Genomic DNA, 107,930 nt, shown 5'->3' with positions numbered 1-107,930 from the left:
GTGTGCTCACTAACTTGTTTTTATATCAGCATTTCAATATCCGCTTAATGAAATGTTTCTTATTTTCAGCATCAGTGGGCGCTGCTGCTGCAGTGTGCATCTCTCTGTCCTCCTTTTCTCTGTGCTGTGCATCCACTTCTCTCTCTCTCATGCACACACACGCACACCCTCTCTCGCTCTCTCTCTGCCCGTCTTTCTCCTCCCTCTGTTTTCCTCTTTATATTCTCTTTAATTCCTTCATCCCTCCCCCCTTTTTTTTCAACTTGATCTCCCTCCCTCCCTCCCTAACACACTCTCTCTTTTGCTCTCGCTCTGAGTCGTGCACATGCAGACAGAGGGAGAGGGGGGATGAACGAGGTGCACACATGAGGATCTCCTGAACTGCCGGGGCAAGGCAGGGCTGGTGAAGAGAGAAGAAGAAGAAGAAGAGGAGGAGGAGAACTAGAGGAATACTGCAGTGGCCAACCAGCTTCTTTTCCCTTCTGTATTTCTTTCTCTCTCTCTCTTTTCTCGCTGCTCCACTGCTTCCATCCCCTTCTCTCTCCCTGTGCCAATTATACCATGAACCTGCCTGCTGCTTGTTGCTAAGGGGAAGCCAGCCAGGGGGAGCCGAGTGGACCGGGCGATATTTTGTTGTTAAGGTAATAAAACGCTTCAGTATCAGCAACTGTCAGGTGTCACAGATGTTGCACTGCAGACGTTCGCCTGCCTCAAGTGAACAGGGCTGTGGGACTCGCTGTTTTTATGGCTCTGGCTGTAACTGGAGCACGGCTTGTTGCGTGGCTCTTTCTGCAAACTCTCTGCCAGTTTTATTCCAGTTTGTTTCAGTTGACCGGGCATCTGTGGACTCACAGGGGGTCTGCCTCTATGAATATGTGTGTGTGTGTGTGCGCAATGTCCTTTTGTGTTTCCTCATGAATTGGATTTTGCTGCGTGCTTAGATTTGTGGATATGCATGGGCAGAAACACACGCACACACACGCACACACACATACACACATGTGGTGTACATGAGGGCATATGTGGCCCACTTGGGTTTCTTTCAGCAGCTCTCAGTATGCCTGTTTCATCTGTTTCTCTTGGACAGGCGTCTGTGGGTTTGCATGTTTGAGCAGCTTCATTAGAAGGAAGTTGCTCTCCAGAATTACAGCTTTGAACTACTGGTACACTATTGTTTTCTTCGAACAGGTGCTATGCAATCCATACCTCCTCTGTCTGTATACGACCCTTGAGGCGGGCGCAAAGATTAGCTGTCTAATGTGCTCAGACTCTAAAAAGAGCACAGACGTGTTAGCCAATGAGGAGTGCTGCACTCTGCACTTCTGGTGGCAATAACAAACAGTGAGGAAAGAGCGGATGATTACTTATTCACTCATGCGCATCACCATGCTCTACGGTGTAATAAATGAAAGCTACAGTGACGAAGCCACCTTGCACGGCTGCTGCCGTTCGAACCGGTAACACCGATGATCCCCCTCCCCCTTCCCGTCTCCGTCACGGCTATTGTCTTCAAAAGTTGAAGTAAGTTGTAACATTGCGAGTTGCAATTATATAATACAGCCACTCCAAATCCCCCAAGCCAGCTGCAGGTTTAATGTATGAAGGTTTCATTTGAGCACGCTCACGTGTCCCTGTCATGAAATGCCATCTGTATCCACTATTCTTTGCCCCTCGGTAGCTTATCACAGCTCTGTTTAAACACGAATAACTGTCAACAACAATGAATTGCAGCTTTCTTCTCTCACACCAAAAATTAAGGATGTGTTAAACTATGTGATCTACTTCCTCACCAGTCTCACCTCCCAATTAAAGGACCAGCAAATGGTTAAAAAGCCATTTTACATTTTACAGGTACCTCGAATGCAAAAGGAGCTGAGAGGGCTTGTGAAGCACCAGTCACCAGGTTATGAAAATCCTTACTTAAGCAGAATTAATTCCCTGTGTGTGTGTGTGTGTGTGTGTGTGTGTCTGCTTAGAGAAAGTAAATAAATCCCTTAACAGCAGCTCTCAAAGCATGAAGCCTGGGGGAGGTTAATGTTGGGAGTGCAGGCAGATCAGAGGTAACCATTGTATGATTGCAGCTAATGGAGTCAACATTTACTTATGCTTAGCATAAAAACAACAACAAACACAGTGGCCAGCGCTAACCACGCTCAAAGCCACTATCGGTATCACCTCGGTGAAGGTTCATTCATTATGAACATCAGCTTTCTGTTAAGATGAGTCATCAACGTCGCAGCCGCACTCAGTGTGTGCTGAGGACACCGACATCTGTGCTTTATACATAATTAGTGCCTTCCTGATTCCTCCTTGCTGACACACTTTACTGCAGTGGCAGTTTTATATAAGATGAACTCAGATGAGGTTATCTAATAGTGTTAATTGCAAATATCTTGTGCATCTACCTGTCTGCATACGTCAGTGTTTTGTTATGCTATTGAGCCCACTACTCTTCCACATCAGCGCTTCTTCATTGGGCTACTTTGAGTATTTCCTTTGAGCTAATTATTAACTATTCCAGTTGTCCTTCCATTATTTCCAGCTATTTATTTCAACCTTTATCCACAAACTGTTGAGCATTCCCAGCTCAACTGTTACCACATCCTTAGCACTGACTTTATTTATGTAGTTACAGTCTTTATTTTTCAAATTAAACAGAGCTACACGGCAACCTCTCGCACAGCCCCTGGCAACTGCAGAAACACCCGCTGAGGTTAAGGTATTGTGTGTTCACGATCTGGCTTTGTGGCTTATTTATTATTCATCCTACATCGGCCTACCTGGGCCCTTTTATCTGCCTCTGCTATGACAGGCGTCCTCTTTTCTTTCTTTTTTTTGCTTTTGAGACAGCAGCATGCGTTTTGACAGCTGAATGTCACTCCGATAAAGGCTGGAGAACTTTTGGTTCTCGGGGGAAATGCAGTTATCGTCTGATGTTTGTCGTTTTTCATTTTGTTTTCTTCGACCCTTCAGCGGATGCCGGATGCTGTCTTCTAATGGTGCGTTTGCTTTTCTCGACAGGATTTAGAGAAAATGGCAGAAGGGTCCAAAGACCAGGGAGGAACGGGCACCGCTGATCCCGAGGAGGACTCCCCCAATATGATCGTCTACAGAAAGGCAAGTCTGCGTGTGCTTTCTGCAAGATAGGAAAAAGACTTTGCTGAGAGGCAGTGACCCGTATACGGGCTCCTGACAGCTCACTGGTCTGTATGAATGTGTATCTACCTCACACACACTGGTTTCACTGTCAGGTGTCAGGAAGCCTCTTTCCACTGTCTTACAACAAGCTCCTGTCTCTTCAGGACCCACTTCCTACTACTGTATCCCAACACTGGCAAACCCGAGCCCAGCAAAGTTTTAATAAGTTTTCAATCCCTTCGGTGGATGGTTTTGGCAGCAAGAGGGCCTTCGGTGACATGTGTAATTACCACATCCCCATGGTGCCTTCACTTCCACTAGCTGCTGTTTGATTGGAAAGGTTCAGCAGCATTGGAGGTTAATGGTGTCGAGTTTTTCGGCTGGGGAGAAGCGGCTGATTCTCCAGGGCTGGTTCTTTCTCCTCAACCCACGAATTACTTCTTTATTCCTTTGCGAGCACTATGACAGCCCACTCAACAAAAAAGAAAAAAAAAAAGAATTATACAGCTTCTTTTGATCATTTGATCAGACTTTAACTACAGGATCGGTCTTGGTTATGGTAAAATATGAGCTACGAGCCTGCCTCTGTAAGCTGCCCCCAGTCTCGTGTTTCATCCTGCTTTTAATCACCGTCCCTTCATATGTCCAGGCAAACAGATTAGGGAAGAAATCCAGAAGAGCAGGTGCGAAATAGATGTTGACAGTAGCGGCATCACTTGATAAAAATGTTTTCCTTTTAGGCATGTTGTTAACTATGTGCCACTGTGGAGCTTTAAGGCCTGGTGACAGCCTGAGGAAATCTTTGTAATAAACACTCGAGTGTGCCACTCACCTGGAAAAAAGTGTCAGGCTGAATCTTGATAAATCACTTCTCATAATGATGCCGTTGGCATTTTGTGCTATGATGGTGTCACATGCATTTGGCGAGATAAGAGTCGGTGGAAGTGCATTGCCAGCAACAACTCGGTCGTACTGTAAACACTCTGCCTGCTCGGATAGCAACGGGGGCGTTTTACAATCTCCCATAATGATCGTCAAATCAGCGCTACCAAACCTAGATTTCATGCCATGTGTCATAACTGTGGCTCTTCTACACGGCAGCAGGTTATTTATGCGGCGTTGTTCATGTTCATCCATTCTGAGAGGCTCTCGAGTTGGTAGAGGAGAACATATAGCTGCGGTAACACCGCGGGTACTTCCACGGATTTCACTGTACAGCTTCGTTACGTAATGCTACACATGTCTGGAGGCGGCGTATTTAAGAGGCTCGTTTTTGCTTGTCGGGATGCTGCCTTAGGGAATATTCATCATTCCATGTTTTACTCACATGCAGTGACAACAGACAGATGATTCAGATGACAGGATTTTCCGCCTTTCCTATTTTTGAAAAGGCGATTTTTGATTTGAAGCTTTTGAGAAAAAAGCCAAGCAGCCGGATAATCGAAGGTATCTTTGACAAAATCTTGGAAAGGATTAAATACTAAAAGCATTCGCTGCGGTCTAAACCTGGTGGAGTTTCTTGCATCGTTGCTTTACCTACGTGCCTGTCTAATTTAAGATGTCGAATAGGTCAAGCAGAATAGAGAGGTGCTGGGACTTTGAGGGCTCAGCGCGCATGGCCTCTGGACTCAGTGGGTGGGCAGCCTGGCTCAGTGTGAAGGTGCTGCATGCAGAGAGGCAGATGGCCACCAATATGTTGCGCCGCCTGGGAAAACACTGGCAGCCTCATCCTCAAGGCTCAAACCCACAGCTGGGAGACATCAGGATGTTTCTGCAAGGAGGACCGTGCAGACTCGATCAAAGGATAAAAATATCGCAAAGAGAAAGTGCAAAATGCATGGATGCTTTAAAACGCCTTCCCTTCTGCTGCCACATCTACTGCAAAAAGTGTTAAGTTATCGGTGTGGGCAGTTAGACAAAGGTGAAAGTGATGTATTTAGCCATTAGAGAGGCTGAGTGCTCGCAGAGAAGAGGAGGAGGTTGTCTCTGTCCGTGCGGCGTAGGTGCTGCAGTACTATCTTACTCTGTCTCTCTCCTCCCATGAAAAGAAGGGGAAGTGAAGCAAAACAATCCAATAACTGCAGAATGTCTTATTACCTCGGGAGCTCGCAGGAAAGGGGAAAAAAGACGTACACACCCTTGGAGACAGCTTGATGCACGCTACCTGTTCATTGTTGTGTTTTCCTCTGCCACACTCATATGGTGGAGATGAACAGGACTGGCACTGAGGGGGGGGGGGGGCACAAAAATGAAACTCCAAGCGCCACAAGAAACACTACAGTGCAGGGAAATGCAATTACTCTGAGGAGAGAGGCCACACACTGCTCGCAAACTATTAATAGCCAACATCTCTCGTCCCTGAGCGTGTCGTTCGCTTCTTCTCCTCCACGCTTCGGCCCGAGACTCTTCCGAATTGTGACGCCTGCCTGGCTTTTGACACACGCAGCTAATTAGACGAATTAAAGTACCCCTGTCCTGCCCAGGGAGAGTCAAGGATTTGACTGCTTCCCACCTCCCTCTTCGCTTAAGTCAGGCTATTAAATGTTAGATTGGATAATCCTTGGCAGTCTACATGTACCCAAAGGCGAGTTTTACAGCTTTTTGTGTGCGTTACAGCCCACGAGACTTATATCTAGATGGAATTAAGGGTGGCTTAGTGGGGAAATATTAGTAATGAACCATCATACCAGGAAGTTTAAAGACACTACTTGGTGTCAGTGGACTTTTGGGATGTGCGTGTAAGCTTTAACAGTCTGTTAAGAGACAGTGCAGTCTGGTTCCCAATTACAGTGGTGAAGACACTCCAAAAGTTTTCATCATTAGTGCGAGAAAAGCCTCACATAAGATAAAGTACAGAAAATCTACACTGTCAAGGACAGTGAGGGGTGGGTTAGTGAATGGATGAACTGTCTGTCAGATATTTTTGGTCACCTGAAGCGCTGCCTCATGGTGATTGTAGCCACAGTGGTCTCCTTTCTCTTCAGTGGTCTAGTACTGATCTGTGTCCGATCAGTTATTTAATCACTGCATCTACAGAGGTGGATGAACCTCAGATACTTGTCTACACTGGTGGCAGTACTTTTATTGTGCTGATGTGTTTCTTTCAATCAGCCGGTGCGCTATAATCTCCAAAGCGGCTGTTAATTTTCCTCCATATGGTAAATGACCTGTATTTGTATAGCGCTTTACTCGTCCCTAAGGACCCCAAAGCGCTTTACATATCCAGTCATCCACCCATTCACACACACATTCACACACTGGTGATGGCAGCTACATTGTAGCCACAGCCACCCTGGGGCGCACTGACAGAGGCGAGGCTGCCGGACACTGGCGCCACCGGGCCCTCTGACCACCACCAGTAGGCAACGGGTGAAGTGTCTCGCCCAAGGGCACAACGACCGAGACTGTCCAAGCCGGGGCTCGAACCGGCAACCTTCCAATTACAAGACGAACTCCCAACTCTTGAGCCACGATCGCCCCAAATAGATCACTGGGTGCTTTGTTTTTAATTTTGAACATCTGAGGTCACAAGTTGTTTTTATGTACTACTTGTGTTTATCATCAAATACCAGAAATGTTTTCAAAAATATTAGCATGCTATAATATGAAACTACAGTGAAAGTGCCACTTAGCCCGGCCTCGCAGAGCTGCAAGCATTGCCGTAGACTGTCGACTTTCTTTTAGTTTCCACTGTCCCTATTTCTTTATTCCAGCCTTTCTTTTGCTTCTTGATGATTAATAATTAAAGTCCATTTCAAGCATTCCATCTTGGAAAAAAAATCGTGTCCTCTGAGATCATATCCCCTCTCTCACCGTTCATTTATTCATACCGAGCACATTTTTTTGTGATGGCTCTGTATTTTTGTTCCTGTGTGTGCTTCTAAACGTGAGGAGAGTCGGACCGCTGCGGGGAAAAGAAGAGAGGCTGGAAAAACGATATATGTATATGCATGAAGTAGGGCTGGGCGATATATCGAGTTTTTAAAACATATCGATATATTTTTATACGAGATATAAGCTGTGACAATATCCTTTATATCGATATAGTCTATGTTACGTTATAATTATAGTTGTGGAGCTGCAAGTTTGCCTCTCTTTCGTCCACTTTTGTCTCAACGCAACATTACTCGGCCTCGCCCCTCCTTCACTGAACACAGCTCCCCCTCCTCCCCCATCGCTTCACCTGCAGGCAGCGACACGGCAAATCTCCGTTAATGGACGAGTTACTGCGCATCGCCCCGTGCGTGGGGCTGGACGCCGTCAACGTGTTAACGAGCTAACCGCGCTAACACCATGCAGCCCTCCGGGATATGCAGCCTAAAATCCTTTCATTCTCTCAAAAGTTGACAGCGCGCCTTATGTATGAATTCTGGTTGTGCTTGATGACCGCGAAACGATTTTATGTGGAACACGGTGCTCAGAAATCTGTCAATAAATGTTTGAGTATGACTTTGGTAAGCTATGGAGCTGCAGCGCTTGATGGATAGTCGGAGCATTACGGCTACCGAGGAGCCTCGCGGAGTGATACGTACTGTGCTTCAACGTAATATTACCGTATTGTGTGTGTATAAGGACCATAAATGGCACCTGTTAAGAGACACGGTTACGAAGAGGATTTCAAACTCCAGGCTGTCAGTAACGCAGTAGAACTTGGGAACAGAGCAGCTGTGAAATCTGCCCTTGTTATTATGCTCAGTGTCTGTTAGTTTACATTCTGACTGCACAGTTGTGAGCTCTTTGTTATGCACAAAAACAACAGTTTTCTTTTATTTATGGAGCATTATTATTCAATAAATGCTCCTAATTTATTTTTGAGTAGTTTTTTTCATGTACATCTATGCTGTATGTTAATAAAAGTGCCTGTGTGACATCTGGGACACAGCTTTGACTATGAACTCTCTTTTTGTTCTTACTTTATGGCTTTAAAAAAAATAAATATCGAGATATATATCGTATATCGCCATCCAGTTAAAAAATATCGAGATATGAATTTTGGGTCCCAGCCCTAGCATGAAGGGTTAGAAACTTGCGTATCTGGATCGTTTGGACACATCTTCACATTTGCTTGCACGTGTGCAGCATTACGATACGTCATGATGGGAGCAGTGACAGAGTAATGTCCGGTTTAAGACATTTTAGAAACAGGACAGGGGGTCTGCTCCACTCCTACATCATCAGTGTAAAATTACACTAATCACACGACTGGTTGGACATTAACTTTCCCTCAACTGGCAGAAGATGAAATTACTGTGAATGGCAACTTCCTGAACTACTGATTCCCCAGCCCTAGCAGGGAATTACTGCAGCTTGGATCTGAAGGGGCACGAGGACACTCTAGTTGCACTGGTCAGAAGGTAGCTGCCCGTGCGTCACACTCTCTTGGCACTCTTAAGTGCCCCTGGGGGCCCGTGAAAGGTATATCTCTCCTCTTTTAAAGCTAACCTCCATCCGAAGTGTCTAGGGCCACTATTTACTGTTCCAGTATGCACTCAAGATAGAAAGGCCCAGCCAAACACTCTGGATATCAACTACCATTTTTAACACCGTCTCCCCTTGCAGCATGGGAGTCTTTATCTGAGGCGCTGGTATGGGCTGAACTGTCAGGGTCACGCTGAAGCCCGTGTGCCTGTATGCTAAGTGCCAGTGTGGGTTGCTTTCCTAGTTGAGTCAATAACATAAAACAACAGTAACAGCACAAAGCTTTATCTCTTATATAACCAGCTCCGGTGTGTTTAATACGTAAGCCAGTCTCTTCTTTCCAATAAAGCAGATGGAGCAACACATGAAAATCCACCGAAATCAAATCATAACTGGATAATAATTCGGCGTTTTTGGCAGTCTGCCCCTCGTGTTGACAGGATTATTCACCTCTTCCATAGAAAAATCGCTGTGACTAAAATAAAAGGCTTTTCTCCAGTGAGGATAGTCCTCCCTGCGCCAGTGCCTCTCCTGCTCTGCCCGTCTGTTTGAACATCGCTAACAAGGTGCTCTTAAAGAAGCGCATTTAATAAATGCAGCCGGCGTCGAGGTTTTTTTTTTTATTGGGCTCGCAGCATAAAGCTGTGTATACAGAGTGACGTTAATAGTGAGTTTGATGGGGTGGATCGGCTGGTGCTACTCACAGCTCTCTAGCAGAGCGGATGACATGGAAATACTGGAAATATGAATAAAATTACAGCGATTGACTCAGAGAGGATTTCCACAATAGATAAAATTCCCATTAAGTGGGGGTTGATGGTTAATGGCATCAGTGAGGACACTGCTGTCCTGTTAAACCACTTTTAATGACACTGATATATAAACTTAGCATAAAAATAAGGAAATTTGCTTCCTTTATGGCGATAAAGCTTATATTATATAATTGGAAAGTCCGTCTATGTCCCCTTAAATAGTGCCCCATTTGTAAGAAATAATTGACCAAGCACAAATTTCCTTACGTTTTCTGCTAACTTTAGAATCAACTGTTGTATAATCGCAGCTGTAAATCCTAGTGGGTTACTGAAACCAGCTGTGACATTTGTAAGCTGCGTGAAAAGTTGCTGGTTCTCCACTTGATAATCAAGCTGTAGCCCCACGGTAGCGCTGACACGCTTAATTAGGAAAATGTAAAGAGAGAGCAGGCTATTACTGCACAACATGGTTTTGTCACATTTTTCAAAACAAATGCATTCATTGTGGCAAAAATAATAATTTCTGACACATCTGTATTAATATTATCTTAAGTGTGCAAAGCGCTTGTCAGGAGGACAAGCGATTAAAAGGGATGTCGCAGATGAGAGACACATTAAACACAGACTCAAAGACGATTACTTCTAAAGTCATGGTAAGAGCCCTCTATTTAGGGATGTCCTCCTGAGAAACATCACACCTCATGAGGGTGGGCTGAGAAGCAGCCACGGGGATCTGTAGCCGGATTCTTGCTGACACAAAAGTAAAAAGTCAGCTGTGGATTGATGTGGTCAGACTGAGCCATGCTCGATTTGAGATGATGTTGCCAAGAGGTGAAGCGGAGACAACAAAAGAAGCAGAGAGACATGAAGGATCCTGACAGGTGACATCTGCCCTGTGAATTTGTTTTTTCTTACTTTCCTTTTGAAAGATCAAAATGCATTTGAAGCAGTAACTTATTGAATTTTGCTTTTATGTGCTCTTATTTTTGGCCAGGACTCCCTTGAAAAAGAGGTTTTTAATCTCAATGGGACTTTTCCTGGTTAAATAAAGGTTAATAAAAATTTTTTTTACAACCGCTGTCATTAAGCCAGTGATAAATTCACTTTGTTAATTTGTTGAGCAGAGGTCATTCAAATGTCTCACCAAACAAACAACTCACAGGCTATTTTATTAGGTACATGTTGCTGGTGCTTAATTCTTCAAGACTGAGATTCAACAAGGTGCTGGAAACACTCCTCAGAGATACACAGCTGCAGCAGGTTTGCTGCTCTCATGATGTGAATCTCCTGCTCCAGACTCAGGTTGGCATTTAAATAATAGCCAATGTGTGTCGAGAAATTATCCTCTACATTATTACACCAGCACCAGCAGCCTAAATGTTGTTTGTCCCAAATTCTGACCCTGCCATCGGACTGTCAGAGCAGAAATGGAGACTCATCAGACGAGGCAACATTTTTCCAGTCTCCTGTGTTACTTGTAGCCCCAGTTTCCTGTTCTTAACTGACAGGAGTGGCAAGTGTAACAGGTCTTATGCTGTTTCTGTTTTCAGAGATGCTCTTCTGCACACTTTGGTCACAACGAGTGCTTTATTTAAGTTACTGTTGCCTTTCTATGGTGTTTTTCAACACCATCCTCTGTAAGAACTAGTGGCATCTGTTTGGGAAAATCAAAGTGGATCAGCAGTTCCTGAAATACTTGTGTCATGTGATTGGTTGGACAGTTATACCTGTGTTAAGAGGTCAGTGAGTACATTTGTGCATGCAGCGTACAGAATGAGAATAATTAGCCATTGGTCACATTTGACTTAAATTAGCCAGCTGATTGGCTAATAAGGATGCACAAGCAGACCGCTCATTTGTCCAAAAAGATCTTTAAAGCCACATTAAAAATCAATGTCCATAGTCCACTGTGGAGATTTTCCACATTTAAAGATGGAAAAAGGATCTGAACATTTCCTATGAACGAGACCCTGCGACTGTATTCTTCTACTGCTCCATTCTTCCTTTTTTACAACGTTATCTTCTTCATGTGTCAATTTCAGCTGTAACTGTCACCTGACTTTTTCTTTAAACCCAGTGAGATCTTCTCTAGAACTGCTCCATGCACCATCTTGTCCCATTTTCACGTCTCATCAAAGTGGAATGAGGATTTTATCACTGCAGACAGTTTTTCCTTTTCCACTGATGGTGTATTTAATCCTTGTGCCGGTGGATCGGCAAGTGATGAATATGTCCTCAATATGCTGAATCGAGCTGATGAAGTACGGCTCCCTGATGGAAAAAAACGAAGCTCGCTGCATGTGCCATTTCACTGAATGCTTCATTAGACGCCTCTTTCTCTGCTCAGACTCTTAAAAGAAGCGTTCAAAGAATGAAAAACAACAAAAGAAGGCACATCTTTCAAATGGCTGTTAATTACTTCTGACAAAGACGAGCACAATGCGGCACCTTTCAGCCTGCCGCACAATTACGACTTTGACATATACCGATCGACAGCACTTTGAGCAACCATACAAATGTACTCCAATTGTGGCACCATCTGCACACCCATTTATATTGTTTACAGACACATCTGATGGGTCGATAGAGAGACGCGTTGCTCAGAATAAAAGCTCTGACTCAGATGAGCAAGAGACAGACGGCGAGTATCATCTGTGTTCTGCTGATTCGCAGGTAATGATGGAGTGTCAGTTGGTAGAGTGGTGTGACTCTGTAATTGTCTCTGGGTAAAGGCTGAAGCAGGGATGAGTCACCCATGCCCCAAGTGTTAATTACCCTGGCTAGCTCGTCTGACTAAACATGGCTTGGAGGTCGGACCAGACCATTTAGTTCTGTTCCAGAGCAGGGACCTGCACCCCCCAAAACACATTCCCCTCTACTTGGGTTCACTTTAGACCACCCCGATTCAGTAACTTTGCCTCTTGGGATGCCTGTGTTGAGCTGTGCACTGTCACGACACTTCCCCATCACTTAAAAATTAATTGGCCAAACGACTGAGATGTCCTTGCACATCTGTCCGTTGCAGTTGCCGCCAGAGTCATAAAGGTCTAAATAACCCATTTGTCAAAAGCGACTCTGTTGTCCCGCGGTACGTGGGGGGATTTCAAACTGAATCTGTGACATTAGGAAGGCTGTACAAGTTTCCATTATGTTAGTTAATCACTGGCACATTTCTCCTTGTTTCCTTTTTTCAGCTCGAAAATAATAGAAATGTCCTTGCGGGAGACCTTGCTGTGTGCTGACTCCTATTTCCACTCCAATTGTTCTGTCAATAACTTATACAGCAGAGGCCCCCGGTGCTTAAAACAAAGCTGTGATTACTTTTATCAAACTAAGTGAGAGGAGGGAACATGAACCTGGATCTGAGGCTTGGGTGAAAGTTAAACCTGCTCTTAAACTTTGGTCTTTCAGGGTTTTTAAAAGTAGTTGTTTTGATCTGCTTCACGCCTTCCTTTACAACCAGTTACTTGGATGCAGTGTGAGCTTAATTCATTTAGACACTCCGGCATCCTGCCTTTAATTTGACACCGCGGCATTTGCTTTAGTTGCAGATTGGTCTTTATTAGCAGAAAAGAGAGGAAGGGAGTGCCGAAGCTTTTAAGCTCGTCGTAATCATCAGAATCGATCAGGCTCGGGGCAAGAGGGACAAAGGCGGTGATGATGGTGGAGTAGGAGGGTATCACCAGAGGAATCCAACGTGGTTACTCCCACATTTCGGAAGTGCAGCTGGTGGAAGGCAGAAAACGTGTATTGATAAATGTGTGGATTTGTTTTCCACAAAAAGAGCTGTCGGCCGCTGTTGGTTTTGCTGTGACGTTAATGTTCTCCCAAAAGAATCAGTCCCACAATGCTGTAAGAATTACTCTCAGGGCAGCTAAGAACATAGCAATGTACTTTAAATCATGCAGTCTGGCTTCATCGCAGTGGCTGGATGTTCAGAGGCTTTTTCCTAATCATAAAAATGTCATTGCCGTCTACTCACAGCACTGCCTCCAGACCTCAAGGACCGGTGACCTGCAAGGTTTTAGGTCTCACCCTGGGTCAACGCACCTGAATCAAATCACTAGTTCATTCCCAGGCCTCTGGAGAACTTCAAGACTTGTTGAGGGGGTAATTCAGCCATTTAAATCAGCTGTGCTGGATCAAGGACACATCTAAAACCTGCAGAACACCGGCCCTCGAGGCCTGGAGTTCCCCCACCCCTGCCTTATGCGGTTCAGGTGACGTGTTTGTCATTTCTAACAGCTACAGTGGAGGAATCACAGTGACTTGAAAAAAATGAAGAGTCTACTAATCCATGCTTACGTCACACAATGACAAGCCAGGCGCGAACATAAGAAAAACAGATATAGTTTTGAAAAATAGTCGCAATGTGTTGTGGATCAGCTTTATTCAGCTCCTTCCATCTGTTTTCGCGTGCATAGTTGACAGCAAACCTATGAATGCCTTGTCTAACAGTGTGCATTGTTATCACCAACTGCATAATTTATCTCCTCTAAGATATGCAGAAGAGTTCTTGGCGAGAGTTTGCAGAGGCACGGGAACGCAGCCAGAGAGAGGCTTCATTCAAAAGATTTGTTTTCCTTTTGGACATAGCTGAGCCTATAACACGATATAGAAGAAAGATAAAATAAGCTTAAGCTTTGGAGAATGGTTGTTTGTTTTTTTTTGTGCATGGTGGCACAGAGAGAACAGCTGTATGCAGAAGAGGCCGTGTTCACATGCAACATGAATCACTTGTACTTTGATTAGTGGACATAAGTGGACTAATACAAGCTGGAAGAGGTAAAACAGCGTTTCCTTTTTCTTCTATATAGTCTTTAATCTGTTTTATATGTATATAAGTTTGAGGCAATAAATAAATAAATAAATATAACAAGAGAAAGCCTGAAAGAATAGTGTCCAAAAAAGAAAAGGCGCACCTCTCCAAGGTGTTTCCATGGAAATGACGATGGTTAAAGTTTAAACAAAGTTTAAACATCAACATAAAATAATTCATAGCCGATTACAGCATGAAGTTACTTTTAGCTGCTCCCTTATTCACATGAGGTTACCACAACAGGTGACTCCGCATGTTTGCAGATTTTTATGCTGGGTGCTCTTCCCCGACGCAACCCCCAAAGGGATTTGTGCCTCCTCTCAGGATCAAACCGGGGATCTTACGCTTGTTAGGTGAACGTGGAAGCCATTGCACTACAGAGCTGCTAATACCCTAAGGCCTGGTCAAAGAAGAACCTTCATGATTTAACACTGTCCAGGAAATAGTAAGACAATTCTGATGTCCTCCAAAGCAAGTGTGGCAGAGCAATCCCTCCACAATCCTTCTCAGCATTACAGCCTGCTGTCACAAGCAGATAGCGTGCAGTGGGGGGAAAAAACACTCAAACGGACACCACTCTTCATTCTGAAATATGTTGAGAGGATTTTAGATCACAAAGCATGCCTAGTCTCTTCTTAAGAAGCCTATTCAATAATTCAAGGGGGCTGTGATGGTAAGGTTGCAAGTTCTAGCTTTGCAGGCGTAATAGATGGTTCATTTTTGGCTCGCCTGGGGTGAAACAATAAAAGATTTATGAGAAAATTTGGTTGCTTCCTATTAATGCTTTGGTTAGCAGTAAAGGTGGTCTGTTGACGTTATAGACAATCGATGAGCAGTAAGTAAAGATTTGATGCTATAAAAGACTGGAGCTTCTGTGTTTTACTATCTATTGATTTCATTATTCAGTCAATTAGCCAACATAGCTCTGTGACTGTGGCGTGGGTGTGGTCTCTGGCCAGCTGCAGAGGAGGGGTGACGCAGTGAGCTCCCGGGGCGGCGCAGGGGCGGGGTGAACAGGTGTGCTGGGATCTGACAGTGATTGTGTCTCTTTATATGTTGGCAGTGACAGTCGGAGGGGGAGGACGGACGTGACAGCAGAGAGAGAGAGCGGGAGTGTCTGTGTCCCTGTACAAACCCACAGTGTTTAATAAAAGTTCTGCTATCGTCAAAGTCGCTCCGGCTAGTGTTTCTTGGGTCCAACGTTACAGTGACATATCCTTTTTTGCCTGCAATGCAGTTGTGCGAGCTTCCTCAGGACTCATGTAGTTTCATTAAAAGTCATTAGTGGATGACAATTGGACGAGTGGTGTGTAAGAGCGAGGATGACAGGGTGACAAAGGTCAGAACTGTGAACATCTCTGTGGCAGCTCCCTATCAGGAAGAGGAGGCATGCCCTCAGGGGACTGAGTGCAGCAAAGAACATTACGAGTGTACGCCGCCGCTTGATGCCCCACGGCACTGCGAGATGAGATTTTATCACCACGTGTCCGCCCAGCTGCCTGGATTTCATCACCTGTAGCTGCAAGTTGGAGGTAACAAGGCTTTATTGCCAGCGAGAGTCGAGTTGTTTTCATAGCTCTTCGGTAAACTTGAAATACTCCTCTAAGGAAAATGGCCTAATGTTGCATGATATTACAAATAAAACTGCTGGTGAATGTGCTGTCTGATAGCAGGATGGCCTTGTGTGATTGTCTGAGCATCTGTGTGGGTTCTAAAGTTCATTTCCGCCTCCACTGTGTTCCACAACACCTTCTCTTTCCTTTATGGTCCTTTTTCAATTTGTCCCTCTGTTGTCACTGTGACATCCTTTGCCTCTAAAAACCCATCAGGATCCTTGTGCATGAAGAGAGGCAAAAAATGTGTGGATGACAGAAGCCAATGAGGAAAAATGGAATAATGCAGGGGAGGGCGCTTAATAAAACAAAGTGCTGTTGTAAAGAGCATCTCCTATACATCTTTAGAGGTCAGGGGCCTCTCTTTCAGGAGAATTTCTTATAAACATAGGAATTCAAAAGGAACAGAGACGAAAAACAGCATCGTTATGAGCTGAGGTATAAAACGTGTGGAGGGCTGAGCCATACTCTGTGTCCCTGGAGGGAAAGAATGTGGAGCAGTCGAGCAGATGGCATTATAGAATTATGACATGAAACGAGAAAGGGAGGAAAAAAATCCTTTGGATCAAAACTTGGCTAAGCTGATTAAGATGTGATACATCATTTGGCTGTGAAGTGTTGCTATATGCCAAATGCACATGCATGCATCACTGATTCAACAGTTTTCTGGTGATAGGCTAATACAGAATATGTACGGACGATGTAGGCGTGAGTGCGTTTGTGAATTGGATAGATGCGCATGTGGATGAGATGGATTTGGATCGAGTTCAGAGAGTCGACTTTTATTATTATACTGTTACTAAAGAACACTATGTAATCTCAACTAAAGCCCCAGGGAGCTGGCTCCATGTCTTTTCTGTTGCAGGTCGATCAAATATCAAATTATCACTTTGAAAAAGGAACATGGAACAAGTCAGTGTTACTTCCAATTTCTAAAGAAGGAATCCAGAGTAAATATTACGAGTAAGGAGGAGGTTCATTGGGGAAATCACTGACTCCCTAATGAATTTGTAAGTTTGCTTATCTGTAAGTTTAATGGCAGTTTCATTTTACTGGAGAGAGACAGAATATCAACCAACATTATATTTTTAAAAAGCACACACACCACTTAAAAGTTACAAATTAGTTTGCATGCGGTTGACTGAAATAAGATTTTGATCTCCCTGTATGCCCCAGTGGCTCATATAATCAATTATCAATCAATCAGTCAATCAATCAATCAATCAAGCAACCAACCAACCTCAGGTGTTCCTATTCTCAGCTTTTGGATATACATAACACACCTGTCCACCAAATCAGTTTCTTCCATTCCAGCCTCTCCACCACTGCGAGCAGGACCATGGATTAAATTCTTGCAGGCCCCCTGTTGAAGAAGGCACATGTACAGGCCCATCATAGGTTTGCCACTGAACATCTAAATGAGTCAAAGAAGGCTTGGGAGAAGTGCTGTTGTCAGATGACACCAGAGATGAAAAATCAAGCTCTTTGGCATCAAGTCGATCCGCCATGTTTGCAGGAAGAGAAATGCTGAGTATGACACAAAGAACACCATCCATACAGTCAAGCATGGAAACATTGAGCTTTGGGGCCATAAAAATCTTGGACGCCAACCTCCCTTCCTCAGCCGGAACACTGAAGAGGAGTCTTCCAGTATGACAATGATCCAAAACATACCGCCAAGGTAAAATGGAAAGGGGAAGCACATTACAGAAAATGTGTGGAGGGAGTTGATTTTGAGTTTTAAAAGATTTAGAGTTTCTGTAGAGAGGAGTGGACCAAAATCCCTCCTCAGTTATGTGCAAACCTGATGACCAACTTGTTCGCAAATATTGATTTCTCCATCAAGTACTAAGTAATGTTTTGCTTGGGGATCAAATATTTATTTCACTCAATAACATTCTATGTAATTTATAGATTTTATGTAATGTCTTCTTTCTAAATCTATAGTTGATATTCTGTCTCTCTCGATTTGTAAGTGAGAATAAACCTTCAAATTCAGCACGGGATCAAATAATTACTCACTGTTTTCAACTTCTAAAGCTAAAACATGTCATCAAGGCACCCCCCGTGGCCTCTGGTTTCCTCCTGAGAAAGCTTTGCATTGCAAAGTCTCCTGCGTCTCCCACATCAAGAGCAGACCTGTGTGTCCACTGAGGGACAAGGCCAACCTGGGCATGCCTCATCCTTTTCCTATTAACCCAATTCCCACCAGGACTTAAGGGATGGGACTGAGGACTCAAAGAGTGGCATGTCAGGGGGCAGTGACAACATGAAATATAGAGAGATGGTACCACCTCAAACCAATTACATGCGGACATTATTACACAGTTGCAGTGCCCCAGATCTGAAGATGAACTGAGGCTATATTGATCAAGAAGATGAGAGCGATTCAAAGAGAGCTCGAATTCAGCACCACCTCTGTTCTCACACACACACCAGACCTGAGCCCCTCCACTCCCAGGTGCTTTAATCGCTGCGCACCCTTAGAATAGCGCAACATTTCATACCCTTTTCATCTCCACTTTTACAGTGAACACTCTGTGACACGGAGGCAAGCCTTAGACTCCAGTGACTGAGAAGTTACGGCAGCGAGTGCACGAAGAAATCAAAAGCCGCTAAATGACAGAAAACCCTCTCTTCACAGATCTTTGAAACTGGCAGTCAGGGAGACAGTCGCAGATGCTTTCTGTGTGGTGCAGGCTGTTAGCTTTCTCTGCATTTGTTTGCATCATACCACCGCCCTCTCCGTCTCTCATTTTCATTTCTCACATGCCACAGTCCTGTATTGCTTTTCTGTCTCAATTAGAGACTAGAGACCAGAGATATTCTCCTCTACTGCTCCCACATTGACATACACCGTGTCCCTCGTTTAAAATGCAGGTGCTGTTAGAGGTGTTTGCATTCAAAGTTGCACCCCTGCATTTAAATTGCCATGAGCAAGTGATCTCTGAGGTAAATCTCGCAAAGGAATGAGCTGCAGGTAATACACAGTTCACTCCCAGTGGGGAAAATTACCTTTGCCCCACTGGTCCTGTGGCTGTTGCTCATTTCTGACATGTCTGATCTCATACACAGCAGAGTATGAGCAAGCCTGTGAAAGCAGCTAGTCCAATGCGAGGCTGTTGTTGTCCTTCATTTGAGGCAGTTTTTGTTTTAAAAGTAGCCCCTGTATCTGTGCAGTGCACTTTGTTTTTAGAGTGGACAATCTGTTCAGAGCAGCAGCAGACTCCTTCCCCCCCACTGCACTCGAGCCCTTAGCAACCCATGGAGTATCTAACAACAGACATTTACAAGAGGGGAGATGATCTTTTTCTGTCCTCCTTGAGTCTCATCAACAGAAAGGTGACCTGATGAGTCACTATGGTTTGTGGGCAGGCTTACGCTCGCCTGACTATAGGCTGTCTTAGCCAAGCCGTCTTTGCATTTGCAGTTTGCTCACAGCCCCAAAGCTTTGATTTGTAAGCATCTCATTTGATGCTTATTAATTCCTATTAAAAAAAGAAAGAAAACCCAAAAATGTAAAAGAATGATTTGAAAACAAGATTATCCCTCTTGTGCAAAGAAGTGGATCTGTAATTGTAATTTAGTCAGGCTGGCATGCTGCCCAGCATTTGAGCTTAACTTGACAAACTTTTAATTGCTCTGCTCCTCTTGACACCAGTGTTGCCATAGAAACGTACGCCAGTTTCCATAAGGGATCCTCGACCGGCCCAAACAAGCAGCTAACATCCTCATCAACACTTTCTGTTCCAGCACATGGGTCTGACTGGTTTAAAGTGAAGCTAGGCATCACAGTTGCACACTTCTGGATCTCATCAGTTTCCCTGAAGAGCATCCGGCAGTATGGGCAACCCAGTACTGGCTAATTGGACTTTCCATACAGCCCTATACCTACGTAGTTCTCCTTGACAGGAGCTCAAGAAACTTTTAATGTTTGTTACGTTTTCATTTGCAAATGAATCCACCCAGCTGGAGCAAAAATTCCCCTGAAGGGGCAGGGTGTGTTTACATGGAGAGAATGTAAATATATATTTTTTAAAAAATCACTAAAAACTAATTGATTAGTGACAGGTTCACAGATCGTTTCACTGATCCACGGACGTGCACACATAACGTTCAGCAGGCTTTCATGAAATAATGTTACTAAGAGTGCAGATTTGAGTGAATAGGGTTCATTTTCTCCGTGTTTAGCAATTAACTTTAGTGCATTTATGATCCATTATCGCTAATGATTACAGGAATTACGTATGAAAGGCGCTGGCAAAAGTGAAAATGGCTTCACTAGGGTGTAAAAAGCTATTTTTTTTTCAGCTGCAGGACCTGATGGGAAAACAGTTGTTTATTGCAGAAAAGAAATGGCTTTTTCTGCAGGGCATTCCCATGGAGATGGCAATTTAGAGAAGAAATGGATCGCTGAATATGTCTGTTTCGGGCCGCCGACGCCTCAGTGAATTGCAATACCAGACGTAGCAGGTGATTTGGTGTCTTTCCTGTCCACATGACTGCGCACGGCTATGTGCCAGTGTGTGAGGGAGTTCACTCAAATGTGATTCATTAACACATCTCTAAAACCATCCAAGTTTCCAGCCATCACAATTTCCTGGCAGGGCTTTTCCATGGGAAAGAGAAGGGGCGTCTTCTTTCTCCAGCAGGCTTTATTCTCACCTCGTTCCCCAGGGCACCGCACACCAGCTGGAACTCGCTTAATTATGCACCCAGTTTGGCGCAGAGGTCAAAGTGGCACTCTGAGGAGTATTATATGACAGTCTAAGTTATTTAGCAACATCCACCAAGTTGTGGATGAGAACACTGATTTTTATGAAGAATGTTGCAATTGTTTTGCAGTATATATGTGCTTACATACATGTTTAAATTGTGTTCTTTATTCATATGAGAGCAACTCAACTCTACTCAACCAGCCAATATTAGGTACATCTTGCTAGTACTGAGCTGGACCCATAGATGCCCTCATTGTTTTGGAATAGATTCAACAAGGTGCTGGAAACCTCTTCAGAGATTTTGGTCCATATTAGGTTGATAATATCAGAGAGTTATTGCAGATTTGTTGGCTGCGCATCCGTAATGCTAACTTCCTGTTCCACCACATCCCAAAAGTGCTCCACTGGATTTAGATCTGGTAGCTATGGAGGCTACTTGAGTACAGGGAACTTATTGTCATGTTCAAGAAACCAGTTTGAGATAGTTTGAGGTTTCTGACAAAGAAAGGCTGGAAGCAGCCATCGGAAGATGGGTACACTCTCATTAGGAAAGAGCCCTAAGTGTGCCAAAAAAATGTCCCCTGTACCATTACACCGTCTCCAGTCTGAATCAATGATAAAAGGCAGGATGAGTCACCATACCAGCTGAATGTCAGAGCAGAAATTGAGACTCATTAGACCAGGCAACGCTTTTCCAATCTACATTGTCACATTTTGGTTAGCCCATGGAAATTGTGGCACACACCAGGAGTACATGGTGTGGTCTTCTAATGCTGTAGCTCATTTGCTTCAAGATTCAGTGTGCTGTGCATTCAGAGATGCTCTTCTTTGTTCATAGTAAGTGAATATTTGATTTACTGTTTCCATCCTTCAGCTCGAAGCAGTCTGGCCATTCTCCTCTAACCTCTGGTAACAAGGCCCTCACCAAATAATTTCTCTTTTTCACACCATTATCTGCAAACCCTTGAGATGGTTGCACAGCAAAATTGTCAGTTTCTGAAAATCTCAGAACAGCCAACATCACGCCATATCTATTTAAATAAACTGTTGCCCTCATTCTGATGCTCAGTTTAATCTTCAGCACAGGCTTAAATGGTTGGTTATCGTTAGCATTTATTAGCAGTTGAACTAATAAAGCTAACAACTACTAGTCGTAACTGGCAACTAACAGAACTTATTGTTATTATTTGATACTGCAGCTAATTCAGCTCCAGTATATAGGAAATAAAAGTTAAATATCAGAAAATAATTTTGTATTAAAACAATTATCTTACTTTAAATCTTATAAGTCCAAAATACTAAAAGTTAGTGGTAACAGAGATTATATATGTAAAATGAAATGGAAGGATGCAGGCCACATTAATATGCCAGTGGTGTCCTGCTAGCCTGCAAGTGTCTGGAAATGTAGGTACTGCAAAATACAGAGATTATAACAACACAGTTGGAATGAAAGCAGCATGAAGGTCACTGTTCTATGATTCAGAAAAGGGGTCAGTGCAGCCATCTGCTGAGAAGGAACAGAGTTCAAGTTTAAAGCAGTGCACAGGCACACAGCAGCAGAGCGCAATCCAGAACAATATGTCGAAAGAAAGTGTGAACGTAGTAACCGAACGGACACGACAAATGATTTGGAAGTAAAAAAACAACCAGTATGCTGTGGGGCAATGGCAAATTAGCAGCTTTGAGGGAAGCTCTGTTAGGATAAAAGAAAAACATAATGATGACACGATGGTGGCCATCTTTAGCCTTCTGATGTGCTAATCCTGGCTAGTCATGAAAAAGCTTTGTTTTCTGGAGGTTTGTGAAGAGACAGATGTGGTCTTGACTTTAGATCGGTGGGTGAAGAAAGGACAAAAAACAATAAGGTTTATCGGTTTATAATGTGCTTGTGCTAAGGTCAGATATTTTGTACTATTTCTGAGACATATTCATATTTTTTCAGACTGTTCAGGTCCTGGTAAAGTCAGCAGATTGCTTATAGATTATAGTAAAATAAGTAAAGAAATAAGGAGTGGATTTTTATTTAGTCACATTATAGGAGCATGAAGTTGGCAGTGAAATCCAGCTGCTTTCACTTACAATATCTTTTTTCATAATCTTCTGTAGTGAGAATGTAATGCCATCTCCAAACACAAATGAATGCTTGGATACTGAAAAGAAGACAAAAGCAGGGCTGCTTCAGGGAAAAACTTGAAAACCTGAAAACTTTTCAAAGCCTCATCACTGTTTCATTGTCACACACCCTAACACTGATGTCAGAATCATCTCCAGGCCAGACATTTTTCTTCTTTGCCCACCACCTAGACATCGGTCATTTTCCTCACTGCCCCCAAATCTCTTCCAACAATGACACAGTATGTGCCCGAGTCTCCTGATGACTGCTGAATCTTTAATGGCACTATTACTGCCGGATCCGTCTTTTAACGGCGGCGCTCTTATTTCTCAAGGCTGGGCCAGTTTTAAATAGCTTCATCTCTGGCCATTTTTGGAAAAAGAAAAAAAAAATGGGCCCAGATTTTCAATTAGTAGGAGAAATGAATGTTTCCACACTTAAAGCCCAGCAACATATTGCATTCACATGATGGTTATTTATGCCGCTGATGCTCCCATTTGCTTTTATGTCACTTCATTAAGCATGTTCTTTAAATAACGTGGAGTAAATGGGATTTTTTAATTTTTAATGTTTTTCTGATGTTCTTGTTGTGTTGGCTTTGCCATATTTCACCTCAAGCTCCATCGCACCTTCTCCCTTCATCCTTAACCTGCTACCGGTGCCAGACAAATTACTGGTCCTGCCTTAAGATAAGGTGGACAGGTGACAGCATGCACAAACGCACACGTTCATACACTGGCACAAAGGTGCACGCACACACGTGCTGCGAATGCAAACATACAATATGGTGGCAGGATACACAAGATAGTGTTCTCTTGATAATCATTTATAGAGCTCGGTGGCAAGGGACAAAGTGCTGTTATCGCTCGCGAGCAGCAATGTTCGGCGCTAAACAACCCTCCACACCACGCTGCAACGCCATTAGCCTGTGCATCAAGGAGATACAATGTGCACTTTCTGTAGCTGTGCCAAGAGCTTCTTGTCTGCTACTGGGAGGTAATGAGTTCTGTCTATGGAGAAATACTCAAACCAATGCCTGTAATCACAGGAAAAGAAAAGGAATTAACGTGTTGTTGTGCCTCAGTGGATTTGAGGAGTCCTTCAGAGTTGATTTCAAAGTTTTTCTTTCCTGCTCCTTTGAGCAGAAAGTTTCTCTTCAACATTGTGATGTTTCCCATTTCTAATCCCTGCGCCCTGATTGTGCTGTTTGGGCTCACGTGCAGGTAAAAGCAGGTTTAAACGTAGAGCAGATGCAGCTCCTCTAATCTCTCCCTGCTCCTTTGTGAGAGATTTATGAACAGAGATGAAGCAGTCAGTCTCCATTGTGGATGCTCAATAATTTATGCCGAGACACTCTCTTATACTTATGGTGAGAGATTGGTAATTGTCTTGCCACACAGTCGTCATGCTTTCGATCATCTCTGTGCTCTGCATTATGTATGATATTAATTCATATACATCTGCATCTTATATTGTAGGTTTATGGCGTATGTTTCTGAACCATCCATTTAAAGCTTTGCCAGGGAGGATGATTACCTTGTTTAAAGTGGTTGAGTAGGCAGGCAGTACCATGGGAAAACTCTCTGCTTGTTTTCTTTCTCTTTACACTCCGGGGCACGTTTCTGAAGTTTTGGTGGTAATCTAAAGATATTCTGCTAAATTAAGAAAATGTCAAGAAATGGTTTTGATCTCACAAACAGGTGAAATACAAAGTACACAGCCACCTTTATTCAGCTGATGATGGACAGCTGAGAAGATAAAATCTACTATCTGGTTATCCCATTAAAGATTTAATCACTTTGCAAATATAAATTGTGCAAAAGTCTCGTGGCACCCCTCATTTCTTTGTATTTTGCTAGAAAAACTGCAAAAGGGTCAATAATGTTTTGATACATTTGCAAATAGAAAAGGAAATACAGCATATAAGATAAACACAAAGTTCGTATCGTTCTAAAGAGCTTCAGAGTCAATATTTGGTGTGACCACCTTTATTTTTCTCACATCCTGAACTCTCTTAAAAAGCTTTCTTGTAATTTCTTGAAATTTGTCTTCGGGAACAGTTCTCCAGGCTTCTTGAAGGACATTCAAAACTCTTCTTTGGATGTTTGCTGCCTTTTGTTCTGTTCTCTTGTCGATGTTGATCCCACACTGCATCAGTGCTGTTTGCATCTGGACTGTTTCACCTCTCTCCCTGACCTCCTCCGTACATAATAATGACAATTTGAACCAAACTTTTCAAATTTCAGTCTAATTCTTGTGTAATTTGGCGTAAAAGCCCTTTCTCCCCGTTTCTCTTCCTTAAGAAAGCCTTCTTGACAGGCACTCTTCCACTGAGACCGTTTCCGATAACGCTTCAGTGAACAGTAGATGGATTAACTTATGGGTCAGATGTATCTCTCAGGTCCTTTTTTAGGTATTTGCTGGATTTCTTTTTCTTATTTTTAAAGGGCATGACTTTCAGATAGTGTTCATCTGCTATAGATTGTTTTTTAGGGCTACCACATTTTCCTTTGTCCTCCACATGTCTAGTTTCACTGCACGCCATATTGAGATATGCCAAGTTATTGGCTAATAGCTCTTTGGAAATCACTTTAGTGCTGCAAAAACGCTCATTAGGCCTGTCAGATTGTGTTATCTTTGGCATTTTGTTGGCATGTTTGACATACAATTCAAACCAACTCTTTGCAAAGTTGTCTGTCATGTGTAGACACAACACTAGTTTTTCCCTACAGTTAGGTGCATTTTTATGATTAAATTATTTATAGCATGTTGACATTTGCTAGCACAAGAGACAAAATATAGCCTAATCTTATAAACTGCACTCATAATAATTTTGCTAAAATGTTATCATGCCTACGAGTTGGACACTCAGAATTCACCTCATCAGCTTTTTTCTTACAGTAGCTGTGTGCATGATTATGTCTGTGAGCATTTCAGTGTGTTTACTTACTAGACAGAAGCTAAGAGAGCCATAAAGAATTTAATAGCCATCTAAACAACCTACATTTGGCTGGTTGCTCATGAACCAGTTAAGTGTGCAAAATCAGCTTCTTTTGGACTCTAGTGAGACTCCACCAGGCACCACAGCACTCACTGCTCAATACATGACCCGACTGTTCCTATAAATTATGGACTCTGTGACTATAATTGACCTTTTTTTTTTTTTAAATAAAAAAAAAAAGAACAGTTTAGTGTAAATTTCAGTTTCTTTAAGTGTGTGTTTGAGAATGGATGTTTGCTTGATTCTGTATATGTTCTCCCTGTGGAGCAGCAGCATGATGTGCTGTGTCGAGCAGTCGAGCGTTCCTAATTATAGGCGGCTGTTATGTGATGTGTTTGGGGGTATAGCTGCGTCGGAGGTGTGATGTTTATCTCTACCTCCAGGAATAGCTGTGACATCCTTTTTCAACTGGTCAAAACCTCTGAATAATGCTGCTGTTGCTGCTGTAAGTTTGATCACAGTGTGCTTATATTGCCATTCAAATATCGTGCCTGCATATGTTTCAATAAATACTTGAATTCTACCAAACCTCTGGTCCAGGTTTGCCCTGTTTTGCAAGACTGAGCTTTATAGAGTGGAACATGTCACAGGGTGCCAGTTTATGTCAATGTAAGAACTACACATCTACACATGTGATGATTCATGATCGTGGACTTGGATTAGACTGACCTCGGGTCATTTTCCAGCATCAGTCCCTCCAACGGGTATTAGATGGCATTTGTGTTTGGCTGGTTGTCAAATAATAATAATAATAATAATAACAATAATAATGTGTTTACTACTACTACTTGTTATGTTGCCCTCAAGTTGCAAAGTGAAGCTTTAACTTATTCATGCTGCCACTTTTAGACTGGTTTTGATTACTGTCCCTTCTAGTACTATAGTTATAGTAGTGCTGGAGGCACGCCTCCTTTCTTTACTCTTTGCTTCCAAGAATCCAGACTCAAAATTTCACTAATTTGGCTGAGGTATGACAACGCCTGGACTGAATATTTAAATTTAAATGCTTGGTTCAAGTGGTTGTCGCTATGTGCAGAGTACGACACGGAGTATCTACAGCCATCTGTAGAACAGACAGGAAGCTCTGTCATGGTTTGGGACTGCATTCAGCCCGTGATGTTGTAGATCTTGTCAAAATTGATAGAATTATGAATGCAGAAAAATACCATCAGACTTGCATGCTACTCCACCATGCAGTACCATCTGGTGTCCAATTGGCAATGGCTTCATTTTGCAGTATGACAATGAGCCCAAACACACTGCCAATGCAGTAAAAGCATACCTTGATACAAAAACACACAGTGGAACACTATTGGTCACAGACTGTCCTCCCAAGACCTACATTATTGAAGCAGTGTGAGATCATGTTGGTAGAACAAAAGAAGGGAATAGAACAAAAGGCAGCCAACATATTTTCTTTCAAACTGTGTTACTCTATTTTTTTGTGTTAATGCTGGCTGTTGTAGAAAATCTATTTCATTGAAATCCTCCATCTGGCCTCCCCACAGATTGAAGACATTGTTACACGAATCCAAGATGAGAAAGCAGGAGGTGTAGCCATACGGACTGTCAAAAGCTTCCTCTCCAAGATCCCAAGTGTGGTATCAGGTCAGTATTTGTGTGCAAAGGTGTGTGTGTGTGTTTATCCACATAGACACCCAACTAATGGAGCAAGTGGAGAAATATTATGGTTTTGCTACACTGCATTTTTTTGGTGATTGATTATAGGGAAAAGCTAAACCCTTGATGCTTACAGGTTAGTGCTGGCTCTGCTATACTGTGTGTGTGTGTGTGTGCACACACCTGTTTAGACATCTTTGTGGGGACCAACAGTCACTTATGAGGACAAAGGTGCCTGTCCTCATGAGTTTAAAGGCATTTTTGAGACTCAAAATGTGGTTTTAGTGTCAGGGTTATAATTAGGTTATTGTTAGGTTTAGGATAAGGGTCAGGGTTAGGCACTCATTTTTGATGGTTAGAGTTAGGGTAAGCGGCTAGGGAAAGCATTATGTCAATTAGATGTCCTCACTAAGATATTAAAACGAGAATGTGTGTGTGTATGTGTGTGATCCCCATTGCTAATCAGTACAAACTTGTCCCAAGTGATTTATTCTATGATCAAACATAACTATGTCCACCACCACAAGGCACAATGGGTTGGTGTGTGAGTCACTTTGTCAGATACCAGATGGGACACCATATTGGGGAGTTGGGAGATTTTTGGATCAACCTTTTAGTCAGTACTCTATCACCACCATTAGTGTGACACAACATGAGGGAAGAATACCGTACCATCCTTTCTGAAGAAAGAGGCTCGTAGAATCAATCCTAAGGTACGATAAAGCTGTTATTGGTGGCACATGGTGGACCAGCATCTTATTAAGACACTTTATGTTGGCTTTTCCTCTAAATTGTCCCCCCATCTATACAAAATCATAAATCAGCAACTGGAAAAAAAGTAAACGCTTGTTAGTGCAGTCTAACTGGAAGCTGTGTCTGCACACTTTGGCTGCTGTTGACTGATTTCAGATTGTTCAGCTCAAACACAATCAGTGACTAAAAACAGAACATAGGAAAAGGTGGGCTTAGGGATTAGGGTTGGGGCATTTCAAGCAAAAGCACTCCTCCCTATCCACTTGGAAAAATTCGACTAATCTTCCAAGATTGCCCCCAGATGACTTTGCACAGACTTGCAGACTTGTATATTTGCCAACTTTACCTATGCTGGGCCTCATTTAGCGGACTTTGGCTTTGCTTTTTTAGAAGAGCATTAGATGCTACCATAGATTTAAGATATAAGAACAGTTGCATAAAATATTTGATATTTTTGTAATTGCAGTATTCACAAATGTCAAACATCCCTTGCAGGAACACAATGCAGACTCGCGCCCTCTCCTCTTGCGTTTTGCACATGAAGGCAGGTGTCAGAGTGAGTTTCTGTGGTCAGGGCAGAAGCAAAGTGTACCTGCCACTCTGAAATTTCACCTTTTTAAGGTTAAATGGATCTGTTTTTTTCAGTGGTTGTGTATCTGTGTGTGAGGGCTCATTTAAATTGCAGCTACTACTGTTAGAGGCAGATGATGTCTTTGCCAATAAGACCTTGGCCATTGAGGAAACTGCCCGTGGTGCCGTGCTGCCCTTGTAACTATCACAGAAAAGCTCCTCTCTTCTTTCTCTCTGTCTCCACAAACTGTACTCATTTACGTTTGTACTGCTGTGTGCCCGTGTATGAAGTGAGTCACCCCTCACGGACGAGGGGGTTGCTCCCCGTCCCGAGGCTGTTTCTGAGTCACTCCTTCACATGGCTCCCTCAGGACCGACAGCCTCCCGGTTTCTCTCTCCAGCCTCTGCTATGTGTAAGACGGGGCCAAAAAACGAGCCGTCCAGGAGCGAAAAGAGAACGAGCCGCACCCTGATTACTTAACGTTATATTTACACACCTATTCAGCTTTGACAGCTTTGACCCACAGCTTCAAAGGGACGTGAATCACAAAGCTTATTTGTGTTTTCCACATTGCGGCTTTTGTTGAAACTGTTGCAGAGCTGGAATTGTGACGCCTCTTCTAACCCGTGTCCTTCTGTGAATAACAGGGGCGGACATTGTTCAGTGGCTGATGAAAAACCTCTCCATAGAAGATCCAGGTAAATGTCAGTACATGTAAGCACAGCAGAGCTTCCAATCGAAGACGACGGCAGCTTCACGTGTCTGCTTTCTTTCATGTCACCAGCTGAAGCCATCCATCTGGGCAGTTTGATCGCTGCCCATGGATACGTCTTCCCCATCTCTGACCACGTTCTGACGCTTAAAGATGACGGAACCCTTTATCGCTTCCAGGTACGAAAAAAAAATCCACCTTGGGACTGTCCTTGATATGTGTTAGAAGGCCTTTAAATATAGAATAATGAGCTGATGGCAGTTTATCAGAGGGATGTGTTTATTGCGTGATACTAATGAGAGCAATCCCTCCTAAGCCTATTACTCATCCCACCAAGGTCGATACTGTGTACCCCTGCTGGATGCTTCATCAGAGCAGGGGGTGGCCTGTAGAACTGGGCCGATGGGTCAGTAATGCAGCTTGTCAGTCTGGTGGTTTTGTTTTTTTTCCTTTGCTCCTTCTTCTTCTTATACAGCACGAACACTGACAGATCTGTCTGATGGCTACAGACTCTGCTATGACTCATTACTGTGACTGGGCCATTAGCATCTTAATCCAGCAAGCAGGCTACGCCAGGCAAGCTCCCCTATGGGAAGCACTGAGCTGGCTACACGCTGGCTCTGCACTTTTTGCTGTTGCCAGCCGTCCCTCGGCCCCTCCTCAGTCTACCGCTGGATGCATTTATCTTCACCCATTGCTCAAGATTAAAAGCCATTATTGCGGCTGTGCAGCGAGGGCAGCGAATGCCGCGCTTCCTTATTCAGCAGAGGCTAAAAATATTCCCTCTGATGTTGTCGTGATGCAACAGGCTCGCGTCATCGGAACCTCTGAAAAGAGTCCACAGTGGATTTGAAATGCGCTGGCCAGCCTACATTGCAAGAAATAGTGTCAGGGGGAATTTTGAATTGCTAGTCTACAAAAATAAAGAAATTTTAAATATGTGCTACACCAGGAGAAGACCCAGATTTGATTATGTGCCTTCTGCTGTTTGTCACAAATTCACAGTTTTGTGCACAGAGTGGTGACTTTCTTTTGATTTGTCATAATTTCTTCCTCTCCGAATCCAAATGACACCGCTGAATGAGAGCACGTTAACTTTTCTGTTCATTACATTCAAACCAGCACACTCATCAGTGCCGGGCCTTTGCTCCCGAGCTAATTGCTTTTATGACAAATAGTGCGAATGAAAAATGTCCATGATAAGTTCTAATTTTGCCCTGTTATTAAGAGCGTATGATAGATGTGAATGATCCATTAATAATGGACTTGAGAATGAACTTTGAATGCATAATATCACTTGCAGTAGACTTTAAGATAGAGAGACTGCAGCTACCATTGCCATTGCAGATCATTACCTGGAGCGCACGGAGGTCAAAGGTCACAATCAAACAAAGAGTACTCATCCATAAAAGGGGCAGGGGTGGTGGAAGTATTTGCTGTTTTTTTACTTGATGATAAAAAAATTGATTATTTGTGTAAATAAGCAAAATCTTTTTTTTAAATTATTCTTCCTGCTTTCATCAGTCTCCGTACTTCTGGCCTTCAAACTGTTGGGAGCCCGAGAACACAGACTATGGTGAGTCACACGCTATTCCCTGTTTCTCCATCAGTGAGATCTCCCTAATGCCTTCAGCTGTCTCATTTTCTCCACAACTGACATCTGTAGCTCTGTGGCTGACACTCACTGAGTATTGATCCATTCCCTGTAATGTATCTGGCCCCCGAGGAACCCCACCCCCGCACCCACCACCACCCGCTTCCCTCCTAACACCACCAGGGAGAATCCTGTGGGATACAATTAGCTTAACAAAATAAAGGGACAGTCACTGCTTTGACAGCATCTCTGGCTATCTGCATGGCATTTACTCGAGGTTTGGTATTTCAAAAGAGAACACATGGCCTGCCTGGCTGCTCTGGCAGGATGTGCATTAGTTCACACAGCTGCGTCCTTGGTTTAAAAAAAAAAAAGCAAACAAAGAAACCCCACCATGCATTGCAAGTATTCTTTTTGTTGTTGTTTTATTGTAGTTATGACAGTGCTTATTCCCCTCTCTATGTTTCACTCTTTGTCTTTGTCACCCTGCAGCCATTTACCTGTGCAAGCGCACGATGCAGAATAAAGCCAGGCTTGAGCTCGCTGACTACGAGGCTGTAAGTAAACTGTCGTTTTGGTTTAGCGATCGCCAGAAAGCTCCCAATTCAATTCCATCATAGTGCATGAACCATAGTATGATGATGCTCTCGATTTCCTGTTTTCCTTCACTTTGTTGAAAAACCAAAAACGTGCTGAAGCAGTCTCTTCTGGGCTTTTAAAATAACAAAATGTATTTACAAGAGGATAAGAAAAGGAAAACAAACAAACAACAAAAAAGAAGAACAACAACATCAAATTCTGAAAGGTAGATTTCTTTTCCAGGAACACCACTTTGAGGAATACAATGCAGTCATTTACCGGCCCCCAAATGTAAATAAAAATATCTTTAGGTATACCTGCATCAGCAGATCGATACAGTCTCAGGAGGGGCGTTGCTGCAGTGCTGATCTCGTTGTTACACAATAGCAATCCGCTACACTTTAATATTCTAAATGACTCTGCAACTATTGTCCAGTGGACTTCCTTTCACTCCTATTCAGGTCACTTTATGCCTTCAGGCCTCATTGCTTTCACTGATAACATGCCTGCTTCTGTAGTTTTTTTTCCCCCTCTGATTTTGTAACAAGCTCACATACTGTATTAATGCTTGAATAGCTTTTTGGAACCCAATGTTCACTTACAGGCACCAAAAAATGCAATTTCTACAGGTAAATACTGTTTATGATCATTGTTATAGTAATAAATAAACCTGAGAGGTAAACAATCCACAAAAAGCACATTATCACCTCTCTTATTACCACAGGATACCTTGATTGGTTAGGACTGTAAACCCTTAACTCTAATGTTATGTTTTAGAACCAAGCAACTTAAATTTGTTTCATAAAATGTTAAAAATTATTGATGCAAGTTAATTCCCGTGTATGTCAGGTCTTGAGAAAGCATCTACTGTGCCTAATTATAAAGCGCATCTAATTTTCCCACAGTGATCCCTGTGGGGGATGTGTTTAATCATTGCAGTTTACTGGAGATGAAATCAATGATGTATACTGAAACAATATACCTGTGTGAAACTCACACTACATGTGGTATCGGCATCTTGTCATAAAAGTGAAGGCATCAGAGTGAAAAATCCAAGGGCCTTGAAATCAAAGTCAAGCCCTTGAAGATAAACTCCTAAAGTCTTCCTCTTACACCGTGCCTGATTGGCTCCTCCAGGAGAACCTCGCCAGGCTGCAGAGGGCTTTCGCCAGGAAGTGGGAATTTATCTTCATGCAAGCTGAGGCTCAAGTCAAGTGAGTATATCAGTTAATTTTCTAACTTCAGCACTAATGTGACAGGATAGATGCTGATACAATCAGGTTTAGAGAATGCTGAGCTTTGGCTGCCTGCAGTGTTTGTGTTCTTTGTAAGCCTGACACCTGGTGGCTGAAATGTGCAAGTGCAGCGATAGTCCTGCAGTTAATGGCATACAGTAGCTGTCCTTTCTTGTCTTTTAAAATAGAAAATCAAAGTCTTGGCATCATTTAGTTGTTGCTGCTCTGTGGCTGTAAACGTGAGGATATAAAGAAAAGGCTTCTTATGTCTGGAGAGTAACGACAACAAGCAAATGCCAGCTGGTAAATGTCAGTTATGTAAGAGCTAGGTCCCACCAGGCCTCTCTTGGTGAACTGAGCAGACAGGTTAAGACCTACACCCCAGAGTTTCTTTGCTCTTTTGTCTGGCCTGTCTGTGTTTTTAACGTATGCCGGCAGCAGAGAGCAAGTATGGACCTTCAGAGGGTTAATATTTCAGAGCCGTGAGCGTTTTATTTTAAAGACCTGTTTCCTCTGCTCTCAGGATTGACAGGAAGAAGGACAAGGCGGAGAGGAAGATCCTTGACAGCCAGGAGAGGGCATTTTGGGACGTTCATCGGCCAGTGGTGAGTAACAGCCAAAATAAGGAAAAGAAAAAGTGCAGAAAGGAAAAAGAGGGTCACATGGTTCAACTAAAAAATGGAAATGAACTCAACAAAAGAACAGAAAAGAAGGGATGTTTTGTAGGTAGACAGTTTTAGCATTTAAACACTGAAAAGAGCAGATTTAGCTCCACATGCTGTCCAGCAGATAGCCATGTTGTGTTGCTGGTAGCACAATCAGATTTGGTGCCAGTCAATTTGCATAAGAGTCTTTTGTGAGTGTGGCGTTGCTCAATAGAGCACCAGCACCGTATTGTGTGAGCAGCACAAGTGTAGACAATACATGCTGGAGAAACAGTCTTATCTGACCCAGAAACATGCTTTGTCTGCTGCTGCCTCCCACAGCCAGGCTGTGTCAACACCACAGAGATGGACATCCGCAAGTGCCGAAGAGAGAAGAACCCACACAGGGTAAAAAAGGTGAGAGGAAGAGACAAGCTGGCACCAACCACGTTCATTTTTAAATGTAAGGTTTTTTATTAACTTTGCTGCTTAGTCATTATATATATATATATACACACACACACATAAAGACAAGAAAAACGCCCTTTGATCGATTGTATGAGTGTTAATTTTGCTTGTTTGGAATATTACAAACATGAGAATCAGTTGATCGGAGTATCATCTTATGAAGGACTCATAAATAACTGAGTTAGAGAAATTTGCTCATCTTTTGTGTGTTCAAAAAAACAAACAAAAACCTATCGGCTGATCAGATTTTTAATTCAACACATATCGTTATCAGCAGCGGTCTCCTAATAAAAAACTTCTAATAAAAAATAAATTAAAAAATAAATGCCATTTTTATTATTTCTATTCAAATAAATCTAAAAATATTTCCTTTTCGGGTTTTTTTCAAAGCTTACTAAGTGGTCTTTGTGTGCAGCTGTGAAAATGTCCTCTTCGACACTTTAGATCCCTTATTCCCCGACACAATACTGAGTCCTGCTCCCAAAACAATCACCAGACATACATCAAAATGGGGTTAACAACATGGCAGCGGTAACAAATTGAAACCGTGTCCCACGTGTGTCTCCACTCGCCCGCTCTAGTCGGTCTATGGGGTACCAGATGATGGCCAGAGCCAACCGAGTCCTGTCCACATCGGCTCCCAGCCGACCAGGAAGACCACCAAAGAGGATGTTCAGAAGGAGGTGAGCCAGGGCGTCGTTACCGTCAGCCTGCCTCACTCATCCATCATAACATAGCCGCGGTTGGGGACGTAGACCGATGAGCCGTTCCCTTATTTAACCTCCTCATTACTCCTCCTCCCTCTCCCACAGATTACCTTCTTGAACATCCAGCTGGAGAGACACTGTATGAAAGTTTCCAAAGTGGCCGACAGTCTCATGACCTACACCGAGCAGTTCATGGAATATGACCCCTTTGTGTCAGCCGTAGAGCCTTCGAACCCATGGATCAGTGACGACACTACCTTCTGGGACTTGGAGGCAAGGTGAGGCTTGAAACGGGGAAAGCATGTTGGGATGTGACCTGAGAGTGTGCCAGGAACTAATGATGCTTTAAACCCACACTAAGGTCAGGTGGAGTGTAGAGGTCTCAGTGCTAATGAACTGTTGCTATCCTGAATTAGCTGGGATCTGTCTGTTTGGATCTCATCTCACATGAACACTAACGCTGGCATTCCCAAAGGTTCACTCTGTCCTGACTTGCTGGTCGTGACTCTCTGTAGGCCAAGTGACCAGACCTTCTATTCTATTCTATCCCATCTTATTCTGTTTTTTTCGGATGTGTTTCAATGTGAGCAGTCGCGAACCCACCCAGCAGCGTGTGAAGAAATGGGGCTTCTCCCTGGAGGAGGCGCTAAAGGACCCAGCAGGTCGAGACCAGTTCCTAAAGTTCCTGGAATCAGAATTCAGCTCAGAAAACCTGCGGTAAGAATCTCTATTATTTGACTTCTGTAAAGGTTTATGTTTTTTTGCAGTCTGGTATGTTGCAGTAGCATGATGCTGCTGCTATAAAATGCAGAGCTATGCTTTTTAGTGGCTAAAGAAAACAAGGCATGTGTGATAAGAGTGAAAGAAGTCATAAAAAATGTAAAATTGACACTGTAAACACATTTTCTGGAAGTTGTTATTGACTGTGTATGACACTGTTGTAGGTTCTGGTTAGCAGTGCAGGATTTTAAGCGACGGCCACTCCATGAAGTTCCCTCCAGGGCGCAGGAGATCTGGCAGGAGTTTCTGGCTGAAGGAGCTCCAAGCTCCATCAACTTGGACTCTCACAGCTACGAGCGCACCAGCCAGAACCTCAAAGACCCCGGACGATACAGCTACGAGGACGCTCAGGTGGGGGGGGGGACAGATGGACTTACGTGGCTTTACGTGCTCACTTTTGATTTATCTTGGCGCTCTTCTTCGCCCAGATCTATTTTGAGTTCACCTCAAATTGACTTTACACTGCATCCCCAGTGACAACGCACAAACTCGTTTGCGTTCCCTCTAATCGGCTAAACTCTCCACACTCATGTTACACAACGGAATGAATGAGGGCAAGGATGAATAAAAAGAAAGAGGAGAAGGGAGGAATGACAGAGTGTGTTTGTGTGGGGAGCTAATGAGCCGACTAATTCCATGAATAGGTGGTTGAGTCGGTTCACCGTAGATTCCTCTGCATTCAAAGTGCGTCGGTGATGTGTGACGTGCAACGCCTCTCACTGGCAGGACATTACTCAGCTCTGTCTTGCAGGACTTTGTTGCTCATGTCAGTACTCTCGGTTTGCATCACCTCTCGCATGCATTGCATTACCATAATCAGGCCTCTCTTTATTTTCTTTTATTTTCTTTACCACACTTTCTCCTTTATCACTCACAGACCAACGCGCGCTTATGTGGCCTTCTTTATCTTGCAGGAGCACATATTCAAGCTAATGAAAAGTGACAGCTATGCACGCTTTTTGCGATCCAACATCTACCAAGACCTCCTGTTGGCCAGAAAGAAGGTGAGCTGCACTCGCTGACCATGATTTCGCCTCCACATTTAACATGATGCAATCACTCTTTTTGCGTTCCTCATATTGGTTTGATTTTATTCTATCATTTAATAAACATGGAGGTTTATAATCACTATATCAATCAAAAAGTAGATATTTTATCTATACTATATGCTGCAAGGTAAATGGAATGTAAATTACTACGTTTACATTTCAGGTTTTCTGCCTCATTTTATATTAATAAAAACACACAATCATCTTTAAATAATGATGCAATGTCATATTATGCAACATTAGTGCTAACTACAAATCATTGGTCCTTATTGGTATTATATCTGTATATTGATACACTACACTGTCAAGGTTTGAAACATAATAAAAATGTCATCTGGCCTTTACCAGGTTTTAGAATTAGACGATACAACTTCAGATAATTAACAACACATGAAATATTACACTGTGCCATTATTTTTTATTTAACAAAATTAAGCCAAAATGTTGAAGCAGTGAGTGAAAAACTAAGCGAACGCTTTCTGCTTCCATCGGAATTTAGAGGGTAAGTAGCAGCCAGGTCCTGCTAATCAAATATACTCGACTAACTCACCAACCTGCAAGTGTTTTGTCAATGCCAAGGAAGAAAGGCATGAACAGCAACCTTAGAGAAACAATTCTTGCTGCTCATCAATCTGGGAAGGGCTGTAAGGTCATTTCCTTCATCATAATACAGCGAGGAAGATTATTCACACGGTGAAAGCATTCGTGACAGCTGGGAATCTTCCCAGGAGTAGATTCACATTTGCAATGCTCTGAGAAATCTCAAAAAACAAAGAAACAAAAAACGTGCTCACATCTAAATGTTCAAGTTCATGGCATACAATCAGAATGAGACTGAACAAGTACGGCTTGTTTCAAAGATTTGCCAGGAGAAAGCCTATTCTCTTTAAAAAGATCATGGCAGCGTGGCATAAGTTTGCAAAGTTGCATCTGAACAAATTGCAAAACGTCCGGAACAATTTCCTTTTTACAGAAAAGGCCGAAGTGGAGATTTATGCCCCTAACGCTCAGCACCGTGCTTGGCCAAGCCAAACACACCACATCAGCACAAACAGCTCATACCAACTGTGGAGGGATGATGTAAGCTTGTTCTGCAGCAACAAGACTTCGAGTCGACCATAAACTCCTTCGTATATCAGAGTATTCTGGAGACAAATGTTCATTTTTGTAAAGGAAATAATGACACAGTGTAATATTTCATGTGTAACTGTTCGTCTGGTGTATATTTAATCATTTTACAACCTGTCAAGGACCAGCTGATAATTTTTATTATGCCCTCATATGTAAAACTTTAGAATTGAGGGTGTACTTTCGTTTTTTCACATGACTTTAGGTAACAAAGTCTTTGTGGTATTGTTGGATGTAATGATCTTCTTCCACCACTAGTCAGTAGTGTTGGGTGATATTGCACTTTTAAACGTGATGTTTTGTTACTGTAGTTTCTATTAAAAATGTTACTTGATAGGGTTCTTTTATGCTTCCACACAAAACCTCTGAAAAACTTATAATCAGGCAGAATTTACATTATGATGTTCTTCTTGTCCTTTTCACCCATAAAATGACAAAAAAATTTAAATACTTCCTCAATGTAAATGCTGTCCTTTCTGCTATCTTGCTAGCACATGCACACGCATACTAGTCCAGTATGCAGCTCCCTTCCAAAAGCACTAGGAGAAAAACAAAAGGAAATATGCATTTTCTTTTTTTTTTTATTGTTTTGCAGTAACAAAAAAAATTGCAAAAGATTCAGACTGTTTTAAAAAAAGAAGAAGAAGAAGAATATATACATGGGAAACAAACATATTCAAACAAGCAACTCAAGGTTTGGGACTTACTGAAGTATTTGGATCACATTGAAATAAAGTGGGTCATTTAATGTCACGTAGCAGCATTTCACAGCTCTTAATAAGGTCTTCAAAGCACCGTAAGGCTACAAGCAGAGCCCCAAAAAGGCACAACCACTGTGCCCAAAATGCAGGTGCAAGGAAACTGCTAAATTATTTAAAATGTCAACGGAACAGTCTTGAAAAAAAAACATGAGATCATAAACACAGACAAAAAGAAACTCACAGAGCACAAGTATTACCGTGTTATATAAAAATTCTATGCTACTTTTGTCTGTCTCCTTCAGTGTAACCTTTAAATCTCATGTAGCAGCACTCATTTAGCTGTTTAACTGTAATGCAGAGCTTTTCAGCAAATCACAGCTTCTCTGTTCATGCTAGCCTTTCTGCCCTTTCCCCCTTTGGACACTGCTCCTTGTGCTGGCCTGTCACTGATCCCACTTCATTCCCTAAAAATAATAAATGCAACCCCTTGCACTCTCCGTTGGCCCTCATTTTTTATTTTTTTTTTATTTTGCAATGCTTGGCCCCCCTTTTTTCCCTCACTAACAACATCACTCCCAACTCCCTCGTCAACACCCATACCTGACCCAAACACTCACCCTGCTTCCCCCCCTCCAAAACAGCAGCCAGCAGACACTGAACAGGGCCGCCGCACCTCCTTGGAGAAGTTCACCCGCAGTGTGGTAAGTCATGTGGAGCTGGGGGCTGTTCATATCACAAACCACACTGGCTGGCTCACTATCAGTGGCTTGTTTGCAGTTATAACCATGTTACACTCTGTTGTGAATTTTTTTTAAACCTTTAATAGGACGTGTGTGTGTGTGTGTGTGTGTGTGTGTCAATAAGTTAACACCCTAGTCACTTTGAATGGTCACAACCTAACACTTTTTGATCAAACCACATTGCTGGTAGAGATTCTTTGTGTTACTTTTGCTGTCGGAACCTCAGACTGGTAACGAGTTTTCGTTTTAATCTACTTTCCAGGGCAAGTCATTGACGGGAAAACGCCTGACAGGCCTGATGCAGTCATCCTGACACAGCCTGTGCTGCAGGGGCACAGCCAGACCCTGTCGGGTGGGTGGCTGCCGCACAGGGGCCGGGGCACGGGCACAGGCAGTGGAGCTGGGCTGGACAGGGCTGCTGCGGAGGCTCTCAGACACTGCTCCGAGGACTGCTGCCATATTGGTATTGCAGCACTGGGCTTGCTGGGGTGAACACCCCAAATTGAAACACTGATGATGAGACAATGTCGACAAGGGGAAACCTCAGCCAACACACAGCACGGCATGCAGCGTACAGTACAAGCAAATGCAGTGCAGGGCTCTTCATCACTTAGGCGGCAAACTGGTTGTGAGTCTCGATGAAGCTGATCAGTTTATTGTTTTCAGGTTGTTTTATATTAAGCGTTATTAGAAACGAAAAGAACATCTGCTAAATATTCTTTGATAGGACTGCGTGTAACTCGCCACAACGTTTGCAGTGATGACTATCGTCTTATGATTTCGGGATCCAAAAATAGCTGCAGCCAATCCTAACTCGGACATAAATACAAAGTCTAAGAGGCACATCAGCACAGACACAAATCTGTTTTACATTTGCCTCTGTACTCACAAAGCAGCCAGCAATAAATAAAGCCTGTCCAGTTTTTTTTGATTGTTTTGTTTTTAGAAATATCCAACCTCTTTTTATATCTTTCTATTATATTTGTGTCCTAAGCGAAGCACGTGTCAGTTAAACAGCGAGCACAGCTTTAGCACTGTGAAAAGACGCAGTACAAAGCCTGTATTCTCCACGCTGAGAGGCATCTACAAAATGGATTTTTAGAGGTATAACTTTTCATGCTTCATTACATTCCAAAATTTGACATAAGGGCTTAATGTAGCATTCACACTGCACCGTGGCGTGCTTCATCCAAACGTCTGTGTTGAGAATTAATGTTTCATTTCTGCAACACTGCTCTGTAATGAGACTCGTGGCGATGATGAATTTCTTCTGGCTGGCAAATTATTCATTTGCTTTGAGAGGTTCAAAAACGTGGCTGTGCAAACAGTTGTGGTGTGCAGCGCCGTTTAGTCACAGCCATGCGTACACAGTCACAGGCCAAATAGCATCTCCGGGTTTTTTTTAGGCTTCTGCTGTAGTATTTAAAGTATCCAGTGCCATGGGTCCATCTAGTGGTGGCTGAACCACAGGACCAGAAACCAGAGTGTTAAAAGACTGAACTGTGCTGTCTTCATATCATGATATCAGAACAAGTTGATCTCCCGTCTTGGAGACGTTACAAGGCCTGCTACTCAATATAGGATCACTTATTGCTTTTTTTAAACTGCATGAATATTTTTTAAATCACAAAATGTTACCTGATCATTTAAAAAACAAACATTTTTTTTGTTGTCTCCACGAATTATCTGTCGTGTTTTAATGACTATGGGGGGAAAAAAAGAAATATTTGCATGCTGGACTATTATGGAGTGCTAATTTAGGGAAGGATGGTTGGATTCTCCAAAGAGGGCACACAGACAGGGACCAGCCCTGCACCGGAGCAACGCTCCTCAGCGAATCAACATCTAAGCCCCGAACTGCAACTGGGAACAATATTTGACCCTCGATAGACGACGCACACCGAAGATAAAAGGCCTCTCTGCTCCACTGTGGCTTCAGACTCCTTCTACATACAGAAAGTGCTTGGACTGAGGAGATTATGGTCTCACAGCTCCCCCATGAGGCCAGTGACTGCTATAGAGACAAACTACGCTGCTGAATGAGTCAATCATCTATTCTTTTGTATTAGAGTCGTTGCAATGCACTGTACAGGTCATATTAGTAATTATTGTTAACATAAACCAGTAACCTCGTTGAGTATAAGGTAGAGAGATATGCTTAACTCGAGTCGATGTACCAAATGTTATCCTCAGCACAAGACACAATGACACTATGTATCGAGTGCATTGTAAATGTAAATTGGCTAAATTTCATTAACCAAAAGCACACTTTATTATGATATGGGCACATTACTATGCATGTAACATATTCAGGGCATTTTGTGCTTTTAGTTTCGCAATCAGCAAGATAACTACTGGCACTCTGAAACACTCAAGCACCTGCTGTCTATTCATGGGTACCAAATAATAAATACTATGGACCTGTCTGCTTTGTGCTGCTGTCTGGGTGTTTTTACTGCCTTGAGCCATAAAGCATAAAAGATTCTGGCAGAGATTTAGAGAAGCAGTTTTCATGCCGTAGATATGAGGAGTCAAAACGAGCCATACGTTTGTTGTAGTTTTGCTTTTATATACACCAGCGTGGATTTTTAAGTCAAACAGTCAAGATGAGGTTGAAGTGCAGATTTTAAAAGGTGTAACAAAAGTGTTACATTAACTGTTTAGGGATTGTTTTTATACGCACTCCCCATTGCACTGTAGGGGTGTAAGGAAACAAAATCATGAAAAAAAAAGACACCATTAGGTCCAAAATGGAAATTTGGACCTAACTTTATAATATCGATTCATCATCTTGACATCACTGAATTGAATTACTAGCTAAAGGAATCTGAAACAGGCTTTTAAAGAGACACTGCATTGGCATTTTTTAAGCATAACAGTTAGTTTAAGTGGTGTTGTGTAATAATAAAATTAATAATAATAAACTTTATTTATCCCCTCTGGTCCTAAAATTAGTTCATGGGGCCATTAACAGCTGTTGACTGGAAGATCTCAGACGTGTAGGTTCTAGAAGGTCACACAGGGCTACAATTTTATAATGAATTTTAAGATATACCGGTAGCCAACGTAAAGAGATTAAAACTGGAGTGCTCTTTCTTTCGTGTAGCAGCAGCATTCTGTACCAACTGGAGACGGTCAAGATCCTTCTTATTCAAACACATAGAAAAGGCTGTTACTATAATCAAGACAAGACGAAAAGAGGAATGAATAATCATCTCTAAATCCGCTTTTGACACCAGAGTTCAAAGCTTAGAAACATTTCTCATGTGGGAAAAAAAAAACAGTTTCTGATTAATCCACAAATGATGCCAAGGTTTCTGAGGTTTGGTTCGACAGAAGAGGGCAATAGACCAAGGTATTGCTTGATTTCAGTTATTTGGTTCTCTCGGGGAATAAATAGGGTTTCTTTTTTCTTTTATCAGAGTTCACCTACAAGTAGTTTTCAGACAGACTCTGGTTAATACTACTAAAACAGTTTATTACACATCAGAAAATTGCCTGATTATTTGGCCTAGGGGCAAAATAAGAGAATAGGTCCCAAGACTGAGCCCTGTGGTACCCCACACAGCAGGCTCTTGGAGACTGGTTTGCAAAAACATTGAATGTTTTGCCAGAAAGTTAGGAGGTAAACCATTCTAGAGGCCCACCTGATAAACCGACTACAACCCGGAGCCTGTTAATCTAAATACTGTGACCATGTGGTTCGTTATGCTAGAAAAACTGGCAAAACAGAGCACTAAATACTACATCTGGATATATAACATTCAGTGCAGAAAGTATATGGAGGATCAGCAACAACTGAAAATTATTCATGACTAAAAATCAATGACTGATAGCGATCCATTGTGGGTTTTTCTATGTGAGTATGCTGCTACTGGATTGGCAGTGTTTGGGGTCATTGTCATGCTGAAAAATGAAGCTGCTGATAATCAGATGGCATTGCATCGTGCCATCTAAACTGTGCTTTCTGTACACACAGAGGAGAAACCTAGCTTGGTTTCAGCACAGTTCAGATGGCATTAGCATGCACGACACAAGAAAGTAGTATGTTTTGGAGCAACGTGCTGCAATCCCAAAATTTTACAGAGTTCTGGTTTTAAAAAAAATATATATATTATTGACGTTTCTCGTATTGTGATCTTATTCCTACCTGCTGCCTAAAACGCTGTTTTACTGCCTGGTGCATTTATTGGAATCGTTTATCTCCTCTGTGCACCGCAGTTAACATTCAAATGATGTTTTTGCCACCAGTAAACATTCCTGTCAGCAGACGCTGTTACTCATCCCATTTCTTCAGACTCACTTGTTATTTATCAAGCAGCACCTACTGATCAATAAGATCTCTGTGAGCGAGATCTACTTTTGTTATCTTTGTCTTATACAGAGTCCAGCACTGCCTCTGCTCTCACACTCAAGAGATGTTTTTCCTCTCTCTCTGTCTGCTCGCAGATTCTGAGTCACTCCAGCTTATCGATCCAGTCTAGGAATCTTGTGCTTATCAGAATGACCCATCTCCCTTTTGCAGAAAAACAGCATCAAGCAAAAATATTCCTTTTTTTGTTTATTTTTTTCAGAACAATAAAAATAGTTTAACAAAGACTTCATTCTCTCTTTTTTGACTATTTACAGCAGAAGATGAAAAAAAAAAAAAACAACCAAACAAATTAAAAATAAACAAACAAAACCCCTAAAACGGTCATGTCCATTTCATCTCCTCTTGGCTCTGTTCCCACCCCGATCCTCCCTCTCCACCCTCCTTTGCAGGCTTGACAAGAGAGTACCAGGGCCTATTGCTGTGTCTTTGACGAGGTATACAGGCTATTCAATGATTGGTGACACGTTAAATTACGGAGACATCGCTAACTTTTGCACTCGGGAGCTTCGCCTTTTGTTCAGAACTGCACCGCACTTGGCCCGTTCATGTATACGGTAGGTAACACTTAGCAGATTATGAGTGATGACACATGCTTCAACTTACTGGCATGACTGACTTAGGAAGATAAATGACACGATGACCCACTTTTTTTCAGTTTTTCTTTTTTTAACTGTGGAAACAACACGTAACTGAGGAAAACAAGACAACCGACATGTCTCAGATGCATTCCTTGTCCAGTGGAGATAAACTGCTGTGTGTGGAGGGTCCCTGAGGGAAGTGAAGAAAGATGGTTTGAAGCACTTACGCAAGTCATAACAGACACATCTAAGATTAATGGTTAGCTTCAAAAACGGAGCAGCTGTTATTACATTGCAGCGATACTGAATAATCACATGGAAGAAAACAGACCTCTCAGACAGCATGTGCAACCAGCGGACCTAAAAAAGCTTTTGGATACAGTACTTCAAGCTCCTTCTAAATGTCATAAAGCAATTAGGCCCTCTAAAGCACTCAATGGAAATGTCACAAGTAACTTGGATTTACACTCGTCACTTCTTAGTAAATAGCTGTATCCCAGCGGAGTAATGTCACTCTAGTAACGATAATTCCAAATGCAAATCCGAGATGAATCTCACTGTGTCACGATCTCTGTAGACTGTAGAGTTTTTGCATGCCATGCGTGACAGCAGGTAGAACGAGCATAGAAGAGACAGAGCTGAAGCTTATTATTGCAATGTTTTCCTATAGCATGAGACTGCAGTATTCCCAGGCCCTACTGGGAGTCGGGATCCACGTGTGTTACTCTGCCAACTGAGAACAATCACATAAAATCAGGGCTGAGTGGCTGAACAATCAACAGCAGATGAAGTGAAAAGATGCCTGAGTAGTTGTGGCTATTATGCACCTGATCAGGACAGAGGTATCAATACAGTCTGAGCAAACGCAAGAAGTCATACCATCAAACTTTAAAACGTAGAAATATTATACAACAGAGAAAATATGCAACAAAAAAAAGCGAGCTAAATCATCCATTTGAGATCAGAGAGGCAGAGGAAGAAGGGAGCAAAAACAGGTTGAGGGCCAGAAGCAGAAAACCTGTGTCCACACCGGGGTATTGTTACAGTAGTCCAGAGGTCTGCATGTAATAGTGGTGAGTTTGAGCACCATCTCTATGGCTGCAGGTCAGAGGGTCACTGGTCCAATCAGGTTGGAGGGTCATGGCTGTCAGAGCTGATTTCCAGTGCAGAGCGGCAGGCTGGCACAGTGATGAGGATAATGACGTCTTAGTGTCACATCGGATCACACAGCAGACACACAGTCGCAGAGCAGGAGTGGGCAGGCTGGGCCGCGGGGGCCCCAAATGCACCCGTTGGGCACAAACAGTCCAAAGGCCTGGCCTTTAGTGTTCCCATAGTTCTGAGAGGAGCTCCAGCACAGTGCAGAAAGGATAAAATGAAGCCGGATACTCACATTTCAAATGTTCACAAGGGGTCGATATATACTGTCAAGGGAGCAGTTGCTTCAATTAAGCCACATGGCTGGGAGAAGTGATGGATGCCTATTCATCCGTTTCAGTCAGTTATTTCAGGCCCAAATCAGGAGGGACATGAAGGCTCATTCGTTTTTGAGGGTTAAAATCCTCTTCTTCACTGGTCACCCCCCAGCCCTGGGCCACATGCCAATGTGCTGAGTGCTCCTATGTAACACAGACAATAACAGTAAGCCTCACGCATAATATGTCTGAGCAAGAGTTAAGATCTGCAGCCATGCTAGCAGCTTTTCAAGTTTAAACTAGCTTAGCACAAATAGAACAGGAGCAGGGCTGTCAAAACATCAGATTTCTACAAAAAAAATTGTCACGGCCATAATAATTGATAGCGGATATCTATAATAAAAAAGAAACATCAAATCTTAGTTATGGAGGAGCCCAAATCATAACAACATTTTTTTTTGCTATACGCTAATAAGGTGAAGTCCACAGAAAACCTTCAAAAATTACAACCCCAATTCTAAAAAGTTGAGACAAAATGTAAATAAAAACAGAATGCAATTATTTGCAAATCTCATAAACCTATATTTTATTTACAATAGAACACACAGAACATGGGACATGTTTCTCTTTCAAGAAAATTATTTGCTCATTTTGAAAAGCAAAAAAGTTGGGATGGAAGCAACAAAAGGCTGCAAAAATAATTGGTACTATAAAGAAACGGCGACCAATTAGATTCAATGGCAACAGGTCAGTAACATGATTGGGCATAAAAAGAGCATGTTAGAGAGGCAGAGTTCCTCAGAAGGTGGGAGAAGTTCACCACTCTGCAAAAAATGATCTACAAGTGAAGATAAAGCATTTCATCATCTGTAATATTTAATATTATCAAAACATTCTGATAATCTGTAGATATCATCCAAGATTTCAGTATTGGATGCCTGTAACCTTCAGGCACTCAGACAGGCATGACTGTCATGGAAATCACTGCACAAGCTCAGAAACACATATAGAAATCAACTGTTTAGTGTTCAGATGAACAGAAATTTGAATTTCATTTTGGAAAACATAGATGCCGCCTCCTCTCATCTAAAGAGCACGGCGTTCTAAACCCTGCTGCTCTGATGGTATGGGGCTGCATTAGTGCCTATGTAACACATCTGGAAAAACATCAGCTATGACATATAAAAGTTTTAGAGCAACATATACTCCCATTCAAACAACATGTTTTCAGGGAAGAGCTTGCTTTTTTCAGCAAGACAATGCTAAGCCATACAGAATCTATTACAACGGCATGGCGTGTTAGCCAAAGAGTCCAGGTGCTGCCTGCAGCTCTGACCTTTCTGAAAACACGGGTTTACGAGATTTGCAAATCATTTCAATCCATTTTTATTTACATATTTCAGAGTGTCCCAGTTTCTTAGCAATTGTGGTTTTACGATTTCCGATAGTCATCAACATAATTACCCTTTTAAATATCACTGCATGTCAAAGAAACATAAGTGGAATATTTGCGCCATCAGCTCTGGTACAATACGATGGGAATGCCATTTATTTTGCATAAAGCAAGTTTTTGGACAAACTCAAAATATGAGGTAATTAAAACTCTATATTACCAGACAAATTTCCTGGCAGTTCATCAAATATTTCTTCAGATAGTTACTAAACACACAAATGTGAACTCATTGTGCTACTACTACTACTACTCAAGGCACCAACGTTATTAGGATTCAACTTCTAAGCGTCATGAATGGATGCATCAAATGTCACGGCAGTACATCTGTGATTTGTTGGGAGATTTCAGTCTGGACCACAAGTGGTGCTCCACTGTGCCGTGTTGCAAGCATGTCTGAAAACAAGACCAATGTTGGACTACAAAATGCTCGTGCATGACCCTTAATTAGTTTTATTGTCCAGTACAATATGCAAAAATGCAGTTTGTCTAAATCAGATTTAAACTGGTAACAATCACTCGCATACCATCTGTTCTTGTCTTGTAATCTACTTGTTCTCTGACAAAGTACCACAAACGCTTACCTTCGATTTGATTTGTCCCCCTTGTGTAAAGACTATAAAGGTTTCTTCATCCAAACATTTCCAGTGGCCTGTGGCACTCCTTTCATTGGTTCCTTCATTTTCATACGTTCAATTCAGAGTTAGAGCAGAAGAAGAGGTCTTCATAGTCACACTGACTACTGATTCAAAAATATCCAGTAGTTCTGCAATGCAAGTATGGGTCTGCAATGACATTCAATCATCTACCAAACTTATCATTCACTTAAAAAAACAAAAAGTCTTGTCTGCAATTTTCCAATTTCTCCAGTGTTTTTGTTCATAACCCTTCTGCTCCAGTGAGGGAAGAAAAAACAAAAAAGCCACACTCCAAAAACATCTTCCGTTTTGCACGGAGTCACTTGTCAGGAAACACTGACAGTCCTTTGTAACCTTAAATGTCATATATATATATATATATATATATATATATATATATATATATATATATATAAAGGCGTTCATAAATTAATTAACAATGTTCAGTAGATAAAATACCACTTGCTTGCATTTCCGTCCTGAAATCATCACTTTGTGCTTTCCGCAAACAAAAAAAAAAAAAAAACATTGAAAAAGAAGCAGCAGATTTTTGCCAGAGGTTAATCCATATTAAAAAAATGTCTCTTTAAATCTAAAAGATTTTCTTTATCTGTGACGGCCGGGTATCCCATTGCCGTTTGCAGCCGGCTCTTCCAGCTCGTCGTCCTCAAAGCCATGAAAAGTGGAAGTGTCGCTCTCTGAGGTGGTGCCGAAGAGCTCCTCAGCTCCAGTAAAAGTCCCGTCTTCCTTCTCTTCTCCACAGTCAGCTGGACAGCAACAGAGTCAAGAAAGAAAATCATATGGCAATCATCACAGCATAATAAATCATGCAAAGATATATGTGAACATACTTGTGCACTGGCAGGCTGAGCAGGGAGACCCAGATTTACCCGTTTTCTTGTTTGAGCCCTGGCATTTATTACAGTAACTGTTGGGAATGCTGGTCCCACCTGGACCCTTTGGACCTAAACAGGAATTTCCAGAAAGAAATCAAAGTTTTAATGACAGTTGATTTAACCCAGATTATGTTAGGTACCTATACAAAGTCAGTTTGCAGAAAAAAATTGTTTTTCAATTTTAATTGCATTAAATAAAATTACATTTAATTTAATTACATTTGTCTACGCCTAAAAAAAGGATTAGGATTTTGCATTAGGATAAAAACAAACAAAACAACCCCCCCCCGAAAAGAAAACAACAACTTTAAAATATAACCAGAACAGGGTTGACAAGAAGCAAACTAATCGGGGTGAATATAACTTAAATATAATTTAAAGTGTTAAAAAAGAGGAACCTAAACAGGAGCCACAGGTGTCACATTTACTTACGTTTGTGTCTGTCAGTCTGTGGTGCAGTGGGGGGTTGGGAGGCAACTGTGCTCCTTTCCCCGGCTCTGTCCTCCTCTGCCAGGTGGGAATGGGTGTAGTGGTAACTTAGTCCTGTGCGGTTCCTGTAGCGCTTTGCACAGACTGCAAGAAACACAGGGGAGATGATCAGTCTCACTACTGTGGCTGCGTTTCATTATATAAATATAATTCTGGGAACACAGCATTTCTAAACGTAGAGTTGGGCAGGTGTTTCCCCCCCCTGCATCATCTGGCCATTTGTTTTTAGGATTATGGCTGGTTCTCATAGAGACCTTCACAAAGCTTATGAGTTAAAATTCCACAGAGCATCTGCTTAGATGGTAATAATGTCAAAGAAACATAGCTACAAAATATTTGTATGTACCCTTTTGTCTTTATAGGCAAGAACAAAGTGCAGACTGATAGCATCATTGAGCATAGAAGAAAATGGAAGAAATTCTATCTAATGGAGCTAACTATTCTACTTCTGGCACCAGCACTTTAAGCTCTGATTACAACAGTGAGTCAAATAAAACACCAAGCCACACATCATAATAACCGTGGCTCAGATTCAAAGCACCAAGGGCACCTTTCAGCTCGAGAAAAATAACATAATGTAAGGGCTAAATCTATAATGGCAGCTCTCGCAACAATACCACTCAACAACCGATCAAAATAAATCTCTAAAGAACTACAGTCAGAACAACAAATAAACGTACCTGAGGTTGAAGATTTGGAGTTCTGCCTTTGTTTGTATCTGTCTGAAACAGAAAAGACAAAAACACAAGAAGAAAGAGAAAAGATGAGGGTGTGTTTTTCCACACAGAGTCAGCAAATGGAGTCAAATCCAATACCCCTTACTTGGATTTTCCACATGCAACTTGCATGTACAAGAATAGCTAAGACTGCAGTGGCAGTAGTTCACAAAGTTTTATCCTGTTAAGTCCATAATTTGTTTTGCAAAGACACATTTTTTGTAGTTTTGCCTCTGTGCATCATCATCGAGTGGATTTTAAATGAAACAATCAAGATGTAGTTGAAGTGCAAACATTCAGGTTTAAAATAAGCAGGTTTTACAACAATTGTGCATCAACTGTTTAGGAATTACAGCCATTTCAATACATGGTCTCATTTTCAGAGGCTCGAAGGTAATTGGATAATTGGCTGACAAGCACTTCTCTTGTTATTTTATGACTAATAAGAAAGCAGATATAATCAGGGGTGCACATAAGTGGTCCGCATGTGCGCATTCGCTGTCAAAATAAAAGACGCGCACCAGATAAGAAGTTGCAACGCACGTTTGCGTCCATATAAAAGGCAGTGTTTCTGTCCGCTAGCGTGGGATTTTCACGGCACATTCTGCACCACATCTCTGTGCGTTCATCATTTGTTTGAAGCCAGCTCACCTCCTGCAACCACTTTTCCGAGAATACGCGCTTCTTTTAAACAAATATCTGTCCTCCTCCAGAAAATCTTATGTACGCAAACGCGCGTTGCAACTTCCTATCTGGTGCGCGTCTTTTATTTTGACAGCGAATGCGCACCTGCGGACCACTTATGTGCACCCCTGGATATAATATTGGAAGCTCATTCAAAGTGTTAAATTTCTATTCTTTTTGTTCCACTGTGATTTTAAATGAGATGTTAATGCAAGTGAGTGAGGCAGTCATGAGGCTGAAATACCCCCCCCCAAAAAAAAAAAAAACATTCAGAGAGATGGGAAAAACTTTCCAAGTGGCCAAATCAACAATCTGATGCATGATTCAAAAGAATAAATGCACTGTACTGGCAGCTCAGCAACACCAAAACCTCTGAAAGAACACAGAAAAGCACATGATGACAGAATTATTTCCATAGCTCAGAAAACTAACTTCACATCTAGTCAGGAGGTAAACTAGACACATCGTTATCAAGATCTACGACCATGAAACGCTTTCATGAATCGAAAAATAGCGCAGGCTGCACACCAGTGGTTACACTCAAGATTACAAAGGTCAGATTAGACTTTGTGAGAGAACATCAAAAAGAGTTTGCACAGTTCTGAAACAAAAAATCTCTACAGATGAAATCAAGGTCAACTTGCACCGGAATGACTGAAACAGAAAGCTATGGAGAACAAGACAAACAACTCATGATCTGAAGCAATCCACATGGATGGAAACCGAGAACCGGTTCCTAGCAGTCGAATTCCTCGGAATTGTTAGCCTGCCTGCCTATAGATCCCACTTATCAGTTCTTGCACTTCCGCTACAATCTGCTGATGTCAGTTGTCGGAGGAGGAAAATAGTTGAGAAGTTTAAAGCGTGGATATGGACATTACTTTTAATTTTATTGCACTAAAGGACAAGAGCGTAATGGTAAAGAGCAAAGTGCATCCAGGACAGAAGTAACTGTATTAAACTGTTAACACACCTTCGGTCTTAGCAAGCAGCTGTACAGACAGCATGCTAATGCTAAGCTATCCAAAAACCCAGAGTGGTGCTAAAGCCGAGTGAATGACGATCCCAGCCCAGGACTGGAGTCAAGTAATTCGTCATTTGGGAGCAGTGGTGAAGTCAGTCGCCGCTAAACTTCCTCAGGTAACGAAAGGATGAGCAGTCAAGCTGCAGCCTCCGTTTCTACCTGTTCATGGGACGTGAAATCACTGTGGCGATTGCTTTGAAGTCTCTTTGTGCTTCATTTTTGCTTTGTGCTGTTTGCTTTCTGTTCATACCTAAATACTAAGAAAGATCATATGCGTGTCCTCATTAGGACAGGGATTTGTTTTGGTGTGTTGGGCTGTAGCCTCAGGTTTATATTGTTTAATGATAATGAACAGACAGTGTGCTTCAGGTCATTTTACAGAGCAACATGAAAGTAATGTTATGAGTATTATAGTGAATTATTTTCTCCTTAATTAAGTAATTTACTGCATTACTTTTAACAAAAGTGTTCTGTGTAATATGTGAAATAAATTATTCGCAACAAAGAGAGGAAATGCATCCAACACGCACAAACAGCTGATCACACGACATGCAATTAATTGGCACGAATGTAATGTCTTTGATATGATGGCAGTAACTCTCAAAGCACAGCTAGTGAGAGCCCAATGAGAATCAATGGGAGAATTGACAAGGAATCGAATCGAATCATGCTGTTGACCATGACAGAATTTTGAAGAGGAAATCTTGATCTGTAGGTGCTCTTAACAGCCTCACAACCAAGGAAAGCCTTTTTCTTATCCTTTCTCACACACAGCAAGACAATCTCTGCATCAGACGTGTTCTCGCTACTGAAAAGACCTAGCTTGGTTTAGGTCAGAGGTCAGAGCTCGGATAGAGGGTGTGGGAGGCAGGACACATGATGCCCACTCACAGAATTCATCCAACAATTACCTGCTCCTTTTTTCACATGAGCTCATGAGCAAAGTGTGAAAGCGGCTTAAACATTATTCTTCCAATTAGGTCTAAAATATAAACAGACTCTGTAAAAAGCCTGTCCAATTTATTTTATCAGTGAGGAGTGTAAACAGTAGTACTCTAGGAAACTGTTAGTCTCGACTGTACAAGGTTACAACGTTAGATAACAAAATGAGAAGAAGAAGAAAAAAAAAGAATTCAGCAGATTATCTACAAATCATCTGTATGACGGTTAAATGATTTAAGAATTTGTCTCGACTTACTATCACAGACATATGGCTTATCATCATCTAGATCTGTCCTCCTGCGACCTGAACCCCGACCCTGAAGAAAGGCAAAAAAAAATAAATAAATTCAATGAGACTGTCTGCTATGGAATCTGTGTTTTTAACATACAGACGTAACACATAAAAGATCAGCCTGAGTTAACTGTGATTTGACTTTTTTGATTTTTCTAAACTGCATCTCCAGTATGTGTCCATCATCGTTTCTCCAGCCACTTACTCTTCCTTTTCCCCGATGTCTCCGCTTGGGAGTGTCCACCTCGTAGTCGTCATCGTCATTGAAAGCATCTTCTGCTGCATCTGCCTCCAGAACCCTCTGGGACAGAGAGAGATAGAGTAATGGATGATCAGTACTGATTAGAGCTTAGCTAGCTAGAGGAAAGGGGGGGAAATAAATAAAAACACTGTGATGAGGCAACATTTTGATTTTGATCACATCAGTTGCAAAGCCTGTGAGGATTTGGGTCAACAATGCCCTCAGCCCTAACCTTGACATCTTAATACATCTCCATTTTCATTTCGATCCCAACAACAAAGCTATACAGCTTTTCAAAATCTTAGTTTAGAACAAACATTTGAAGCATTAACAAAACATTTTAAGCACATTTCTCCCCCCAAAGATTTAATGTCTTTATACGTGCAGTTTTTGTGACTACTGAAAGTTATGGCTCTCCTCATTTATTTGGAAAGGGCTTTGGTCTTGTTCACGCAAAATAGTATTACCAGAGCGGCTGCAGAGTGGCAAGATTTCCTTCTGAAAGGACTTGGCCATTATGCTCCAAGCACCCTCTTTCCATAAATATGGATGTTTCCACAAGAGTATTTTAGTGGAATGTGTGATGCTAGGAGATATACCTGCTTTTGACTTGCAACAAGAAACAATAAAGATACTGACATTTTTTTCACAGGCAGAGCTACTGCATTGAAAACTCAAGTTCTATACCTTCCCTTTTCCTAAAATGCCTCTCAGTGAGACAACAGTCATCTAACAAGCACCGCAGGTCAGCTGGAAAAACTTGGCAGGTTGCCTTGGCAACCAGTTGGGGCACTAAACATCACTGTGAGTGCCAAGGCCTTCGATCGTTTAACTGATATCACACAAGATTAACATTTTAAAATGTTTACCGGATGCTATGAACCGCACTGATCCACACGCAGTTTGACTGGACCCACCTGGATCTCCAGCAGGCTCTCCTCGTCGTTCTTGGAGGCGTTCCTCTTGTCTAGGCCCTCTCCACGAAGCAGAGCTTCCAGTGTAGTGCTCTGAGTCGGCAAAGTGTCCTTTGACATGAGACCGCCGTCTGCATGAAGACAAATAACAGGCAACATGTGATGAGTCATCACAACACCGGCTTAGTGTTTGTCAACTGTGCGCTTTAAGTGAAAACATCAGAGTGCTAATACACAGCATGTGCAGTGTATCACCATCAAGCACTATAAATTTCGATAGGAACCAGCAGTGTCACAAACTGTGACCTGCATGAGCAGCTTTTATCAGCATAATTCCATTATCTTCCTTCTCTTCCACTCTTACTAGAACTCATAAAAGCATGTGGCAATTTGGTGTAGCATTTGTTTTTTCTAATGCTTATCATCTCTTTGGCCTGCAGCAGAATGTGTCATCACAGCCATTTTTCCACAACAATATACTGCTGGAAAACAACAAAAAACAAAACATACATGTACTGGCTCTGAGGAAGACTGCACAGTCACTGAGCTCTCGGTACTGTTGCCCTATGCAGACATTATGCTGACTTTGTCCACAGGAATGTACTTATGTGGCTTATCACTTTAACTTGAACACATGCAGATATCTCCTCCTACACTGACAATCTAAACAAACAGTGTAGGAGGCGAGCAGGTTGAGCAGACAAAGCAGAACAAACAAAAGCTTTGACAGCTAGTCGGATCCACACATCTTATTTGCACAATCTCCTCTACAGAGAGCTTCATGATCATCCAGTTGCTTTGTGGGTCTTTGAAGAGGACATACTTCAAAGCCCCGGCTTTTGCAGAATATTGAGCACGTAGGACCTGAAACAGCAGAGGACTGCATAGGTGAGAGGCAGGCACAAAGAGATGGGTACGAGAGGGAGAAAGCTCTTTGCTTCTTAAAAATTGGCCCTTCCACCATGTGGCAGCAGCCCCTCACCATTGTGTCTGCACACATTGACTTTCAACTCTCCGCGACGAGACAACCCCCCCTCACCCCCATCCTTTCCCTCCCTCCCTCTCTCTCCCTCTCTCAACCCATGGGAGCTGGGGGGGGCTAAAAATAGAGCCGGCAGCAGCCTGCAGCAGGGAGCTGATTCTGCATGCAGCCCCAGTCCCTCTAGCACACCATCAGACAGTGAGACAGACTCTGGTTGCTGCCCTGAGCTGGCCACCTCTGGCCAGCTGTACAATGTGCTCCATATAAGAGACGCCAGGTTAAATCGGGGTACGTTTCCCCTCTGATGGGCACTCACACACAGCGCATACCAATCCACTTTTTATTGGAGAAGGGAAGGGACAGCAGGGTGGTGGTGTGGTCTCGGCAAGCACAAGCTCAGTGGAAAACAATAGGCTACAATGGGATGTGTTTAGGAAACAAAGGCTTTGTTCACATGCTGTCACTACATCTTGGTTTCTCTTTCCAGTCTCTCTCGCTCTCTCTCGCTTCCTCAACATCCCAACAATTTTTCCTTCTAACATGCAAAACACATAAACACGGCACCACAATCTTGGAGATTTCTGTCAAAACATTATGCCATTTTCTTTTTGCAGAAACTACTTGAAAGAGAAAGATGTAACCTTGCATTTCTGTGTTTATTCCTTAGGATAGTGTAACCTCCCAGTGGGTATGAAAGCTTTGGGCACAGAATGGACCTGTTACTCGGTGTTGAGAAAGACTGGCCACCAAACACAGACACACTGCGTGGCAGGCTACAGGGAGAGAAAGATGAAAGAGTTGCCAGAGAGAAAGAGACAAACCCAATCAGCAAGGGAGGTGGCAAGTAGAAAATAAGATGGAGTGAGAATATAGAGAGGGTAAATGTGTTGAGTGAGCTGTTTCAAGTGGCAGTCAGAGAAGACCAAACTTCATTCCATAACATTTATTAAATACTGTCTGCAGTGGCCAAACTCTGTCTCGCTGCTCCCAGCAGCGGTAAATCTAATTACATGTTCTACTTCTCACAAAACAAGTTTACCAGCCGGGGTGAACACAGCCACATTTCATCCTCTGAAAAATGACTGGCAGCCTGCTCTGCTCATTGCGCTGAGACTGACTGATATGCTTTTAGTGAGATTATTCCAGATCATCACCAGTAATCACATGAGCTGAAGGAGGTGGGTGGAGATCGAGGGGGAGCCGGCTGAGTGGGAGGAGAAGCTGAGTGGAGCAGAGAGCGGTGGGCAGGTGACATGCCGAGAAGAGGCTGCAGGGTCTTACCGAGCTGGAGGCCGTAAATGCCCAGGCGGGGATCTGTGGAGTTGTGCAGCCGTCTTTTCTTTCGCCAGCAGCGGGCGGGGTACGTGTACATCTGTCCGGCTGCAACACCTGTAGAATGGACGCCATGAATGAAAATTCAAGTCTCATGGCAATTTGTTTGTTTCGACATAAAGTCCTTCAAACTTTTTGTTTTTCTCTATGCCTGCACCAATTTTTCTGTCCGAGACTGACAGGACAGTCTCCAAACCACCAAACCATAACAAACTAAACCAAATCATGATCATTTACTAATCCTAGCCAAGTAGTTTTGTTCCCTAAACTTCACTAAAAAGCACTTAATAATGTATTTTATGTCTTTTAGCTGAAGGTTACTTGCCACTCCCAACCACTAATACCCCTTTTCCATTAGTACATACTCTGATTGGCTCGACGTGACTTGGTTTGGCTTGACTCGTTTTCCACCGAATATGCGTAGGGCTCATTACAGTAACGTGACCGAACGTCCCATGACATCATTTGTTTGGGACACAAATGCCACAACAAAGGAGGAAGTCGAGGCGATGGCATAACTGCTGCTCGGTCTGTGGCTTTTTGTCAAACTTTTTTTGTGTAGCCATTTCTCTCACTGCTGGGTTTCAAGATCGCTGTTTTGATTTTCATGAAGGAGACGCTCTCATGACTCATCGAGTGACGTCGCTGACTATCTAATCGGTGGAATTCGGTCTGTTGATGTCTCCTTTTCGGATCATCTCGGATCCCTTGGAATCCCGGTCAAGTAGGTACTTGAAAAGTACCTGGTACCAGGTAATAATGGAAACACTAAAAACCGTGTCGAACTGATCCAAGTCTTCTTTCTTTTTGCATGCATAGTGTGGGTGTTTTCACTCACCGGGGCTGCGATGGTGACGTTCCATCCAGATGTAGCAGTTGTTCTGGGCCACCCCGGTTTGAGAGTCCAGGAATGGCAGGCGGACGCTGCGTTCAGCGCACAGGCGGGCATTGTAGCTGCGGCACTGCTCAATGGCCTCTTTATAAAACTGGTCGCCCAACCTGTCAAAAATAAGCAAAGATCAATGACAAGGGTAGATATGGTTGGTTAACTTTAACTAATTGTAAATGACATCACCTGCTGGTTAATGAACTCCTGTTTTTAACCTACGAGCATTAAAACACACCTTCACTACATGGGACTCCTAAGGGGTGGATGTGACGAACATTACTTGCTCAAACAATACCAAGCGATCAATCAAAATGCATGCTTGCCTTAAAGCACATTCTGCTTTATCATTCATTTTGACTCTAGGGGGACAACAGACAATGTGCAAACAGACACACCGTGTTGTAGAGATGCACCGACTGATCAGTCAGGGACCAGGATCGGTCCATTCCTAGCATGCTGACCCCTGACCCATCTCACTTATGTCCAATTAGAAGCCGGACTGTTTCGTGCACAACAACACGAGCAAAAAGCAATTCACGTGCAAACTCACAGCCGTGTGCTAAGATGTCATCAGAGTAAACTCACTTCACTGTGAGTGAAGACACAAAATTCACACCTGGTGAAATCTATTGCATTTGCTTTTGTTTGGTAAGATAGAACATGGTAGGTAAAGGTGCATCTCATTTTCAGCACTCTTTTGTCAGGGGTTTAAATGAGAGGAGATCCAGGAAGTTGCTGCAGTTTAGGGAAAACTGTAACGTGTACTAATGTCTTTTAATCTAAAAAAAGTTACGCGTTGAAGAAAGGTTCATAGAAAGAAAATTGGGATCAACAAAAATTGGTACTGACAGGACACGCTATCAATTAGGGCTGGGCGATATGGCCTAAAATTCATATCGCGATATAATTTGAAGCACGTGCGGTAACGATATATATCGTGATATATTCTGTTCTTCTGTATAACGTATTTTCCACACTATAAGGCGCACTTAAAATCCTTTAATTTTCTCAAAAATCGAGTGTGTGCCTTATGTATGAATTCTGGTTGTGCTTACTGACCTCGAACCGATTTCTGCGTGCAGAGATCTGTTAAAAAATGTTTTAGTACAACTTTGGTAAGCCGCACTGCTTGATGGATTGTCAGAGCATTACGGCTGCCGTAGTGAGGAGCTTCGCGGAGTAATCTGGGTCCAAAACTCCATCCCTTCAGGTCCCAAAATCAAACGAACACTGAGAGTTAAAAACTGTCAAAATTATTTCATCTTTAATAAAATCATCAGCATTGCTGCTTTACCGGGTGTAACAATTAAGTTTAACATCCAGGCATCCATGAAAACAGAAGTTATTAAATTTAACGTAGTTACAAGTTAGCAGGAATTTAGCTCGCTAGTTTCCACCTAAACATTTCATACCATGTTCTGACAGAGATTTTTGAAGCTAATTAAAACGTACAGCTCTGTTATCAACTTCCAACATAAATGAAGACAGAAAACTAAACAGCAGTGACGTTTGCAGGGTTACTGAAGTTGGACTACCTGGTATATAATGTTGTGCTACGTGATTAATGGTTGTAGCCGCTGCGATGCTTTCGACCAAAACAGGCACAGCTTGATGACATCATCAACATGCGCTATCGCGATAGAGCGGTATAGTCAAAATCTCTATATCGTTGGCCAAATTTATATCGTTTCTATCGTATATCGTTTATATCGCCCATCCCTACTATTAACGTTACATTTTTTTTTAGAAATTTAAATCAGCCAATAAAAACATATTGTATTCAACAAAAACTAGGGATTGAGACCACAGCCCCAGCAGTAAAGTGTTTCCTGTACATGAATATGGTAGAGCAAATGTGTCCTTTTGCATATGAATTTCCACACAGAAAAAAAACTCAACTGCACATCGCTGGATGTGGGTGACCTGTGTGTTGGTCGAATGCTGAATGAATGACAAGTGGACCCAGACAGGGAAGGGAGTGACAGTGGAGTTCACCGGGGAAAGGCAGTCTAAAAAACTCCATCACAGAGCCAAAAATACAATATGAAAAGTACATACTGTGGCTGCAGTGGACACTTCATTGCTTTTAAAAGTCTAGGTTTCACTTCAGTTCTTTGTATGTTAACTTCTCCACAGCTGGCCGATGGACCAACAAAAGTACATCAAGAGTAGCCCACAGACCGGTTGCACCACATACTTTGCACACTGCCTCTATGGACAACAGAACACTCTCTGCAGGTAGACGGGCACTCTACGACTGCCCACGGACTGCCTTTGTGCTACCACTGCTGAAGTATAATTTCAACATCAAAGTATTTCTTCCAGAATACTTTTTTACAATCGGTGGAGTCGCTCTCTGCTGGCCACAACCCACAAGACCCACAAGCTACATCCATCTTTTATATACAGTCTATGTACAGTAGTGGAAGAACAAAAAAGGAGCACAGAAAAGTCAAGCAAACAGTCTATATTAAAAATACTCAAAAGTTAAAAAAGCTTAACAACTCTTACAGAACAGATCTGTTTATTAGCAATTCATATTACAGCTAGCACCAGTGGGACTGAATTTAATAATGATATATCCGGTAAACATGCAATATTTGCCTTTGCACTATAGTGGAGTAGAAACAGACTGTAGAAAATGGGGATGCTCTTTTAAAGTGCAACTACTAATCAGACTTGAGTAAATCTACTCTTGTAGTTCTCACCACTGTTGACACAGCTGGGACACTGATGTGGAAGCTCCTTTGAAGAACCGGTCAAGAAGTGCTGTGCTGCTAACAATAAGGGCGACTATACATACGCAGCATCTGACATCCAAGATATTCATCATGTACAAATGCTGCGATAAAGGCCTGTTGCTTTCTTTCACACTATCTGTTTCCTGTACATTCAAGTCCCCAAGAACCCAGCAATGCTGTTAGCATCAAACCCTGTTCAATTTAGGGATCAAACTGACAGCTGAGCTTCTCACTGCTGTCTCCACCTTGCCAACAGGGGGAATTTGTGGAAAGAGAAAAAAAACAATGCATCCCATTTACAACAGTTCGACCACTCTGCTGCTCCCACTCCTGAGGTTAAACATATTATTACCTCTGTGGGCTCTTTGTTTGATCTGATTCAAGACAGGCTGTGAGCTACACTGACGCTGACTGTGTTAGATTATCACGCAAACACTGAATCTGGGGTCTGATATAAAGTCACTCCTCCGACCAGCAAGCAGCCAAGACTCTCGCACTTTAGTTCCACTTTTCTTAGTGCTGCTGAGATTTTGGCACTCCCTGAGGGTTTCAATGTTAATATTCAGAGTGAAATGGGGGAGGAAATTTCACATTCAAGCCCTCAATCGCTGCCACACGCCTGGTATGGTAATTAGCCTACTTAATTAATCTCAGCAGAGTGCCTAGCACAAGGGCAGGTTCTAATTTGACTATATCAAAGACGAAGGTAACTGCTTCAACTCTGAAATCATGACACGGTACTTTGGATGCGTTTTCTACAGTTTGCTATTATATCACAGGGCCAAGAGGGCCCAATAATAGCTACTGGTTCTTCTGGTATAAACATCCCCACATCCAAATAATGAAGTTCCTCCATGTGTTCTCAATTACAGCATTAGAAGGACGGCCATTTTGAAGTGAAACTAATGAGCTGCGGGTTGTGAGTCGAGGCTGGAATTTTAAAGCGGAGGTAGAGGTGCTGGAAGGCTGATTTGTCAGTGCTGCTCGGATCCCACACTCCTCCTTTACCTCCGTCTTTGCCACCACCCTTGAGACAACGTCCAGCTATGCATTTGAGACAAAACCAGAGTGTGTGTGTGTGTGAAGTTTCCGGGAAGGACAGGCTTCGTGTCAGTGTGATTGAGAAGAGTAAACAGTCGCAGGTACAGAGCTAGCGCAGGGAGGGGTGGAAAAGTGTGAGGGAGATGAAAAGGGAGAGGGAAGGAAAAGCTAACAAGCAGATCATGACTAATAAACACAGGACTTTATTCTAATGAATAATTGCATTACTACTGCTCCCTGCCTAATAAAGACGTAGCTGATTGATTTGCGTTGCATACAAAGCCAAAAACAACATAAATTTCTCACATGTAGCAGGGCTTTCTCTGGCTTTAAGGTGCAGGAATTTTTACAAGCGTATTCACACAGGGATAGACTCAAAACAGATTTGCCACAAAGCATGACCACACAGGATCAGCGGTTTGACATGCTTGCTAGTAGCTTCATCGAGGATTTAAGAGAAATGTTTAGCTCATGAAAAAAAATAATAGCACGCGGCTTGGTAATAAAACGCATAAATTAGATTTGTCAAATGTGTACCATGTGCGGAGTGTCTCGTTTCCAACAGTAAATCCCTGTCAACCTAACCTGTGTGCTTCAGTGGCATTCCTTGATATCAACACACAGCTGCGATGGGGCATAGTGTGACATATCAGTTTACTAAAAGCAGATCGGCTGCGAGTGCTCCCCGAAGTCAGCTACGGGCGCACGCTAGTGCCAAGAAACCCCTGCGATTACTCGAGTTGAATGAAGGCGGGAGAGGATGCCGGTTGGTCTCAAGTGAATCCTGGAGTGCAAGGGGGTTTGAGGAGGGAGGATGGTGGAGCATCTGAACATGTAAGTGGGTGAAAGACTTCTGGTGGTTGCTAGCTGTGTGCGCAACAGCACGAGCTGCATCAGAGCCCTGCCTCCCCCAGCAGCAGGTGTTCCAGCTTAGGTGAGAGAACTTTCTGACACCTGTAATGAGTGACAAGACCCACATGTCCAGCGACTCAGGAGGGGGGGGGGGCGCGCACACATACAGACACCACCTCCAACTCAGTATTCACAACCTTCCGCCTTGTTCTGAGAGACTAGTCTGTTGACTTGGCTGAAAGATAACTTCAACTTTATATTTTTGGACATTATTTTCATAATCGAGTTAAGATCAGAGAATGAAGCAACAGTTTGAAGAAGAACTGATCAAGTAACACACATGCGCAGTTAGATGATTGGATAAAGCTTTCAAGTATGCAGCTGAATAATACAATTATGTTCTGACCAACTACAGACAACTAAAATGTATCTCTGGAGCCTTAGAGAGGTGTGCAATCCACTGGTTTAGACAATCTGGCTACATTTTTAGCTTGTCTGTTTTCTATTACAAGACACAGAAGAAAAATACACAAAAATGAGCTCAAATTTGCACTAAACCAGATTTAGCTGTTAGAATTAGCCATAAACACTTGAGACTTGTGTGCATGCCACAGCCTCAGAGGTATGTACAACACATCCCCGATGTCTTCCAGCTGAGCAGAGAAGGTGAGTGTGCGCATGAGGGTGAAGAACAAAAGCAAATCTTGTGGCCAGTGGGGCCTCCGCTATCAGCGTGTTCCTGTCAACGGTTCACCGTGTCACATGGCTGCGTCCGTAATGTAAGCGTGTGTCAACTCACGTTTTGCATATCTAACGACAAACTGAGAGAGCAGGAGAGCTACGAGTGAGCTGCAGTCATGACAAAAAGCTAGTGCTTTACAATAGCCCGGCTTGTAAGGAGAATATGTAAGAGCAACAACAAAAACAAAACAAAACAACAACAAAAATCTGATATAAAACAACTTCTGTCTCGTGTGCTCTATTTAGAAGGTATCTCAAACTTGCAGGTGCACTGCTGCTCCACAGGAAGCAAGAGCTACCACATAACAAGGGTAGGGGGAGGGCCTACAGAGTGACTGCATCCTGATAGCAACCTCTGATTACACCAATCAGAACAACACAGTCTGGCTGAGGGCAGGGGTAAAAAAAACCCAGACCATACACCTCCACACTGCAGTACCAATAAACAGCAAGCCTGACTCACTCAAAGTCTACTCAACAGCAAATGACAAGAAAGCTGACAACACGAATCCGGCGGGTGGAACGTCAGGAGAGCTGCGGATGGAAGATGTGTCCAGGCGGCAGATAAACTCCAGCTGTGGCTCAAATTTTAATGAGCAGCTTTATGCGCTCCCCTTATTAATTAAATATTCCAGCCTCCATTTTAATCAGCAGATTCTGGAGATTACTGTCGTCCAACAGAGCTCAGAGAAGGGGACAGACCTCAACCAGGCGTGCGCGGGCCTGCATGCTCCTGCTCCATCAGCCTCATCCTCACAAAGTCAAACTAGCAGTTCCATTTCCCTGAAGTGAATCATCTTAATACAAAAAAAAGGTCAAACTGGTCCACGGGAGCGACATCCAATTAGTGTCAAGTGTGACTAATTATAATCTGACAAACGTGTGAAATGAAGTCAGAAACCCGAGACAGAGGCTAATTATAGCAGATTGAAACACTTCATTAAGCACAGCTTATAGCAAGGAGACATTCCACATCAGAATGCTAAAACGTCAGTGAGATGAAGCCGCGGCTTGACAGCAGACAGATACCGAGGCTTGCTGGGGCACAAGAGAAATGGCCCAACACCGGTAGTCATGAAATGCACCTCTGCGTGCTCTCGTGAAAAGGCGTGAGGTACGAGAACAGCAGCAGTTTAGATGGGGAGGGAATTATTTATTGAACATTTGCACTGAACATCGAGTGTGTTCGCTGAGCTGCTCAGGTGCCAGCAGGAGGAGGCTGTGATTGCACCGGGCAATTCCCCGGTGAGTAAAACTGTTGAGCAGTTTGAGCGAAAATTGAGAGCATGCGCAGTCGACTGAGGAGTACATAACGATTCAACATGCCCCCCCCCACAATTTCTTTTTTTTGTGTGCAGGGAGGTTATCTTACTAGGAGGCCACTTTACTGGATCATCACAAATACATATACATATATACTCTGGATGCTTAAAATTAACTTCTCCCTAGATGGTGCAAAAAACACCATCCTTTCCAGCATCCTTTCCTAGGTGTAATAATGCCTCAATAACAATGGCAGCATGGGGTGCATGGATGTGCAAGGTGCTGTGAGGTCCACTCCTTGTGCTCACAGTCCACTGAGGTGGCAGGGTACCTCTGTGAAGGAGCAGATGGTTCTCCTGCTTGTGCCCAACACTTCCTCTCTGTCGGAGCATCTCTCTGACAGATGGGCCCAGGATCCTGGACCAAGCTAATCTCCAGCACTCCTCCACTTAAAGGCACAGTGGAGACAGCCTGCACTATACCTCCACAGTCCCGTGATTATAACACATCAATACAGGCGGACTGCTTGGTGACAGCCGCGCAACTTAACATGCATTTAAAGATTTAACAGACCACAATGTGCAGTACAAAAATGACAAGGAGCGAGAGGCCAAGTGTGTCTAACTTGCAGTGATACGTCTACCAGTAGGAACTGGTAAAACAATACAGAAGAACAAAGGAGAAAATGGGAGGGAAAGGTGGAGTATTTCTTTGAAGTTGAGGGACAAAAAACGGCCGTGCATGCACTATTTGAGCGCAGGGTGACAGCCTATTTTCAGCGGCGGAGTCAACTGCTGTCACTTTTGTCGATTTCGCCAGCAAGCATGCAAATACAAAATGCCTCCTCCCTTGCTTTACCGGGTCCTGACCACGTCTGCGCTCGGAGGAGCCAAAGTTGACATGTCGACAATTCACACCAACTATAAACGACTTTCGGAATGTCAGATGATATTCCGCCGCTATGCCCCACCGAGCGAAGGAAGAAATTCGGCTTTTTAATTATTCGTAACGGCGCAAAGGCACGTTGTGGACAGTTTTTTTTTCCAAATAAATTTACAGCCCAGAAAAAGACGACACTCTCCCGTGTTGTATGCAAAGCCGTGTAGAGGAAAAGCCCCGCTAGTACAGCGAAAATGTCAAGCAGCCGAACGCACGTTGTTTAAAACCAAATGTTGAAATCTAGCGGAATTGAAAAAATAAAAAAGAAACTATACGAGGTTACTTTGCCATGCAAGAAGTACACAAAATGAATTTGGACAGCTTAATAGCTCATATGCACACGGCTGGAAATGGCATGCGCTAGCGCTCAGTTTAAATGTACGACTTGGCAACAAAGTAGATATTCACAATTTCCTCAATGTCTAAATTACTTACGCTTTTAGTGGATTCTGAATGACAGCCGCCATTTTGCTACAATGTAACGCAATATCGGCGTCTTGCAGTTCTGAGGGAAACCTACGGAAATTGACCAATCGGAGCTCAGGGTGAATTCGTGGACCAATACATCTGCAGCATGAGCGGATAGGGCGTGGCTTAATGGGGTAAACTGTCAAAATTATTTTAAAGGGTTTTCCCTTGTATTTATATTGTACACAACTGAATAACAGCACTTTTAAAGAGACCCTTACTGTAGCTTTGGATAGATATCACATGCAACTTCCTCTATTGGCTCACTGATACCATGCAGTGTATTGGCACAGAATATCAACATGGAAGCTTGGGTTTAATTATTTATTAAAATAATTATAAATCATTTATTATTATCAATAAGCACCAAGCAAGTATTACTTGATTTTTTTTTCTCGTTTATCTGAAACTGCAGTGCTGGAGGGAATGAAAGCAAGGCTCATAACACAAGGATGTTGCACACGATCTATTCCTCCCACATACAGTACAGTAAGTGGTTTGACACAGGGAGATTTAAAACACACCACACACACACACACACACACTTAAGACATGGAGGCAGTTGCAGATTATGTTTTAACAGACGGGAGCTGATACAACTTTAATCTTATGCAAATCTTCCACCATTTCTTCAAGTTAGTTTCCAACAGTTTAAATTCTATCAGTCATTTCTGCTTGGTTTGGAGTCTGTAGGTCAGGAGCGTTGACAGTAGCACCTTACCCTATTAAAAATAAAGGGATCAAATGTACATCTCAAACACTATAACGGGTATTTGAACAGTCTGCAAAGATATGCATGGCAATGAACTCCAGTACTAGTAATCTGACATAATGCATTTCCTATTCTATCTTGTGCAACATTGGCATCTCAAAGGAAGGTGTGTGTGTGATGAAACATTCAGACAGATAGATCTATTTTGAGACAAGGCAGGCACAACATCTTCTCATCAGACATCAGAACCAAAAAGTTCCACGTTAGGCAAAGGGAGAATTAACTTTATCTACAAAGCATACAATCGACAAACCCCTTTTTTTTCCTTGTTGCTTTTTTTTTGACAATGAAATATTAGCATACGTCTAAAAGGCATCGCCATGTGCTTTATATGATAATGGTCTCAATACTCAATAAAACAAAACTAGTTAATGATGAAAGACACAATTAAAGCTCTCAGTCGCTACATATGGGCCGACGTCTCGCCTTCGACACATTCGAGCATTAGTATTTCTGCGTAACGCTGAAACACAAAAACAAACAAGACAGAAAAAGGGTGGTTCACAAAGTGTCACTACAAAGTCTATAAATATACATACAGTGAATGATGTCAACCAAAAAAAAGCTAAAGCAAACAGTTTTCAATAACGGATGTAAAGTAACAGAAAAAACAAGTCATTATAAGCAGAACAAAAATACCATTGTGCTTTGTCAAGAGGCTTTATCATGACAGACTGCATCTACAGCGACCTGGAGGCATGAGTGGAATAAGTAAACCCAGTTTGAAGACTATTTGTGTATCTTTGAGTTCTGAAAGACAACATCCATATGCAACGCAGGCAGGAACTGCAAATATTAAATATTTATATAATAATTCAAACAAAAGTTGTCAATAAAAACATTTTGAACATGAAGTACATGTTGTAACATAAGAACACTGAAATGCCGCTAAGTAAAAGAGATAGTGAGGTTTATTCAGAGACCGTCCTCTGAACAAATTAAAGGCCATGATCTCTCACACTGTCATGCATGCCAGAGTGCTAATATATATATTTTTTTCAATTGTCGATACTTAAATAACTTTCAACATTTCCTCTAACATAGTTCTACGTCTTCATACGACCACATATTACATGATAAAATACCAGCACAGACACAGTGACCTGAATGATTTTTGGCACGCCAGATATCCAAAATCAAGACCTCCTGCGGTAGATTTCAACTGAGTTTGGAGCGACCGCTTTGTCACCTGGATATCTGGCTTTTTGGCCATGGTAAGCAACAGCCTATAACAGCTGAACAAGGCGTAGTGCAAAAACTAAAATGTTGCAGTACATGCATGCAAAGGAACCTGCAGTCAGCTGCATATGTTTAAAATATCTCTTTGCCATTACGTGTATGACATCAGAGAAAATGCTCAATAACAGGAATTGCTGGAAACTAATCACACCAACCCATCCAGCATTCTCAACTAGCTATTATTATTATTTAAATTATGTTTTTCGTTATATTTTCTGACAGTAGAAAAATAGCTCGACAGCCTTATTACATGTAAAATTAGGGATTCGTGTCAATAAGAATCAAAACATTGACACCGCGGACGATCAGAGTAGAAACGCAGGTTTCACACTCGAGTCGAGTAGCTCACACGTTCTGGCTGTTCTACAAAGGCCACGGGAACGCTGAAATCCCAAATCTGCTAAATGTCCTACATATATGCCTAAAAATTTCCCTTCCACTGATACGAGACAGAATCGGTAGAGCAAGAGAGGTATACTTTAGCAGAGACAGGCTGCTGAGTTAGTGAGCGGTTCAATACGGTGTTCTGAGGAAGGAAAGCAGTCCCTGTTAAAGTTCTCCGGGTTTCTGGTTGCAGCTGGTGCACACGCGCACAGGGTGGTCCCAGCCACGCGATGGAACGGCTCGGCGCTCGGGGGAGCAGTCGTCGCACACTCCTTGGCCGCAGGCGCGGCAGTGGTGCTTGGACAGCTTGGCAGTGAACTCGCGCTGGCAGTTGTGGCACGACAGGATGTCCTGGTCAGGAACCCAGTAGGCAGGACGAGCTGCGTCTTTCACTAGGCCTAAAAGGAGGGTGGAAAATAAATGCGCCACACTCACAGGTCTGGAAACTTTATATGACACCACATCCTGTTCGCTTAAGTTTATACTGCAATATAACCTAATAGAATCTCTGTCACGCAATAATTGTCTGTAAAACGATATCTGCATATGAATATGTAGAATATGTAGGCAAGGGACAAAAACTGTGGGACCAAATTCTTTCAAATTTTCACTTGCAGTCTTGTTATAGTAATACTAACCAATCTCAGCTCTAGGCTACATGCAGTCTGCATTCTTGAAAACATTCATCCAATCGTTATCCATTATTTTTTTGCATTCTCCAACACTGAACAACTGGTCAGAGCTGACTGAGCAGTCCTGGCCTGGATATCTGTTGGCAACACTGGAAGTTCCCCATAAACTATGTCAACAGATCCAGCTGATGAATGCTCTCTAATTTGATCTAATTATACCCATGATTAATTCATACAAAAATTTTAGTAAAACCTGACAACATAATGTTTTATATGGGGTTAGTCCCAGTCGCCTTCTTTTAATGGGAACAATGTTTTCCCTGAATTTCTGTTGGGTGATGAGCAAGTGGTCAGTAAACACTCACATTAATCTCCTTTAAATTATTCCTTTCAGTCCTGTAAATTTAAAACGGCTTAAATCTTTTGAGCTTTCCCCATGTTTAGCTTTCCCCAGTACTACCTGAAGTGCAGCCCTGTTTCAAGTTGTGACGGGAACACAGAAACAAGAGCTGGGTTTAAAAGTAAGTTGGCTAATTTTGTTGTGATTGGAGAGGACGTCACTCTGCGGTATTTTTGGGGTAGTCACAGATATGGAGATATCTTCAGCGAGATATCATGTGGTCCAAAGCATAATTATCTATGCCCTTTACCAGTAAATTTAGACCTGCAGGTATATATAGTATCTTCACATCTATAAATATTTAACTTGTGTTTGGATTACACAAATACTTTGGTTTTGAATGCTAATAAAGAAATCTGAATAAGTTTGTGGCCTAACTGAAAAAGTACAAAAGTTGACACTCTCTTCTTATAAAGCAGAACTTGTTCTTTCTTTTGGATAATCCTGACAGAATCCTGCCACACTGGCTTAACAAACACACTTAACAAAAGCTTTTTCTCATATCCACTGGCCAAAGTGCATCCTGGAGGTTAGTTCAAAGGGTACAGAAATGATTGATCCCGAGTAGTTAAACGATCACTGAGGAATTCTCACAGATGTATGCTGTGTAGGCAACCTAACATCAATATTAAACAAGTACAAAGCAAAGGAGACTCACAAGCCTGGCAAAGTCTCATAAACAAAAAGAACAGTATAACTGGTCATCGATCACATCGCTGCACTAAAGACATCTGGTAGATACAAGAACTGAAACACTGGCAGTGTTAAACATTAGATGGGAGAGCACTTCTGCATGGAGGTGTTGCCACAGATATGTCCTGAACAGAGTGTCCAAGGCGTTTTTAGGTTCGGTGGCCAGTGTGTGTGGGAGGGTTTCAGTTTTTTAGCTTATAAATATTTTTTGCTGGCAAGAGGAACTAGTTACAGGAAAATGCAATCTCCATATAAATGTAATCATTTTACTGCCATTAACTTAAAACACTTCAGATGGCTCAACTGTTTCCTTGATTTGCAGCATAGAGACCTGCTTTTCATAGCAGTACATGTTATGTTAAAACTAGGCCATTAGGGCATCTCATATTCCTGGCGAGACTCCAGTATGACATAAATAAAGGGAAAAGACTTTTCTTTTTAACTGAAATTAAGCAGAATGGGCCTCCGCCACAAGAGGGCATCGCTCTGGTGTACTACCATTTACTGGGTCATTTGTTTAGGTTGCATAACCCTTCCCCTTTAGGTTTTGTTTCGGGGAAACACTCACCTAGTGGGATGTCAATAGCAGTGACCACGACTCCGAATGTGTTGGTGACAGCTTCTCCAACCTTCCTAGCAAGCGTTCCACCTTCTTCCTCTTCTTGCTCTGCTTCAAGTAGTTCTGGATAAATTAAAAAAAAAGACCCTTATTAAAGCCATGCTCATAGATGTTAAATGGCAGCATAACAGAGGTTTGAGAAAAACAGAGGAGATCTGACATTATTTAGAGTGTGTGTACCTGCATATGAAGATCTCTGCTCAAAGCAGACATCACACACTCTGACAGGGGCAAGACCCCAGCCTCTCTCGGGGACGGGTGCAGCTTTGGAAGAGCAGCCATCACAGAAGCCCTCCCCGCAGGCACGGCAGTGATGCTTGGTGTCGTTATCCTGGAAGACTGCGTGACACTTGTGGCACACCTTGCATGAGAGAAAAATAATCACAGTCCGTGTTGTATTGAGCAAGAGCTAAAAGAGTGCGGATGCAACACGAATCCAAGTTTCATCATGAGACGTGCAAATGTAGATTGTGTAATAGGCACACCGCAGACAGTAAACATCCTTGTGAACATGAAAGTGTTGACTTGGCCGTTGGTAGCTGGTGGCAAAGGATGGGGCTGTGTGTGTCACTCACCAAGATGAGGGAGTTGGGTTTCCAGTAGGCTGGGGCGATCTGATCTGTCAGCCAAGAGGTGACGGCCTTGGCGGGTTTGACACTGAGCTCTGACACAGACTGGGCCACTAGGTTGACTCCATCCAGAAGCCGCTGTGCAGCATTGCTGTTGTCCTTTAAAAAGCCATCCGACTGCAAGAAACAGACAGGTTATCTGTAGCCATAATTAAGGTCTATGCAAATCAGTGAAATATAGTCTGCATCTGATAAATAAATTAAATACTTGGCGCCACTTACTCCCGGCCAAACATGTTGGATCTCGGTGCGGACAACTGTATCAACAGGATCCTGATTTCCATACCAGTACTGTCGGCTTCGATAGATCACTCCACAGTTGGGACATTCAATAACATACCTGAACATATATTTAAAAAAAATGAAACTCATTTTTTGTGACAATAATCTGGTATGTAATCTGATGTGGAGCATGCATGTTGGAGTGACAAGAAGAATTTAATTTTAGGTCAGAGCTTTAAAATGATGTTAACCAAAGCCTAGGTACAGATGCCCTCGCAGGTCATTTCCTTACTACTTACCCAGACCAGGCATACTTTGCGAGGCCCATCCATGGAGAATCTGAGGAGGCTGAGGTCTTTGGCACTACTATCACTTCTTTTCCTCCTTCATAGCAAGCCTGATTTGATGCACAACATAAATGATTTCAATTTAAGGCTCTTTGGCAATGACACAGAAGTAATTACAGTGTTATGGTCAAAACAGAGAAAGCTAAAAGTCAAAGCTGAGTCACCACACTTACTTTACAGGTGTAAATGCGATTATCATACTGAGCAGAATAACGACAGCGATGCTTCGCCTCGTGGCGCACTCCCTCTCCTAAGTGGTTCATGCTGTTCTTGCAGCCAGAGCTGAGGTAATCGTATTAACACAGAATGTAAAACAGCAGAAACAGAAAAAGACTGAAGCAAAAATGATTAAAAAAAAAAAAAGACTGGCAAGAAATACTTACCCACAACTGAGGCACAGGCTAGAGCAGGTGAAGTATTCATCAGGAAAGAAGCAACTGTGTGCTACCAGCTCACCTGCGATTTCCCCACTGAAGCGCTCGCTCAGTGCCTGCAGGGAAATTAAAGATCAGCAGATATTAATCCATAAACTGCTGTCAGACCAATTCAAAAATGCATTTCCATGTGATGCAGAAACAAGCAGACTTCTAAATGCAGCCCTACCTGCAGGGCTTTGAAGATGACCACAGGTGTGCGTGGAGAACGGGTGGCGTTGTTATCCAGGAGCTGCTCCAGTTTATTCTGTAGGCCGCGAAAGTCAGTAGGAGGACTGAGAGTCTGCGTACCCCAGTAGTGGACAGAACTAAAGGCCTCTGGAAAGCGTGAAAGCTTCCTGAAGCGCTCCAACAGCAGCCGATCTACTGACTCGAATGACTTATCTACAACAGGACAAAAATTTAATGATTATTAACATCAGCTAAAATATACTGCAGATATATTTAGCATTTATCGACAGTTCTTAAAATAGTGTGCTTGAAAGAATGCATGTGACATGTGAGGGGAAATAGACAATATTTGCCTTATAAGAAATACAAATGTGCCTTTCATTCCAAAAAAACAGCGTGGGTAATAAAATGGCCTGCATCTACCAAAGAGCAATATATGGTAAGCAAGGTAATACCACATATAATGTAATACCTGAAATAAACACGAATAGAAATGAAGAAATAAACCCTGAACAGGAGGAACCTGTGGAGATTTTTTAGAGCTGATCTTGGAAAAGCAAAATGGCACAACAGTGAATTCAAATCACAATTCTGAATGCAAAAGCTGCCAGACAAACAGGATTTTTTTTTTTTAAAGAAAGAGTATGAAAGATATGAGACTATGGTAAAAACAGGCAGTCTTCCTCAGTAAAAGGGCTTATCCAACTTGAGCAAATTGCAAGTCTCTGCAAGCTGATTATTATACCAGAGCCAGAGGAACACAAACCAGTAGATACTGAGGACTGGAAAACACATCACCCTATTAGAGTTTAGACAAATTCAAATAATGATTCCCAATAATGTACAATACCTGGTGTTAAAACTAGATGTAAATGTGTAAAAACTGGTGTGACTACAGCTATAAATGTACATTTCTTTATCATTTCCAGATTTAACTAAAGTTGGAAAGCTGATTTCGACCTCCAGATAACAGGGATAGAAGGCTAATATTTGCTAAACCCCAAATTATATGCAATGCTTAACCCTCAGTTGACTTTAAAGGGGCCACTTGTAGTCCTTTGATGCAATGATCCATAACTACTGTATATTCAGAGTGTCAGAGTGAAGATGTTAAATAAAGTTATTTTTAAAAGGTTTAAGTTATTGCATTGCACCCTTTAACAGGAGGAGGTGTTTTACCTGAACCCAGCAACTTAGTGTGGACTGTTTCATGGAAGATGACTACAGCGGGACCCAGGGTGGACAGTGGAACATCCAGGCCACAGCGTGCTGTCGTTGCCTTCAGTTCCTTGGTGAAATGCTTCAAATATGCGTCCGAAGCATCTCCGAGGAACTTGAAGAGGTCATCGTGGAGACGGTCAGCATGGGTGCGGTAGATGATGAGGTCAGAGATGGCGAGCACCTTGAGTAAGAGACGTGTTCTCTGGCCTTGTTTGGAACTGTTCCCAAGCAGCCCCTCTGTATCAATGACCACTAATTTATGGATGGGATCAAATGCTGCCCACACTCCCACTGTGCATGACTCTTGTGCAGGAGAAGTCTTGAACACCTCTCTGCCCATGAAGAACGTGTGGTTTAAGGTGTGAGATTTGCCCTCTCCAGTGTTACCAAAGATGGACACCACCTTCAGCAGCTGGTCGGGCGAGCAGCTGAGGCTCTTCATGAAGGAAGCTTCATCTTTTATCTTAGGACAAACAACAAGTGTAAAAACTTTAAAGCATAAACAAAGAAAATGGAATACAGTCCTATTTAATGCCCACTTGCACAACTTACCTGCATTTCCTCATTCTCATCAACCAGAAGAAAGCTTGATACCTTCTCCAGAAGTTTAGCCTTCTGAGATTTGGTCTCATCGGCTATACAGACAGCAGGCTGGGCAGATGTTTGGACAGAGTTGCATTCTGCAGGTTTGGGTGGTGGAGGATAATGTGTAAGCTGGTGTTTCTTCTTGTTGCCTCCACTGTGGGTACGTTTCTGACAGTCCTGACACAGGTTAACTTTGCAGTTCTGGCAACGGACCACAGACCGATGGCGCGTGCCACTATCCCCACTACCTCCTTTACAGTTGTCACAGTATGGGACATGTCCAGGACCTAGCTGGACCCGCTTGTGGTTCTTTAGCCGGTCATGACTATGGAGGTCGAGCTCACAGCGAACACACTGCAGGCTTTTGCAATCAACACACTCAAATGCCGCCTCCTCAGAACCACCACAGGAATAACTCTCCTGACATATCAGACTAGTATTGACTCCCTTTTCTGAAGATGAGCCATACCCATTCATCGTTTCTTAAGGAGTGAGCTTGAATACAGACTGGCGCTTATTGGAACAGCTTTGACAACAGCACCAGCTACTTCCAATAGCAGTTAATGAAAAATGCACAGTGCAGTAATACTGAAAACTGAAATGCTCAAATACAATGAAATAAACTTAAGACAGCTGCATGATAACAGCGCAGCTATCACACTGATTTAATACAAAGTTTAAACACTGATGTAAGTGATCAAATTAGTTTTAGCGGTATGAAATTCAGACACCTAAACGGGTTGATCTAATGCCATTTAGTGCACCTAACAAAGGCAGTGAAGTAAAAACCGTCGTCTTCTTCAGTAACGTTTAATATCCTTTGATCCTGTTAGCTTGTTCATGCATTAAAGTTAGCATTTAGCAGCAATATTACCCAAAATATATATCTAAGGCAAGAAAGAAACAGTTAGGTAACACATAAGTGTGTGTACAGGTAACCAGTACCTAACGAGACAAAGAACCCCCCTTGGGGGAAAAAAATACCAAAACAAAAATGAGCAAATGTTAATGCTAACAACAGGCTAACTAGCAAGCTGACCCTCTGTGGGTCTATACCTTGCAAATTCAGTAAATTACTTGGCAACCAAATGTGAACAGTTAGCTTAGAGCTAGCTACTTTAGCCGGACAATTTCAACTTTTTTCCCCCACCTCAAACAAAAGCTGCAATTAGCGAGCCAGCAAACCACCACAGCTCACAGCCGTCCAAGCAAGCAGCTAGCCTCCAGTCTGTCAACTAAACAGCAACAACATATCAACAAACAACAGCTAGTCGATGTCAAAAGCTCGAATATCTGCGGGCTCTTTCACTAAACACCGGGAGGGAAATCGGCGCGATTCGGTTTTAAAAGTCTTTAGAAGAGTTACTGTATTTAAATTCTTCCAAGCAATGTCATTGTTTTGTTCTTCAGCCCCCCTCCCTGATAGATTGCTCTAGCTACGTTATTTTGTTGCCAGGTCAGATCAGCTGATCAGATTATTTTCAGTCACAGGGTCAGAGCAGGGTGACGCCACGTTGCATCATGGGAAACGTAGTTCTTGCTAATAGTTTGCTCTGTTTACATTCTGTGCAACTCCTAAAAGCTCACATATTAAAACGTTTCTTTTTGAATTTTTTGTATAATATAATATAATATAATATAATATAATATAATATAAACAAAGTTTAAAAAAAAAAGTCCAGAAGAGAGGAGAGAATCAGTGAGCAGCAGTATGACTTCATGCCAAAAAAAGAACACTACAATGTGATGTTTGCTTTGAGAGTGTTGATGGAGGAGTATAGAGAAGGTGGTAAGAAATTGCATTGTGTCTTTGTGGATCTAGAGAAAGCTGATAGGCAGGTACCAAAAGAGGAACTGTGGTACTACATGAGGAAGTCAGGAATGGCAGACAAGTATGTGAGGGTTGTGCAGGGACATGACAAGGACAGGAAGAGAGTGGTGAGGTGTGCAGTAGGAGTGACAGATGGCTTCAAGGTGGGGATAGGATCGGCTGTGAGCCCCTTCTTGTTTGTAGTGGAGACGGACAGGCTGACAGATGAGGTGAGGCAGGAGTCTGCATGAACTGTAACATTTGCAGATAACACTGAGATCTGCAAGAGATGATATCTACTGGATATAAATATGATCATATAGACCAGGTGTGTCAAACATAAAGCAAAAACTCCAATTTGGCCCAAAAAGTTATATTTCTGTAATTTTGCAATTTAAGTCCAAAGAGTAATGTTGGCAGATTTCATTAGTCAACCACAGCATTTCTTTATCAAGTAGAAAAACTGAAACATACTCTTGAAATTGCACTTCTTTTTTATTATATTCACATACTGCAGGGATTAATTAATTTGGGATTTCTCCCAAAGACAAGAACTAACAGACTTAAAAACTCCTTTGTCCCACACGCCATCAGACTGTTTAACTCCTCTCTGGAGGGGAGAGGGAGGGGAGACAGGAGGACAAAGGAGGGGGGAACAAGCAAGCTGTAGTGCCTCTTCACCTCACTGTGCAATTACCTTTTGTGCAATACTTTTGTTAATAGTCAATGGTGCAATAGACTTGAAATGTGCAATTTCACTTGTATTTTTATTTTTATTCCTATTTATTCTATTTATCCCCTTTGTATATTTTATTTATATATGTCTCTGTATTTATATATGTGTATATATATATATATATATAATATTCTGTAACTCTGTAACTTCTGTCGGTGCTGTGCTTTTTTGGAAACCGAATTTCCCAGAGAAACCCACCCGAGGGATTAATAAAGTTTTATCTTATCTTATCTCTCTCTTATCTTAAAAGTGCATTTAAATTACCGTACACTGACAGAACAACCAGTTGGTCTAGCCCATGGTCTACGATAATGTCCTATTAAGCACAACATTGTGAAAAGCTCTAAATATCTCTTTAAATTAATATCTAATCCAAATCTACCTGTTGCTTCTAGTTGGCCAAATCTTATCCTTAATCTAATCACTGAAATTAAAACTCCATTACCAATCATCGCCATAGCTAGGAAAATGTGGATGGGTGTTTTAAAAGTAGGTTTGGGAAACAAGTCCCATCATCAGGCTTCAGGCTCAGGATGGATTTAAATGGCTTTTATCTTGTAAAGTAGCACTTCAAAGCAGCAGCAGGGGACCATTTGTCCTAAATGCCAGTCTGCGCTTTCCCTCCGTTTCTTCACTGACAGTAACTTCTAAAGGCAAATCCTTAAATTTGATGTTGTCTTTTTGAAAGCAAGCAAATCACAACCACTGCATTTCTTAATCCATTTATTACAAAACTTACCTAGCACACAGAAATATAAATAATAACAACAACAGCCAAAATATGAAACAAGAAACACAAAGGTATAAAGAGAGGAAGTGTAGCTGGCTGAAGTCACCGTTTGTCCGGTTTGTCACATTTCACACAAAGATGGGGATTTTGAGATCAGTTCTTTAAATCCACAGCCCACAATTTGTAGACAGACACTTTGTTTAAAAAAACAAAAATCATGGTTTGTTACGGTCGAGTGAGGATACCCGCTCTGCACTTTGGATTTCAGATCACAAGAATCTAAAGATTTTCCTCCATCCACCATCATAGAGAGACTTTAAACTGTTAAGCAAATTGAGCTTTTTGTATTTAGTGCCACCGTGCTTGTGCTTAATGGCAGCAAATACAGCACAGTCAAAGGCGTCTTTAAGGTTGTGCTGTGTGAGAGCCGAGCACTCCACGTAGTCATGAGCTCTGATCCTGCTCGCGAGCCGTCTGGCCTTGTTAAAGAGCACCGGTCTGGTGCCCTGCTGGTTCAGATGAATGAGGACGTCCACACTGTGTCGAAGGTCTGACTGAGTTCCAACCAGAACGATGGGGGAGATTGGGTTGGCGGCTCGAATCTGTGGGATCCATTTGGAGGTGATATTGTCAAATGAGATGGGGTTGACGAGGCTGAAGCAGAGGATGAAGACGTCCACATGGGCATAGCACAGAGAGCGCAGGTGGCCAAACATCTCCTGATAGATCAAACATTGAGAGATGAGAAGCACTGGACCCACTTGTCTGTTTAGAAAAAAAAAACTGTGATATGTGATAATTACCTGTCCAGCAGTATCTATCAGCTTAATGTGGGTTGGGATTCCATTCACATGAACTAATCCTGGACGTTAGGTAGAGACAAGCAGGCTTTATTGCTGGGTGAAATATCTGACCTTTAAATAAAAGAGCTCCTTCACTTACCTGTGAAAACATCAAATGCAGTTTGCCTGTACTCAGTGTTGTATCCATTGAAGATGTAACTGATAACCATGCTGGTTTTTCCCACTGCTCCATCACCAACCAGCATGCAGCTCACTTCTTCTCTCATTCTGTTTGCTTTATCAGTTCTATGACAGGCCATCTTCCCTTATATTATCACTGCACTATCTTAGAATCCCAGCAGTGCGAAAGTCTATGCAGGAGTGCAGCACTAATGTAAAACATGTCTTCTTCCACCCCGGGGGCCTGTTAGTGGCAATAAAGGGAGAAGGCCACCTCGATTTGAAAGAACAAAGGCGCCCAATCAGATGAGTGACCTCTTCTCAACACTTTGACTGTTTCCGTTTGATGCAGATTTACATAGTCACTCCCACCAAACACTCGATGTGACTCATCCAATAAAGGTCACTTAACTGGACGTTAAAGACGGCATAAGAGGATAATTCATTTTATTTGGCAGAGTGCTTGTTTGTAAATGTGTAAACTTAACACACACACATTTGTGGAAGACTTTACAAACTCTTTACATGCCCAATTCTGAATATACTAACGTGAACAGCTGTAGTAATAACGTCGATATTATCGCGAGAGTAGATTTACGAACTCCTAAATTCTCTTCTGTGCGGAGATGCATTATGTTCGCGCGACAGTGATGTAATACCATCGCCGACCACTAGAGGGCAGTGTTGCTCCAGCATGGAGCGGGTACTTCACGGTGTTTCACTCAGGTGCAGTTTCTTGATTTCGTGAAACGAACCAGAAAAGGTAATTATTCTGACTCATTCACAACTTTCAGAAAATTATTTTTTATTTTCTGAAGTGACAGAAAATAAGCTTACCGTTTTTTTTTTCCATTTTAATATTCCTTTAATCAGTACACAGCGAAATATTCAGCACCCAGAAGCTCCAAACAACATTTCTCAGGCCGGTTTGTTTTCATTGGGTATATACATTACATTTCAATACCAGCTTCACTCTGCCACGCAAAGAGCAAAGAGCAGAGCTGAAGGGAAGTAGTGGAGGTCATTGTTTGTCATCAAGTCCAGTTCATAGTAGTGACGTCAGGTCCCATCTGTCTTTTTTTTTTTCAGGGTGACTGGGTTCATAAATACACACACGCCTACACACACACACACACACACACACACACACACACACAAATCCCAAATATATTTTTTAAAATCTCATATTTACATTTCCTCTGTTGCAAACACACTCATACAGACTGCATCTGCAATTCAGCGACTTCCACATCTGCAGAAACTCAGCATATTACTCTGCTAGTATAACTAATCACAGTACGTTAAAGGAGCTCACACTGATAATTCTTTGATCACATGCTGGCCTTAGTTCAGGGGAAACTGCTGTAGTTTCTCTGAATTCCCATCATGCATTTGATTTGTGTTTCTAGGCAGAAATACCAAATGCATTAAATAAGTTATTTAAAGCATTTTAAGCCTGATGTTATGGAAGTTTTGACCAAATACAAAAAATCATAAATTAATAAAACTTTGGCTTGGAAAACCTCTTCTGCACAACTGATTTATAATTGGTTTATAATGCAGCTGGAGTCATTTTCTTATGATGCAGCATCTAGATTACATTACGCCACACTTTTAAGGCCAGTCTCTGACCTTACAAAAAAGCCGTTATGGTAATATTAGTAATGTCTGCAAAAATAATTGGTTATTATCTTACTGTACTTTTCCTTAATTGAACTTGCTATTGCAGTCATGTTTTGTTGCAACATTTGCACTGAGCCTTGAGCTTGTTTCCCTCGCAAACAATCCAAATTTTGCACTCCAACATATCACAGCTGTACTGCAGAAGAATTGTACCAGCAAGCGGCGCAACATATTTTAGAGCCCGGGAAACGTTTGGGGGGTTGAAACTGCAGCTTTAAACAAAGTGTTGCTCCTTATCTGTCTGAACCTGCAGGAAACTCTGCGAGCATTGTGTTGTAAGGTCTCTGCTTCCTGTTTGCCGTTGTTTCTCACTTACTCTTTCTCTTCTCCCTTTCTCTCCCCCCTTTTCCCACCACCTGCGGTGCGAGTGATAGAGTTTATTCCCCGTGGTAGGAGGACAACATCTGGTCCCCACCCCACCTCCTCTCCATACAAATCATTCTGCTTGCTCAACTCCCATGCTACACCTTTGACAGCTGTGAGTCACAATGTGCTGTTCCTTAATCCAAGGTAAATGTCAAATGCAGGAAGTCGCCTTTAAATACCCTTGCATCCAAAGATTGTTTTTCTGTAACTTTCTTTTATCATCTCAGATCTGTCACAGAGCTTTTCAAATAGAAGCAAATGTCTGTGAAAGGCTTGCATCACCCTTAACTCGTGCAGCAGATGTCAGCAGAGTGTTAATGGCTCAGTGTCCTGGGATGCATACGTTGCTATAAACATGTTTAGTCTATGCATTCCCACGGTCTATTTTTGTATAACTAGACATGCAGAAATGAATACCGACATAGATTTATTTAGGTAATCTGCTTAGGAAGAGACTCTGTGTGTGTGTGGCTTAGGAGAGCCCTCTGGCATGCATAGAGCTCACTTCAAATTCCACACCTTCAATATGTAGTGATAAATCTTGTTAGTGTGCTCTGACTGCAGTCTATTTATTTAAAGGCATAGTTTGAGATCAGCACAAACGCATCCGTCTCGACCCAAACTATTAGCCCAGTATTTTAAAAATAAACTCAACATCTGCCTGCACTTCCTGTCTCATATCAAATCTGACAACAATAGGGAATCTCTGCCAGATAGGTGTTAAAAGATTATGCTGCCCCCTAAGCCGGAGCTCAGCATGGCACTCTCAGGCCACAAAACAAGTGGCTGATGCCGACATGGAGTGATAAACAATCCATTTGCATAACATTTCCTGTATCTCATTTTAAGTAGATGAAGATTAGAGCAGGAGGGGTGCATCCATCACACTCCACATAATAGGAACACTTTACCTTATACGTCATTAAACTTAAGTTGTTCTAGTATAAACCACTGTTCTCTGAAAAGTCCCATTACAAACACTCACAAAACAGTGCTTTGTGTGTTCAGTCTTCTCCGTGCGGCCCTCACTAACATGCTCCACTCTGAATCTATGAGAAAACCTAATCTAGCAGCTGTACTAAATACTTTAATAAATGCTAACTCCCAAAGCAGATATGCCAGACAATCATAAAAACTAACATGCTAAGTTAAGGAGGTACATTTTTGACATAACTTACTCTATTGCTTCAGCATATTAGTATAAAAAACACAACCTCGAGGTCTCTGTCCAGAAGAGCGAAGCTTGAGGAACTCACACGTACCAGCTCAAGGGAGTGAAAGGAAGATTTCGTCCTGAAGTTGTTGACACCATCTCAAAACTTTCAACTTTTTATTAGCGCTAGACAAAAATGACTAAGGAAGTCTGTGCCAGGCACTGTTCATATAGTAGGAGTGACCTTCCAGTTTATAAATGAGTTTCAGAGCTGGACTTGTTTTTAGTAGTGCAGGGATAGTAGGGAGCTGGGTTAGTGTGATGATACCGCTTCAGTTTTTTTGCGGCCCTCTTCTCAGTGAATCTCAAATTCTCGCACCTTATGCTCACCACACAAAGTGATTCACGTTGAGACTTGTGTGGATTTCGTCTGTTCTGCACATGACCCTTGCTTGTATTCTTGCCTTGTTGCCAGTTATTGAGATGCACTGTGGTATCAGTGCGTTTTCAGTTAATCTGGATTGACATTGTAGCCATTTGGATCTGAGCCAGCTTATGGTAAGTCATCCTGCCCCAATTTTTAAGTAAAGCTTAAGGATTTTGGGGGCTTTTGTTAGCCAGCAAGAATCCATGCCAATTTAGTTACCTCTGCTCCATTAAATCCTAGCTGGGGTCCAGAAGCAGCAGACTAATCCCACTTTACCCTCCAGAGAGCATCGTAAGGGGTCTGTCCTCTGCCCTCAGTGAAAAAAGAGCTGCTCTCCCACGAACCTGTTCAAAAACTAAAAAAAATATTTATTTGTCTGCACCATGGGAATGTGGATTATTAACACACATTTAAAAGCCCTGAAAAATGTTTTCTAGATCATCCTGTATGCAAAGTGGCCTTAGGACAAGTTGATGAATTTCTGTAGATATCGATTGATCTTCTTTCTGAAAATGCTGGGACTTTACATGAGTCACAACTGAGCAATATTAAAACTATGAGAAGATTTTGCTGTCTGAATTAAAAATAAGAATTAGATCATTCTAAGAAGGATAAATAATAGCTTTCTTTTGTGTTGATTCACATGCATTTACTAATCAATTTTTATGGATGTTATATCGATATTTGCTGAGAAACGTTTAGTTTAAACTAGCTCATGTGCAGCCTGGCAGTTACACATTTACTAGCTTTGTAGATATGAATGAAAAAAATTATTGAATGAAGTTCTAAAAATCAGTCAGGTAATGCTGATATTTCCACACAGTGGACTCCATGGTATAGTTTTGAAATTCCTAGCAAGTTAGTTGAGAATACTGATGCTGAACTTACATTTATGCAGTACGTATAAAGGTACGGCCAGCAGGTGACCTGGCTCTGTAACAAAAATATAAGCTAAGATGAGCTAATATATGTTTTTCTTTATTGTTTAATCCAAACAAACCTAAAGTACAAATGTGGGTTTACACAGGTTTCTGATTTATTTTAAAGATGCTGGTATATATTCTAGTTTTCACACACTTCCACGAGAGAAGGATGAAGAACGGATCAGATCTGAACAAACCTCAGATTCACAGGTGTGTTTTAGCTTCACCATGATGAACCATACATGTCCATGTTTAACATACTGCAGGGAAGCCCCCAGCTGCCTGTGAATGGGCACATTCACATGATCATCCTCACACTGTGAACATGTAATAAAACTCGCAGGTTGACTACATTTGCAGAAATTCGTAATAATTAAAGTAAGTTCATATGCTAGTGTGAACATTTGCAGTAGTTCGATTACTTTGTTTTGCCATTTCGTAGTTATCTTTACCTGCAAACAAAATGTTTTCTGGCAGACTCTCTCAGGCACTTGTTAGGAAAAGTTTCCAGCTGCTACACAATGCAAATACAAAACCAGCTGCTGGATATTCCCATGTATTTTTTATGGTTACGTCACATAGCTGACAGCTTTAATCTGGATTGTTGACTGCTCTCATTTATAGAAATGGAAAACCTGAACCTTTTAGTTTCCAGGTGAGTCACTGATGGCATCATCTCAGTCTTACTTTTGCCATAATATTCAGGAACCCTGTTGTCAGAAAGGCCTGCAAATCACAATAATTCATTTATGAAATTGATAACAACATCAACAGAGGTTTCACCCTTTGGCCTTTGGAAGCATCTGTGCTTTCTCCTTATTTTAGTTTCAACTGGCTCCGCATCAATCCACACAGCATATGTTCTCCCAAGGCCTGATAACAATCTCTTCAAACAGGAAGCTCTGCTGTAATTGGCTGACTAACATGAGAACATGAACTTTCCAAATGGACACAACATCACAGACGAACACAGAGTATCATTTGTGGATTTCACTTCTAAGATTACACACTTAAATATCATGTCAAATATCACAGCAAAGTGAGTGAAATGCTCGCACTATCATATGAACTACACAGTTGGCTTTTATTAAATAAGTCCCTTATAAATCCATGAGTACCTAACTCATAGAGTTCTGCCCCAGCCCCCCTGAAACCCTGGATGGATTTATTGGAAGATAATGGGTGGATGGTTGGTTGGGTTTAAAGATAGTATTCCCTCTAGAAAACTTCAGACCAGCATTTTTGGTTAAGCACAGTCTTTCAGATTAAAGACAGAGTTACAGTGACCCTGCAGCTGCTTGATTATTAACTGCTGTCCTGTAAAATAGCACTGATATGGAACCTCTGTGAGTGTGTGGGAAACAGAGCAGCCTTTCCTGTTCTTTGAGAGAAAACACTCAAGAGAAAAATGGCCGGAAACCTCCAGGGCCTTTTGATTCACTCTGAGAAATCAAGTCAAACTACCTGAGAGCTTGGAGACCTCGTAGTGTCTGAAATGAGCCAGTAGATGAACATATTTGATAGTTTGGGGCTTTTAATTGATTTTCTTTTGTAGCATAAAGGAACTACATGTGGAAATGGCTGTTGTGGTGAAATGATAATGAAATGATCTGGAATTTCCTCACAGCTGTCATTAGTCACAGTGTGTCCTTTTTTAACAGCAGACCGGTCAGACTGGAAAGCACTAGATGAAAAGCAGGTGCATTCTACCTAGCTTTCCTAAAAGAAATGCAACTGTATCGTCTGAACTAGTTGACCTACATCAAACCGAGCCACGCCAGAACTGTTTTGAGCTATTTCAGGTGCCAAGGGTGGACTCAGCAAAGATGTCAAAAAAATATGTGGACAAAGGTGAAGTCCTGTGGTATCATTTCTGCCCCCCTGATTTTCATAACTTAAGTGATATTTGATTAAAGTGGGCAACTCTGTGTGACTGAGACGCAGTGTGTGTGGTTTTAAGGAAACTAACGAGATCATCCGGTTAAGAAGACTGACACATCTGGGTGAACTTCGTTTTTGTTTTTTTTGTTTGTTTGTTTTGCTTTCCAGTGTTACGATGCAGTGACGAGATGCCAAACCCGCTACAAAATGTTCCAACCAAAAAATTCCGATGACTCAGGCGTTGTTTATGTAGTATTTGTCTGTAAGAGTACAGCCTATAATTAATTTGTTCCTTCAAAACCAATTCTGTTCTTTGTTGTCAATGCCAAGTACCACTCTCCACCGATACTTTTTTTGGTGAGATGTGTGTCAGGGACAGTACATTCTGGGTGTGACTGACTGAAGCTGCCCCGAGCATCTGCCAGTTCATAAAGACTGCTTTTATTTGGAGTAAGAGCTCGATCGAGCCACATTAGAGCACTGATAATTTACAACTGCCTCCAGCAGCTCTCATTATAGCTACAACAATAAAGATAGGACATTCAATAACTGCTCCCTGCCACACTCTTTGCCAAAGAGTAGAGGAAATATAAGAAGTTGTATTCACGGTGTCACTCAGAACAGAGTGCAAACATCTGTGACATTTCTTTCTTTTTCATTTCCTCAGTAATTACTCAAGAGCAGCTGTGCTGTGTGTGTTCATTGCTTGTAATTAGGATGGCAAATAGACTGGCCCTGCTACCACTGGCATCCCGATTCATGATTATACATCACACAAAGCAGCGTAGAGTAATTTTAACAGTTATTGTGGTGTTTTGGATTTAAAGTCAGATTGCGTACATTTAGAAACTCTCACCTCAGTGCACGACACCCCTCGGCCAGACCAGTGACACCGCGGTGAGTTTGGGTGTAAATGAGATTAGGGAAATGAAATTAAGTGGTGCAAAAGTGACGTTCCTCAGGGATCGAGGCAGCAGGTCCCTGGCCGCAACTTTAATTTTGTCAAGCCTGATTCAGGTCCCCGTTCCTGCTCTGTGCAGATTGAATTAAGAGATCCAGCCCACATGAGTCATGTTCTGCTTCGACGAGAAGAAACACTTTTCACGCAAACTGCTAGTGATAATGAATGAGTTGTGTTGATTGCCGCACAATGATGGATGAATACCAACTGTGATCTTTCTCTTCTGCCACATGTAACCAGATCAGACGCAGCTCAGGCCCAAACCAGAAGTCAGATTTACCCTTTTGATCTGAGTAACCTGAAAGCTTTCGTATAATGCACTTACTACGTGAAGTACGAGCTTCTGCGTCTGTTAGACGATTGAAACATTATTTGTGTCTTATTAATAGATGGTCTTCCTGTTTCGATGAAGTTGCCTTCCCAATCAAAAAAACACTTAGGTCCTCTCATAGAGGGGTGAGGTGACCCTCAGGAGACAGAGCTGACCATCCAGTGTAAGAGGGCAAGGGCTCTAAAGTGGATGGACTCCATTAGCGGCCTAATCACTTTCTCTTTAACATATTTCCAAAATGACCATCAGCCATTGACTGACCAAACCAAGGTCAAGAGTCAGAGTTCAGATTGAGTACACATTAGCATGCAGGTGGAGGCTCCAAACACAAGAAACAGTGTTTTTTAGGGACGTGACAACTGTTCTGTGTAGTGGTGGATAGAACAGATAGAAACATGCTGAGCACATGACCTCAGTCTCTTTGTGTTATTGTCAATGTTCTTTACAACTAGGGCTCTTTTTTAACAACATAATTTCCTAAAATTGTGGTTCACAATGCACATGGAGCACAAAATATGCACTTTACTTTTTAATTTACTTATTACAAGAAAAAGCTTCATAGAACCAATTCTGTGGGCTTAAATAGCAATGCAATTAAGAGCAAAAAAAGAATGCAAAATGTCAGACATATGGAGATGTTTGCACATATGCTGGTGAAGAATTACCTCCTAAGAATATTGATCCTAGGTCTCACATTTCCTCTGCACTTTGCCAAACACTGGTGGTAAATGGTAAAGAGGTTTTATTGACTGACTTATCTTTATTGTTATAGCCACAGTAAGCGGTAAATCATGCAGTCATCTGCTTTGAATGCTATCAGTTCATTAAATGTTATCTGTTGTCGTAGCTCCCATAATTATACTTTAGATTGAGCACACAGCGTGTGATTGCCGATGACTTCGTGTGACTCAGGCTGTCTTGAGTTTGTGTAATTAAATGCATGGAAAAATTAATCAGGTGGTGTACAGCCCAGCGTTAGACCAAAGCCTGTAATAGACCTCAGATCCATGTCAGTGTCATTTTTTCCTTAGCTTAAGTGTGAAAACAACCCTCCTACAACATACTACAATAACTACTTTTCCCAAGTAGTTTTGATGCTTAAACCGAACCAAGCACAAAAATGAATAAAAACTCAAGAAGGAAAGAACTTTATGATAAAGGCCTGCTGTGCCAGCTGGAGAAGGATGCACCCAACAGGTATTAGTGTCTTCAAATCCTAACATGCCAAGAAGTAGAGGTCCAGCCTTACTTATACGTTGAAGAATAGACTGGAAGAAGATTAAAATCTCATCAAAAAAAGAAGAAACTGAATGCTGTGCAAACAGAAACTCTCGATTCATTTAGCGTCTCTTTCTTTAGTAAACTCATGAATAGTAAAAATTAAAAGCATGTTGGGTGTGGACTGAAGGGAAACGAGTACTCATATTTTCTGAGTCATCACGGTCATCTGACATTTTTGTCAGGAACAGCTTGTACCAGGACTGCACAGTACCAGGTTTCTGTGTACCACATGTGACCACATGGGGTGTAGAAAACCACTAACAAACACATGACTCTGTCTTGTTTATCTGGATAATCTCATTAGTTTTAATGAAAACGCCACGTCTCAGACAACACTGATAGCTCGCTTCACTTTACTGTTTTTCCGCAAACAGTATCTTATTGGGCCACTGTATGGTCAACCCCGGCTTATCATTTGGGTGATGCTCTTTCAGGTACTATCGTTGTACCTTGGACAGTGGTTTGTACCTAACAGAGACCAGCGCTGAATCTCGAGGAACACTTTTGTTCTTTAATGTAATGCTGGAAAAATTAAGCATAGTGACAACAATAGAAAGTGCATGCTGGGCGCAGGGGTAATCACTTAGAAACAGAAACAAAGAAACCAAAGAATCAGACCAAGCACGGTGAGAATAAATGGCACACAAAGATTTGGACCCAGAACTTCATCCCGTGTGACCGTAATAAGACAGATACAGAATCAGATATGTCAGAATACACTAAATATGTTCATTTATAAGTTGAAGACTTATTCATTATTATTATTTGTACCTAATCTCCTTTTCTGTAGGACTAAATTCTGACACCTTAAAAGTCTTGAACAAACTGTGAAAATATGCAGCCTTTACTGCTTTGTTATGTACCTTTTTTGGCACTTGGAAAACATAATTTACGGTTCAGTAATTCGTCCGAGGGAGAGCTTGCACTTGTATTGACAGAAATGTACTGAAACCTTTATCTCTGAGAACAGAGTTATGTAATGAGTTCTACAGATTTTTCTACCTGAGAGGATATTCTGTCTGTTTTACATGTTTTGTGCATGTGAGATCTCTTTGCTCTGCTGTTTTCATGGCTCTAAACCTTTGACCTAGTTTGGGGCTGAGTTCTAGGAAAGCAGAGCAGTGCGACAGAACTGTGGCTTGTTTATCCATGGAAGGAGCCCAGACAGGGAAAGAAACCCTATCTGCACCCCACCTGCCCGCAGAGCCCCTAACGCTCCCTCTATACTGTGAGGACTGTGGGTCCTCTATAATAGCTTATGTGCACTCTGGTAAACAGATTATTCCCAACGCCAACACCACTGAACATTGCACCATGTTTATCAGTATTTTGCTATTTTTCACCGTCAGTTTTCTTTACGACGGTGAAAAGACTTTATGAGGTTTTACAAAATGAGATGCTAATGCATTTTGTGTGTTTGAGGAATGCCTTGAATTAAAAAAAATGACCCTTTAAAGCTGGACCAACCACTGTGCTTGGAACAATTTAAGAGGCATAAAACTGGGAGCAGCAAGGAAAATAGTTTTAAAGCATTCTATAAGTCACAAGAATCTGCATAGAGAGGCTTTGAAGTTTCTTACATCCAATTTAATATAAATTCACAAAAGAGTGTCTTAAAGATTCTTGGCCCATGCTTTTAACAGCTCTCTGAGGAAAACTAAGCAATTTCACAATGCCAGAGGCGGCTTTCTTTGGCGATATGATGTGGGAATATGAATCAGGAGGGTCTGTATGCACGGACAAAATATAAGAGATGTATATGAGACTAAACAGGGAAGGAAATCCCGAACACAATTTTCTCATACAGATTTGTATGTTTTTATTCAAAAACTTTATTTTAAAAAATGTGCATTAACATTTCATAATATTAACAAGGTTACAATATCATAACACATCATAAAAATGTCAGACCTTCTCTGTGGATAGTGTGGAATCTTAAAAACATGACGTGCTGGTTTTTGTGTGCAATATGAAATACAATGAGAGTCGCCTGCATATTAAAGTGAACAGTTGAAAAATGAGATGAGATGAGAATGTCATAGATTCCCGAGTGACATGAGATAGTTTTCTCCCTTTTAGTTGAAACCAAATAAAGTATTTCCTTTTTAAGCACCATTTACCCTTGAAATATTTACCAAGACTTCATTTGTTTTTCCACTAAAATGAAAATTATTTTCATAAAAAGCGGAGTTTACTCTTTATATAACTTCCAGCAGCAGGGATTTCCTGTCGTTGGATCTGAGTTCTCTGCAGTTGCTGAAAATGTTCAAAACAGCTGTCTCGATAGAGAAAAGGTGCTCATCCTCCACCTCCGGACAGTGGTGCCTCATAAATTCTGCAAGGCGGACCAGGTACTCAATGTTGTGGCCGGTGTTGCCTCTGCAGATGGCAATCTGGGCGGCAATCTCCCCGTCCGAGGCCGGCCCGAGGTAGATGGGGTTGTCAGGTGTGGCGATGTAAACAAGGGACAACACTGAACCGTGACCGTCTTTAGGAATGAATTCCACCATCTCTGTTATGTACCCGCCCTGGACAACCTCTCTCATGTTTAAATACTGAAGAGACGCTTCGACCTGGCACTCAGTCACTTCATAGGCCACGCCCCACGTGCAAGCCTGCAGAGTACAAACAGGTGGAGGTTGACACACTAGTTTGCAACACTTGCAAGACTTGGCTTTGTGAACATATTCAGAGAGAAAAACCTAAAAATAAAACTACAGTGTTTTGGTTTGTCAAACAACATTGATTGAGCCTATAGGATGTTATTTAAAGTCCAGTTTTTGCTTGACCCAGTGCCAGAATTTAATAGAAATTAGAACATTAAACAGTAGAACAAACAGCAGACAACCAGTAAGTAATGGGTTTAACATTTTTCCCTGTTTATCACGCCACAGTTACAGTTTATTGCAACACATCACACAAAAACTCATAATCAGAAAGGTGGAAAGTTTAAAATAGCAAAGTTGTTCTTTTAGTGTGATTGGCCGGTTAGCTAATTATTTTCTGAGCAGAGTTATTACTTGTTATTTGTTTTTATTTGTCACTTGTATTGCAATACATCTGAGAAGACCAGTGACTCACAGTCAGACATTCCAGTCTGAGTAAACAACACAGCCTCATCGGGCTTGTTGTGCTGACATTTAAAAAAAAAGAAGAAGAAGATATTTTAGTTTTAGTTTTGCTTTTTAAGGATTATAGAACTTCTGAATCCACTGCTTTACTTACACATTCAATATTTAAGTGGTTCACTCACCTCCTCATCTGCTATTAGTGTGACAACTCTGGCTGGCTGTAGAGAGCAAAAGCACCGACAGTGAGAACTCAACAACCAACAAGAAAATGCTTCATACTTCACAACAACATACTGTAGCCTACATCTAAAAATGCACGAGCGAACTCCTAAAGGATCAGAATCAGCAGGAAATACTTGTGTTCCAGGTGTGGCTGCAAATCTCACCTTTTCCTTGTCCCCTCGGTGAAAGTCATCTCCGTGCCAGAACCGTCTCTTGTATCCTCTAATGTACCCTATTTTTCTTCTCTTGTGTTCAAAATCGGGTTTCCACACTAGGGAGCCATAGCCAAATATCCACAGGCTGCTCTTTTCCTTTATAATGTCCTGAGGTTTCATTGTAGGCACTTAACTTCGTTTGGGAAGAGAAAAAACAAAAGTCCACAAGTAGCTGCTCGATGTTATTTCCAGTCTTCTACGACCTCATAGAGTCTCATACATCAGGCTGCTCCTATATATAGATATATAGATAAATAAAGCGCTGAAAGGAGGAACCATCTTTCACGTCACAATGATCATTACATCAGTAATTTGTCAGTGTCATCAAAATGCAAATACTGTCCATTCCTCCTTAGTATACCGACGTGCACACACGTGTATTTGTTGATCAAAGTACGTCAGAGAGACACGACCTTGGCCAATTAAATAGAAGGGGCGGGGCTCTTTTGTGGCGACGCCTCGCCTAAGTTTTGAGTCGTTGCGCATGAGAACACGCAAGCACCCGGGGCAGGGAAATAAGAAGAATAAGCAGATATATTTTAAAGAAAAGAAGAAAGAAACTGTCTTTGTTTCTAACGTTTTAATCTTTATGAGCACTTTCAATATACAGCATAGGGTCAAACTCATAGTGCAGAGGTAATCACATTACCTATAAATAGCCGGGACTGTTATATCTGTGCTCTCTTAAGCTCATTAGGTGTCTGTGTTCTCTATAGACGAGCTTAACACCGCAGTGGCTGATAACTGAGATCAGTTTGTCCTCTGTAAGTCGGCGAGGATGATATTTGATGGGTTAAGAAAGAAGAGAACTACTTTCTTGTTACTTCACATAAAACCTACTGCCACCAGGTGGTTGTGAAAGACATGGCTCTTTACTTGAGAGAAACATCAGCCTGGTGCTTTGATATTGGCTGAAGGCTGGGTTAAGTAAGTAAAGTGTTAGATCTCCAAAGAGAGGGTGCAATTGTTATTAGTCCCTGTGTGCATCATGGAGCCTTGGCTGCGGGGCCCTTTGTTTGCTGTGATCATGCGCCATTAGTTCGAGGACATATAGATTTTCTCCGCGCACTAGTTTTGCTGTGTTTCTCACACCTTTCACCTTTCACTCAGCTACAAGAATCAATTATTGATCATTATAGACGCAGATATCAAGAGATGCAGCAGTTCCAAGATCTATTTAAGCAGAAAAGACAACAAGGACTCTTTATTATGACATACAGACTTTTATATATATATATATATATATATATATATATATATATATATATATATATATATATATATATATATCTTTTTGTTTGAGTATTTTCTTACATTTCCTGCCAATTACAATGCTGCCCACTGAATGATTGCTAGCACAATGATTTCATATCACGCAGACACAGATCTCATAGACATAGTATCATCAGAAGAAGCTACCAGGCCAAATATTACTGCATCTATAGACAATGAAGTCACTTTCACACCAGGCGACACAAATAAAGCTTCTAGATGATTCCAACATTTAATTTAGGATCTCTATTCGACCAGATGGACACTCAACCGACGAAGACCGACAAACAAACAGTGTACCAGATATGTAGTTCTTGTTTCTTTTCATAGCAAAAATAATAACAATACAATAAAAACACCAAAACAAAAACACTTTAAAAATATATTCACCTTTGCGAGGCATCAACTTAAAAACAGATGTACAAGTCATACTTCTAATCTCAACATATAAATATACACTATATACAAAATAATCTTATAAAACATAGAAAGAGAAAAATCAGTGCTTCATATACTTAAATTACTAATGAAATACTAATCTTACAAAATAACATTATTGATTCAGTAATTTCCATTGAAGGCGTTCTCGGTACGATAGTCACAACATGTATTTCTTTGTCTTGATTTAAGGGGGATTTTGCATAAAGTAAAACAAGGCCTTATTATGAGTTTTCCCTGCACGGCGCTTTAGCATATTGCATCATTTGATCTTTCACACAAAGAAATCAAGATAAGCAGGGCACAACAATTCCCTTTAAAAAGGGGGTATAAGGCTTTGTGATCAAGGCTGAATACATTCTTTATAAAACGGATTGAATTTTCAAACGATAATCCTAAACATCTCTCAAAAATGAACCGTTTTCAGTAGTTTTCTTTTTTTTCAGTCCCTTTTTCTTTTCTTCTTTAGCACAATGCTGGTTTTTGTTTGCATAGCGCGTCGCAGGTCAGATGAAATGGAAAAAAAAGCCGGCTCCATCCACATTCCCGTTGGCGGTGAGTTGATTTGTTTGATTGCCGATTACTGCAATAAGATGGAAAGCGTCCATCGGGATAGCCCGCTTCTTCCAATCAGCATGCGGGCACACGCATCTTGGCCCGTTGCCCTCGGAGGAACTTGAACAGAGCGGACGGGGTTGCGAGAGCAAGCCTGATTGGCTCATTATTTCCCCTTTTTTTTAAAAAAAAAAGAAAAAGAAACCCCAGTCTTTACATTCGCACATAGATTAGTAGCTTTACTTCTATTGCATTCAGAGAGCACACAAGCTCTATCCAGTTATCAAGTTTTCAAGAGCAGCAACTTGCGTTTAAATAAATCTCAGTCTTTCCACACTTGTAAACAGTCCACAAGAAATCCAATGTTGACGATGAATAATATATTCAATTTATTATACCTGAAAGAGACAGAGTCCAAACATTTAGTGACAATCACAGCAACACGTGCAAGATCTAAATGACCAGTTATTAAAGGGCTGGAACAAGTAAATAGATTTACCTCAGTTGCAATGATGCATTCATTCTTCTCTTCTGCTATTACGAAGACAGACTGGTACATTGAATCTCCAGAAGAACTTATTGTAGATATTCTACACTCTGGTCTCTCACTGTAAAGACACAACATGTCAGGCACACGGCACAAAAACAGTGCATGGTGGTATAAGTCAACATATGCATCTCTTCTCGTCCACCTACCTGTACATTCTACTTAAATGTTTCGTGTCTTCTATTGACTTTTCACAGTTTTCATCTTTGTCCACAAGGGACAGTTCATCCTTGTACCTCGCGGAGGGTTTATAGTCCAGGTGGTAGTGGTTGATGTATTTGTGATTAGACTTTTCCCTGGGACAGTCCACCTCCAATTCAAACTTTTTATTGGTGTTCTTGAGCTCTAGAGTAGAGATGAGGTTCTCCTTCTGAAGGTCAACCTTGGAGAGGTTGTTCATGGTGTCCGAGTCCTGCTCCTTATCCTTCTGCTTCTTGATGTGCCCCATCACTGCCACTGCCATGCACAAAAGCAACAGAGCAGCCACTACGCCCACACCCAAAACGATGGCTACCAACTTTTGCTTTTCACTGGACTCCCAGCTTATTGTGGGGCTGGGGGTGTTGGCTTGATGCTCACTGTTGAACTGGCACTGAGGGCCGCTGTAATGGGCCGGGCAGATGCAGGTGGACTGGCCTTTGGCTCCTGTGGTGCAAGTCCCTCCATTGAGGCAGGGTTGAGAAGCACAGTAGTCTGTGGGCTTGTCGCAGTGGCGGCCTGTATACCCTAAGGGACAGGTGCAGGTGTAGTCGTTGATGCGATCTATGCAGGTGGAGCCATTTGCGCAGGGGTTTGCGGCGCACTCGTCGACATTGATCTCGCAGCGCGGTCCCGTGAAACCTGAGCGACAGCTGCACACTCGGAGGTTACTGCGGACCACGCAGTGTCCACCTGTGCAAAAAACACCATCATTATTGATTACTGCTGATGTAGAAATACAGCACCATACATGCTTTTGCAGTGATGTGCGTCTGGTCTCTTACCATTGGTGCATTGCAGTGAGGTACATTTGTCCACTTTCTTCTCACAGTTAAGTCCAGTGTATCCTGGTGGACACTCGCATGTGTAACTACGGCCATTATCTCTCTCTTGGCATGTGCCACCTTGGAAGCATGGTTTGTCTGCACAAGTGAGCACCCTGTGTTCACAGTGTTGTCCTTCGAATCCCTGCGGACACTCACACCTATACCCATCCTCAGAGTCCTGCAGGAGAAAAGATATAAGGTTTTTAAAAAAAAAACCCTCCGTGTCAGACGTTTTTTATCACATCCTGTTCACGACTGCCCCAACAAACCCCATTATCCTTAGACCAAATTCTATTTACAGTACATCGTCTGTGAACTGGGTCACCCACTGACTTGACAATCGATAGCATCCTCCTGGACAAGCAGATAGACGGAGGCAAAAACAAAAACAGGAAAGCCTGTGTTGTGGGAAAGGAGAGAGAGAGACTTCCGGACTCACCAGGCAGCGACCTCCGTTGTGGCAGGTCTGCCTGTCACATTCCCTGACCTCCGAGTCGCAGTTAACCCCGGTGAAGCCTGGCAGGCAGGTGCAGGTGTAGCTGCCCTGGCCTGTGTTCAAGCACGTGGCCCCGTTTGCGCAGGGTTTATGGTGGGTGCAGTAGTTCAGGTCTGTAAACAAACAGGAGGAAACGTGATTACTGGAACCAAAAGGAAGGATTGCATCAAATGAGCCACACATTTTCCGCTTTTTGCATTATCCTTTGAGACAAAGACGTCTGGAGTCGCTTTCTAATTCACTCACCTTGGTCACAGAAGATGCCCCCCCAGCCTTCTTTGCAATTGCACTGCCAAGCCTCTTTACAGGTACCGTGTTTACAGGACGGGTGGATTTTACACACATCACAAAAGAGACCCTGCCAGCCCTGTCTGCATCTGTTCACACAAAATATAATAGCTGGATCACACACAAATCAACTTTCATCTGCTCACTCACATACAAGAGCTACAACAAGCCTGACAAAAGGGGAACAATAGTGAAAAAAGGTCCCTTTGTACTTTGAATACTTTATATTTCTCATGACTAGGGTTGACTTTTATTTACCCTTTTCGTTGGCTAATTGTGGAGGGACACCAAACCAAAGTGAATACTCACTTGCACTCTCCAGGTAATGTGCAGTTTCCGTTCCTTTCATTGCAGCCTTCAAGGCAGATTGCTGAGAGAGAGAGGGGGGGGGGTGTAATTTAGTGTTATTAACTTATTAGGCAATTATTAAAACAGTATTTATTTATTTATTTTACTCGCTGGTGTATCAATAAAAACGATTTCCTGTTGAGTGTCGCGAGGCACACTGATTTTGCGTGATTTTTAATTTTTCATTAATTTATTTTTTGCACTGTTGGTTAGAGCGGAGCAGATGTTTGCTCTAAAAAGAAAAAGAAAGAAAAGGGGGGAAAAAGCAGGACAGCTGCCCCATTGTTACGGGCGCACTGTTCGAGCCCCGTGTGCAGCTGCCGCCCCACACCGCCTCCACAATAGGGCCTGCAATTTAGTGGCGCGTGGCGGGCGATAATGCCGCGATTAACCCCGACGCGTGCTGCCGAGCGACCACCGCCCTGGATTAAATCGCACGCGCCCAGAAAGAAAGCAGCATCAAGTTGGCTGTCGTCAGATTTCACCTGAACCTCACTTGTGCGCAAATTGTGTCCTGCTTCCTCGCGTCCCACGCACACCTGTGATCATGTGGCTTAACAGGTCATTTAATATGGGCCAAATGAAGTCAAGAAAAAGAAAAATTGGAAGGATTGAGAGAAAAACAAATGTACAGAACCTCCCTTATCTTCCTTTGTAACTACCTAATATAAAGCTGTTAATGGCCTTTGTTTTTTGCTCCATTTAGGACTAATGCGCAAGCAGCCTTCCTGAAATCTGACTCATGACCTTTTTTATACAAACAAAGAAAAGTGCCCATATGGTGTCTTCACTCTTGCTTACGTTCTTGGCAGTATTCTCCCCTCCATCCCGGCAGACAGGCTTCTTCCCCATCAGGCTTGCAGGTGAAGTGGCCAAAACGGTCGTCTCTTGGAGCGCATCTTTTGGAACAAGTGGCCCCGTAGTAATTTTCATTGCAGATGAACCGGTATGAGTAACGTAGCTCCGTCTGCCTCCCGCTGAGCACATCCTTGGACCACTCACGCCCTATTCCCAACTGCCTTTGGATGGTGAAATAACTAATCAAGAATTCGGGGTTGGTGGTATCTGTGAATAAAACAGAAAAAAACATTTAATCCTATTTAGGCCACAAACTGGCTCACATGAGGGACTGTTTAAAATTTAGGCTGCTCTATGACGTTAGTACATCTAACAATTATAAATTTTAACACGATACACAATTTAAGAGGCATACTTAAAAGGCCTCCTCAAATTCCCCTTGCCGTCACTTCTCGCCATTACGCGCTGCGTTCACAGAGATTTAAAAAAAAAAGAAAAAAGAAAAAAAAGGTGTAAAATCCAGGAAAAGCCTGTCATGGGACTTTTGGCAAGGCTTCAAATTCTCACTTAAGCGATGTACACTTTCCCATGCCTGCCAAAAATAAATCAAGGGAAGTACGATTGTGTTTGGCGAGATTTGATTGCAAAGGATTGTCGTGTGACTCATGACATCCTAACAAACACGAACCCATGACGCTGAAACACCAGATGCGTTTGCCAGCACTTCATACGTTCATCACGTTTCTGATAAAAGCGGACTTTTCAGTAACAAGCAAAGCAAGTTACACCCACAATGCCTCCCTCTAGTGGCGAAAACCCAATAAACATCTCCTCACCTCCGGGCTGCTCCGCTGCAGGAGAATACCAGGCTTCAATAACTAAGGAGAAAGCACCCTGTGGGGACAAATGAGGGAAACAATGGTCACAAAACAACCTGAAGATCTCATATCTTTAGCTTTGTTTGGATGAAACGGGGGTTTGGGACACAACACTTTACATATATATAAAAGAAAGCAGTTGCACTTAATTCAAATGATCCATGCAACAGATATAGGGACTGGATTGTGTCCTACATGAGTTCACATAGTTGAACGCAGACTCAGTTTTAGGCAAAGGATAAAACAAGTCCTCTGACCCTTAAGCGTAGTTTAAATGGCACAAAAACGTTGCATTTAATTGGTGTGACAAAAGCTAAGTACTATATGCAAAATATATTTCAGAGTGTTGTTTGGTAGAAGCATTTTTCAGCACTTATCAGCTGTGAAGAGCGCATTTTTAAACGTGTAGATTTGGTTTGGTTTCTGCGTAAAAGCGTCAGACGAGTGCGCCCGACAGGACAGGTGCTCTTACCGGCCAGGTGAAGTTGAGCGGCAGGCGTAGCCTGGCGTCCGGCCGGATGCTGAAGGAGTCGGTGCCCAGAATAGGTGTGCTGGCGTTGGCAAATATGCAGTTTCCAGGAGACACCTCCTTCTGGAAGTTCTTCAAACAAACCTTGAAATAAGTCCTGCAGCCACTCATGCCGCAGCTAAGCCCGTTTGCCAGCAAACCTTTCGTGTTCTGAAAATGATTCAGCTCTATCTCGAACACACCCGTTCCGAAAACCTAGAAGGAAATAAAGAGTGAGCACAGAAAAATACATTTTTCCCAAAATATAAACGCAAAGATTTAAAAAACAAAAATACCTGAGTAGATACTGTAATAACTATTGCGAGGACAGATGTGAACCAAACGGCCATCCTTTAGTTTTATGTGCGTATCCTTAAAAAACAGTTTGTCCTCCCACAAAAAGACGCTCCTATTCCAAAAATGCAGTGATGATAAAATAAAGTGATCAGAATAAATAGAATCCTTTTCTTTTCTTTTCCTCCAAAGCCTGTAGGACAAGATCCAGCTCCACAATCAGTATCCAGAAGAAGAAGTTGGGAAAAGACCGAGTTATCCGTGTGCTTGAGGTTAGACAAATATCAGTAACGTCAATATCCACAAGTGACTCATTCTGCGGTCTTTATGTTGCCCATCCATCGTGCCGGTTAGTTGTTGTTTGAGTTTGCTGTGCTGATGTGAGCCTTGTTTTGCCAACAGTGATGCGGGCATGTGGCGGAGCATCAGCGCATAGTGACTCCCAGTGAAGGATGCTTGACGTCCCTCCTCAGTTTTTATACGCCGTTACAGACAATGTCAGTGGGTAAACACCGCCCACTCCCCTCTCCACTTTTTTTTTTTTTTTTTTTGGGTGTGTGTGTGTGTTTCTCTTTCTCTCTCACACATGGAGTGTCATTAACATGTATAATGATTTTTAGAGGAATTTGTTGCTTAAAATAAGCGATTTTCTGTGCTTTCATACGCTGTTTATGCGTAAACTAAAATTCAACAGTAGGTTGTTGGGGGTTTTTTCGGGGGGTGGGGGGAGGGGGGTTTCATAGTGTTAATATAGATGAAGCTTTCAGGCATCCAGAATTTCTAGATTCACTGTTGCTGTCTTCAGGGGTCACTGATTGTGTCTCTTTCTTTGCCCCTGTGTTTATTTTAGAAGATGGAGCAGGAGACAGCCCTCCCCAAAATGGATTTAAATTTTAAACACGTGGTGTCACTCATAAATCAGATGAGGAACCCACGATTTTTGAGACCAAGACCCTCATATAAAGTAAAATATTAAGTCCATTTCTATAAATGGGCAGTTATCATGTGAAACGCTTATGTGTGGACAAACACAAAGCTGAGATTGTCCTCTAGCTGAGCACTGTTTGTTGAACTAACATCCACATGGCAGCTGAAAAACAGTCTTCTTCTTTCAAGTGTGTGCATAGTTGTTCCAAGAGGGAAAAGAAAAATGAACTCAAAGCAGTATATGAAGGCGGCAGAGCAAATAAATTCACACGCCATATGCAATTTTATCTCATGAAAACTCACGCTGAGCACAGGCATTGTTACCTTTATCACCCCTGCAGCAGGCCAACTTGTCTGGGAGGATTTACAGTGAGGGAACAGGATTTAGTAACCGTTCCCTGGCCATGAAGGTGTGTGGCTGAACGGCTCTCCTGCAGAGATGACATCATCTTTAACCCCCCCCCACCTTTGACTTATAGGTTTGAGGTTCTACTTTTGGGCAGAGACAATGGACTATTGAGTTTGGAGGAGTGTGAGTAATAGACCCAGACATCTCATACTTCTCCTGTATTGAAGCATTTGGCGTTCCCACCATTGACTGAATCACACAGATCCTGCAGTGGTGCATCAGTGCAGCCTCGTACAGTGCCTGCTTTAAACCATGCACTCTTGCTCTGCTTTGTGTCAAAAAGGACCCGAATTTGCTTATCTACAGGGCATCTCGCTGGTATATATGGCTTCCACAGACTCTAGAGCCTCATCAATCTCTTAAGACATGTGTAATGGTGTGCCTGCCTTCCCTTCATACACATCATAACACCCGTACACTTTAATATTTGATGGAGTCTGGCTAAGGTTTCTCAAGCGCAGCTCAGGTTTCAATTCCTTGTAAAGTAATTGGACTGTGCTAAACAAGCAGCGATGCTTGGATTGGAACGTCTTGGTGCAACGCAAGTGAAAACGCTGGCTTGGTTGAAATACGGGGAAGTGCCTTTGGGGTGATGCACTCACCAGACTTTGTTAATATTTACAAATTGTGATTTTATCACTGTCGTTAAATTATTATTGTTACTATTATCTAAATGGGGAGAAACCCTGACCTCGATTAATACGGACATTTTAGTCCTTAGCTCTATGAGTTATTTACTCCTGGCCAATGCAAACAATAGGATAACAGAGTCTTTTCTGCTGTGCTGCTCTAGAATAAACACAACCATGGAAACAGACATCGGCCCACCGCAGTTTCATCTGCGGCCTTGCCTGGGACATCATTTTTCTTTGTGACAGTATTTTGTAAAGCCGACTCGTGATTGTTCTATGTATATATTCAGCTGGCATCCAAATCCTAAAAATAACATTTTGACTGGAAAATGAAGAGATATGAAAGCGGCTGCTGACTCATTTTGGACTTATAGGCAAGCTGCTATTGGTGAGAAACTGCTTGATGCAATTGTTTAGATCATCGGAAGTCTCAATTATTTATTCATTTTGTCCCAGGAAACCTTGCTCATACGTTATAGACTTTAAGAGGCCGGCCATCCAATCAGGTGTGCACTGTTTGTAGGTTTATAGAGCAGGTTTGCTTGTTTGTTTGTTTTTATTAAATACGTGTGAGGATATGAGTCGGAGCATGCTTACTCAAAAGTATGCGACCACTGTCAATACACTGTTGTACTTGTTATTTACAAAACACATCGAGCCTATTGTGTCCCTCATGAAGTTAACAGAGATCAAAGACTTTCTTAAATTAATTTTTCATTCGCTAAATGTCACTAAGTATTTACTGTAAATTTGCACTGGACAATGAACCTTATACCTAAGTGAAAATTCACTTGACTGATATGAAAACATTAAGCTCGGTGGGGTCATGTGTCAGTTTTAGATCCAGTTGGAAGCATTTTTTTTCTTTTCATTACATTATTTTGTCTCATTATACCACAGTCTTGGTCATTGTTCCAGTAGTATCAACAATCTAGTAAAGTGCAATAGAAAGTTAGGTACAAAGCTAACAGATGGCCCCCTTTTAGTTCAGATATCTGGCCTGTTTAATGCGCAGCAGTTTAACACTTCTTTACAGCACATTTGATCTCTATGCCCCAATCTGTCCGGCCAATCAATGGGGCTTTTGATGTGCGCTGCCAGTGGATCTGAGGCTTCTAAGCATGCCGCGCTGGGAGGAGAAATCACCTGCTGTTGCAATTAGAAAAACAAGGGGTGGTTCCATTCTCTCACAGCACCATCCACAGCCTAAGCAGCTCTTATTTTTACGCTAAACATACAGAAAATACCCCCTTAAGGATACAAACCCAAATTGTTCAAACGTTACTGTAAGTGTGGGAGACTTAAAAAAAATTTCCAGAGAGATTTTATGTGCTTACGCCAAAGATTAAATGCTTCTAGCTGTAGAGAAGAAAGCATGATTGTGCATGTCTAGCATGATCAAATATAAATCAGCGTGATTTATGTGACACTTTTGGACCTGAGAGTCATTACTGATCAGCTTCTGCATATGTTTGCAAGTTTTTGAACATATGGCCTAAATTACCATGTTAAATATTGCTCTGCATGTCTGTTTTTACTCAGTTTAAACCTTCAGCTTTAATTTAAAGCTCCTGACATTGTGGTTGCCGGTTTAATAAGAGCCCGAGGGGCTGTTGTGGAACTTTCCAGCTACCATCTTCGAAGCTGTTGACAAAACAAAACCATGCCAGCAATCCCCCACACTTGCACCACAACAATCAACACTATGTGGTCACTGGCACCATGTCGTGAACCATGGAGGTGTCAATAAAGGTTTTTGCTTTGCTGAAAAGATGTCTGTTAGCTAAAAGGCATCCTGCATGCCTTCAGTGTATGATTTATGACTCAGGGCCACGCCTTTTCAACAGGTTCCGCTCAGTTTGAAGCGCTTAAAATGGACCAGATGATGTGTGTAACAGCTGTCTGTGTGCTAGTATGCCCCCCAAAAAAACAGCATAGCACACTCCGCTCTCCCACCATGAGGGTCTGTGATTATTCCAACCACCCCCTCAATGTTCAGTATTGATCTCAACAGAACAGCTCCGCGTTTGACACGTGCAGAGATGCTGGATAATCACCGCATCTGTCAATGTGAGCTTAGCAGTGTCATATCCTGCTGCCTTTTTAGCAGATGCATTTCCCTTCTGCCGCTGTATTTTTTAACCATTGTCCTCAAACAGACAATAAATATGAAAAGGACACGGCATGAAAGCCAAACATGTTTTTGTGTCCAGGCAGTTGTTGCATGATTGCCAGTGCAAGGATAGTTGTTTGCGTGGAAGAAGCTACTGTAGCCTTGAGGAAATCCTCCTTTCCCAAAGTCAAAGCATAATTGCTTTACGCAAGCCAAAACCGCACAGCAGGAAGAGGAAAGAGATAAATGGATGTGAGGGAAGAACGTGCTGGTGTGAAGAGGGTTGTTAAAACCACAAGAGCGAGCCAATCGGGGACACCAGACAGAGTATGAATTGGTGTCCCACAATTCACACACTAACCTCATTATTATTGGGTAGGCGAGAACAGGTGCATTAACCTTAATGTTCTGTGCAGTACAAGCTTTTTAATGGTTCTTATTAAACACATTTCACTGAAGTTACTGTGCTTTGAGAATCGGGAAACTGCCATCAAAGTAATTGGCAATATTAATCTTCAAAGATGCAAGAGTTTTGGCCTCAGTGTCACCGTAGGGGAAATTCTCAGTAATCACTGAACACCATCAGCGTGATTAGCGTCTGGTAATTTCACCTTGGCATGCCACGCTGTTAGATGCTGTGATCTTGTGTGATAAGGGTCTGTGGTTCTGGTTTAATTATCCAGAGACTTAATGATCTCTTATCTGCTGTTCTTCCTCCACTTCCTGAGCGGGCAAGGGGGGGGCACATGACCTCTAAAGTACACTACACTTTATTATTGTTTATTTATATAGACGGACCTAGGAATATTTTAGGAGGGTCCGTTGTTTTTTCCTTTGACGATTTGAAGTTCCTAGTTGTCCTTTTCCTTTTCGGTGTATGTATGAATAGTTTCCTACCTTTGCTTTCAATTTCACAAACACAGATTCCTGGGAATTTGTCCCGCTGGAAGTTACACGTGGGAGAGTTATGTTTGTGTGCAATGCACTGAGATGAGTGGCTTATTAGGCGAAAGGCTCAGGTAGTGCGAGGCCTCGCTGTGCTCTCTGGTCCTACCAGAAACTATCAGCGGCCGTCAGAGTGAAATGTGACCTTCTGTTTGGATTCTGTTTAATGAGTTGAACTGAAGTTGACCTCATCACACACACGCACACACACAGACCCATCTCCACTCTGCAGGACAAACAACAGATGCAAACCCTTTTGTATAAAGTGATTGTTATCCACGTCAACTTAAGGCTTGGCTGTGATATTAACAGTAGTGCAGCGCACAGATTGCACATGTATACATTTGCACGTCCACTTTGTGTTCCTGTGGACAGCGAATTCGTGGGCGCCATGCCATGTTTGACATGATTTAGGCCCACTTCCATGCTTACCCAGCCTCAAAACGTGACAGCAGGGGTTTAGAGGGTGCTTGAGTCTGAGCACGGTGGTCAGAAGTCTGTGCGGAGCCTGTTTGTCCAGTAAAGGCTCACTGAGGTTGAATCCTTGCAGATGAGCCCGTGTAGAAGGGCTTCATGTTTACAGTGATGAATATGTTCTCACAGTGTCTTACTAATGGGCTTCAGCAGTGATACACCACTGGGCCTCTGTTCTGATGTCAGGCCTGTTGCGCGAGAGGCTCCCTCGCTGCCAGGCCCTAATAGCTATGGGCTGTTGTTCCAACTTGACCCCACGAGTCCCAAGTTGCCTCCTTTGATTTGCCTCTTACAAGCAATTTTCATATCACTGTCCAATATCTGACATGTCTCAAGATCTCTATTCCTTCCAGACCATATTCATACAAAAGATGTCATACTTTTAATATAACCTAATTTTAAAAATGCATCGCTCTGCTTTCGTTGCATTTTAAAGAAGTAATTTCTCCCTTATGTGGGACCCCCCACCCCCACCCCCATGCAAATCCAGAGGGTAAAAATAGTGATTCCTCACTGTCATTTTGTGGCATAGTAACGGATTGATGCATTTGTAAAATACACAAATATGGATTTGCAATGTTATTGTTCAACACTGGCACATTTCTGGTAGATTTAGATGAATAATTTACTGTACTGTGCAAATTAATCTTTCTACACAGAGTTTGTGTTCTCATACACTCCACAATGATTTAGTAGCGAGGGTGATAAATGACACTGATAGCATATGTGTAGACTTAGCACATTAGGGCTGTAATTTATTTATCTTGCTGCCCAGCGCTGTTGGAGTGGAATTCTGAACATGTAGCACACATTTCTTGTAAAAGGGGTGCCTCTACCAATGTTATGGTGAGTAAAATGCATCAATTCTATTTTTCAAAGTGACCAAAAAGGAAAGATCTTTTATAAGATATAAGATTGTATCTGTCTGCAACTTGCATTGGTGTGTTTGCTTTAATGTAATGAATGAATATTATATATATTGTCGGAGCAGATAAGTCTACCCTCAATCCATCTATTAATTCTCTACTGCTTATCAGGGTCCAGGGCAGCAGCCTACACAGAGGTAGCCAGACCTCGTATACCTCCACCACCTCTAGTTGCTTCACCTCTGAGGATCTAAAAGCAATCACAGACACAGAGCTATATGAAGATGAACTTTGATTGTAACCCAACTGAGTCTTTCAAGTGTCTGATCAGATGCTGGCTTGATGTTAGCCTGTCAGATCAGACGTATATGGGCTTATATGTGCATTTGTGTAGCTTATTTGAAGAACCAAATCAAAAATGCATTGTTCGAGTTGGTGTGCTGGACCATTAAGAGTTGAATGCATGGTGTCCTTTAAAGTTTTACATCCTCAGCAAACAGGTATTAAGATTTAATGAGATCTTTGATCTTTGAGATCTTTTCTTTGGTCGCAGAGGTAAGAAGTGTCCACTGGTTACTTTGTGTCACCCACACTGCTAACAACCATTACCCTTCGCCCTCCACCTCCCGCCCTCTCACCCTCACCCCATCCTCGGCCTTACCCCAAGCCTGGGAGCGGAATTCTGGGAACATTTTTCCATGTGAAATGCCGAGGTCCAGTCAAGGGGTGTGACGCCAGTGCATTGTTCCAGCAGCAAAAAAGGAACCGCTTGTGATGAGGCCAATTCCTGTTGGTCCCAAAAAAACAGGCACTTTCTCACACTGACTTCCTTCCTCATTGGACAGCACAAAACAATCCCAGACCAACCAGCAAAGTGAAAAAGAAAGAAAAAGAAGGGGGGAAAAAAAGAACAACAGCGGAGGTAAGCTTTTGTGGAGAAGTATTCTCACCCTGTGCAGGTTTTGTGGCTGGAGCTGGAAACGCACGACTGTCTCGTCAATCTCCAAAATTCACCTGTCTGTCCCATTGAAAGGCGAACGTCCTTTATCTGCGGACACAGACCCCCCCACAAAACAAGCTTACATTATGTAATCCCAGTGGCAAACAGCCGGTGTCTTATCTTTACTGCGTGTGTGATTGCAATCACTTCAGTGAAACCTCTGTGCTTCTGCTATTTACTGTCCCGCAATGTTTACGTTTAGCAGGCAGTAACTGTGGCTGAATTGTGATTCGACCTGAAACTCAGTAAAACTTTGCAGCCGATTGAGAAAACACAAAAAGGAATGGCGATCGAGTGAGAAGGGCAGTGGGGCTCTACTGATTGAGCGAGCAGGACTCAGGAAGCACCTGCCTGCGCAGAGAGCTGAGCATTTATCTGACCCTGCTCACATCAGGTGGTTTCCTTGTTTACGTTATCACCGCGCAGCTCCCTGTGGCCCAGCCCCTATTGGCTGCCCCGAGCCACTCCTTTTTCCACCGCATTCATTGATCTTGAGAGGGCTTGCCACTTCCTCGTTTCTCCTTTTCCCACCAGCAGCAAAGAAACTCACCCTTCACCACCCTGGAGCTCGTTGGCAAAAAGACAAACTAGTTTAATAAGCTAAAAACTCCTCAGAGCTCCTGCCTGACCTCTCACCTCTGTCCTCGCAACACAAACATGGCAGCCTTGAAGACTGCTTTCCTTTTCCTCTTCTTGCTTATACTTGGGCACAGTGAAAACAACTATACTCATCAATTAGCCTGACTGATAACCCTGATCCTGCTGTCCTCCACGTCCCCTGTATTGCTCAACCTTAACCCAGCTGGAAAGATTTAAAGACCGATCTGCCTCGGGGGTCGGGGCTTTACATGTTTCATCCACTGGGTTTCTGGTGGTTCATTATTCCAGGAATTCTGTTGAGACAGTGCTCTTCCTCTCTTGATGAAAACATGGCAGCATTTTTAATAGTAAAGTAATTGAGCTGTACTGCCTGCTCAATGTTTCCTTTTTCCCTTGTTGATATAATTATGGTTAAATTGCTGCTTGGCATTCATAATAATGACTGCAGGTGGGCTAGACACAGGTGCTGTGTGTAATTACAGTGTACATGAGATCCAGAATTGATTATCTGGACTAAATACATATAATCAACCTCAGCAGATGTGCATCTAAACTGTTTTATCAAATGCTTATTGTCACCAGGAGGAAAGTCCGAGCATTGTGTGTATGTGTGTGTGAGATTGGGAGACACTGGCAGTGAAAACAGTCTCTTGTGTGGCTGTGTGTATGTAATACCCACCCACACGTGGCCACAGATTCCAGCTTGGTGCTCCTACTACCCTGTTGGAGTATTTGTTCTGGCAAGGTTTTAGCTGATTGTCACAGTTAGCCATAGCACAGTGAAAGACGCTATGCTAATGCTAACCTTTAACCCCTGTCATACTATTCTTGTAACTAGAAAGAAAAGACATGCGTTCAATATGAGGATGTTCATTTTTAGTGGTTAGCCTGAAGCGAACCTTCACACTGCTGACATTTACCTACATGGTAAGCACCCCCCTCTCTCTGCAGTCCTCCACATGGCCTTTCATGGCCCTGCTTTCCTTACTATCTTGTTATCTCAGCAAGTGTTTCCTGCAAGCACCTAGCTCTTCTCTGGGACATGTGGTAGAGCTTGTGCTGTGTTATGTCCACGAGGTATTGTTCTCCCAGTGTTTGACCATCGTAAATTAGCTGGAAACGATTTGTCAGACATGGGGGGGGGGGGGACCAGGAAAGGGAAAAAAACAACAGCACCATTAAAAGGGCCCTGATGTGAACCCCAGCATCGAACCATACGTGAGCAAATATGTTAATGGTTTTTTCGAATTGCTCCAATCCAGGTTATTCAGAAAACATCTCCCAGAGAGAGGAGGTATTTAACATTTTACACTTCACTCCAAAGACTACAGTTTCATGTTATTTTCTTTTCTTTTTATATTCACCCCTTTAAACCACAAGGTCAAGTACAGCGCATAGTTGGACAATAAATCCCCCTTCCTCCTTAATCCAAAGGATAATTAAAATATATACATATTTTTGAGCACTGTTTCCATGTTACATAAATAAAAAGTGTGTTTATTTGAAATCGCTGGATGAGCCACCCCTGTTTATTCCGCAGGCTGTTTTGAATTGACTATCAACATGTCCCACTTTAATGAGGGAATTCCTGTACATCAGAGGATGTCTAACGCACATCCTGGCTCGTAATCATGCTCTCACCTATATCATCAAAGTCCCACAGCGAAGCCCAATTCGAGGAAGGGGGTGAAACATCCTTCTGCTTCTGAGGTCTCATGGAGGGAACAAGGGAGGGAGCTGCGGGATCTCTGATAGTTGACTCTCTATGAAATAGCCCCTCATGACCTCAAACAGCAGCAGAGAATTTTTGAGCGACAAAACTATGTCATTCTGTCAAGATGTACCCAGTACCGTGTCCCTGGGGAATCTGCTGTCACAACCAATGTTCCCATGGATAGAAAGGGACCCCTCGGGATCCGGAGATTGACAGAGAGCATGGTGGGACCAGGAATTAAAGGTCTCTAAAGAGTCAAGAAGCTAGTCAGAGTGGCAAAAATAAAAACATGCTGTAAAGTATGCTCTGAGCTGTGACATGGGAACCTCCCACCCTAAACTATGCCCCCCCTGGACAGTGGGGGTTAGGTCATACATGAGGACCGGTTTGCAGCTGGCTTGCTCCCTCCCTCCCTCCTCATGCCAGGCTGAACTATGCTGGGAACCAACTAAGTTAAGCACAAAACTTGATGCTAGTGGACCCTCGCATGGCTTTTTTGATTTAAAGCCAAACAAGTAACTGTTTTACAAAGTTGCTTTGATAAGGAAATGTTGCAAGGCGAGGGAAAAGAGACTCTGGCAATCATCAGGAGCACGAAAAATTACTGCAATTCAGTAGGAAAACAACTTCCCCCACTGTAAAATAACATTATTCCTGCAAGGAAAGCAGAGGGAAGTTCCTCCCTTATATAGAGAGAGGATTGTTCTCCGACTTTGATTGTTTAAGCAAAGCTAAATGTGTTTGCTTTAAATTATGTCACAATATATTACAGAAGTGCTTCTAGTTTTGTACAGGAACAAATATCGCACGCCTCTTTTGGAATGAGCGTGCATTTGTTTAGCTCTGCATCTCTCGATTTCCTTATCAGAATGCATTAATCCTCGGGGACATGAAAAACACTACAAACTGAAGCCCATCAGCAGAGCAATTGACATACCGAAATTTCAG

At 42.3% G+C, this 107,930-nt stretch overlaps 6 protein-coding genes and 1 long non-coding RNA gene across 13 annotated transcripts; 2 read left to right on the top strand and 5 right to left on the bottom strand.

The window, feature by feature from the left end:
* The first annotated feature begins 268 nt into the window (after nucleotides 1–268).
* On the top strand, nucleotides 269–41,279 carry LOC120740348 (regulator of G-protein signaling 6-like). Of its 5 annotated transcripts, none has more exons than XM_040042652.1 (17): nucleotides 270–641; nucleotides 3,022–3,117; nucleotides 27,081–27,180; nucleotides 29,164–29,214; nucleotides 29,301–29,407; nucleotides 30,753–30,804; nucleotides 31,315–31,379; nucleotides 32,539–32,615; nucleotides 33,160–33,241; nucleotides 33,623–33,697; nucleotides 34,330–34,431; nucleotides 34,561–34,733; nucleotides 35,047–35,172; nucleotides 35,400–35,586; nucleotides 36,150–36,239; nucleotides 38,758–38,814; nucleotides 39,116–41,279. In XM_040042652.1, exons 2-17 carry the CDS (start codon nucleotides 3,034–3,036, stop codon nucleotides 39,164–39,166), a joined length of 1,479 nt encoding a protein of 492 aa, XP_039898586.1. In that variant the 5' UTR covers nucleotides 270–641; nucleotides 3,022–3,033; the 3' UTR covers nucleotides 39,167–41,279. The 5 variants fall into 5 exon arrangements, with proteins under 5 accessions (XP_039898583.1, XP_039898582.1, XP_039898586.1 ...); XM_040042651.1 differs by having other exon boundaries at nucleotides 38,755–38,814; XM_040042649.1 differs by having other exon boundaries at nucleotides 269–641; nucleotides 38,758–41,279.
* Nucleotides 41,280–43,399: 2,120 nt separating this feature from the next.
* LOC120740349 (zinc finger protein DPF3-like) lies at nucleotides 43,400–64,946 on the bottom strand. 2 transcript variants are annotated; one of them, XM_040042654.1, is made up of 11 exons: nucleotides 59,419–64,946; nucleotides 56,660–56,820; nucleotides 55,771–55,878; nucleotides 53,511–53,638; nucleotides 52,558–52,653; nucleotides 52,317–52,377; nucleotides 49,375–49,416; nucleotides 48,638–48,778; nucleotides 48,161–48,274; nucleotides 47,256–48,076; nucleotides 43,400–45,425 (listed from the first exon to the last, which is right to left on the bottom strand). In XM_040042654.1, exons 1-10 carry the CDS (start codon nucleotides 59,541–59,543, stop codon nucleotides 47,916–47,918), a joined length of 1,137 nt encoding a protein of 378 aa, XP_039898588.1. In that variant the 5' UTR covers nucleotides 59,544–64,946; the 3' UTR covers nucleotides 43,400–45,425; nucleotides 47,256–47,915. The 2 variants fall into 2 exon arrangements, with proteins under 2 accessions (XP_039898588.1, XP_039898589.1); XM_040042655.1 differs by having other exon boundaries at nucleotides 64,723–64,946.
* Nucleotides 64,947–65,208: 262 nt separating this feature from the next.
* Nucleotides 65,209–74,566, bottom strand: LOC120740347 (zinc finger FYVE domain-containing protein 1-like). The gene is made up of 11 exons (XM_040042647.1): nucleotides 73,071–74,566; nucleotides 72,477–72,981; nucleotides 71,296–71,510; nucleotides 71,076–71,182; nucleotides 70,866–70,974; nucleotides 70,645–70,742; nucleotides 70,346–70,463; nucleotides 70,070–70,240; nucleotides 69,675–69,855; nucleotides 69,444–69,557; nucleotides 65,209–67,548 (listed from the first exon to the last, which is right to left on the bottom strand). Exons 1-11 carry the CDS (start codon nucleotides 73,578–73,580, stop codon nucleotides 67,316–67,318), a joined length of 2,361 nt encoding a protein of 786 aa, XP_039898581.1. The 5' UTR covers nucleotides 73,581–74,566; the 3' UTR covers nucleotides 65,209–67,315.
* Nucleotides 74,567–76,359: 1,793 nt separating this feature from the next.
* On the bottom strand, nucleotides 76,360–79,085 carry LOC120740518 (rho-related GTP-binding protein RhoV-like). Of its 2 annotated transcripts, XM_040042945.1 has the most exons (3): nucleotides 77,322–79,085; nucleotides 77,183–77,241; nucleotides 76,360–77,098 (listed from the first exon to the last, which is right to left on the bottom strand). In XM_040042945.1, exons 1-3 carry the CDS (start codon nucleotides 77,479–77,481, stop codon nucleotides 76,649–76,651), a joined length of 669 nt encoding a protein of 222 aa, XP_039898879.1. In that variant the 5' UTR covers nucleotides 77,482–79,085; the 3' UTR covers nucleotides 76,360–76,648. The 2 variants fall into 2 exon arrangements, with proteins under 2 accessions (XP_039898879.1, XP_039898877.1); XM_040042943.1 differs by having other exon boundaries at nucleotides 76,360–77,241.
* A 337-nt stretch (nucleotides 79,086–79,422) lies between these two features.
* On the top strand, nucleotides 79,423–85,567 carry LOC120740519. The gene is made up of 3 exons (XR_005697392.1): nucleotides 79,423–79,534; nucleotides 82,018–82,103; nucleotides 84,148–85,567. It is a non-coding gene; the product is annotated as an uncharacterized LOC120740519 (long non-coding RNA).
* Nucleotides 85,568–88,151: 2,584 nt separating this feature from the next.
* LOC120740111 (glutathione-specific gamma-glutamylcyclotransferase 1-like) lies at nucleotides 88,152–90,230 on the bottom strand. Its single transcript, XM_040042232.1, has 3 exons — nucleotides 89,805–90,230; nucleotides 89,601–89,636; nucleotides 88,152–88,962 (listed from the first exon to the last, which is right to left on the bottom strand). The coding sequence occupies exons 1-3, from the start codon at nucleotides 89,973–89,975 to the stop codon at nucleotides 88,546–88,548; spliced, it is 624 nt and encodes a 207-aa protein (XP_039898166.1). The 5' UTR covers nucleotides 89,976–90,230; the 3' UTR covers nucleotides 88,152–88,545.
* A 1,115-nt stretch (nucleotides 90,231–91,345) lies between these two features.
* LOC120740110 (delta-like protein 4) lies at nucleotides 91,346–97,773 on the bottom strand. Its single transcript, XM_040042231.1, has 11 exons — nucleotides 97,305–97,773; nucleotides 96,973–97,224; nucleotides 96,459–96,516; nucleotides 95,626–95,889; nucleotides 94,786–94,846; nucleotides 94,435–94,565; nucleotides 94,132–94,301; nucleotides 93,651–93,870; nucleotides 92,817–93,558; nucleotides 92,620–92,728; nucleotides 91,346–92,518 (listed from the first exon to the last, which is right to left on the bottom strand). The coding sequence occupies exons 1-11, from the start codon at nucleotides 97,356–97,358 to the stop codon at nucleotides 92,513–92,515; spliced, it is 2,067 nt and encodes a 688-aa protein (XP_039898165.1). The 5' UTR covers nucleotides 97,359–97,773; the 3' UTR covers nucleotides 91,346–92,512.
* Nucleotides 97,774–107,930: the final 10,157 nt, after the last annotated feature.

Source organism: Simochromis diagramma, unplaced genomic scaffold (genome assembly GCF_900408965.1).
Source record: "Simochromis diagramma unplaced genomic scaffold, fSimDia1.1 OVJJ01000304.1, whole genome shotgun sequence".
Lineage (NCBI taxonomy): Eukaryota > Metazoa > Chordata > Actinopteri > Cichliformes > Cichlidae > Simochromis > Simochromis diagramma.
Note: the sequence above shows the minus strand (reverse complement) of the source record. Positions and strands in the feature narration are given on the sequence as shown.

Coding starts and splice junctions, on each gene's coding strand:
- LOC120740348 (XM_040042648.1), top strand. CDS start 3,034: ATGGCAGAAGGGTCCAAAGACCAGGGAGGAACGGGCACCGCTGATCCC. Junction 33,242..33,622: donor GGGACGTTCATCGGCCAGTG/GTGAGTAACAGC, acceptor TGCCTCCCACAG/CCAGGCTGTGTCAACACCAC. Junction 35,173..35,399: donor TTCAGCTCAGAAAACCTGCG/GTAAGAATCTCT, acceptor ACACTGTTGTAG/GTTCTGGTTAGCAGTGCAGG.
- LOC120740518 (XM_040042943.1), bottom strand. CDS start 77,481: ATGGCCTGTCATAGAACTGATAAAGCAAACAGAATGAGAGAAGAAGTG. Junction 77,242..77,321: donor TGCATTTGATGTTTTCACAG/GTAAGTGAAGGA, acceptor CCTAACGTCCAG/GATTAGTTCATGTGAATGGA.
- LOC120740347 (XM_040042647.1), bottom strand. CDS start 73,580: ATGAATGGGTATGGCTCATCTTCAGAAAAGGGAGTCAATACTAGTCTG. Junction 69,856..70,069: donor AACCCAACTCCCTCATCTTG/GTGAGTGACACA, acceptor CTCTCATGCAAG/GTGTGCCACAAGTGTCACGC. Junction 67,549..69,443: donor TGCTATTGACATCCCACTAG/GTGAGTGTTTCC, acceptor CCCTCCTTTTAG/GCCTAGTGAAAGACGCAGCT.
- LOC120740349 (XM_040042654.1), bottom strand. CDS start 59,543: ATGATGAATATCTTGGATGTCAGATGCTGCGTATGTATAGTCGCCCTT. Junction 55,879..56,659: donor ACGTCACCATCGCAGCCCCG/GTGAGTGAAAAC, acceptor TCCATTCTACAG/GTGTTGCAGCCGGACAGATG. Junction 48,077..48,160: donor CTCAGCCTGCCAGTGCACAA/GTATGTTCACAT, acceptor GTTGCTGTCCAG/CTGACTGTGGAGAAGAGAAG.
- LOC120740110 (XM_040042231.1), bottom strand. CDS start 97,358: ATGGCCGTTTGGTTCACATCTGTCCTCGCAATAGTTATTACAGTATCT. Junction 96,517..96,972: donor CGCTCAACTTCACCTGGCCG/GTAAGAGCACCT, acceptor TTGTCCCCACAG/GGTGCTTTCTCCTTAGTTAT. Junction 93,871..94,131: donor ACAACGGAGGTCGCTGCCTG/GTGAGTCCGGAA, acceptor TTTCTCCTGCAG/GACTCTGAGGATGGGTATAG.
- LOC120740111 (XM_040042232.1), bottom strand. CDS start 89,975: ATGAAACCTCAGGACATTATAAAGGAAAAGAGCAGCCTGTGGATATTT. Junction 89,637..89,804: donor ACCGAGGGGACAAGGAAAAG/GTGAGATTTGCA, acceptor TGCTCTCTACAG/CCAGCCAGAGTTGTCACACT. Junction 88,963..89,600: donor CACTAATAGCAGATGAGGAG/GTGAGTGAACCA, acceptor TGTACTCTGCAG/GCTTGCACGTGGGGCGTGGC.